General features: G+C 52.0%; 1 protein-coding gene across 1 annotated transcript; it reads left to right on the plus strand.

Moving 5' to 3' along the window:
* Positions 1 to 385: 385 nt before the first annotated feature.
* Positions 386 to 112,260, plus strand: LOC116942143 (histone-lysine N-methyltransferase ASH1L-like). The gene is made up of 27 exons (XM_076066943.1): positions 386 to 1,450; positions 4,957 to 5,700; positions 31,579 to 36,130; positions 49,269 to 49,842; positions 55,767 to 56,051; positions 63,305 to 63,390; positions 64,977 to 65,050; positions 69,087 to 69,132; positions 70,209 to 70,317; positions 71,256 to 71,462; positions 72,114 to 72,260; positions 73,670 to 73,778; positions 74,997 to 75,128; positions 76,503 to 76,600; positions 78,428 to 78,564; positions 88,362 to 88,484; positions 96,332 to 96,386; positions 97,620 to 98,040; positions 99,022 to 99,384; positions 103,256 to 103,342; positions 104,633 to 104,723; positions 105,162 to 105,309; positions 105,521 to 105,693; positions 107,518 to 107,684; positions 107,927 to 107,967; positions 108,409 to 108,728; positions 110,504 to 112,260. Exons 2-27 carry the CDS (start codon positions 5,059 to 5,061, stop codon positions 110,593 to 110,595), a joined length of 9,279 nt encoding a protein of 3,092 aa, XP_075923058.1. The 5' UTR covers positions 386 to 1,450; positions 4,957 to 5,058; the 3' UTR covers positions 110,596 to 112,260.
* The last annotated feature ends 956 nt before the right edge of the window (positions 112,261 to 113,216 follow it).

A 113,216-nucleotide genomic window follows, 5' to 3' on the forward strand; every position in this document is an offset into this window, starting at 1 on the left:
CAGCCTCAAATGAGTATCTGGCGCGGTGTGTAAACGTCGCCGCTGGGGAGACAAAGACGGCCGGGCATAGTTGCTGGCCACATCGACCCCTCGTATGCCGTCCCGGCCTACATTAGGTGCTCGCAAACAGCACTCTGCCCCTAAAGTCTGCTCAAGGCTATACGGGCGACCTTTGTATTTGTCCGATACGTTCATGGATGCGTCTGAGTACAGACGTGTGTCTTGTATGTGCGTGTCCCCATGCGTGGTGCGTGCATGTGCGTGCGCGTGCGTTTGCTGTGCTTGCTGTGCGCCAAAGTGTCAGTGCGTGCGCGCGTGCGTGCGCGCGCCGCGCGTGTCAGTGCGCGCGCCGCGTGTGTTGCACGGGGAGGGGACTGTGCGTCTGAACACACAATGTCATTGGCTCCCACAGCCATTGACGTCTCCTCGTGGAGTGGGCCCTTTCAGGCGCCGGGATTTGGGGGGAGGCGAGTAGCCGGCGAAAGCGCGCACGGGAGAGGAGGGAATAGGAGTTAGACGCTGGTTCAGAGGCTGCCTTCCCCCCCCCTCTCTCCCTCTTTCTCCTCTTGTCATTCATTTCCAGGGGAAGCCGCGGTCGTCTCTTCCGCTGCCGCTGCTGCTCTTCCCACTTGTCTGGAACTCTTGACGGCGTGCGAGCGGCAGGCGCGGCTTCGGAATAATTATTATTTTTTGTCCCACCGAGAGGTGCTGCACGCCCACTGCCGACTGCTGCTGCTGCTGATGCTGCGCTGTAAACCCGGCGGCAACCCGGGATGATGGAACTCGGCAGCGAGACGCGCGACGGCATCGGCCGCGGGAGCCGCCGACGTCTCGGCGAGGTGGCGGCGCTTGCGCCTGAGGTTCTGTGACTTCAGTTCGCGGGGTTCGCGGATTATCGTTCACGGTCGACGCGCGCACTGTCTCCCGTCGGTGGAGTTAGACCCGTGGGCGAGAAGATGACCCAGCGTTTGTGATCATTTTAAAAAAAAATTCGTTTCTTTGCGCTCTCCCGTGGCTGGGGGGGTGGAGGCTGGTGGTCCTTCGCTGTGGTGGTTGCCCGGAGTTCCAACGTGTGGGTTGCTGCTCGGTGCTGGTTAGTAGCGGTGGTTAAGGAGTGCTGCTGCTGCTGCTGGCGGTGGTGGCCTTGGTGGTGATACTCGCGGTCGCCCGGATTCGTCCACGGTGGCTTTGCCCGCCGGTGGCACCTCAAGTGGCGGCTGTAGGTGGCGGTGCCTGGCGGTGGCTGGCTGGGGCTTCGTTGAACCACGACTGGCTCGGAAGGAAGCGATAGCGGCGCTCTGCCTCCGCGTCTACTTTGGACTGGCCCGGGAACGCGGCTCGCCCGGCCCGCTGTGTGAGCCGTCTTCAAGGAGCTGTTTGGCCTCCTTAATCTTCGGCGGCTCCCCGCCGAGACGCCTTCGCATCGCCTGCCGCTGACCCTGCTGTTAAGGTGAGAAGTCCGACTCACTCGTGCAGGAACACTCGTAACCTAGTGAGCGACTGATGGCAATTGGAGCTGTTAAACGAAATGCTCCCGTGGAAGAAGGGCATGGAGAGATGAAATCCGGCGTGCGTACCTGCGTTGTCGGCAGGGGGCAGCAGAGTAAAATGCATCGTTGTACCGTACTTCGCACAGTCTCTGTATGCTCCCCGGGACTTCACGAAAACACGCAATGGGTCAGCGTGGTGAACTGTGGACAGATAACCTTCCGCGGCCTTGGGGAGGCCCTCATCCAGCAGTGGATTGACAAAGAGCCAGTACATGTGCGTAGTCGAATTAATCCGTGCTTGTGTGTCGAGAGATACTGTAGGGGGTAAAGGCGCGGGCCCTGCAATTGCTCGCTCACGCCACTGCTGGCGGAAGGTCCACGGTAGAAGGGGTTTAGAGCCCCCTCTAGAGTGTGGAGAGTAATAACGTTTTTTGTTGTTGTAGAAAAACAGCCAACAAAATATATATTTGTTTTTGGAAAATGATTTGCGTCGGTTGGTTTAACTCGCAGGGCAAGGCTCCGCTTAAAGTTTCACAAAGTCTCGGCGCTGATCTCTCGCGCACCAACCGTGCGCCATCGTCAGTTAACCGAGTAATTCGCCTCCCGCGGAGTGTGACGCTAAAGCCGACAGGGAGCGAAACAAAAGCCCCGCTATCGGTTACCGGTAATCGTCGAGAACGGATGGCTTACAGGCCACAGCACTTACACTCGCACGGGTTGGATTACGGTGCGCGTGTTTGTTTTGATACGTTCGTGTATTAAACGCTCACTCCGAGACACGGTTGCGAGACGCAGTTGTCTCGGCGGTGCCTCCTGTCCACCTTGATTCATCAGCATCGTTCGTTACACGCTGCACGCGCCCGGTGATTGGTAAACAGCGACGCGTGACCGCCACCAGCGCTGATTTCAAATTAAGATGGACTGTCTGTGTGGGCAGCTGCGGCGGGGGGAGGGGGCATTGCGGTTAGACCACAATGCACTGACTCTACCATGAATCCAGGCTAAAGATGTCGATGATTTCTGACCACGGCTAGCATCGGTGGCGCGTGACATCCGAACTGATGTAGGTCCACATTCACCAACCCACGCTGACCGGCGTGGCGAAGTATGTTCGAACAAACACGGCGTGGACGAGGCCTCCATCCAGCAGTGGATTTCACGCAGGGCTTGTACATGCCCCGTCCGTGCAGACCAAATCACCCGATCTCGTGCGATCTCAGACGCTGCGCGGGTGTTTTTTTTAGCCTGGGGTGAACATCTCACGATGTTCGGACCGCCGTTCTTAAAGCGGGTGCTGTAGGTACAGCGGTCCCCAACGTTTTTGGCACCAGGGACCGGTTTCATGGAAGACATTTTTTTCACGGACCGGGGGAGGGGGTGGTTCATCATTGGGTCTTTCCCCCTTTTCAAAGAAGCTCTCCAGCGACGTTTGTTTTTTACTCATTTTGGCTACTAGGGGTTAGAGCTTGTGGGTTTACCAACACTGTGACTGAGACAAGTGCGCAGTGCGGGAAAGAGGCGCGCACGGAAGTGGTGAATAATAAAATAATGGGGGCGGGCCACGTGCGGACTCACCGCTCTCACCTCCTGCTGCTGCTGTGCGGCCCAGCTCCTAACAGGCCACGGACCGGTCCCGGTCCGCGGCCTGGGGGTTGGGGACCCCTGGTAGGCTGCTGCGGCTCGACGTTGCCAGATGGGGGCAGTGCAGACAAATCGGTTGTACCAGTACCACGTGCCAACGTACTGCGATCCTCGTCTTCAGCGCCCACTGAAGTCAGGTCGAACAGTCCCCTCCTGAACGACCACGCCATGCCGAGGCTCCCGACCAGCATTCAAGTGACGGATCGCCGTGTCACAACGTCGTTGTTGTGTGGTGTCTGCAACGCGCGGTTTACCAATCGGGCGCGTTTTGCGTGCACGTTTTGGGAATCCCTGGAGAGGAGGTGCGGGGTGGGGGTGTAAGGGGGTCGCTTACAGAGAAGAAGAAGGGGAAAAAAGCGACTCCAAAACACATTCGCCCCCGGCGCGATAGCTGCAGGTGTGCTTTTGTAATGCGACTCTGGGGCAAGTGGCATCGCCATCATCACCACCACCATCACACCACCACTCCGGGCTATCAATACGACGGCCTTCTCTGTTCGCACCACGAGAGACAGAGAGAGAGAGAGACCGAGGCCACTCCTTGTTGTGGTGATTATTCCCTTTGTGTGATGGTGATTCCCAGCGATTATTGTTGCAAGCTGCTGCTGTATTTTGTTTCACAAGTTTTCTTGTTTCAAGGGACGTATGTTCACATGGGACTCACCTGCTTGGGAATGATACGCCCAGGGTAACCACGAAGTTATCGCTAATGGAGGAGGCGGTGATGATGGGGGTTGTTATTTTTAATGCCGTGCCACCAGCATCGCTGACGTGCGCACGCACTGGGCGCTCCGTCCGTGTGCGCGCGTGCGCGAGTGTCTGTCGCGCTGAGCTACGGATGGAGCCCGGTCGACCGAAGTTATTCAATTCCAGGCCACGGCTAAAATCGGTGGCGGTTATCCGAACCGATCCTGAGCTGCCGCCGAGTTTCCCGGCGCGACGTGTAAACACTGGCAGTGGGAGGGACGGTAGACAGAGGTGACCGGGCGTAGCTCTGCCTATACCACCCGCTCGTGCACCGTGCTGGCCTTGACAAGATGCTCACGAACAGCACTTGGGTCTAGCAGCAGGCAGTGTGCCTCTATAGCAGGGGGGGGGGGGGGCATTGTTTGCGTGCGTCCTTGAGTGCGCATGTGTGTGCTTCGGTGCCTGGTTAGGTGGTTGGCGGGGTGTACACGTGTGTGTGCGTGGGGCCTGCACGTGTGTCGTTGTGCATGTGGGTGGGCACGTGCTTGTGTGCGTGGGTGTGTAACTGTGTTGTGCTGTGTGTGTGTACACACACACACACGTGTGTACTTCTGTTCGTGAGGTCTATGCTTTGCTTGGGGGTGGCACACGTGCGTACACACACACACGTGTGCCCGTGTGTGCCCGTGTGTGTGTGTGGGCGCGCACGTGGGGAGCGGTTAGTGTGGTGCACCACCCGAGTTTGATTCCCGTTTACGGCCAACACCAGGGACGATCTTCTGAACTGGCCCTGGACCTCCTCCCCTAGGTCGACTCAGCCTCAAATGAGTACCCGGTGCGTTGTGTAAACATCGCCACTGGGGAGACAAAGGCGGTCGGGCGTGGTGCTGGCCACCCACCCCCTCGTGTGCCGTGCCGGCCTTCATAGGAGCTCGCTAACAGCACTTTTTCCAAGTCTGTTCAGGCTATACTGGGGATCATTGTCTTTGTGCGTACGTGTGTGTTGCGTGTACGTATGTGTGCCTGTGTGTGACTGCGTTTACTCGTATGGACATGTGTGTGTGAACACGTGTGCGTCTGCCTGTGTGTCCCCGTGTGTCCATCGCTCCCCCGACACACCACGTGGGCGACGCCGCAGCCGACCCGAGCCACGTTGTCCAATGCTTCGTCCCCATGCGGCGCTGAGGCTCCCAGGCTCCCGTTCCTCCGGGACCCCTGGGTCCACCGCCGCTCCGACCCCATGGAGAGGGGTCCGGGCTCCTCGCCGGCCTCGCTAGGGGAGGACGGAGACACCGCGACGAACGCAGCGACGACCAAGACCCAGATCCATCACGCCCAGGTTCAGCGAGTTCGAGCAGAGTGCGCATCGTCGGCGGAATCCGTCGCCGCTGGCGTCACGCGCGGAGCAGACAGGCGAGTGCGGGAGCGCTGCAACCGTGCCAGAGCCCTTGCCCACGGCCATGCCCTTGCGCGTGGGGCTCTCGCGCGCGCAGGGCAGGGAGGAGCGGCTGAGACACGCCCCGTGCGCGCGCGCTCCAGGGAGTTCTCCATTAAAGAGACCAACTTCGCCGACGGGGGATTGAAGCTAAAGATCCAGAGCACGGCAAAGATCCAGGGGCAGCGGCAGCAGCAGGGGCAGCGGCAGCCACAGGGGCAGCTGTCGGGCCAGCAGGCGAGGCGCCGTGGCATTACCATCACCATCAAGCCCACGAACCCTCCACGGGCGAGCACGGGGAAGACATCATCGTTATCTTCGTCGTCGTCGCCGTCATCAGCGCCATCGTCATCGACCAGCGCCTCCTGCTGCGCCTCGTCTGGCTCCGTCAGCTGCTCCGGCTCGTCCAGCAGAGCGGTAAAGAGCTGCGCACACGGGGCTTCTGTCGTGAGTTTCACTCTTGGAATTCACGCACACGTGTGCGGCGCTGTGCATGTTATTGTGTTACAGGGTGGGTGGCAGGCCGTCCTGATGGACGGGGCAAACCTTTGTAAATTACATTGCTTAAAACGGTATTGAATGAGCTACCTGAATGCTTCATTAAGCTTGGTGCTCCGCCACCCCGTCACGTTTGATCGTGTCAAGTTAACCCTTAGCAGGATCGCTGCGTTGCATCTGGAGGTACTGATCGTGTTACCCGGACGTGTGTTGTCCCAACTGTAAATGCTTAAACAAAAACAAAACACGGAATGGGAAGCGAGTTTAGAAGTTTCTAAAACATCCCGTGAGATTAATGCCGTGAACATTTGTTTTGAGTGGGAAGTCGGTAGTCCTTATGTAGTGATAGACTGCTTTCAGACAGAGGAATGTGGAAATTCTCACCTCTAGCTCAGAGCATTCCACCATCACTGACTAAGGGCTGTCAGTGGGAGTCGGTTGTGGGCATTTCATATTAACCACTTGCTCTCGTCTATAGGGCACTGAGAAAAGTCATCACCCCTCTCAGGGTTCATGAGGTTAGATGGATTATTTTTGTGGTCATGAGATGGTGCCTGGTTTTTGTTGGCACGAAGCTGTTAGCAGTAGTGCTGAGCGTCAAAAGTAGAAAAAAAAGTTACCCTCCCGTGTAGATCTCTCGCAGTCGCACCGCTGTACAGCTCTCCGATTTGCTTTCGGGTTGTACCGCTTGTACATGATGTCCGACGTTTTGCACCGCGTGCTGAAGGATTTCTTAGGTACTGAATAGAGAGCCCATTAATTGATGTTATAAAGGAGCTCCGAGCACGTGCAGGGAAACATCGCTCCCAAAGACACAACCCGAAACCACATTGCAGGGCTGAAGTGACACTTCTAACATTTTGACATGTGGCTGAGGTGGCAGCAGTGGTAGTGGTGGGCGGTTTAAGCTGAAATAATTCCCCCAGCCAAACCCGAGGGATGATGTTCACCAACAGTGTAGCGTGGTTGGCATGAGCCTGGTGTGCATGGTGCGTGGATTGAATTGAGGCCCCCAGTCCAATATGCTTCCCTCCGCTCATCATAGCCCAGTGCCTGTGCCCCTTCAGCCCTTGGCGTAGTGTTTTTGGTATGGGCCCTGGTGCATGGATTGAAATGGGGCCCCCTGTCCAATATCCCACATCCCCCTACCTCATCATAGACTGGCGCCTGGGCCTCTCAGCCCGTGGGGCTCTTTGCATTTGCAACGCACGCACGCTGCATAGCCATGCCGCTGATGTTGACACTGACGCATCGTGGCTGTTGTGCAGAGAGCGAAGTCGGGAACGCTGACGATCGCGGCCCAGCCGCCGTGTTTATTATTGTTGGAAAATCAGAAACTGGGGTCCTTTCAAACGCTGTGAACCCCCACGGTAGGGGGTGGGGGGAACGCGCGTGAACCGTGCGCTGTTTACATTTCTTCCGTTAACGATACATGCGGTTACCGTCACCGTTCAGTGCGGTCTACGTTTTGAACATTCCAGAAATTATAACCCTGATTGGGGGGGGGGTGGGGTCGGAGCGGTGGTGGAGTAGTTTCACGCAGTGCGCTGCGAACCTAGGGTGACCTGCGTTTTATTCCTGGCCGTGGCTCACATCAGTGGTGGGCGATATCTATAGCGAGCTCTACAGGCCCGCTTTTGACCAAATGGTACTAACTTACCATCGTGGTGAAGTAAGGTCAAATCTTCACGATTTGACACGGTGTAAGGAGACCTTCGAAAAATGGAAGGCAATTTAAACAAAATGACAATTGTTGTTGTTCATGAATGCCACAAAGGAAATATTGTGCTGTGTTATCCAACTGGGCGGGTCAATGGCCTCTAATAATAAGGTTGAGAATGCAATTCGTGGTTGGGATTGACTCATCCCTCCAGGGTCGATAAAAACGAGTACCAACTTTGCGGTTACAATTTAACAGTGGTTGTCCTATGGAAATACTCAACTCTGCCATAAGAATGTCATTGTTTTTTTTCATCACTGCCTTAGGGAAGTGAAAAAGGAGACGAGTGACATGCCAGACTCAATTGACTGGGGAAACTACTTAGATATTTTCGTAATATATTATCGTTTTTTTAAACGAACTCACAACAAATCAATTATAAGAAAAAATAACCGTACACGTTTTTTTCCCCCTGATGCGGTTATGGTGATAGTATCAGTTTCATGAGGGCTTTTATTAAGATTTCCAAGTCCCACATATGGCCTGGCTTAAGGTTGCAATTAAATGGCTGAGCAGGATATTTGAAGGGAGGGATTATGCAGGATTACGGCAAATGATGTGAAATACATAATATATTGATATGAATGCGCTTTTGACTGCCGATGAGAGGCAATCCACAGAATCTGCTGGTTATTATGGGTGTGCGGCTGGTGTTTTTACTCCAAGTTTTACCTAATCATTGTAGACGCGCAGTACAAAAAATTACGCGTCTTGTTGGGAAAGCCCAGCCTCAACAAATGAGACCCATAACCTCGTTAATGCCCTCAAAGAGTGGTGACGGATTTATTTTTCACCGGTGCTCACTGCCAGAGTTGAAACTAGATCTAACGGAGCCGAGCGGTCTTGGGACCAGACTCGTGTTGACAGAAGACGTGTAACAAATCACCCCCAGGCGAAGAAAAAAATCGCATCCCACTAACGAACACGGTAAAACGTGAACGTCATTAATTGTTTGATATTCGGTCAAAATAGGCTCATATTCGCACTCAAGTGAATGATTCGCAAGTGAAGGTCAGCCCACACGTGATGGGGTTTCTTACAATCGCAGGCAGTTATAAACCGGTTGGGGTCCCTCCCGTAAACGCAGCGAGTGAATCGTAGCACCCTTTGCCAACAGTGGCCACTACGGAGAAATCTTTCCTTTTCGGAGAACGGCTAAAGTTCGTCGACCTAAAAACGAAGACATTTCCATTCAAATTGCCTCCTCTCGCTTTCTGTTCATGGGAAACCCGGTCATTGCTCGAATGCGTCTGGCTGCTGGTGATGTTACGTCTGCAGGCGATGGTGGCTTCTTAAGAAAAAAACAGGGGGGGGAATGTGGGGGGGAGGGTGGAACAAACCTTCTTGTGTGAAAGCGTGTTGTTCACATTATCTGACCAGCTGCAGTTGCACTCACGAGACGGCGCGGAGCGGCAGGGTGGCTGTCTCGTGGCGCAGAGCCGTCTAGGAATGGCAAGTCTCGCTCTCTCATAGCGCGCACCCTCGCAATCCGGTTTTCAGCGCTTACTTAACGCAGGAGCCGGTGGTGCCCCCCCCCCCCCCTGACCCCACACTTTCGAAAATAACGCAATCGCCTCAGGAGAGGGGGGGGGGCTCTCCAGGTGACGATGTAATGTTGGCTTAACCAATGTCCGGTGCTGCCCAGTGTTTAACCTTGTGTGTGTGTGTTTTACACTATTTGCGGTAGTGACAACAAATCGAGCCCGTGTTTGTATAGCCCTGCGTCGCACTTAGCGCTTCTTAGTCGGGGCCCCCGGCGAGAGGGCGCCGAGGCGATGGCCGTGCGTCCTGGCCGGCCGTGCAAGAGGTTCAAAGTGGTGGCCGCCACACGGGGCGTCCCCCTCGCTCTTCTCGCCGCGACCCCCCCCCCCCCAAGATGCCGTTAGTCCGCCCGGGTGTGCACGGTGGACGGGGGCCGCCGCGCGCGGGTTGGGCCCCTTGCGTGCGCGCGGCAGCGGTGGGCCCTGCGTTATCGTCTTCACCGTTGCTCTGTGTTTCACGCTCGCCGTGGCGCTGTCGCCTGTGCTTCTTTTCAGGAGCTAACGTTCAGGCTAATAGACTGAGCGTTCAGGCTAATAGACACGAGGGTGGTGGTTGTGGGGTAAGGGGGGGTTGGACTTCCCTGTCACATTAACGGCGCTATGAACCCAGCAGTCTGCGTTTGATTCCCGACCACGGCTATAGCGTCAGTGGCACAAATGACTTCTGGACCGGCCATTGTGGTTACCCGCGTTTTCACCAACCTGCACTTGATCAATTCGATGGAATCCGTTCACATCCCCGACCCATGACCGACAGGACACGGGGAGGCCTTCACTTAGGCGGCGGAGTGAAAACACACTCCAAATTATTACGCGAGACGGAGAGATATAGAGAGGAAGAAGGAGGGATGTGTGAATATATCTAAGACACATATACTTATACGTAAAACTAAAAGTATGAAAATAATTACGCTATTTATTTATTTATTGAGCTAACCGGCAGTGGCGCTGCATGATGAAGCTGTTTGGAAGAGAGTGAGTCACAGGCAGCAACAGCACAGCCTTTGATATGGTAATGATCCCACTGAGCCGAGGGCGCCTCTGGCAGTGGCTGTGTGATGTTTCTATTGTGCTTGTTTGCCCCAGAGTTGCTTGTGTGATGGGGGGGGGGGCAAAGGAATGAATAAATAAAGAAATAAACGTGCTGCCCTCCTTGTTTCTCTCTCTCTCTCTGGATCTCTCTCGGCTCTACGTGATGCTGAGATACGAGGCCACGAATGGGAACAAGGAGCCAGGTCCACAGGAGACCAATTAGATGCGAGATATTTAACTATTTTACTGCAGCCCTCGGCTCTAAGCTTGGGAAATAGGGCTCTGTGTGTGCGAGCGCTGATGTGTAAATTTCCCCTGGGTGCGTAAATGAACGTGGGCAACTAGCACACTTGCTGTATTTTTATTTATTTTACCGTTGCTGTTGTTGTTTCACAATAATAGTCGTAATTAGAATTAGCGGTAATGACGATATGAAAAAGCAGAAATAATTTGACCACCGATTATAATAATATCGGGGGGCGGTTGTGCACGTACCAATTTTAGTCGGCGTATATTCCCTGATCTGACACGGAGAAACGTGGACGCTCACAAAATAAAAACAACGGAAACAAAAAAGCTGAAAATGTGCGTAACGGATGAAGCAAGGAAAGATGGGCTTGGGCAGGACACCAGTGGTTGAGACGAATGATGTAGCGGTAGCCAAAAGGAGGGAGCGTGCCTTTTTAGAGAAAGCCCCCCCTTGCAAGATATGGAGCAACGAACTGGCATTTTGTCAGTGGAGACATTGGGGGTTCCTAGACTGGACGGCTTGCTCCAAGGCCTCCCCACGTCACTCGTTTCCAAACTCAGGATGATCCAAAACGCTGACGTCGGCTCGTGCGCGCAGGTGCTTGTAGCGGATCGTCGCACCGCAAAACCCTGAGAGATGGACCAATGGCTTTGGATATACCACGGGTGCAAATGACTTGCGGTGATGCGCGCGCAGACCAGATCGATGTGTGCTCAACGTCCGTACAGCAGACGGTGCGGCGTGCGACGGTGTGCCTCGAATTAGCGAGGCGCCGTGAGTGATCGGAAATCCGTTCCACATCGGGGGAGCCCGAGCCAGGCAGCTCCGCGCGATGAACCCACGACGCTGCTGGACGGCATTCACATCGGGCCCGTGGGATCGAGACAGCTGTCATAGTTTTTGTTAAAAAAATGTCGTCCCCCTTGGTTATTGTTGCCACTGAAGAGTCTTGCGAATGGCCATACGGGAAATGTACTCGTAGCGAGCAAAGCTTTTTGTTTATTTTTTTGTGGGGGGGGGGGGGGCTGGGTGGGTGGGATGGGGGGGGGGTCTATCGCTGGCCGCCCGCTGAACTTTCACTGCTTGCCGCTCGCGGCGGAGCCCATCGTCGTCCTTTGTGGTCGCGTTTGCCCCGGTATCCCGGATCTTGGCCCGCAATGCCGGGGCCTGCCCACGATGCGGAAACATTGGGCTATTAGGGCCCACCTGGTACGCGTGACATATTGGCGATTGAGACGCCGCGAAACCGCGGGACGCTTTTCTCCGCCGCGGTGACCGTCTGCTTGCGACGGCGGGGGAGTGGCGGCTCAAATTGATTAAATTGAGTAAACTCCGATTGCGGTGCTCGCCGTGGGCGAGGGGCGCCTCCGCGGTGCCGCCGCGACCCCGCGCGGAGTTTCCGATGCCGTCGTCGCCTCGCCGCGTTTGTCGTTCCGTGGCGGACAAATGTTTTACTGTGCATGACAGGGGGGGGCGTGGGGAGGATGTCGGGGGGGGGGGGGTGGGGGGGGAGCAGGCGGGGAAACAACGCTTCCCTCTCGTGGCTTTTAGTGTCGCAGCGAAAGAAAATCAGGACACGCGACGTTGTCGTCATCGGAGGCTATAAATATAATTAATTGCGTGCGTAATTAATTTGCGTCACAAGGCCGTTGTAATTTTCCTTTAAGAGTGACATTTTTTCGCACGTTGTAATTGGAGTCACCTTAAAAAATATATATATACAAATAATGAAACTGGAGAGAGTGATGCTGTGCGGGCAAGTTTTCCAGCGTGCACGTGTGTTTCTGCGGCTCCACAAAAATAAGGCAGACGCAGCCTTTGTTTCCTTGCACCCGGCTTGCATTTTTTTTACCCCCTAAGAGCCAATCGGGGCCGCTGTGGCGTAACGGACGGACGCCGTGCTAGCGTCCCTCTTCTCCGCTTCGTGGTCATTGGAGGAGTGAGGCCACAGTCTGTCACTCCAGCTTCAGAGAGAGAATGGGGAGCCATGCAGAAAACATATTGGTCCCATGGGCAGCTAGCGCCAGAGGGTCCTAAAGATTGATGCCACCAGGGCCCATAATGGGAGACTAAATGGGTGACATTCATGACAGACCATGAATGGAGGGGCCATGCCCTGCCTGAACTCTACGTACGGCATTGCGTCTCCCAGATTTGTAATTCGTATCAGGGGGGAATTCTGCATTTATGCAACGACAACTGTAAGCCATCAAGGCTACTCTAGTGGACATTGCTTATTTCCTTGACCCTGGCTGTCAAACTTAACTGGCTTTACTTGCATTGTAAACGATTCTGTAAAAAAACATCTTTTATCTCGGTTGTTGACGGGTAACATGTGTTTTGCCACGCTGGGTCATGTCAGGGTCTCTGATTGGATCAGGACAGGTGGAGGTGTTTTGGGGGCGATGATTGTTGATCTGTATAGAGGTCATGCGATCCCAGCATGCTACTGAGAAGCCTCTTGCCCTGTTTTCATGACCGCCGGGAATGGGGCTGGCTCCGTGCTGAAATAGGCACAGGCTTTGTTAGAATCTGCGTCCCCATGTTTCCGGAACCTAGCCACTGAACGGGGACCCTTTTATACGTGTGCTGCCTGACTAGAGCTGGGCCTAACTCAGAATCAGTCTTGACCTCACGGGGTCATCGCAGAAACTAAGACCGTGTTCTGCGATGTGCCTCGGTTGGTGTAATTGTCTGACCGTGATGTCATTTAGACTACTGTACGTGGCAAGACAATTCTGACATTTTATTTTAATATATATTATCCTAACCTAAATTATTTTAAAATTGATCAAGAGTATACATTCTTAATAATTTCTCCCCAACCATATGCCTTGTCTGCAGGAGTAGGGAGGCCATATAACGTTAAAATATCCAATTAATTTTGATGGGGCTCCCAAATTCTACTGCTCGCTCTATGGGCCTCCTCATGATCCCTCATATCCAAACTCGAGATGACCAAACATTCCACAGCCAGACTCCTCATCCCCACCCATAAATGAGACCACATCTCCCCAAATGCTGTAATCTCTCCTCTCCAATCCCGGATCAATCTCAAGATCACACTCGCTCCTGCCCACCTCTCTCCCCTCTCGTCTCACTCTACTCCCCTCCACGCACTCTCTCCTCCACCAACCAAGGCTTTCTGTCAAAGCCCCCATTTAACCTTCACTCATTGGGAGGTCGCTCATTCTCCTCTGCTGCCCATATAGCCTGGAACTCCCTTCCCAACAGACGTCCGTGTTGTCGACTGGTCAAGTCCAGGCTCCAGGCCTTCCTTGTTTCCCCTCTGCCTATGTTTGACCGCCTCTACCTCTCTATAACATAAATATGCCCACTATTTTCTTTCCAGCGTCCTGAGATGTCACATTTAGTTGCTGTATAAATCCACGTTGCATTATGTTATTCTTGGGTCACCGCTGGGCTATCTCTGGCCTGGCAGAGACCAGGTACAAGTAATAATGGTAATTAGGCATGTGTGTGTGTCTTAATTTTCTACATCTCCTACTGGTCAAAGATAACCCCTCGCGTGGTCTCTGCTCTGTTGCTTAGTCGATCATCCCAGCGACAGAACTTTGCCCAGCATAGCAGGATGACTTTCTCTTTCCAGAAAATACAGGCAACCCTCGCCCAACGCTGCTGCTTTATTGAACTCGCTTTTCGGCGATACACGGTTTACCTGAGGTCTGTTATCTGGAACACAGGAGTGATATTTTCGTTCTATGCGGTTTTATGCTACTAAGAGTCTCATCTCCACGTCGATAATTAGTGCGGTGAGAGTGCTGCATCCGTTGGAAGGTGTGAATGAATCGACTGTGAGAACGATGTAGTTAATACGTATGTTTTTTGTGTGTTTTTTGCGTGTGATAATGTAACACACTCAACTCACCCAACGGCACAACGAAAATGTTCCCACGTTGTCGTACACATCTAGCCGTCCAGTTGTTGAGGATGTCAGTCGTATGGACGCCTATATGGCGAATCATTCACGTTAAAGTGACAGTGTTAGGGGCGAGCGCCGGGTTGGGAATTCAGTGTCATGGGTCGAGGGTTTGGGTGCGTGTGCTGCGGTGCAGGAAGAGGAACGGAGACGCAGGTTTTGTGCCGAGGTAAAATTTAAAGAGCACACACACGCACACGCAAGGGCAGAAATCACGTGGAATTAGTTCAACATAGTGGGGGGGGGGGGGGGGTGATGATTTCAGAACCAGGAACGCAACTCTATTTTTCCCATAAGCTCTATTATTTTTTACGCGGTTTTGCCCAACATGGGATTTTTCCAGGAACGTAACCAGAGGTCTTCCTGCAATACTTAATTAAACATTTGTGTCTATAATTTAAATTAGGAGGAACACGGTTTGCTCGACTGCATGTTTACCACTGACGTCGCTTGTTATTTTCCAAGTTTAGTTGAATGTGTGCAGTGCAACAATCAATTTTGCGATGTAACATCTACTAAAGGACGGACGGTTGGTTGATTACGAATACAATATGAACCCTGTCTAGGAAATCCGCGGCCCCTTCTGTTGCCGCGTCTCTCCTCCCCCCCATATTTGGATTGATGTAAACATTGCAATGAATGGGAAAATCTGTCACCATGATACTTCCTCAGAGGACCCGGCTGAAATTTGCTTTTTGCAGCGGTCTCTCCAAAATGCTCGCGAAATCCCTTCATCCCGAGTTTAGTTTCTCAATCGCGGCGCACCGTGTCATCTCGGAGGCAGCGGGCACGGCATATCTCGTGCGCAAACGCGACAAAAAATACGCGAACTCACTAACAGCAACAAAACGTCTTTTTTTTTTACTTATTTACTCACGGACGTATTTGTTAAAATTTACAACAAACAAACAAGAAATGCCCAGGAATAAACCGAGAGAGAGAGAGAGAGTCGAGAGAGCAGCGTAATCCTCTGTGTACTGGAGATTAAACCACTCGGGATCTGAAAAGGCGCGTTCGCCATCGTCGGGCTGGGATGCCCGTCTTTTGTGTTTCCTCCGCGTCGCCGCTGTTTACGTGGGATGAAACGAGAGAGGGGATAATCCACCGGGATTACCGAGACCCAAACAGCAGCTGCGATGCAGCCCAGCAGAGTTCCCCTCCCCATCTCCCACTACCCACCCCCCCCCCCCATTCTCCCAACCCAAGCCCAATCTGTCTCTTGGGGAGATGGTGGGGAGCAGGGGGGGGGGGGGGCGAGACGAACGGTGGCAAGAGTGCCAAAAAGAGGAAGGATAGAAACAAAGAAAGAACGAAATTGAGAAGAGCTCCACTGAGGTATGCCCGCACGCACGCCCGCCCGCCCGTCTGGTGGCTGTGAGTTTGGTTTCAGAGAGCTCGGGCAGCATTGACAGGCCGCGTTGCCGGACATGTACTCGCCTCGTTCAGATCTTGATGATGTCTAAGGCACCTGGGAAAATTGTCTCAAGTATCGGTCAGACGCCGAGTCCAACCTCGAAGTTTTCCAGGTGAGCACCCGGAAGGAGTTTATTTATTTATGTTTGTGTACAGAGTGTCTGGCTGGGAGCACTTGTGCCTGAAGTGCATCATTTATTATAATAATAATAATAATCCGGTGAATTCCTATGGATGTGCCACTCAGAAATATATATGCGATCCTCAGACATTAACACTGTACCCTAAGATAGTGTAAAATTGGCTTAGTCTGGTTGTATTGAGCATCAGACATCAACACTGAACCCTAACAATCATAAACGTGCCTTAGGCTGGTCCTCTTTAGCCTCAGTAATAATAATGTCTGCTCTACATTGAAAACGGATGCAACAATTATAATAGCGTTTATTTTCACTCAAGATGCTTCTCAGGAGGGGCTTGCATTGCGATGTTGGTCAATCATATTTTAAAGAGTGCTTGGCCTGCAGGAGGAACATCTGGAGGAAACCGACCATAAATACGGGCAGAGGGGTTTGTGGACCCCCAGTAGCTCACGCTGACATCTCCGGGCCACCTCACAGCCCAGTGGGTTTGGGAGTCGTTTTCAGATATCTGCGTGTTCCACCAACCCCCCCCCCCCCACGGTGGATGAGTCCCACGCGCGATAATTTTTTAGGTTTCCCAGCCACCAGCAAAAATGCGCTTCACGGGTGAAAATCTCCGTTTAGTGCCGACACTGTCCTGACGAGCCGCTACCTTTGGGACACGAAAATATATGATGCCTCCTCTCGTTTACTGCCATGCACGTGTCCCACTGTTTTGTGCTAGGCGGGAGGGTCATTGCCCGAGACATCGCCTGTTATATACGCTTTCCTTTAAGGCCACACAGTGTTGTTATTTTGCGAGTTGTGCTTGTGCCCTACTGCTAATGCTGAATCACCAACAGTGGATGGCACTTTGGGCTATGAACCCAACGATCCAAGATCCTGTTCCCAGGTACAGCTGACATCAGTCACGGCGATATCCGAACCGGGTCCTGCGTCCTCTCTTCACCAAGCCGTGCTAAAGTATTGTCAAACAACCCCCGCATGGGGAAGCCTTCATCCAGCAGTGGATGGACAAAGGCCTGCAATTGATGGTGCATAGCAGATGATACAATCCAATATTTTATCGTATCATCGTAAATGTTGCGAGTGGCTATAGGAGAGATTTTTTTGACAATTACATCCCCTGCAAGTAGTATCTTTCATTAATTTCCCTGTGGAATAAAGTAAGTAGTTGTAATCAAACCAAAATGATCAAATGTATAATTAAATAGTCTCCATGACGTGCAGACGAGAGGTTTTTTTTCAGGATATGGTACCACAACCCGTCACAATAGTGGATTACTTTTTAATATTATTTTGGGAATGTAGCGGCCACAAGTGGCTGCGGTTGCTGCAGGAACCCATATGACATACATCGCATGCCAAATGAAGAACATCGACTCCCAACACAAGCGAATCGATGCGTCTATCACGAGCCTAAGAATCCATGTCAATCGATGCGTCGCTACTCCGCTAAATCAGACGTTGCGCTGCCTCTGACCATTTCGCACCGCGCGAAAAGAAATCGGCCGATAGACGTCCGTTGGATGCAAGCGGGTGAGAGGAGAGAGAGCCGAGGCAAAATCCTCATTCGCAGGCGCGACTTGGGTTCATGCGTTCACGTATTGTGTGGGTTGCGCGCGCGTCCCAATTAATAAATGAATCGATGGTTTCCCCTTTTTACATGTTCGGGATGCGGCAGCCACCCCGGCGCCGGTCCCAAAGCCCACGTTGCAAAGCGACCATCGCAAAACGTCCGTCGGCGCCTTTGCCCGCCCGCTCACAGGGGGAGGCGAAGCGTTTTCCACCATAGATCTCCCGTATGCCACCCCCTACCGCCCGCCGGTCTAACCGCGTCGCCCCAGCCGCGGCCCGCCACGCCCGCACACAGTGTTGGGTTTGTTAACCACGCTAACCTTTCGCTTGTAATAATAACCGCGGCACCAGCTGGCACCAGTTGAGGGGGTCCGCCAGCTCGCTCCGTGCCTCTAATGAAACCGGCGGTCCCGCGAGGGGCCGGGCGTTAATTTAGTTGACGGCAGATGTCTGCGTGTACGTCATTAGCGGGAATAAATTCTTGCCAAGCGGAGGCTTCCCCCCCGCCCGCCCGCTCCGGTCGAAGCTCCGAGCTGTCGGAGCTTCGACCTTGCGTTGAGAAGGAGGAGGAGAAAGAGGAGCAGTCATCGGGGCCCCAGTGGCCCCGGCGGTTGGGCGGCCCACGAGGGCCACCGATGCTTAACCTCCGAGGCTGATGGGGCCACCGTTGTGGACCCTGACCCCCGCGCTTCCCAGCGGAGGGCCCGCCCGCCGCCCACTGTGACTTAACCGACAGCAGATGTTTGTGCAATGGGATCCAGGAGGTGGTCGCTCTCCCCCCCCATCCACCTCGCCCCATCACAGCCGTTGCACTGTAACCCTGAGCTGCGCAAACATCGGCCACTGGCTAAGTTTTTTGCTCTTTCACGCATTGTTATTATAATTATTGTACTGGGTGCTTTCTCACGGCTATGCTTGGGTCTCTTAAGTCTCTAGAATTAACACTGAACCTTAATCCCAGAGGTGCCTTAGTCTGTCTCTCTGAGCCTCAGGCATTAACACTGAACTTTAAGAATCCCAGAGGCCCTTTAGTCTGGCTGTCTGAGCCTCAGGCATTAACACTGAACTTTAAGAATCCTAAAGGTGCCTTAATCTGAATATTATTGCATCGGTGTATTTATGTGTTTATATACATCTCCTTGCTCATTTGTATATAGCATATATAAAAGAATAATGCAAATGAAACTTTAACAATAATCTTGATATCTGTGACCAAGCGTGAGCTGTGACGTCATATCCCACGTGCCATAGATTTTTCACCTACAGGCAGCCCATTAAGATAGATCATTAATATATTATCAATAGAGTTCACCTGGTGAAGCAACCAGGTCTCGCCATAGTAATGTAGAATTTTCACCATTGGCCCAGGTCCACCAATGGAGGAACGCATGATTTAGAGATGTCGATCAAATCGCTCATGGAAGCCAAGCAGCGTAAGTCGGGTTAGTACTCGGATGGATGTCTGCCCAAAAGTAGCAGGTGTTAAAGGGTTGGGCAGCTCGGAGGCGATCAGATGGCAGTACATCAGTGGATACTGAACTCCATCCTTGTGAAGCTTGCTTTTTTATATCAGGCAAGGCCCCACTGAGCTATGTAGCTCTTTTTCAGAAACGACCTGGCCATGAATAATAGTTCAACGAAGTGGCTTATCACGTGGAAATGTATGGCAGCCACATACTCTATAAATGCATGTTTCTAAATGTGGAGGGACAAACCGGAGGACCCGTACAAAAATCCATGCGACCGCAGGGAGAACGTCCAAACTTCAAATATACAGGTGTCAGCATCGAGATCGAACCCACGACCCCCTGTATGCCAGGCGAGTTAGTTTATATCTTGCCACCATTGCTTTGAGACTGTTATCCCCTGGTATGCGTGGTGGGTTTTCTCCGTGGATTTCTTCCGTGGGTCCTCCGATTTCTCTCGCAAGGAGCCCAACGCTCGCGAGTGGAACTGACCAAACATACAGATGCAGGCGCAGTGAGGTTATTTCAAGTAAACAAGCGACAGCCATTGTTGTTGGTAGATGCTTGAAGCCTTGCTGCTCAACGGAGCAGGGAGACGGAGTGCTGCAGACCAAGACGCTCGCATATCGGCACGTGGATTTGTGTTTATATCAGTTGTAAATCGCCGAACTATGGAGTGAGAGGAGTAATTTAGTTTATGGGGAGAATACGATCAGTTTGCCAATTAATTTCAGGTGTTTTAGGCAGCATGCTGTGCCCAAATGTTTATTTAGTTTTCTTAAATTTTTGACCGATTTTGTCATAATTGTTTTCCCAGCGTGTGAACACAAACAGTTTTTTTCCCCCCACCCTTAATCGCTCTACGATAATGAGACCCACGTGAATCACTGTGCAGCGAACAAGAAGGGGCCTCATCGGGCCTCCGAGTTTCATCCTCCAAGGCTCTATCTTACACATCCACTTTGCTGCCTTTCCTTCTGACTTGCACAGAACTGTTCGATTGAGTGCTTCCTGAATAATCCTGCTGGTAGTGATACGCAACTGGTTAAGGTGAAAGCATTTCATGTCGATATGCATTTTTGGTGCACAGCTATCAATGATCATAAAAGACATTCGAAATCCCTGCACACCACAAAAAAAGTCTGATTTGATCTCAAATGGAAACTTGAGTCCCTCGTGTTGCCGGAACACATTCTTGCCGCGCGTGCCATAAATCCGCACGGCAATCGAGCAATTGACCTCTGTGAGCCGATATTAAAACCGTGCCAGATCACTTCCCTTCCGAGTTACCAAAAAAAAAACGTTCATCTCAAACAGTCGCAGCTGAACATCTGCTCTCCGTTACTCCGGCAACATTGTGGGAATATAATTCGCCGAGAAGGAAACATGACGTGAGAAGTTTGCTCAGCAGGCTGTACGTCACTCTGCGTCGCTGTTCACTGCACCGGCCGCGGTGGATCTTGGCTGGGCGGTCGACACGTGACATCCCACCGAGTCGATGATTTTTTTTAAATGGATTATTTGGCTCGAAGCTTGTACGTTGAGTCGTGCGTGTAGTAATTGATTCCGATTCGTATTCATGGATGCCCTTAATTTAGGCTGTGAAGCCCTCACTTTAGCCCCAAGTATTTTTTTCAGAATGGTCCCAATACATTGCGATGTTTGACCAATTCCATCGGTCAGTTCGGCTTCATGTGGGAGGATTATCTGGAGTATCTGGAGAAAACCCACACTTACAATGGGGTTACATTTCAAAGCTTCACAGAGATAGATTAGATCATTCATTGGTGTACGGTCGAATTCTGGCCACCTGACAGCCATACCTGTGCATGTAATTGGTTCACGTGGCCCCTGCAGCCATTGGTTGCACTATCTTCACCGTAAAGTCAAGAAATTGGGATTCTTGAATCGAGTTATGATCCCTATTCTTGAGAGTTCATCGAGTCGCGGGAGGATGGCATCATTAGGATCCTATTAACCATCATGTAAGGACCCCTCTCTCCACCTTAGATTGTCCTGCATTGTGCTTGTGTACGCTGTCCTATTGCAAACCATACAAGCAGCCCCCGGCATGGCCATTGTGAGCCGTCGCCTGCTCGGCAATGTTGCACAAAGGGGAAAATTCTTCGATGCCGCCCATGACGGACGGCATGTGGAATTATGCCGGTTGTTTACGATGATTGGACTGGGTGGTTAATCTCTCGGCATTGACCCGGCGGTTTTCTCCGTGCACGTCTCTGGTGGACACTTCCTCGGCGCTCGAACCAAAAACGCAGCCGCTCGTGCCGGGTGCGGGCGCGAGATCGCGACACTTCACTTGCAAAGAACGCTTCGATTCGCGTGAAATCGGCCGCAAAAAGGTTCCCCCTCCGCGCCGTTGTTCCCGTCGGGGCGGATGGCGGGCGAGCGCCGCGTCTAGAAATCGAACCCCGACGCGGCAAGCCACCAGCCGCGGTGGCGCTCGTTTATCCGGCAAAATCCGGCTTTAGCGGCGCGAGCGAGGCGGCGGGCGACCACAAGGTGGTGCCACGGGGCGATCGGCGGCCGCCGCGCGTCATCTTGCCGGGGCCCTCGCTCTCGCGCCGACATCGCGCGGAGCCCGCGTGCGACGCCCTGTCCCGGTCCGCCGCGCGAGCCGCGGAAGGCGGTGGCGGTTCGCAGTCCGTGCCTCGTCGGTCCTCCTCGCTGGCTGTGCCCGCTTAGTCGCCAGGGTGGCTACGTAGGTGAACGCAACAAAAGAACTGGAGCGCTGCCAAGTTCGCGGCTTTCAGTGGCTGACGGGCCGTCCGCGACTCCATTCTGCTCCTCTCTCCTGCTGACAGGCATGTGATTTCAACGCCAATGAACGCATTCCACCGCAGTGGAAGCGCTCGCCTAGGTGTCTGCTCTTACGTTTTTAGGGTCCTTCAACTTTATTTTTTTTACACGCGCGGGTTTTTCGAGACGCGACTCCTCGTCTCTCCTCTCTGTTTGCGTCACTCGCGAAGTAAGCGGCGGGGACCTGGAAATATATTTTGAGCGAAAAAATCCCTTTTGGCGTCATAGCGGGCAGCGCTGATGTTCGCAGACGGCAGGCTGCGCAGCGACGGGATCGGGGACTATTTCGCCTCGAATCGCGCGCAGACACACGGCGGTGATGGCAGCCGTCCAACCACTCCAGCTGGACAGAGCCGCGCGCCGTATTCCCTCCCCGGTTCTCTTTTACGGTTGCGGAGGAGAAATCTGTCATGCGCACACTGCGCGCGGGCGCGCCGGATTCCGCTAAAGATGGCACCGGCGCTGGCGACGCATTCCGCTTCGTGCCACGCTGCGCCATCTCCGCCGTCGTTTCGCGATCGCCCGTAGCGCTTCCCGTCTGATTTTTTGCGGTGAGTGAGGGCGTCCTCGTTTGTTTGAGTCGATGGGCGGGTAGAGGAGACGCGGGCTTTGCTTTTCAGGTAAATACGAATGGGCTGAAGCGGCAATCCGAAAATTTGGCGTCGTCCGCTTTCGGCCTGCATGGCGGTGCGGTCCGTGCGCGCGGTAGCGGCCGCCCCGCTCTGCGTCGCGATGTCCAAGTTCGATAGTCGAGTCTGGCGGACATCTCCGCGCGTTGCTTTTCGCCCAAAAGACCGCAAACATTTAATTCCCCGCATTGAAACCAGGTGTTGGCGCCCCCCCCCCCCCCCCCGCGTTGCAGCAAAACGAGCGGCCGCCACCGTCTGCGGTTGGCGGCAAGCGAGGTTTACGGACCCCCGTCTCTCTCCACCGCATTTCCCCACGGCGCCAGCGCGGCCATTTTAGGGCAACGCTGCCGCGGCATCGCGCCCACGGAGAAGGGGGGGCCTGGTGCGCCGCGCGGCGTAGGCACGGCGGCGGCGGTGGCTGTAAAACCCCCACAGTGCCACAGACCCCATTGGCAGCGTATAATGGGAAAAGAGGTGGGGGCGAGGAGTTGGGGTCGGGAGGGAGAGAGAGCGGGCCCGACTACCGCATTGTGCGGAGATGTGAACCGTCCGTGACAGATGCAGCGTTGGACAGGTGCCAGGAGCGGCATGGAAATTAAGAAGTGCCGCCTCTTTGTGGGGTGAAAGGGAGACCGCCGTGGGATGCGTGCGCAATCGTCCCAGGGAAGAGAATGCGCCGGGGCGCTTTTAGCTGAAACGAATCTCATTCATTCCGCGGACCCCCGCTAAAGCCACCCCGCTTGGGGTCCGGGGCCCGGGGTCCGCGGGAACCACCTCGCCAGGGGCCCTGCTGCCACCTTGCCTGGCGGCGGTGGCAGTGGAAAGGGGACCTGTGGAGGAATGGAAGAGATTCTGCGTTTCCGATGGTTGGCGCTGGGGCAAAACGATCGGATGCCGTCAGAACGCGTCGGTCTACGCAATCGTAGCATGAACGCGAGTCCCCCGACGTGCCAGGTGGCATGTTGGTGGAGGGTTGTGAGGTTTAAGAGGAAGCATTTATCGGCGTCGGTTTAACTGGGTTTTATCTAATGGGTTGGCGTGCTCATGGTGCGGTGGCTGCGATACGCACACGGTACGACGATTGGCGGCGATGTAGGCAGGCGTGGAGGCCGCTCGTTACGTTCATTTTTATTTCGCCAACATGCTGTAGTGCCACCAACTGTTAGTGCTGGATATTTGCAGCGATGTGGAAAAATGTGGCAAATTTTAAATTATGGAAACGGAAAGAACCCAGCTAATTTAAGAGCTCATTATTCGATACAATTTGTTACAGCCAGCGCCGAATTACCTGTTCGGAGAGACAGATGACGGAGTCGGTGTGTAATGATTGCCATTGCTGTGACATAATGATTGAATGTTCTCTAATACTGTAATTATTATTATTTTTTCCTTCTGTGGTTTAACGTGTGCGTGCAAGCATGCGACTCTGAGCCATCGTTGCCCAAGCTGTTCTGCAGCTCCATATTCTCTCTCTCTGCTCTAAGGTGTGAGCACTGCAGTAATAAACTGTGTGCGATGTGAGATGCGGACCGAGAAGAGGCTCTAAGGAAGGGCGGTTTTTGTTGTAAGCATCGGTCTCAGCGGTGGTAAAACGATTTCCCATATGGCTGTAATTGTGACCACGCGGGAGTGGCCCGATGCCTCCTACGTAACGCTCAACCAAATAATTGCCAACAAAACGCAGTGTGAGCATCAATGGGGGGGACTTTCATGAATGGAGGTGTCTCATTGGTGACCATCTTTCTCTCTCTTTCTTATGAGCATATTCACGTGCTTGTGCAGGAGAGAGGGAATCGTGGAAAGTCACCGCTGCGTAAAGCTTTCCCCCACAACACAGCCATCGGTCATGGTGGGTTGTTTGACCAAACTTCACCATGGCGGTCAGTGCGGGTCAGTGAAGCGAGGAGCCCAGGAGCAGTTTATATATCCTCACTGAGGTTAACCGTGGCCAGGAATTGAACTCAGGTTGCCGAGTTCATAGCGCGGTGTGCTAACCACTGTGCCACTCCTCCACCCAATGTTTTAGTTTAACTGTTCTTTTGTGTTATTTTTCAACCTACTTTATGCCAAATAATTATTACTTGAGAACGGTTGTTCAGCTTGGGATTCATGGGGAGGAAATGTGAAAATAATTAGTATAATTTCTTCACTTAAACCGGCATCTTGTGGTACAAACAATGAAAATACTGTAGCTCCAGACTGCAACAATGTCTGAGGGCAGATTAGGCGTACGGCAAGGTTGACCACTGCTGTCATTATGGTGAGCATGGGAGAGTCTGGCATTGATTGGAAGGTCGTGAGGTGAAGTTTGACACCTCCCTGTGTATTAATAACCTTTGACAAAAATCACGCAGGATCCACCTGATCTTGCCAGAGCTCACAATCTACGCAGGGTTTAGGACCAGGTTAGTCGATTGTGTCTGGTTAGTAGATTGTGTCTGCTTAGTAGAGTGTGCCTGGTTAGTAGATTTTGCCTGGTTAGTAAATTGTGCCTGGTCAGTACTAGGATAGCAGACTGCCTGGGATCACCCCAGGTGTTTGTGTGCTTCGACCTTGAGGTGGCCCATAGATGGCAGTTAAAATACGGATTCTTCAATCTATCCGTGCGAAGCCTGGAGCATTATCTCCCTGTATGCGTAGGTTTTTTCTGGGTAGTACGGTTTATTCCACACACAAAGCCAAACACCCCATAAATGGCTTTGGCCAACCATCCCAATACAGAACCCTGCTGAAAGAGTCTTGAGAATTTGTGAGGCTTTCCTGTGTAGTTTAAGTACATGATAATTTGTAATATTATATTGTTGGCTTTGCTGTGGCGTTAAAGGCCATTACAATTATTATCCCTCTCGTAGTTGAAAATGTTTTGATGACATTTCAAAACCTAATGTAAACCCAAATGACTATCAGGGAGCCCTTGACAGTTCCATGGAACCGAACTCCTAAATGTCTCTCGAGAATACATTTTTGGCTGGAGTGGCATTTCTCCCGAGTGGCGAAGAGAGTTTAGTTACACTCGAGTGGGTCAACGTGCAGGTGGCATGATCCGAGTGGCTTTATACAACTTGCTGACCATGGCATGACCATGGCACTGAGAGCTAAACTATTTTTTTTAAACTAATCTCTTTTATTTTGCCATATAAGACCCACTGAGTTATTTTGGTCTTTTTCAGAAACGACCTGGCCACAAATGATAGCTCAACAAAGTGGCTTTTCTTGTGGAAATTTCCAGCAGCCAAATACTCTGCGCACTTGTTTTTAAACGTGGAGGGGAAAACCGGAGGACCCGGAGACAAATCCACACGACCACTGGGAGAGAGGGATGCAAACCTTAAACACAGGCGCAATGGTCGGGATCGAACCCACGACCTCCTGTACTCCATGCGAGGTGGTTAACATCTCACCACCGCCACGCCCCTGACCATGGCACTGACCATCGCGTCCTTGCCGCCGGGGTTCTTTAATCGGGTGTGGGGAGGTGCCGGGGTCGGGGCGGCGTGGGGAACTGCGGCGTGGGGCACGCGGAACGGTGGTCCGCCCCCCGGAGGTTGTCTTGGTTTTGCTTGGAGTGGCGTCAGTCTTCGCTGCCCGCCCGGGGAAGAGTCGCGGGGCACTTCTGAAGTGGCCCTGCCGATTGGTCGTGAGGTTTAGAGAGAGGCCCTTGCTGTCTGTGCCCAGAGCCTGTGGTTTTTTAAAACTTTTTTTACTCGTTTGGAGCTGTGCGAGTGGAATTCCAACTCGCTGTGTGTGTGGTGGTGGGGGGTGGGGGGAAATCTCTACATATGGTGCATATTAGATTTGTAAATAAATCAGAATTTGTATTCTTATGTAACGATTTTCCTCCTGCCTATTTTTGCAATTCATTGTCACACTTTGGGGGTCATGATGAGCATTCAGGAATTAATTCCTTTTTTATTAATATCATCATAATTTTAATGGTGCATTGCAGCACCTCTGGTGGCTGTCAGAAGCCACGTGACGTAATCAGATAGAGCGGTGCCTCTCACCATTTTTAGTTCCACGGCACACTTTCGGGCTCGCTCGATCTACGCGGCACACAGAACCAAAAAAATTCAGTTGGGCAGAGGGCCGGGGGTGTTTGATGGCTGTCTCTGCCATACTGCGCCGCAACCTGTGGAGAGTGGAAGGTGGGAGCTGGGGGAGCTGGGAGCTGGGGGAGCTGGGAGCTGGGGGAGCTGGGAGCTGGGGGAGCTGGGAGCTGGGGGAGCTGGGGGCTGGGGGAGCTAGGAGCTGGGGGCTGGGAGCTGGGGGAGCTGGGAGCTGGGGGAGCTGGGGGCTGGGAGCTGGGGTAGCTGGGAGAGCTGGGGGAGCTGGGGGAGCTGGGAGCTGGGGGAGCTGGGAGCTGGGGGAGCTGGGAGAGCTGGGAGCTGGAGGAGCTGGGGGAGCTGGGGGCTGGGAGCTGGGGGAGCTGGGAGCTGGGGGAGCTGGGGGAGCTGGGAGCTGGGGGAGCTGGGAGCTGGGGGAGCTGGGAGCTGGGGGAGCTGGGAGCTGGGGGAGCTGGGAGCTGGGGGAGCTGGGGGAGCTGGGAGAGCTGGAGGTGGGGGAGCCGGGAGCTGGTGGAGCTGGGAGCTGGTGGAGCTGGGAGCTGGTGGAGCTGGGGGAGCTGGGAGCTGGGAGCTGGGAGAGCTGGGGGAGCTGGTGGAGCTGGGAGCTGGGAGCTGGGGGAGCTGGGAGCTCGGAGCTGGGGGAGTTAGGAGCTGGGTGAGCTGGGAGCTGGGGGCTGGAAGCTGGGAGCTGGGAGCTGGGGGAGCTGGGAGAGCTGGGGGAGCTGGGGGAGCTGGGGGAGCTGGGGGAGCTGGGAGCTGGGAGCTGGGGGCTGGCAGCTGGCGGAGCTGGGAGCTGGGGGAGCTGGGAGCTGGGAGCTGGGGGCTGGGAGCTGGGGGAGCTGCGAGCTGGGAACGGGAGGAGCTGGGAGCTGGGGGAGTTAGGGGAGCCGGGAGCTGGTGGAGCTGGGAGCTGGGGGAGCTGGTGGAGCTGGGAGCTGGGGGAGCTGGGAGCTGGGGGAGCTGGGAGCTGGGAGAGCTGGTGGAGCTGGGAGCTGGGGACTGGGAGCTGGGGAGCTGGGAGCTGGGGGCTGGGAGCTGGATCGGCCACTGAACTGCAAGGAGAGTTCGCCCGTCCCGGCTCGCGAACAATTAGGTTCTTTCCTTTCCTATCATTTCTCAAAATATCACGGCACATCGGGGACTCTTGCCGCACCACACCAGTGTGCCGATCGCGGGACACCAGTTTGCGAGGCACTGAGATCGAACATCCAATAGAAGGAAGATAATCGATCCTTGCGCACATGATTCTATGCTTGTATCGTATGAGAATTGGTTTTAATCGATACATAGTTACAACCCTAGTGCCTATGTGGTTGTATGTAGTTTAAAACGCGATCTGCATTTTTATGTCAAATGATACTGCAGTCAATTTGTTGACGCGTGCCTTGGCTATTGATTGCACCTTCCATCAGAATGTCTCGTATCGCATTACCGCGGCGCCGTCTATTAAACCGCACAGTGCCCCGAACGTCAAATGCGTTTAAAACACACAGGAGTGGGATGAGGATGGGCGTCTCCCACGGGGCTCATAATGGCCGGGTCTTGAGCACTGAGTCAGCACCGCTGAGATCAGGGGTCAAGTCCAGGTCAACCTCCAAATATCAAACCCGGGTTCCTTGAACATAAACAGTATGAAAAATTCATAATAAAGGTTTTTGGGTTAGATCGCGTTTATTTATAAATGTGTCGTAACCCTCCACCACCCGACACGGCCAATCAGCAAAGAAAAGTGTCACGTTGACAAAAGACAAATAATTCACTACTTCAGCCCACCGGTGTGTTGAAGAGTTAATCCACATTTACAGTTTGAGTACGACGTTTCGCTGGTAAATACTTCCAGCATCATCGGGCAATTCGCCAGAATGGTAAAGCCCTCGCTTGCTCCCGGTTTTATATAGAGCAGAAGAGTGACGTCATCACTTAACTCATCAGGTGCAGTGATTAGAGGCGGAGGGGGGGGTAATGTAATTATATAATCGATTAGTAATCAGTCATTGGTTATGATTAGTAATGAGTTGTAGATTAGTAATTCTTTAAATCAAAATGTAATGTGTATTATTTAATAATACGCTTCCAGGCCGCACTGAGCCGGTAGCTGTCAGAGCGATTAAAGTTATTCTTGTTCCTCTCAATTTCAATGGATTCTCTAATTAGTCTTTGCCAGTAATAATTAGTTTTACACACCACTGCAACATTGTCAAAATCAATTGAGTGTCCTTGTTGACAAGCATGTTCTGCCACTGCCGACAGTTGTGTTTGAGACAATTTAATATTTCTCTGATGTTCTTTTAGTCTTACGCTGATGTTACGTCCCGTCTGCCCAATGTAGCAGCTGCCACATAGCTGCTACATTGGGCAGACGGGACGTAACATCAGCGTAAGACTAAAAGAACATCAGAGAAATATTAAATTGTCTCAAACACAACTGTCGGCAGTGGCAGAACATGCTTGTCAACAAGGACACTCAATTGATTTTGACAATGTTGCAGTGGTGTGTAAAACTAATTATTACTGGCAAAGACTAATTAGAGAATCCATTGAAATTGAGAGGAACAAGAATAACTTTAATCGCTCTGACAGCTACCGGCTCAGTGCGGCCTGGAAGCGTATTATTAAATAATACACATTACATTTTGATTTAAAGAATTACTAATCTACAACTCATTACTAATCATAACCAATGACTGATTACTAATCGATTATATAATTACATTACCCCCCCCTCCGCCTCTAATCACTGCACCTGATGAGTTAAGTGATGACGTCACTCTTCTGCTCTATATAAAACCGGGAGCAAGCGAGGGCTTTACCATTCTGGCGAATTGCCCGATGATGCTGGAAGTATTTACCAGCGAAACGTCGTACTCAAACTGTAAATGTGGATTAACTCTTCAACACACCGGTGGGCTGAAGTAGTGAATTATTTGTCTTTTGTCAACGTGACACTTTTCTTTGCTGATTGGCCGTGTCGGGTGGTGGAGGGTTACGACACATTTATAAATAAACGCGATCTAACCCAAAAACCTTTATTATGAATAATATTGGTCGCGAAAGCCTACGTGTTAAACTGAGTATGAAAAATATTTGTACGTATGTATATAGGCGATCAGGATTGGCTGGACCTCTGAGGAGAAATAAATTGGCTCGTTGCTCTGGGGAAATGAGACTCGAAGTAAACAAGCCGCGCATCTCCACAGCTGAAGAGCGCCAAGTCACATGGCGACGTACGGTCCACACTTGAAGAAGTTTGGGTGAGCGGTGTGGCATCGTTGGCCATGCTGTGAGAACCAACGTGGATACGTGTGATCCTGAGCATGCCCCCGGGAGACACGGCCATTGGCATTGAACCCTAAGGGCCCTTAATGTGCCTCAGGCTTTCTGACCCTCAGACGGTAACATTGAACCCTATGAATCCTGAATTCTCATGAGTATGCCTCCGCCTGCGCCAATATGTTGGTCGTCACCCGTATATATACACAGTGCGTGACGACGAAGCGTTCAAATAGAGCACGGACGAACGTACGGCGAACCATCGTAATCGTAGCAGTAGCGATATCTGGTGCGCTTTTGCGACGCCGTGCGTGCCGCCGATAGGCGCGGCTCGTTGACAGCGGCGAATTTAAGCAGAGAGTCGGGAGGGCATCGCTCGCCGCCGCGCGCCCGCCGGCACGCAGAGCGTCGACCTCGCAGGTAACGAAAACAAGGCCCGCGTTTTTTTTTAACTCCCCCCTCCCCCGCAACGCAAATATGGAGTTGCCGTGAAGTCATGTGGAGGCTGTTTTTGCTCAGCCCTGAGGCAGAGTTGAGCTTGTGGCTTTCCGCACACTCCGCTGGCATCTTGCAGCGCAAAGCTAGCGGGATACGGGCCAAATCTGCGTCTCATTAACCGGCCGCTTACTGAAGGGGAAGCGGCTAAGTTTCCTCATTAACATTCTGCGTAGTTTTTTCGTAATCTCCACGCTCTCTGCGCCCCGCATTCCCCGTGGCCAGAGCGCGCCCTCGCTCAGCCCGCAAATTATTGGGGCCCTCTCGGCCTCGCGAGGAGCGGAGCGACACACGATAGTTCAAAGGACCTTATTAACCTTTCGGCTGAAATGCCGTTTCACAACTCGAAGCGTCAGGCTAATTATAAGCCCTCGGAATGTTTAACCGCCGCCGTAATATTCTCAATCAGCCGATCTGTTTAGTTCAATTACGGACCGAGCAGTGCACCTGGGCACTTTGTGAAACCTTTAACGCGACGCAGCTGCCACTGCGCGCCCCGCGTAAACGCGCTCTGTGGGGGGAGCCACGGAGGCAGGCGGTGCAGTTCGCCGATTATATAATTGTTATTAAGGGGTTTAACGACGCGTGGGGTTCATCGATTGACGCTGATTCTTGGGACTCGCGATACGTATTCACGGTCACGTTCCCCACAATCCGTGTCTCTCCCGCCCGTGTAAACTGCGTGCGTACGACGCACGGATGTTACATTTCTGGCGATGCTGCGTACAGTGTATGGCCGTGCAAGGGAGACCGATGAAACAACAACAACAACAACAACAACCCCCAATACAAATGTCAAAAATAATACAACAAAGAAACAATCGATTTCTTGAACGGAATCATAGCCCTGAATCGCAGAAAATTGATCGAATTGCCATTGGTCGGGGCAGGGGGGGGCAGTTGAGGGGCAGTGAATTGTTGTCACCGCGCCTCCAGCCCCGGCTTGCAAGAGAGCAAACCTGTCGTCGGTGGAAAGTGAGAAAGGACGCGCGGTGCTCGATTCTCGCGTAGGGTTGGACACGCAAACCCTCCTTTTGCAGATGCAAAAGGAGGGCGGCGCTGGTGTGAAAATCTGTTTGGATCGGTTTCGCGGCCACGCCGAAGGGCGGGATGGAATTTTAATGATGTCTCATTGGCACGATCTAACAGTCCTCTTTGTTTCCCTTGGCCACAATTCGGCCAGGGAGGGGAAGAAAAAAACCACGACGCAATTCACCTTGGCTCTGAGATGATGGTGTTTTAAGAGCTTTCAGGGATACAAAGCTTTGCGAGTCTCTTAAATAAAGGAGCGAAGTAGCTGTTCTTACCATGCGGTTTCACAGTGTGTAGCTGACAAGTGAAATGCAGACGTACTCTCGCTCTAACATCTCTTTTTTGCCCTCTCCTCCCGCTGTATCCCTCTCTCCTGCTCTCTCCCTCTCTTTACGCTCCCCACCACCACCACCACCCACCCCCCTGTCCGTTAATAGAGTCGGATCAAGTTGCAAAAACAAGCGGAGGAGAGAGCCGTTTCCCACAGAGCCTCGGAGGAGCCCCGCGGTTTAGCAGAAGCGAAGGCGGCGGCGGCGGCAGCAGCGGCGGTGGCCGCCACCGCCACCACTACCGCCACCGCATCGGAGACGCACATCTCGCAAATCGAGTGCCTTGTGACGCCGCAGTCCGCAGACGCCGTGGAAGCGTCGGGAGTGGCCGAGCCCGCGCCGCTCGGCTGGAAGGAGCCCGGCAGTGCCTTCTACCACGATGCCGATCTCCTCCCCGGCTTCGGGGCACGGGCCTCGCCCCGAGGGGTCCCCTCGCCGGGCGCGTCGCCGTGCGTGGGCCACGGGGACGACGCGATGATGGCCTCGTACCTCGCGGACGGCGGTCTGGCTGACATCGCCGTGGCGGCGTACCGGGCGGGCGATGCCGACGCCCTGCCGGGCATGGATCCCATCGAGTCGCTCGTGGGGCTGCACGACGCCGCGTCGGCCGACGACAAGCTGGATGCGGTGGAGCTGAACGCGGACATCATCAACAACGGCTTCCACAGCAGGGCCTACCGCGAGATGATGTCCGAGTCGCTGGACGAGGAGGACAGCGACTTCGACAGCGACGGCAAGATCGAGCTGAGCCTGCGCAGCATCGAGGACCTGCGCGCCGAAATGGGGCAGTCGAAGAGCTTGGAGCGTGCGGTGGCCGCGGCGTTCCAAAAGCCCGAAAGGGACGTGCAGGACGAGCCCGGGGTCGGGATGGACGGCCCGTTGGCGGAGGGTGGCGGCATTGGCGAGGACGGGCTCGCCATGAAACTCGCGGCAGCATGCGCACCGCCACCCCCACTGCCGGCACCGGCACTGTGCACTGCAGACGATTCTCCGAGAGGTGCGGTGTGCACCGCTCGCCCGGATGATCGCGTCGCGACGGACGACGTTATTGAGGACGACGGCGGCACCGACGGCGCGACGGTGGCAGAGACCGCCGAGGATGCGGCTGACGAGGACGCGCCCGGGCCGGACGGCGCCACCGGTGCCTCGGCCGCCGGCTTCGCATACGGGAAGTACGCGGAGATGCCGTACGAGGAGGACGACGCGCCGCCAAAGGATGGCCTCACGCCATTCGGCTTCTCGAAGGCGGCGCGCGTGGACGGCCCGCGCTCGTACTCGCTGCTGGGCGAGTCGCAGGTGTCGTCGATGCTGGGCGGGGAGGCCGAGTCGGCCCGGGACACGCGCCGCGCCACATGCAGCGGCTCCCTGCCCAGCGCCAACAGCCCCGCCGTGGGGTCCTCACCGTCGTGGGCGTGCGGCTCGCCGATGGAGAGCCAGCCGTCGGCCTCCGCCACGCAGCTGAGCGCCGAGGCCTCGGAACCGGACCCCCACGACTCGGGCTGCGTGGCCAAGCGGAAGAAGGGCAAACCGCCAAAACTGACGGTGATCGAGACGGAGGCCGGCCGCGATGCGTCCGACAACCGCCCGCTGGAGCCACCCGTGCTGACGCCGGTGCACGAGGTGGACGCGCACCGCAGGAGCAGCGGGCGGTGCCGGGGCGGTGCCGCAGCGGTGGTGGCGGTTGCGGCGCACGGGAAGCCGGCGGCCCTCGACTGCGCCGCCGCCGCCGCTGCCGCCGCCACGGCCTCTTCCGTGGCCGGCGACGACGACGATGAAGACGACGATGATGATGACGACGAGGAGGAAGACGACGAGGAGGACGAGGAGGAGGAAGACGACGCATGGCCCGAGAGCAAGGCATTGAAGCCGAAGCTCAAGCGAATCGGCCACGAGCTGCTGCCATTCAAGCGGAAGGTGGGGAGAAGCACTTTATTGATGGGGATGAAGAACAAAGCGGCGAGGTCCGTCTTCGGTAAGAGCAAAGTGAAGGACCTGCTGCAGGGCACGTTCAGCGGCAGCCACCAACTCTGCAAGCCAAAGAGAGGCCGCCCGCAAACGAAGCACTTAAAAAAGGCCCCCTTGGACGAGAGCGCCGCGTCGGACTGGCCGCCGTCCTCGCCCAAATCCAAAGCGGCACCCGAGCGGGAGGTGATCCTGCAGCCCTACGACACCCTGGCCCTCGGCGGCCCCCTCTACTCCAACACGGCGGGCCTCACGGTGAGGGTCCCCGTCAAGAGGGGCCCCGGCCGGCCCAGGAAGCTGTCCGTGTGCGACGCGGGCACCCCGGCGGCGGCGATGGCGTGCGCCCCGCTGACGGCGGGGTTCAAACTGAAGGCGGCGCCGGCCGACGGGTGTCACAAGAAGGTGGCTCGGCAGAAGGCGGGCGGTGGCCAGGGCGAGGCACTCGGTGAGCTGCTACACAATCGCACCGTGCTGACAAAAATCAACAAAATGAAAACGCTCAAGAGGAAGAAAATTCTCAATCAGATTCTGTCGAGCTCGGGCAAGGCCAAGAGGGGAAAGTCGAAGGTGCGGTTGGGCGAGGTCAGCAAGAAACCATGCCCCATCGCCGCCCCAGTCGGCGCCCGGCAGTGCCAGCAGATCCACGTGAGCAAGCGCGGTACCATTTACGTGGGGAAAAAGAGGGGCCGCAAGCCCAAGGCGGATCCGCCGCAGCCGTCCTCCGGCGCCTTCTCTGGCCACAACCTGTTCCAGGCCTCGTACGGCCTCGGCTTTCCCGTTGCCTTTCAGCGCGGGCCATCGGGGCCACCCCCTCCATTGCTCTCGCCCGCCGTCCGCCCACCTCCACCACCGCCCCCGCCGCCGCTGCCGCCGCCGCCGTCAATATCGCAATCTTCAAGTCCCGGCGTGTGCGGCACGGGCGGCAAGGAATACGGCCGCGGCGGTCCCGTGGCGCAGCCGCAGGCCCACCAGCAGCTGCACGTGCAGCGGAGGCCGATCGCCACCAAGGCGATGCTCAAGCAGGGCACGCAGAGCGCCGGCCTCAAGTTCTCACCGCAGCCGGCCTACCCGACGCGCTCGCCGTCGCGCTTCTCCGAAACGATGCCGTCCCCAGCGAGCGAGGAGGCCAGCCCCAGCGACAGCGGCATCGCCACGGACAACACCAGCACGTCAGAGCGCGCCGAGAAGCTTTGCCAGCTCGGCCCGCGGCGCTTCTCGTTCGACCGTGGGTCGGTGGCGTCGTCCTCGGAGGGCGCAGCGCTCATCGCGTCGCCATCATGCCGGCCTGGCTGCCGCTCGGCTGCCCGCAAGCAGCGGCACAAGCGCAAGCGGCGGCTGATGCAGCTGAAGCGCGGCAGGCACCGCGATGCGGACTTCGCCGCCGAGCTGGAAGAGGTCGTCTCGAAGCTCGGCGAGTGCCGCGTGAGCTGCAGGCAGCACCCCCCGCGCGCCGCCAGGGACCTGCTGCCCAGCTTGTTCCGCCTGAACTTTGGCGGGTCGCACGGACAGCTGCCCTGCATGCACGACGCCCTGAGCGGGGGCGGCGGTGGCGTCGGTGGCGGCCCTCGCTCGGCGAGCGAGCACAGGGCCAGGAGCAAGAAGGGCCGGTCGGCGTCCCGGGGACAGAAGTATGGCGAGCAGTCGCAGCTCTCCCCGGGCTCGGGCTACCGGTGCCTGGGCGAGCAGTACCGTTCAACCTTCGGGCTACGCTACGCCCCGTCCACCCTCACCGCCAGCAACCTTAACTTCGGCTACTACGGGCGGTACCCTTCGCAAGCCCATCACTCGTGGGCACCTTCGGCGGCGCCCGTCCACTGCCAGGTGGTCGCAGCGGCGACGGCAACGGCGCCAACGGTGGTGGCGGCCGCGACGGCGGAGGGTGGCGGCCGAAAGCAGCAGAAGGAGCGCGGTTGCTCGGTGGAGTCGGCGGGAGCCGGAGCCTCGCCCCTGTCGCCACGCTGTTGCGGCGGCAAGGCTGGCGCCCAGGCGGTCTCCTTCCAGTGGATGCATCGTGACGAGCGGCTGGCGCAGAAGAAGCGGAGACGACTCCAGGGCAGTGGCGAGTTTGGCGAGCGGCAGCTACACCAGCAGCCGCCGCAACCTCTACAGCAGCAGCAACATCCGCTCAGTCGTGTATCGATGGGCTTAGGGAGCTGGCAGTGGAGGACCCTGGAGCAGAATAAAATTGCAGTCCTGGGCCGGAGAAAGGGCAGCAGCACTTCTGACGTCGAGTTTCTCAGACGGCCGTTTGAGCGGAGCCCGTCGTTCTTTGGCGGTGCGGTGGACGCGCCGTCCATCGGCGAATGTGTGCGCAAGTACACAGCCACCACCGCCGCCAGTGTAGGAGGAGGAGGAACGGTGAGCCGCAGAGACTCTCATGGCAAATACGAGAACCTGTTTGCGAGCGCCCTGCAGAGCAGCGCGCGGGCTGAACCGCCCGGCCTGGGGTTCGGTGCCAAGGAGCAACAGGAGGAGCAGGAGGAGCGGGAGGAGCGGGAAGAGGATGAGGAGGTTGACGAGCATGAGGAGGAGGAGGAAGAGGAGGAAGAAGAGGAGGAAGAAGGGGAGGAGGAGGTGAGAGCGGTAATCGGAAAGGACGGCGTGGCGCGGGTACCACCATGGGGCCGTGGAGCATCACCCAGGAGAGACTGGAGGCAGTGGAGCCGGTGCTGTCGACCCGGCCAAGACGCGACCACAGGTGAGGGACACTCCACGGCATGACGCCATCTCCAGGTTTATGCTTCTGTACATTCGTAACGGCTTCTGTATGGGGGCGCTGTGGTTTTCGCCACTGCGCTTGCAATCCGGAGGTCGCTGGTTCAGTTCGACGTGCTGATCAGATTCAGCCGGGTGGTTTGGTGGTTCGAGCGAGCAACTCACGGGCTTCAAGTTCTCCAGGTTTGCTAAAAACGAGTACGGCATTGCGGGGAGGTCGACAGTAGTTGTCCGATGGAAAGTCTCGTCTTCAAGCTCCAAGCTGTAAACGGGAGATGAGGGCCTCCTCATGCTCTCGTTGACGTGACAAAACCACTCTTTGTCAGTTGTTCTTACATTATTCAAAACTCTCCGCGGTAGTGACACCAGTACTACCGCCAGTGTCTTTGATTTAAGGTTTGCTGGCGTCACTGTCAACTGCGGTTGCCCACTGACACTTGAACTGTACTGTGGATCAAGTTCGCCTCCTCGCTCGGCGGGGCGGTAACGCACGCTCTCGGCCGTCGACCGTGCAGCTGTGCAGAGCGGTTCCTTGTCCTGGCGTGGGAAATCGGCCGACGCCAAGACCCGATGGCAAGGGCTCTCCCGAGGAACCCCCCGGTGTTGAGCGGTCATGCGGGGGGGCGAGAGTGGGCGATGTTCTGTGCCACCCAGGCCTCAAGGGACAACCGCTGGATGGTTCAGCCCTCCCCATCCTCCAGCCCCGGCGTAACAACCTGGTCACCCACCACAGGGGCACAGCCACACTTCGAAAGCCGGCGGCGCCCTTCTTGGGAATGCTTCCTGGTTCTTGGTTCGGTTACTGATTGCATCCGTGACCCGGTACTGAACCTGCCACCGATCATGTGCTACTGTGCGCAGAGCCTCTGTTCGGTAACGAAATCGGATCATCGATTGGCGTTTGTGTAAGAAAAGCGAAAAAATGCACATTCAAACTTACCATGCATTTGTCCAAAGGTTAGTGACGGTGACCCGTGGCCATGTATAACCACTTTGGGGAGGTGTCTGGACACCCGCGACGGAGCCCCTCCCCCCACCACCCCCCTGTGTCGCTCGATAACCCCGCCGTAGCGACACAGGTGGTGTCGCGCCTGTTAGGTGCCGTTCGCCGATTGACACCGATTTGGTTGGCGGTGTGTGGGGGGAGGGGTGGGGGGTGACGTATTTTTTTTTACCGCGGGCAGCGTGCCAAATTGATGTCGCTCCCCAGTAAATACGCGGGAGACTTTTTTTTTTAATCTGCACGCGGTCACTGTTATTCGCAGTGGGGGCCCCGGGGTCCCCCGCGAGCGAGCGGAGTAAACTGCCGCGGCGGTATTGCTGCGGGATGCGATGGTTTATGACACGCTTCCAAAGTGGAATTGATGGTGCGACAAGGGTACGCGTTCTTTCATGAATCAACTTGACTCCCGGCGAAATCAGGGTGCGGGGGGGGGGGCACAAAAGACGATGTGGCCTGGCGGTGGCCAGGGGGGGGGGGTGGTGGGGGTTGTGTTTTGTATCTTTTTTTTTGTTTCGCACGGAACCGGCCGCACGTTTGTGTTTGCGAGACGCCCCCCCCCCCCCATTGTACCGTGGGCCTTGGCGCAGGCTGAACAATGACAATGCAGCCCTCGTAGCGGTAATTCAGTGTTTTGTGGCCACCACCTCTATGGGTCGGGCGAGGTTTGTTCCTTCGCAGTGAAAACGTGGACATGCCCCGCCGCCGATAAAACCGCAGCAAGCGATAAGAGATTAGGGCCAATAATCTGCTCTGCGCCCAATTTGTTTCTTCTCACCCAGTTAATAAACTCTGGCAGCTGCGTTTATGGGGGCGCATGTCCTTGGGAGGTCCCTGTAAGGTAGGAGAGGGATTTTCCTGCAGATTAGAGCGGATCTGTCGGGTTTTTTTTGCCTTTTGTTGGTCCGTGCAACAAGCCGCACCCTGACAGGCACCGTTTATTCGTGAGAGATGAGAGGGCTGCTGCTGTCGCTGTCGTCTCTGACGTGTTTATTGGAGGGATCGCGTGGGGGAAAATGTCTAATAATGGAAAGGTACACTCTGGCGTTACTATTATTGGCGTCGATTATTTTTTTTCATTTAAATAAAAAAATGTCTGACGCACGCAATTTTTAAAAAGATATTTCTTTGCTCAAGTGCTCTCATGCGGCTGTTTCCGCTAAGCATTATGAAGAGACACGTTCAGTCCTTTCGCAGCTGCAGAGCTCGTGAATGCAGAATAGCGATCGCTGCGCCTTGAAAAAGCAGTTTGAAAAAAGCAGCTGATAAATTTACACGGCTAGACGGCAGCTGCAAAAACAAGAAAGTCGCGGCGCAGGGCGACTTGGGGAAAGAAAAAAAAGACCCCCGCATTTTATTCATTTGGCTGCGTCCTTTGTTGCAAATAAAGCTAGACACCTCGAGGGTCCGTGAGGGGGGAAGGAAAACCGATTGGCCGTCCCCCCTCGCGGCCATGAATTTCTTAAGATTTCGCCGTCCAAGTCGCGACTTGGCGAGCAGATGGACTCCGTGAGAGGGCAGCCGGACGGCTCTTAGCAGAGCGGACGAGCGAGCGAGGCGGAGGGCGCGCGAGCCAGCGTCGCTCGCCGGTGATGGGGATCACACAACAAGAGGTTCTCCTTGGGTCACGTCAAACTAGATCAGAATCAGAATCTTTATTTAGACTGGAGGAAGAATCCTATGAGCTATGAAGGTCTTTTTTTTCCATAGATGCCCGGTAGGGGCACGGGGTCAGCAACATTTACAATAACAGATAATACAAAAAACGGTCCGAGTGCGTAAAAGGTAGTGAAAGTAACTAGAAATAAATATGTATTACGTATATAAGTACATAAATTACTGCCGATATTTCAGCGCCAAATGCACGCTTGGGCTAGGCATCACAACAACAGCAACAAAAACAGTCCCACGCCACACCAAGATAGCACACAGTCCCACAATAAAATTGCGCATTAACATTTAACACAGGTAAAGATCAAAGAGGTTGTATCCAACAACAACTAAAAAGAACTGGGGAGGCAAACAAACAGTGCGTTTTGTAAATGTGGATTTGAAAATGAAATTCTCCAGTTACCTTGACATGACCTTGCAGGAGAATGTCGAATTGACAGCAACCAGTGGGAGCTGATTCGAGCCAGGTGCTGGCTTGAGAAGGAGCTCTTATATGGAAATAGGTTAGGATGATGACGATGGCATTGTTGAGCATGGTGATGGTAATGACGGTAACAATGACCATCATCACGTGTTCAAGGAACGCAAGCAGCATGTCGCATTTTAATGAGGTATTTTTATAAAAATTTGGTGGTATTGTAGGATAAATAAATGTGACGTTGCAAACATCGTTGGCTTGGAGTACGACGGAATTGGCCAAACGTCATGGAAAACGCGGCGGGAGCCTCCCGCAAATGATTCTCGATACCCATTGAGATTTTTTTTATTTTCCCCACGGGTAAATAAAGGTGTATTTTCGTCAGACACAAATGGGCAACACGATTCCACTGCATTTTGTCTGTGAGAAGTGTGCGCCGACGTTGCGACGAATTGATGTGGCTCCCTATGTATGCATGCTGGGGCCCTCGGGGACTGAACTATTGGCCGTTGTCAAAAGCAACCCAGAGCGACCAATCGTCAGAACCGCATCCAACGGATGAATGAAGTGGGCCGAACGAAGGGACTGATTGGCGAAGAGATACATTTGAGGGAGCGAATAAATTATGGAGAAAAGTGAGCAACCGAGGGAATGAATGAGCGAGTGAATAACCGTCGGAGCAATTGAACGATTGAGCAAGCGAAGTGAGCAAATGTAAGGTAGGAAATTAATTGACTTAGGAAAGGGTGAATTTGTGAGCGAATGAAAGCTGGAATGAGGTAGGACATTAATACATTAGTGAATGAAAGAGGGCACTTATAAATAAATTAGAGGAGCAAATGAATGAGGGAGTGAGTGAACGAGTGAGCAAACTAATGAACACGAATGAGTAAAAAATGAATGAGCACACAAATTCATGAGGAAATGAATGAATGATGGAGTTCACGAACGAGGAAGCATGCGCGCAAACGACGGAACAAATTAATTCATTAATGGACTAATTAATTCATGAGCAAGAGACCAATGAGCGAGAAAATTAATGAGATAGGGAGCAAGTGAATGAGCGAGTGGATAAGAGAACAGAGTGAGTGAGTGAATGGGGGGAAGGAGCGAGCGTACTGGTGAGCGAATGATTTGTGCACATGCTCATTTGACCCGCCACTAGATTGCTTGTGGGCGCCGCGTGATTGGTCGTTGTTTATCCCTCTCCTCCTCCTCCTCCTCTCTGGGTCGGTCGGTGACCCAGCTCAGAGAGCGAGCGGTGTGCGTGCTGTCACTGCTAACCACAGATGGAATTTTCCATCGACTCATACGGGAAAGGAATTAAAATTGCCAGGAGCGTGCGACGGCTTGGCTGGAGATCAGCGCTCTTGCCTTCTGATGCCCGCTGGCCCCTGTAGCTGGCCACTACACTGCAGCCCGCACTTTTAAGTCAGGATAATCTAATATTATGTAGCACGTACGTATGCGGTGCGTGGAGAGAGTGAGCATACTGCGTCTGTTTACAACGCGCTTACTGTAGACCATTATCTGCACACTCGCCTATTCGAAGATATGTGATTGTTTACAATAAAGAAGAGCGGTGGAGTGGCAGCCAAAGGAGGGAATTGCGCCTGAGTTTGTGCCCACCATGGAGATGGAGCATTGAAATTAGCAGGAGCCAGCTTGAGGGTTCTTTCGTCCAGCAGTGGATAGACTATTGATGCTGATGATGATGACATATGTAAACAATTCAACTTCTCTTGTCCGTGCTCATGTTGGGTGGTGCTATTGGTAGAGCCTCGTTTTTCCCCCCGCAAAGATTTACTTCTGTTATCCACGCAGCTATTCGCAGGTAGGCGCAGGTGGTAGGATACGTCTGCGGCAAATGCTGGCTCGCTCCTCTCATCTGTGGATAACCACGAAAATAACCTCCGAGTTCGGTGCTTCCAAAAAGGGCGCTTCCGTGACTTCTCGTCCGTGAATAAGCACGGATAATGCGAAAAATCGGGGGGGGGGGGGCCCATATCATGGGATATTTCCACAGATTGATTTGGTGGCACAGATGTGGGGGTACAGAGCGAAAGAGTATCTAGTGCAGTGTAGAGTAGTGAGCTTACGTTTCAGGCAATGGCCCTTTTTCAGATCTAGACATTCTGACATTTCCTTGGAAGTTACGTTACACGACGGAGCGCGTGCACAGAAGCCGGCTCGTGGCCCTTGAGAAGGAGAGCGACGGGGCGCGAGTCTGAACTTGCATCCCGATGTCACGACTTGTTTGCCCGGATCACCATCAAACAACGGTGGCGGACTCGACCTGGAACGTTTCACTTTCCGCAGCAATTCAATGAAATTGTCACCGTTCTATTTAACAATTGGTCATGTGAGGATAGGTTTTCCCATTTTATCTGGCAACAAAACAGGTGTTAAGATATATATTCTTGGTTCTTTCGGTATTGTTTCCCTTCTACGTGACTTTACCGAAAGAACCAAGAATATGAATCCCTGCAGTCACGAAAGCTTTAAATCAAAATTTAGGTGTTAAGATGTTAAAACACCAAACTGAAACCTTTTACAAGGAATCATGTCTGCATTAACCACAATACTTGCGGTCAGAATGCAAACCAAAAACATACTCTGATAATATATTGGCATTGTCTTTGAAACTGATTGATCCACACCAGAGACAGCTTTCTTTGGAGCCTCGTCTCAAATGGTGTTAGACCAGAGGACGCCAAAGACCAGAGGGGAAAACCTAATCTCATATTTTGGTGCTGGCAAAGGAGGTCCCATGAAATTGGTCATGTGTTATTTATTTTGGTATTCCTTTTCACTCATTTCTACTGCCCCATTCGTATTGTTGCTCATTTTGTCTTGCCAGTTTTATTCGCCCACCTCGTCGGTGATCCCTCGCAGTCGAGGAATGATCGAAGAATGATCGAGGAATGATCGAGGAATGATCGTCTTCCGTCAGTGTCTTACCTGCGGGTCCGAAGACGGCCAATGGGGCAGGCTATCCGGGATTGGCGAACCCTGTCGAGCGCCGTGTGTTCCTGAGCGGGACGCGCGGCCCTGTCCCTGCTGCTCTCGCTTTGCCTCCTCCTGTCATCGCCGGGTTTCGAAGACCCCAGTCGCCGAAATACATCACGAGATAATTTTGCGCGTGACGCAAAATGAGTCGCAAACAGTCGATTTTAAAACACACTGCCCTTGGCACGTATCGTGCGCGGAAAAAGCGATTTCTTTTCGGCCAACCGTTGTGTCGCCACGTCTCTCCGTGGGTGGTGCGGCGATAGCGAGGGCATTTGGCGTCTCTCTGCCTTGTAACCTGCACACAGATGGCTGCACGCATGAACCCTGAACGAATCCAGCTTCTATATTTAATGCCTGCGTTATGCGATTATTTGGCGAGTGGAGGCGCATGCAAGCTGCTAGCAGGGTCTAAATTTAAACGTGATGAGCTGTTGCTGTCTCTGAGAGAGTGTGCTCTCTGTGCCCACTGTCTTTGCTAATGGCTCGGTAAAAACAACCATGCCCCAGTACTTCTGTGCATTTAAAACACAAAGACGAAGATCCCCCGTTGTAGCGTTTAGCAGACTGTTGGGACAAGTGCTGGTAGTGAGCACCTATGAAAGCCGGCACGGCACACGAGGGGGGTGGGTGGCCGGCACCACGCCCGGCCGCCTTTGTCTCCTCATTTAAAGCCGAGTCGACCTTGGAGAGGCCCAGCACCGTTTCAGATATTCGTCACCGATGCTGCGAGCAGGAATCGTACTCAGGTGGCTGGGTTCGTAGCGCAGTGCGCTGACCACTGCACGACTACTCCCCCATATTAAACCCACACATAGCGTGTCACTTCATAATTATCAGCAGCGGTCAATCCGCTGTTGGATGAAGGCCTCCACAAGCCGTAGCCATTTCTCATGGTCCTGCAATGCAATAATACATATGGCGCCTGCGCACAAGCTGGTTTCAACGCTCCATCTCCATGGTATACGTATCCACAGAAGCACCGGGGAGTGGGAAGGATGATACATGCTTGGAAGTACACTGAGAGACAGAGAGGGAGAGGGGGAAGCACATTGATGAGGGATAGAGGAACGTTAGACGCATCGTATATTGACCGTTCGGCAAAGTCGGCACACCTGGGCCTGGGCATGTCACGAGATGGAGATGATGGCCAATGGACGAGCCTGGTGATGGAGTTGCAGCCAAAGGAGGGAAACGTGTCTGAGAGAGGATGACCACCCCCCAAGGTTGCATTGATAATGTTATATCCCGCGCCGGAGTGAGATGAATTGTGGATTCGTGGGGATTGTGTGAGATTTCAAGCGCGTGTGGAGGTCTTCATCCATCAGTGGATTGACCATGTATGTTGCTGTACATTTAACTTCTTTCACAACCGTACGTAATCAACTGTGCTAATCGGAGGTGCGGGGGAAGGACAACAAACTAAACACAAAAAGCAGTTGTAAAGAAATGAGTTTTCAATCTAGTTTTAAAAGTGCATATGTCTAGTGGCTTCCTAATATCATTTACCATAGCTGGTGAATGATGATAAATTTGGAGTGTATGTGCTTAATTATAATGTGAGCCACGGTAAGTGGAGTTCGAACTTGGGCATGCATTCATGTGCTTCTCTTTCACATTCCTCTTATTTTTTGCTGTTTGCATTCCTGCTATTTATTACTGAATATTGGCACCCTGTTCACTTGGTTCAATATGCACTACCAGAGCCCCATCGACAATCACAAAAATCACGGGGTTATCGTGGCGGTGAACTCTCTCGCGTGGTGAAGCAACGGTCACCGGACTCAACTGAATCCGCAGTACGCACTCGTCCACACTCTCAACATGAGAAACCTTCATATCAATGTCTCTATTGCCCATGGCCCCTACTATCCGCAGAAATCTGTGGGGTCCATGGAAACTCTGAATGTTTGCACCATATTCTGGCGATTATCCGCAATTACCTGCGTTCATGCCCCGCGTGTGTCGATTAAATTCGCGGATAACCCCGTGGATAATAGGATGCAGGATGTGCAGTCCCACCACACCACAGGAGCGCTGTCCTCTATATTAAATCGAATCATAATTTCATTAATAATTTCCAGCTATTACTCAATCCACTGCTGGATGAAGGCTTCCCCGCACACCTTGTCCGGTATTTGGGGGGGGGGGGTGATTGTGACCATACTTCGCCGCGCCGGTTAGCGCCGCCACCACCGCCTTGGCCATTTTTAACAATTAAGGCGCGAGGTTACAAAAGCGTCTCGGGCTGCGCGTGTCTGTCCGCGCCGCATCCCTCCCCAGCGACATGCCGCAAACATCGATTTAGTGGAGCTTTGGCCGGGGCGACCGCGACGGGATGCGTTTCACACACTTGGCATGGGCCCCGGCCTCTCCCGCCGTCCCCTTTTTGCCGCGCCGCGAGCCCCCGGCGTCATCGCCTACGGTATTTGTACACGCGCCGTAAATCCCGCCGCTCCGCGCCGCTCCCGGGCCTTCAGAACCTCCCACCCCGCGCGAGGGGCTCCCAATGGCAACCACCGAGGCCGCCTCCGCCCTCCGGTCATGCATTTATTCCTGCTGCTGCTGCTGCTCGTACGTTCATTTATTTATTTCGCTCAGACTGGTTGGGATGGCTTTGGAAGTCGGCGGCGGGGGGGTGCAGGGAGCTGTTGGGGGTGGGTCGGGGAAATTGCTTACACCGTCATTTCTCGCTTTTCACAGGCGAAGCGGGGGGAGAGGACCACTTAGCAGTCTGCGACGAAGGCAGCCTCTATGCGTCGTGAGTCAGGTTTCTTGTGTTATGGTTTGCATTGGGCACGAAGCTGTGGCTGCAGCGAACATTTTTCTGGATATTTTATTTTTATCCACCAACGGGGGAGCCACTAAAATCATCGTCGCCCTCATCAGCAGCGTGTTTCTGGGACCCTAAGAAGTGCCGGACCAGCTGATACATATCATTCCCTCTGCCTGCTGAGAGGCCATTGCTGTTGGGCAACAGACCTAATGTCAGTTATTAGCCTTTACCTGACCAGGCGAGTGCCTGCAGATCAGATACCGAGTCTCCTTTGTCAATCACGCAAGAATGGAATCGGCCAAACATCCCACTACAGGACCCCCTTGACCAGTGAGGCTTTCGTGGGAAACTAAAGGACATGATAATTATTATTTAGTAAGGTAGACTTGGAAGTAATGCAAGGCACAGTACAAACTCACGGCCCAGATAATATTGTGCAGTTGGACCAGTGCTGGCCAGCGGTGTGCCCGTCGCCTTGGGCTAATGCAGTGTGAGGTTCTCTGGTGTTTCGTGGGATTCTACCGTGGGATGTCGGGCGCGATGTCTGACGTTCCGCTCCACTTGCATGGAACCTTTTAGAGTTAATTTCCTTCAGGAGCTCCCAGCATATGGAGCGAAACGTTGGACATCGTGCCCGACAGCAGGCGGTGCAACCCGGAAAGGCAACAGAGAGACATACGGCACAACCGCGAAACCTTGCACGGCATTAACGCCGTGTAATGTTTGCGATATTAACTGGGGGTTGGTGCCTGTGAACCAGAATGCACGCACACGGTCCCCGTATTCCCCAGTCCTTTGCGCAAGCTCGCCGATGGCTTTTGTTACTACGCCTGGGTGTGAATGCCATAGCTGATTGGGAAAGCAAAGCGTTTAACATCCCCCATGCGCGATTATATATTTATATATTTAAAAAAAATGTTAATGACCCGACTCATGCTCTGTCCCAACCTGCCTCTGCTTCCGTGGAGGTGCTAACCAGTTACCCACAGGTGTCACTCCCATCACTCACCCCTACGTGACCTCTCCCCCCCACCCTTTAAAGACAGAGATCCCCTGTATAGCCTTAACAGACTGTTGGGGCAAGTGCTGTTAGCGAGTAGCACCTATGAAGGCCGGCATGGCACACGAGGGGGGGGGGGGGCGGTGGCCAACACACACCTGTCAACCCATACGGTTTTTCCGTGTTCTTGTACAAGGAAATTTACTTTTCAGGTCCATACGGCGTACAGACGTTTCAGTACGGGCAATAAAATGTTTGTCTGTTTATGTTTCTCCCTTGTGATGGGACTTTGTAGGATGAACGTTGAGATTTATCAGGGCACGGGGTGACCAATAAGGTCTGAATTGGTCTGTAATAAGGTAGGGCACTGATAAGGGGTTGACAGGTTTGCCAACACCACGGCTGGCCACCTTTGTCTCCCCCAGTGGCGATGTTTACACACCACACCAGGCACTCATTGGAGGCTGAGTCGACCTAGGGGAGCCCTAGGACCGGTGCAGATAATCATCACCATGAGCTGGAATCGAACTCAGGTCGTCGATCCCCACCCCATACACCAGTGATGGATGAAGCTAGTGCGGGGCCTGTAGCATATGTTATAAAGGGGCCCTAAATTAAAAAAAAACACGTAAATATTAAAACACACATTTTTTACTTGCATAGTAAAGTAATTGTATTTTTTCATTTGCCATACAGCCAGATAATACGACAAATCGCTAATCTTAAACACCCAGTCGTTCATAAAAGTTGAAGGCGGTATAGTACTATAGTAATAGAGCAAATGCAGAATCACTTAACCGAAATTGATAGCTCGAAAGCATTTAGTGTGAGCCCCTTCAAAGTGCGGGGTCCGTAGCTACTACATATGTAGCTACTTTTGCTACTAGGATAATCCAGCACTGCCCTACACACACTACCTCACACCGCCCACCCACACCGCACACCCTCCTCCTCTGGTCAAATGTGGGACACACGACCACTGCTGTTAGGCCACCATTCCCACCGGAGCGAGAGTCCATTTAATATCTCGCGCTTCGCGACCAACGGGCGGTGTCGCCCTTGGCGTGAAAGCGGCACCGGCTGTCGTGCCAAGTCCGTGGGGCGCAGACAAATGCGGTGCTTAATGTGCGCGCACAAGGCTTCAATTATGTTGTAATGCCGCTGTTGAATAATTTGTCAGATATCGGTAATATGAGCGTTTCGTAATGTTTTTGGGAGGGGGGGGGGGGGGTACACGTATGAATGTAACGATTTACCTCCCTTCCTCGAGCAATGGATGAGTTACGGTGATTCGAGGTCACGATTTGCGGTGGTCACCGTTCACGATTAAATTAGCGAGTACTTTATTTGCCATTGTGATGCGTGTAACGTTTTAGCAGTATGCATCTATCGCATCGACAGCGCCATTTTTTTAAATAATATATTAATTTTTCCAATGATTCAACACAAGTTTAGGAAGCAATAATTATAATTAATAAATTAGTTTCGATTTCAAGCTTTCGTGACTGCAGGGATTCATCTTCTTGGTTCTTTCGGTAAAGTCACGTAGGAGGGAAATAATAAAATAATAAAAATATAGCAATAATATGCGCGCACAAGGCTTATGTTTTATTATTTTATTATTTCCCTTCTACGTGACTTTACTATAATTAATAAGGTAATCATTGTAATCCTCATTACAAGCGTGGCGTCGGGGTGAGCGACGCCGATTGGCACTGTGGCCCTGTGAACGTCCCTACCGGGGGAGGTGATTTTAGCGGCCAATTCAACAATGCAAGGGTGCCCGCTGTCTTTTGTGTGAACGCAAAGCGAGAAAATAACGCGTGCACGAGCTTGTCATTGCTGGAGAAAATATTTGACTGGAAAGACCCAGACTGGAAAAATATCAGCTCTGCCACCTGGAGCATGTTCACTATGTTCAGTATGAAAAACTTCTCCCCCACCCCCGCCAACCCCAGAGAATTTTTTTTTTTAATTTGCAGAACGTAGCGATCGCTACTGGCTGCAGAGTTCACGTGAACCCCTTACCGCACACGTACAAATTACCGCGCCTATACAAATTGCAAATGTTCATTCTCTCGCACGCGAGGATATAAATGAATCCAGAGTTCAAGAATCGATTTTAATTGACAAATTGATGCGTCATTACACCTCCAGTTTCCATCGCCGCTGCCAAAAATCCGTGGCCCGCGGCGGTTCCCCCTTCCCGTGCCTCCTGCACTTATTTTGTTTATTTTTTGTTGCATTCCATTCGTATGGAACACCGTGTAACTTGACGGCAGTGACGTGCGCGGGGTAACTTTCATAAATCGGGACGCGGATTTCAGCCAAGTTCTGTAACCGCGTGTGTGCGGTCTACCGAGGCAGTGGCGGTGGAGGGGTTAGCACACTTCGCTACGAACCCGGCGACCCGAGTTCGATTCCCTCTCGTGGCCAACACCATTGATGATTATCTGAACCGGTTCTGGGCCTCCTCTAGGTCGGCTCAGTCGTAATTGAGTAGAAGGTGCGGTGTGGAAACATCAGTACTGGGGAGACAAAGACGGCCGGGCGTGATGCTTACCACCCACCTCCTCGCATGCTGTGCCGGCCTTCATAGGTGCTCGCTAACAGCCTTTGCCCCAAAAGTCTGTTCAGGCTATACGGGGGGAAGGGATCTTTCATTGTCTACCCAGACAATAACAAATCCTATTTGAAATGATCAATATCAGCCTTCATAGCGTCTATCGATGTTTATGCACAGTCCTTTATCGATCCACTGTTGGATGCCCCCCTCCCCCCCATGCAGTCCAGTGTGTCCATCCACCTTTTTAAAAGAGTTCTTCATCTCTCGAGCCAGTGGTGTAAGTTCTACATTCCCGTGGCAAGGGCAGATTAATCCACAGGACAACCACTTTTGGCATCCCATGAAGTGGCACTTATTTTGTTGACCCTGGAGGGGATGAAGGGCTGCGTCAACCCCCCCCCCCCCCCCCGATAGACATCACACCGGGTCTGGTGCTCGAACCGCAAGTGTCTCATGTACACAACCGGGATCTGTGTGAGCATTCGCTCGAAGCTTCCTTCCAATTAAAAGTCCGTGTGCATTGCACATGCGGTACGGTGAACTGCAAGGCCACGATGGGAGGACCGATAGATAACACTGCAGTCGCAATCGTGCCCCCTCTCCTGTCTATAAATCGCCTTCTGCGTGCATCTTTACTCTGATCATTCCTGACGTTCCCTTCACTTTGTTCCCGTTTGTCAGCAGGACGAGAAGCGCAGGACGACGACGAGGACTTTTCCGGCAGGGCCCGGTGCGGAGGGCACCTGGGCAGCGCCAGCAGCGGGGCCCAGCGGCCGGAGAGAAGCCGCTGCGACTTCACCAAAACCCTGTCGACCAAGCGCAGCCTGGACCACCTCAACAGGATCCTGCGCGTCAAGAAGCTGCAACGGGCCTCGCTCACCGGCAACAACGTCAAGCGGCGGCCCGGGCGCCCACGCAAGCGCCCGTCGCCGTCGCCGCCGGCGACGGGACGCACGCGTCGAGCCGCCGCCGCCGCCGCCGCCGCCGCCGCCGCCGCGGCGGCGGCGGCGGCGGCGGCGGCCGCGGCGGCGGCGGATTGTGCGGGCTCCCAGCGCATCGCCGCCGGGCGAGGAGGGGCGGCCGGGCGCGGCGACGACGCCGTGACGGACACCATCGAGTGGGTGGTGCACGACGCCAGGAGGCAGCGCGCCGAGCACAGGAAGGGCGTGAAGAGGAAAGGGAGCCACGGGCCGTGGACTCGGGAAGTCGCGGAGAAGAGTCCCGCGCGGGGGAAGGAGCCGGAGGCGGACGGCAGGTGAGCGCGCAAGACGGAGGAACGCCCACGCGCTGCCGGTTGAAATCAAGTCGCAGTTGGTCGAAGTGCGAGTGAGGAATAGTCGATTTCTCACGGTGCATGCCAGCTATTTTTAAATTACGTGCCAATGTTACGTTTAGGCTCATTGAGAGAGCACAGCTGCGTAAACGAAAGAGGAAAACTGAGAAGAAGGTGGCAAAAACGAGACAACATAGAATCGATGTTTGTAATCGAATGGTTGACCCCGAGTGCGTGACTTGCAAAAAACAAAGAGAAACGATCAAACGGTAAGATCGACACCAAGCGAATGGATGCTCAAATTGAATCGTGACCCAAAATTGTGTCGATCCATCAAATGTCTGGTTAGGTGGATGCTTACATTGCTGAACATTCAATAAATTCAAGTACAAATGTGCAGCTTTCAGCGTTTAGTTTTTTTTTTTGTACAGAAACCGGGTTCGTTATTTGATGACAGCGTCCACCCACTCGCGGGAGGTTCCCAATCCGCGGGCACCCAAATCGCGGTTACACAATCAACATAAACCCCGGCAACATCTACGGTCTGAGGCAGGCATTCATCAGCGTAAAGCAATACTTTAATCGCGGTCTCGGTGGCTTTTTAATGTGACGTCTAATTTGGGAGAGTCTTGCCACGAGGGGGATAACCGTGCGATGTAACCATTAAGCACACTGGGCTTTGCGATCCGGAGGGTTGCCGTTTCTATCCAATCCCCTGGCGAGGCAGTTGAAAAATTGGGGACCTAGTTCCGGACACCGCCTCCGGCCCATACGGCAGCAGGTACACACGGGTACACAACGGCAAGTCGAACGGCGTGCGGCCCGCGGCGGGGTCAAATGTGGATATTCCTACCGCTTCCGGGATGCCTGGCCGGCGTGGAAGAAGAGCAGGCCAAATATACTCTGGAGGAGCGTTTAGGCCCCTTCCTCCAGCAGCGGAGCGAGCGAGGAGTCGCAGGGCTGCACCTTTGCATCTTTTACCATCGAGGTGCCTGCGCGTGGCGCCGCCCGCCCGCCCGCCCGCCCGCCGTGAGCAGTACCGTCGCCAGCGCGCATCGCCACTGAAACGTCATCAGCTGAGGCATTGTGTGGTTTCGGCGCAGGGAGTAGGGTTTCCTGGGTATAAATATTGATTTTGAATGCTTAAACGGCCACCCGCATCGCTTACCGCGGCAATCCCCAACATTATCGCGCCTTAAATATGACTGTAATAGTTTTGCGTGGCAGTAAAGCCTGAGTGGTGAAGGGCAAATCGATGCGCGCGCTAAAATGCGGTTTGAAGGTCCGTTTCGTTTAAGGTTTTAATTTAATTTTGAATATTGCCGTTTTAAATTGCGTACATTTTATATAAATAAATAAAACATGCATCGATCGTTTTGGTACGGTTCATGCCCTCAGGGGAAAGTGAGGGATGGAGACAATGCAAGTTTTTTTTGGGTTTAAATCAAGATAACCTCTCAAATATTATAGAAATAATAATGCACAGTCCTACGTCAATCCACTGCTGGATGAAGGCCTCCCGCACCGTGGCATTAAACGTAACATTTGGGTATGGCTTGCATAAATCTTACATCATTGATTCCTTCGCGTGCAGTTTGACGATAGCGTAATTTACGTATGTAGATGCTATGTTGAACTTCTTTCACACCGCACCTAGCCAACCATGCTAGTCAGAGGTGCGGGGGAAGGACGACAAACTAAACACAAAAAGCAGTTCTGAAGAAATGAGTTTTCAACCTAGATTTACGCGAGATTCGACTTCCGTCAATTGATTCGTCGTTGTTACGTGTCAAATGGAAAATCGGCAGAGGCTTTTTATATTCAACTCTATTCCGGAGAGGCCTTGGCTGAAGCCACTTGTGCTCACGTCACGTGACCAGCCTCGTGGAACGCTGAAAGCTGCGATCGTTGCCAGAGCAGTACGAATGGCGTGGGAGGACGAGCGATTTGGACCTTTAGGGGTTGCGATTGCTCCACATCGCTCACTCCCGCGGATTGATTTACGCAGGGAGTGTGCGCACTCCCTAACACAAACGCCGGCCCCTCCTGTATCACCACCCCTTGCACTATGCCAAAGCCACCGAGTCTTTCTCCACTCGTACGCATTGCATGGATGGATGTTGAACGTCCACAGTATAATGACGACGATCACAGAACGAATCATCTACCTCCCGTTTGTCAATCCACTGCTGCGTGAAGACCTCCCCACCCGGCGTCAAACATGGGGGTTGTTTATGTGACCATACTTCACCCACGCTGGTAAGTGCAGGTTGGTGAACTGTGTGTGGGGGGTTGCCCAGGACCGGGTCAGACACCGCTCGCCGCTGATTGTCAGGCGTGGTCGGCAATCGACCTCGGGTCGCCGGGGTTCACGGCGCAGTACGCACATCGTCACCACCCGAGTGCAATATTATAATCCACAGCACAGTAAACGGTCCCTTTGTTCCGAAGCAGGTGATGGCCTCCCGAGACACGACACCACTTTTGAAAGTAAGATCCGGGGAATTTCATGATCACGATCCATGAGCAGATAGCCCCGTAGGTGTCCACTGCACATTTCGTCATTTAGTTAAGCACGTAGGCTTTCGCGACCAATATATATAATCCAGGTTTTTTGGGTTACATCGTGTAAATATCAATGCGTCGTTACACCCACCACCATTTATTTCCACTTACCTCTCTGTCTTGTGCCAATATGCTCAAGTCGTGCCACATCTTTCCGGCACCAATCTCTCATAATGTCGTCATGAAGCCATTCTCTGTGAGGTCTTCCTTTCTGTTCCTTCCGTTTTTTTCCGAATAACACACGTTTAATTTTCCTGTTGTCACCCATCTTACATTTGTGTCCACAGACATTTACCGTAGAGAAAAAACTATAAACTATAATTTTATATAATTTTGTTAGGTTAGATTTTAGTCTATAAGTTTTTGGGCAATTGGTGAATTTCAAATTCAATTGTTTATTCAACGAATTGATGCTGTTCATTCAAATAGGATTGGTTTGGAAATTGATATATGGCTAATAAAGTACATTCCATTCCAAAAATAAGTAATATTTTGAAAAAAACTTTTTTAATAACACGCTTTTATGAACTGTACTAGTAATGGCAAAACCCCACGACTCCAGGAAGTGGCCCCGAAGCTCGCCACAACGTAAGGGACCGTGGCCAATTACAGCCAACGTCAGTTGACCGTAGACAATTAGACCCAAGCCGAAACATAACATATGAAAAATAATGTTTAAAAATACATATTTTTATGATAGAATATAGTATTGTCATCAGCATCACATAAGTATACCAAGTTTGCAGTCGATACCACATTGAGAAGTGGGTAAAAATTAAGTTACAAGATTTGAGGATACAACAACAGACAGATTGAGTTCAAGAAAGCGTGTAAAAAGTATTCTACTTATGAATAGGGTATATATAACAAACACAAAATAATTCCTATGTATTTCGTCAATTAATGCATTTAAGAGACATTGAATACATTTCCAAATTGAAAGCAGATTTATGTGATGAATTCTATCCAATCACAGACAGTTATAAGCAGGAAACTCCTGAACAAAAATAGCATGTAAATCACAGCACACGATGCCGGCGGTGGCCTCTAAAGAAGAAACAAAGTCTGTTTTGGAAACTGATAAATGTCGCAGGCTATGCGTGTGGCGAAGCAAACTACCTCCTGGTGTGTGGATCCCACACGGCACTCGAAGGGTTGATGCTGTAGCTCACGATGCGTGCATGGAATTGCGCGTGTTATAGAGCGCGTTTGTTCCGCGCTTTTAGTTAGCTTGAGCCGTGCATTCACTGGAGGTGCTGCGATTCACCACTACGTTCATGAAAAAAATCGATTAATGAGGCAAGTCACATCTCTGTATCATAACAATTCATTGAATCCCGAGTGGGAGGGGGAAATCATCTTTACAGAGTGATTTTTATTTGACCAGATAAGGCCCACTGAGCTATATAGCTCTTTTCCATAAACGACCTGGCCACAAGCGATAGGGCAACGCAGTGGCTTATCATGTGGAAATCCACGCCACCACAGGGAAAACGTACAAACTCCAAATATACAGGTGTCAGGGTCGGGATCAAATCCACGACCTCCTGCATACTATGCAAGAGAGTTAACATATCGCCACCACGGCGTCCCTTGAGGGAGTTAGAGACCGGTGGCCGTGGCTGTCTGTAGACTCGCTCACTGTTTCTGGTTCGCTGGCTCAATGCGGCTTTCCGAGGAGGGAGAAAGAGAGAGAGAGTGACACGTGCACGCACACAGATCCGCACACAATTTCGCGGAGGATGTGGGATTACTCCCCCATGGGGGGGGGGGAAGGGATTAAGTGGGACACCACACAGTTTATTTCAGGTTTCCAGCACTTGCAAGGGAGCTGGTGGCAGCCGCGGTGGTGCGATATGCTGCCAGTATAATCACCGTGGGTATGAAGGAGGCTTATTCCACATGTCAGCAACTGGGAGACTTGAGTCGGCCTTTTGGTGTGGCATTTGAAACAAAATGGTATCGAATGTTCAAACGTTCAGAAAAAAACTATGCGAGCAAATGTTTTGTTTTTTGTAAAGAAATGGGGAGCAATATTTGCTTCCTGGCAGTTTAATAAGCGCTGAGAAATTTCAGACGTGCGTTTTATTCGGGCCGCGCCGAGGTAGGCATTTTGCTGACAGGGGTTCCGTCGACTTTCGTGCTGTGGCATTTTTTTTTAAATAGTTTTTGTTGGAAGAGTGAAATTTTCGGTGGCCGTTGCTGGCCGCTACGGTCCGTCCTTGAGTCCTCTGCCAAATGGCGGGTCTTGGCTCAAGCCTTCTCCCTCCTCGTTCTTGGCCGATCTCTAGCCGGTACTAGTTACGCATACCTGACATGTCATGTGGCCTCAGGCAAAGTACGGCAACAGTAGCGGGAAATCGCTTCACATTTGTGAATAATTCTTACTTATTAGAACTTTATTAACCCGTACGGTTCGTAAGGGTAAAAGGTTTAGCGTTACATTATATATAAATTTGTTGGCAATCCTTTTTAATTCCATTGGATAAAAGCCTCCTCATGCCATATTAGCAATAGGGGGGTTGGAGGGACGTGGTTGTTGAGCCTACTTCACCACGTCTGTCAGTGCAGGCTGGCGAAGGGGGTAATCCAGGACTTGTTCAGACGTCACTTGCCAATGATTATTCGCTTTGGCCAGGAATCAAACCCAAGTGACTGTGTACACTGACCTCCGATTAGCACGGTTGGCTACGTACGGTACGAACTAATTTCAACGTACATACATACATACGTTTCACTGCAGTGCCCGGATGATTGTGCCACCACTGCCTCACAATTAATACCTCGTTATATCATGAGGCGTTTAGTGATTCTCCATTTGCCCGTCGATGAAATGTCACGATTCAATGAGTGCAATCCAAATTCAATAATAATCAATCCTTTTGTTTTGCAATTGTGGTGAATGTAGCATCCCGAGTGGTTACGTGAACCACTTATACCACAGCATCTACGAATTAAGAAATAATCCATTCTCAAATGCAATAATTCTATGCATGTATTGATTTTTATTGGTGAATTTGGTGCGTCATTAAATGCTCAGTTGTAATTTGATTATAAGCGTAAAAGATCACACAAAGCAATGGAAACATTAACACCTACGAAAATACATTAAAACCTTAGATTTTAGGGGTTTTTTTCCCAGGCTCATTCGAACACGCGAGGACTCAACCGAGTTTTTCCTTCGTACTCGCGCTTGCAAAGGCATCAAGTTAATTCCACCGAGCCCTCCGATGGTCAAACGACATCTGTGTGACGGTCACACAACTTTCCCCGTCCCTTATGTCCACCCCACCCGCCCTCCCGCCCCCCCCCCCCACCCCGTCCTCTCGTTCCCCGAGCAGCTTGGACGGGAAAGACAAGCAGACAGACATGACGGCTGATGGCGGCGGTGACGGCGATGGCAGCAGCGGTGGTGGCGGTGATGGAGAGAGTGCGGAGCGAGGAGCTGGCGCCGGTGGCTTCGAGACGAGCGAGGAGCCATCGCAGCAGCTGCCCGGCAGCCCAGCCTCCCCGCCTCTGCTGGACCTAACCATGGCCGAAGATGACCAGGGCCGGAGGGGGCCACGACTGGCGAAGAAGAGATACCAAACCGCAGGCCTTTACTCTGACGTTTACAAGCAGGATACGTAAGTGTCAGATGATTGTCTTGTGCTTGTTTTTCTTCCTGTGTTAGGGTGATTGCTCGGTTTCAGGCTCCGCAATGTTAATACATTGTTGATTCTTAGATTAAAAGCGATTGTTGCTTTTAATGGGTTTTTTGTGCTTTGAAATAACTTGTTCCTCGCGTTCAATCGACCGCGTAAATCGTGACAGTTGAATTGTAGAGGGATTGAGGTGGGGTATAATTTTTACATGCCTACAAATTATGTTCGGATTTAAACAAAAAAACCTCACCGCATTCGTCACTCACACTTTTACTGTACTCATGTGTATTGGATGGCCTGCGAGGTGATTCTTTTTGTTTTATTTATGCTTGTGCACCTCTGCCAATGCCATTGATTGCGATTTTCACATGTATATTTATAAATGCACATTATCCGTTCTGCTTCGCAACACGTTTTTATTATCGCTTTATATATTTAAAGGAACATCGTGACGTAACTCTGTGAAGCATCACGGAAAGCTCTTCCATTTAAGCAACAACAAAAATTAACGCGGGCAGATAACCGCAATTTTGCACGAGAAAACTTCAAATGCCCAATTGTGCACATTTATCATCATTTCACTAACTAATGTCGCGATTGCGCAGAATTTTAATTGACTGCTCGTTACTTTCAAGTTTTTCTCGGCGTGAATCAAAGCAGTGGCGGAGGAGTAGGGGGGAGGGGGGGGGGAAATCCTCGCATCTTCGATTTGGGATTTAATTTCTAAAAATCCTCCAAGTCGCGTGATCAAACGATTTTTAAGTGGTTTGTCGAATTTGTGTAATGGTGTGGGCCTCATTTCAGACTGATCTCACAATTAGCTCGTCGCTTCCTTTCATCAGCGTGCCGCCTCCAAGGTATTTGAAGGCATTAAGCCTTCAGCACTTAATGGGTCTACACGTCCACAGCTTCGCCCTTCATTGGCTCGCAATTACCGCTCGCCTTTGCCGTCTCTCAAGAAAAGGGCGTGAGCGAGCGAGCGAGCGGACGAGAGAGCGAGCCGGAGACGTGCACAAGGAATCGAAGCCAAGCGCAAATCCTGAATCTTTGTCCTAATGCGATGCGGGATGGCAAAGTGGCCGCCTGGGAAAGAATGTGGATCCGCAAGGCCTCACACGACCCCTAGAAGCATCCAGAATTCCGTCAAACCAAGTGGGTTAACCCGTGCAGTTTATGGGGGGGCGGGGGGGTGTGCATGCGCGTGGGTGGCTGGCAGGCAGGGAAAGTGGTGGGGGCGCAGACTCGCAGGGGTTGCGTGAATGTTGTTTGTTTAAGCGTGGGATTTGCTGACACTCTTCCCCCATCGTCGTGGTCGTTGCAGCAGTCGCAGCCATCGCCGACACGCGGAAAACGCAGCTCCGCTCAAACTTGCTGGCCTTTGATGAGCCACCCAGCATCTTGACGTTCGGCAAAGGGTTGTTTTCAAATTTTTGTGGAGCGTAATTATTTTAAGTACAATGTTAAACGTTATTGAAAAGCTTCGTTCCTACCCGCAGAATGTAATTTTTTTAATCGAGGTTTGTTTTTTTTACTTGAACAGTGCGTGCTTGTTGAAGTCTAAAACAACATTGAACAGGAGCATAACAACGCGGCCATTCATTGATCAATACCGCTTCTCGAGCACACGATGCATCCATCGAATCGCATGCATGAGCGTCGGTGACTTTCAATTTGTATACGTTGTATGCAATTTGTTAACATGACCCAACCAGCCACTCGAGACCGCTACATTCACCACAGTAAAAAAAAAATACATTTATTCTTGAATAAAAATCACTTCCACGAATCTCAACAATTAATTGAGTGACAAGGAGGGGGGTGCGTACCACGTGAGCTCACCGCACGCGTCTCTACTCGTGGCAACGAGGTGCGCTTGAGGGCTGCCGTGACTTTGATCAGAGTTTGGCAGGTGCCGAAGCTTTGCGAAAAAACTTTGGAAGATCTTGTCACGGTAAATTGCCGCTGTGTTCCTCGTGTGGGCAACACAATCGCTTGAGCGACTTCCGAATAGCTCGAATAAGGTCATTGCCTGTCGGCAAAAAAAAAAATCCGAGCGCGCGTCCACGATTAGGCCACCGTCAGACAGCATGAGGCACTCGTGAAGCGAAAAAAAACTTCCCGTTCTCGGGGCCCAAACAACGATCTCTGCGGTGGTGAAGAAAAAATACATTCCTCACGGTTAATTGTTTAAGCCTTCCAGCCAGAACCCCCGTTAAACAAACCTTAGAGTATATGATTATTATTAAAACTGGAGAAAATGATGGCAAGAGAGAGAGAGAGAGAGCAAGAGAGAGCAGCGAGAGCACGAGAGAGCGAGCGAGAACTCAAAGAGAAGTGTGAGTGACAGGCTTGGCCCAGCGCCCGGCTCGGGGCCAAATGAGACCCTTGTTTGGGAAACCTTATCTCGACGACGCTGAGGGCCCAGTGGCCCCAAGCCAAAGGGCCCCAACTCTTTATGCGGGCCTCTTGAAAGCCTCTCCGCAGGAATTTCCTTTAGCGGGGACCGCTCTGTGAAAAGCACAATTGCGAATGGGGGGGGGAGGCACTCCTACAAGTCCACATGCCACAGCGGGGATCCCTAATTGAATTGTCAGCGGTGTTGGAGCGTGAGGGAGAAGCCTCTATCCCGCCGTTTTTGGTGTGTGCCTGTGTATGTGTGCGTGCGTAGTGGGGAGCGGTAGCGGAGCGGTTAGTGCGCTGCGCTACGAAGCTGGCGCCCTGAGTTCGATACCCGCTCACGGCCAGCAATTACCAGTGACAGTTGTCTGAACCAGTCCTGGGCCTCCCCTAGATCGACTCAGCCTCAAATGAGTGTCTGGTGCGGTGTGTAAACATCGCCACTGGGGAGACAAAGGCGGCCGGGCGTGGTGCTCGCTAACAGCACTTTCCCCAACAGTCTGTTCCGGCTATACGGGGGAAATGTGCGTGTGCATGCACGTAAATGTGTGTGCGTGTGTGTCTGCGTATGTGAGCAGCGGTATAGTGGTTAGCGCGCGGCGCTACGAAGCCAGCCAACCAAATTAAATTCCCGCTCACAACCGATAACAGTCCTGGGCCTCCTCTATACAAACTAAAACTGTAAACTATTTTTTTTATTTTACCAGGTAAGGCCCTCGGTCGACTCAGCCTTAAATGCAGTGTGTAAATATCAGTATTCGGGATACAAAGGCCACCAGGCATGGTGCTGGCCTCCCACCCCCTCGTGTGCCGTACTAACCTTCATTGGTCCTCACTAACTGCACTTGCACAAACAGCCTGTGAAAGGCTATATGGGAGAGCTTTGCCTTTGTGCACTTGTACATCTGTATGTATGTGCGTGCATACTCGTGTTAATGTGGGAAGATTGGTGCAGTGGTTAGAAACACTGCCCTTCAACACCTGGCCACCTGAGTTGATTCCCAGTTACGGCTAACACCAGTGACAGGTGAGACCAAAACCTACCCTGGGCCTCCTCTACACTGGCTCTGCCGTAATATTAGTGACTGGTGCAGTTTGTAAACATCAACATTGCGGAGACAAAAGTGGCAAGATTTAGTACTGGCAACATCCCCCTCGTGCACCGTGCCAACCTGAATTAGGTGCTCTCCAACAGCACTTGCCCCAAAAGTTTGTACAGTTAAACAGGTGATCTATGTTGTTTTTTGTTTAGGTGGGTTAATCACTGTATGTATATAAGTAGACGCTTCCATACACTCTTGTTTATCCATCCCCAAAGGTAAAGATAAATAATATGTTGGTCAATCCACTGCCGATTCACATCTTGCCCAATCCAGTCCTCTCCCGCGCTGTCTCAGTCGTACGGGTCGCTTGGCCGTGCCCCCTCACCGCGTGGGTCAGTGCGAGTTGGTGAACAGGAAAGGGCCTGGACCCGTTCAGAGATCACTCGCCACTGTTGGCAGCCACAGGCAGGATTCCAACTCAGGCCATCGGGTTCATAGCAACGGTGCAAGCACCAGCAGCACGCCCCCACCCGCCCCTCTCGCCAGCGTTCTCCCCAAAATGTACTATTTATATAACATTAATTATGTAGAGAATGTCCAAGCTAAACAGTCGGTGTACACCTGCTCTCATGAACAGTCGGTGTGCTCATCTCCATTCGCGATGCTGAGCCATGGGTGGAAATTCCAAATTCAAGTTGGCGGGGGGAGGTGGGGGCAGGGGTGGGGATGGGGGGAGAAACGAATCCATGGAACACCCCCCCCCCCCCCCCAATGGCTTCTCATCACGAGATGCAGCCTCACCAGCTGGTGCTCATGTTCCCAGCTCCCAAGAGGGTGATGAGGCTGCGGAGACCCTGGGCCAGAGAGATATGAACTTTCATTGTATCTCAAAATGATATCTAAAACTCGAGAGCCCTGATGTTCACCTATGGCAGGCACTGGTGAACTCCCGTAGTAGTTTGTAAAGTAAGACACAAATGTACCCTCTCATGCACGAATTATTAAGCACAAAAAAAGTAATTTTGGTTTCCCGTTTAATGTGATTTTAAGCATCAATTGAAAGGCTCAAAGCTGTTGGAAAGGCCTTCGTATTATTTAACAGCGGTCAAATAAACCACGGCAAGGCCACCGCAATGACGCTTGGAAGGCGATTCACAAACACAGCGGGATTTTCCCCCCCCCCATCCCAACACCCACAAAAAAGTCATAGCTACAGGCAATTTTTTAAGTTATGATTTTGGATTCAAAGACATTTGACCTCTCGCTGCGAGAGTCAAAGTGGCACGGCAGAGCGCGGCGGTTGGCCAGGGCAGCGGCGTTGGCCACGGCGGTGGTACCAGCAGTGCCCATCCCTTTGCCACCCACTACGTGGGAGATGCCCCCCCCCCTTCCCTTCTCCAGCACTCTCCGCCGCCATAATTGCCGTGAATTGCGGCCGTGGCGGCGGAGGCAGTGGTGGTGGCGGCAGAGCAGTTATGGCTGTCATCTTATTTTTTCCCCGAGGGTGCCCCGGTCGTGGGTGAGCGAGTCCTCAAAAGAAAGTAGTGTTGGTTTTGACACGTGAATGGCACCCTGTAATTAATGCCCCAGCTCCTCCCACCCGTGCTTAAATGCACACCCGAGGAAGTTCAAAGGCAAACCGGTTGACATGTCGTGGGGTTTTTTTTTTGCCTCTACGTACCATCTTAACTTTAATTAGTGAAGTGGTTGCAGCGTCGGCTCGGTCGCGCGTGTGTGTGTGCTCGTGCGTGTTCGTGCGTGCGCGGAGTGCGTGTTAAGCTGTCAAGTTACATGACGCAACCTCAGATGCGGAGTGAGTGGAGGCCGCGCGTTGGGTTCGTCCCGCAAATGTTGGCAAGCAACGAAAGGCCCTCGAGCTGTTTCAACTTCTAAACAGTTTCCTAACGTGTCCCGTTCTCTCCATTGTGATTTTCAGCGGCCCCCATATATTATTGATGTACACATTTTAAGCGTGTGTGTGTGTGTCAGAATAATGCGGTTCTTATTATTTTATGCGGGGGTTAAGGAAACAGCAAAACAAAAGGTCACAGCTGTTTAATGTAAATGTTTTGTTTGGGTCATGGAAAGTCTGCTCTGCTCTTTGCCTAACAGGCACTCAGTGTGGTGTGTGTGTGTGGTGCTGGGAAGCAGTTAGCGCGCTGCGCTATGAACCCGGCGATCCGGGTTCGATTCCCGCTCACAGCCAACACCAGTGACGATTATCTGAACCGGTCCTGGGCCTCCCCTAGGTCGACTCAGCTTCAAATTAGTACTTTGTGCGATATGTAGAAACTTTGCCACTCGGGAGACAAAGGCAGCCGGGCGTGGTGCTAGCCACCAACCCCCTCGTGTGCCGGCCTTCATAGGTGCTCGCTAACAGGACTTTCCCCAAAAGTCTGTAAGGCTATAAGGGGGATCTTTGTCTCTTGTGTGTGTGCTTGTGGGTAAGCTCTCTGGGTCTTCTCGGCCACAGTTATGCCCTCCCTTCTCTAACTTGGAGCCCTTTAAAGGAACATCTGCATCAATTTGAAACATTCAGGCTGGCCAGTCTACGATCTGTACCAGGTTAACCAGATCGGATTGTGTGAGGAGCACACAGATCCTTGAAAGATCTGGACACAGTCCCATCAGTGAGCTTCTCTGGCAGGCAAGGCTGCATTGGCTGGGTCATGTAAACCGCATGCCCAGCCACCTCATGTCCAGGTAGCTTCTGTTTGGATGGAAAGAGGGGGATAAATGGGAATGGCATGGGGCAGAGGAGCGATGGACTGATGCAGTGCAGTAGGATGTGGAGCTGATTGGACTTCCCGGTGTCAAGATCGGCCTCTGTGAAAGAGGCTCACGAAGGACGTTACTGGGTAGTTAGAGGCAGTCACCCTCCAGCAACAGCAGGGGGTGGATAAACGATGCTCACAACAACGAGTGGAGCGCCGGGCGACTAAAAAGCAGCAAGTTGGCACTTTTGGAAGCACAGCTGGTGCATCGGCCAGTCATCCGAGTCAAGTCAACCCATGTTACCTGGGTCTGTTCCATAATCTCCTGCTAGCTAGCCTTCAACAGTTCACTTAGCCTCAAGGTGCACCTAGCCTGGCACAAGCACCATAATGATCTCGCCGCCAGATAGTGGTGAACTACGATTGTTGTTGTTGTTGTTGTCGTACGAGCAGTGTATATAATTGGGAGCGCTTGCGTAATGGTTCACGCAATGCACATCAAACACGGCGAATCGAGTTCAATACCTGTGGCGCATATCCCAGCTTCTCCTGCAACTCCCAGAAATCGACTCAGCCTTAAATGAGTACCCAGTGCATCGTGTCATAAACATCAGCTGTGGGGGAGACAAAGGTGATAGGACATGGTGCTGGCCACCCACCTCCTCGTGTGCAATGCCAGGCATCATAGGTGCTCGCTAACAGCATTTCCCTCAACAGCCTGAAAACAATAACAATGTCTTTTGTCTCCACACGTTCTGCGCATGTGGGTGTATATGTACGTCCGTCCGTATGTCCACGTGTATCACAGATACTGTGTGTGTCCTGTACACGTGTCTCTCTGCGTGCGATGGTAAGCTCAGTTGGTGCATCTGCCAATCAGAATCAGCATCTTTATTCATCCTGGAGCCAGTCAACCCATGGCACCCGGTGGTCTATTCCATGGCCTCCTGCCAGCCAGCCTTCGACACTTCACGTGATAGCCTCAAAGTGCACTTAGCCTGGCACAAGCGCCGTGGTGACGTCACCGCAACTTGGTAGTCAACGGCGGCGGCTGTTGTTGTTGCTGCTGCCGTGCGTGCAGGCCCAGCGAGCCCGGCAGCTACAGGGCGGCCGATTGCTCAGCCGGCGACAACGACCATGGCCTCCTCCCGGCTCCCATCCACGTCGGTACGTTTTCGAACGCCCCCCCCCCCACAGCACCCCAACTACCCCTCACTACCCTCCGCCCTTCCTCACCCTCAGACCCTCCGCACATTCCGTGAAGCATTACACGCGTGTCTAATTTTAACGCAGAATTCCCGGTGCGTGCGTGCGAGAGGGAGAGGAGGGGGAACGTCTGCGCACGGACCGAAGTGTGGGAGAGCGCGCTTGGCGTTCGCCGCTGCTGACGGCTTTTGCTATCGGAAGGTTGACGAGATGAAATCTTGATATGGATGGCGAGGGGGGGTGGCAGGCAGGCAGGGTCGACTCAGCCTATCGCCCCTCTGAGGTTACTAAAATGAGTACCACGTGCACGCAGGCACGCACGCACGCACCCACACATGATGTTCCCGCGGTGTCACCCGACCACCCACCGTACGGACGGACGGACTTGTTTATGTTGGCGGAGCGCTCGACAAATTGCTTACGAGTACCGTACCCGCTTTGTGTGGAGATTAGGATGATTTATTGTCCTGCGGCGCATACTGGGGACCCGTCATAGTAATGTGGAATTTCCTCCACCATGTGTGTGGGGTCGCCGCCGAAGATAAGCTCTGTCCCACTCTCGCTTGAGTGATTGTGCACGAACGGCCGCTTGATCATGATCAATCCACTGCTGGATTAGGGCCTCCGTGTGCCCGTGCGTCATTGGCTTATTTGACCATACTTCACCACCATGGTCAGTGCAACACAGATATGGGAGCGTAGAAGTAGAGTTCAACAATGCCCTCTGCTGACAACGTAGCCTCACATCATTTAGACGACGTGCTTTGAGTGGTAATCAGGCATCATTGAGTTGTGACAGACTGTAGGTCAAATGTACCTTTCCTTGTACTCTCAATGTCCTAGCACAGGGAGTACAGCTCAAGTTTCCTCCCTTACAAGACGTACACACGTTGGCCTACACACACATAGATATATAAAAAATATACAGTATATATAAAGATCTTCCAAATAGCCTTTTACAAACTGTCGGGGCAAGCGCTCTTAGCGAGCACCTATCAAGGCCGGCACGATGCACAAGGTGGCCAGCACTCTCTCCACTGCTGATGTTTACACACCACACTAGCTACTCATTTAGGGCATAGTTGGCCTAGAGGTGCCCCGTAACAATGGTTGATACCACTCGCCAGTGATGTTAGCTGTGGACAGGAATCGAACCCAGGTACCTGGGTTCATAGTGCATTGGTTGAACTACAGCACCACCATTCCCCACGTATAGAAGCATGATGGAAAAAAACCGCCTGTGCTCCTCACCGAACCACCTTGCTGTAGTTTAACCACCCAGAAATCCGCTCGTCGCTGTGAGCGTCGCTCCCCCACCCTCCCGTTGATTGCTAGAAGAGGGCCAGCTTGCACCCCCCCCCCCAGCTGCCCCTCGCAGCAGGCAGGACGGGATGCCACTGGGCACACACAAACGTACGCAATGTCTACAGCGAGACAAAGACTCCCGCCGCCTCTCGCCGTGCAGACTGTTTGGGGGGGCCCGAGCGCCGTTAAGTGGGCAGCGCAACGTTTGAACGCGTCGCGTGTGTCGCCCTGGCCACCCGCAGGTAAATACCTTCGGCAGAAGCGCATTGACTTCCAGCTCCCCTACGACATCGATTGGCAGTGGAAACACTTTCAGGTGAGTCACCGCCCCCCCCGCCCCCCCCCCCCCCGGCAGGGCGAGACGCGGACCGGCGTGCCACGCTCGCGCGGGTCGGCGGCGACGCGCCCCACCCGCGCTCACCACTCGTGCCGCCAGATGCGTGCACCGTTTGGTTCGCGCGCGGCTCCGCTTGGGCTACGTACGGCGCGAAAGGAGGTCAGCGCGCGAACATTACGCGCGGACGCGTTTTGAATTTTGGTGCATGGGTACACAATTGGCCGTCCGCAAGTCCAGCGTGTGCGGCCGTTAGACTGAGTAGCCTGAATACATGTTGACATGTGCGTCCTTAAAAATGTCAAGAGTTACTGCTCCACGGAGAAACTGGCCCACGCCATAGGAATGCGGAATTTCACCACTGGCTCAAAGCCTCCGTAGGTTGACACTTTGTTCCAGGCTCGCATATTTGCGAAAGGACTGAAACGCATCTCTTTGGAGACTTGCCCCCCGCTTATTGATGGTGAAATCAGTACTGGATGTTTTTGCCAAAAATTCAACACAAGCTAACATCCTCCAATACTGGAATCAGGCTTGAAAGATTTTGGCTCTAAAAAAAGATATGTACAGCCATGGCGCAACGGTTAACGCACTAACATCATCCCGGCCAAGGCTAACATCAGAAGTAGTGATATCTGAACTGCTTTTTTGGGTTTCCTTCTCAGCAATTCCACACCGACCATCAATTGGGAGGCCTTCGTCTAGCAGTGGATTGATGATGGGTTTGCACGTTATACGTGTATTGTGCATACAAAAAAAACATATCAAGGCTATGAAAAATAAACTCGCCTAATGTTTTGGCCGGGGCTCAGTGCGCGGAGCGTAAATCGCTCGCCCGTTTAGCCCGCGGTGTCATTCCAGGTGACCTGGTTAATTATTTAAAGGCAGACGGTTTAAAAGAAATGTTATGATTAGGATTACGAGTTATTTCCACAGGACAATTCTTTGCGGAGCGTGACCCCCGCGCCCGCTCCGCGGAGGTCGCATCACGCCGCGCCGGTGCCCTTGTAGAGACGGCGTTTGTTTCGCGTGCTGTTTTTTTGGCAGCACGACGCAGACAGTGATTCACATTTTCCATCTGGCGGCGCGGCCCGGCCCTTCTGTGAAGCTTTCCAGAACCAACGCCGCTTCTTTTTATAAGTCGCTCCAAACCCCTGCAAACTCCACTCCCCCCCCCCCCCCCCCCCAATTTGCCTACTTTGCCAGAGAAACCGTGTTGGTTGTAGGTGTACATTGAGGTTAATTGTGACGCTACGCACGCTCGCGCGTTGCTCCCCGAGTTGCGTTTTTGATCACACAACGTACGCGTAAATGAACGTTTTTGTTTAGCGTCGTTCAAAAAAATGTATTTGCCGTGCTCTCCGGATCACAATATGTTGTGGAGAGTAAGGTGCACCGGAAAACTCGTGCGTAGCTGGTGTCAATAAAGTTGCAGAGATCTGGTGTCACAAACACGCGCACGCGCGCACACAGACGCAAGCCTACCGTATTGCAAGATGCATTCCTAAAACTTTGCTTTAAAACGCAGGGGGGGAAAGTGCGTGTTATAATACGGAGCATACGATCATAGGTTTGGATATATATATGTGTGTATGTGTGTGTGTTACGTGATGGCCTCAAGGTGCACATGGCCTGGCACAAGCGCCGTGGTGACGTCACTGCCACTTAGTGGCGAATGGCAGTTGTTGTTGTGATGTAATGGTGAGCACATTGAACTTGTAATCCCCCCCAGGCCTTGGTGCAACCAGCAGTATAAATGGGTACAGCACAGATAAGTCAATTGGCAGGCAGCGTGTGGTGGCATAAAGTGTTGGGTATCCCCCACCTCTTGCAAGGCCTCTGGCCAGTCAGCGTGAAAGAGTTGGTCAAATGAAGCAATTGGCAGGACCCCGGAGTGGGAAAAACCGCGTAGCGACACGAGTCTTGCCTTAACGCCACCAGAATTAGTGTCAATCGATTGGCCTGGTCGAGAGCTACTCGGGGCACTAAGTTTCGTAAAAAGTTGAAAAATTACATAAACACGTTAAATTCACTGCCTGGGGGGGGGGGGGGGGGGCGGCAGGCTCGCCTTGGCAAAGAAGCTGAGGATCGACGGCTGACCGGAGGGCGTCGTCGCCGCGCGCGACTGCGGCGGACGCCCCCCGGGGCTTGCGTTTGGCCGGTGGGGTGGCGCCCATCGTGTCGATCGCCGTCTGCTGGCGCTTGTTGGCGCGAGTCTGGACGGGCGGCGCGTTGCTGTCGGGATCACGAGTGGGCGGACTGAAAAATAATAATTATTGACCTGATTTTTGCGGGACCCCGGGGTCCCACCAAATTATTCAAATACCCCCTTGCCTTCTTGCTCCCGCTGGTGAGGCCCTTCCTCCAGCAGTGCTGCACGTTTGCCTTTCACGCAAATGTGTTTAAAACGCACCACGCTCTGCGCCTGCCTGTGATTGACGAGCGCTTGATCATCCGACGACGCGACAGCGCGCGGTGTCGCGTCGTCGGGAACGCCCGCTGACTCAGCTGGTTTTTTTGGACGTAAATCTCAAGCGCGCACGTGCGCCCTCGCGCCAAGCGGAATGAGATCCTTGAGATCGCGCGCGCGCTAACATCCGTCCGTAACGACGATGACCTTACGGTTCCCGCTAAGCTCGAGCAGGTGCAAGCTGAGCGAGGCTCCGTCTTGCCACCACGAGAATCATTACACCCTCTTAATTGCCCTGTAATTCTCAGCATCGGCCGTAATGGCGCCCGGCTTCATGGCGTCTTATGGCAGTCGGACCAGCCGAATGATTTTGTTGGATTTTTTTTTTCAAAGAGGTACTGGTTTCACTTGAATGTGGCGGGACTTTCCACAGCAGCCTCGGCCACGAGACGTCCGTGAGGCTCTGCCGGCCGGCGTGTTTTGGTAGAGTTTGATGAAATGAGACGGGAGAGAGGATGAAGGTGGGCTGTGACGGCTGGGAAAAATAAATTGAAGAGGCAATACAGTTCATAATTTATAATGCAATGTAATAAATACACACAGTATATATGTTCCACTGTTCTAATGATACAAGTGTGTAATAAGTTACAGCCGTTTATCAATACACCACTGGGTGGAGGTTCTACCTTATGTTATGTTGGGTCATGGGGTTTGTTTGACCATACTTCGCCATGCTGGTTAATTGCAAGTTGTTGAAGAAAGAGGGTGCCCAGGACCGGCTTGCATGTTGCCCATCGCGAAAGTGAATCGAACTCGTGTCACCAGGTTCAGTAGCGGGGTGCGTTAACCACTGTGCCACCACTCCACCCCGTGTTGTTCAGTTTGCTCGTCTTCACCCAATACTTTTTGTCAAACTGATTCACCGATGTTTTGTAGCTTGGAGAATGCATTTATTCCGCGTCTTTTCAAAACTGAAATCGCATGAATTCAGGCGTGTTGATTTTACGGCGACAGATTTGAACGTAACAACAACAAAACACTCGATTCGTCGCTTAAAATCAATCCCTCTGCTCACGATCCACGCGTCGAATCGTGTCTGTAATAATTGCTTATTTATAATTTAAAATAAACGATACGCGGATATTTGAAGCTAATGGCGCTATAAAAAACTGCACAAACAAGACAAAAAAAACGAGAAACAGTCATAAAAATACGGTGAAAATTTGATTAAAAAGGACAAAATATTAACAAATTGCAAGTATGGAATTATGACAACTCATCAAAAGCATTCACTGGGGAGCTGAATCGCTACGAGCCTATTGCTAATAGTCACCCAAGTTTGATTCCCGCTCACGGCCACCAACACCAGTGACGATTATCCGAACCGGTACTGGGCCTCCCCTAGGTCGACTTAGCCTCAAATTAGTATCTGGTGCGGTGTGTAACCATCGCCACTCTGGAGACAAAGGCGGCCGGGCGTGGTGCTGGTCAACCAAACCCTCGTGTGCCGTGCGGTCCTTCATAGATGCATACTGACAGCACTTGCCCCAACAGGCTGTGAAGGCTACGAGGGGCGATCTCTGTCTCTTTGTTGTCTTTAATTTGCAGCTGCTGAAAAAGCCCGACGTGCCGCTCTACAAGAAAATCCGATCGAGTGAGTGGAGCGGGGCCCGGTCCTACGCACGGCGCGCCCGCGGAGTGACGGGTGGATTGTTTGGCTGTCACAGCCTTCGGGGAACGGCGGTGGGGGGTAGGGGGAGTTTATGGGATGGGGAGGGTGGTGGTGGTGGTGGGAGGGGGCATTGGCGTGTTCTTAGACTAAACGCGAAAAAGCAATTAGTGACGTGACATTACATTTTGAAAAGCAACTGTTATTTTGGGCAATCGTGAATTGTTTCCGAAAGTAATTGCAGTTTAAATTGAAAATGGGGCCAAACAATTTTAACTGATGCAATGCCATAACATTTCAGTGCGATTTTAATTAACCCCCATAGTCTGACCAGTACCAAACTGGGAATTTATTTTCTGTGTTTTTTTTCATTTTCCATTGTGGAAAGTTGTATTGAGGAAGTTTTTTTTCTTTTTTTTGTACGCTCGAAATGCTTTTCCGTACGGGCACACAGTTTAATCTGGTAATTGAATCTATTTACATCGGGCACTTTACTTTGATGGAAGATTTTTTCCCAGTGCTGAAAGGCACGCGCGCGTGTGCTCCCAATCACCCGCCTGCCTCTCCTTTGGCAGAATGGAATTTAAGTCACATCAACAGAGCCTAGGCGAAATTGTTGAATGGCTCTGTCGCGGACCGTCCCACACAAGATTTCGGTGACGCTGCAGTAAACCGCACGGCAGTCGTGCTTGCAGTGATGTTTTTGGAGCGCTTCACTGCGGTGTGCCTGAAAGTCAATTTAAAGCTTTTTTGTTTTTTGCTTATTAACAAAACTTCAAACTCATCCCGGAGTACAATGCACAAAACCGAAGTTGCGTATCTACAAGAGGCAGTTTGGTTTTTGGGTTGCCTTTTCCTTTCCTAAGACAAGAGTAATTTTCTTCAGCACAAGTGGGCTCAGATGCTCCAGGCCAATGCAGCCGAATCAATCTCAGTTCGCTGTGAAGCGCGCTCGTCATATTCCGGAATTAGACAGCTTTGAACACAGAACCATTGTGGCTGGATATTCCCGTCGTGGTTTGCGGGGATCGATGTTCTCCGTGTGGTGCTTCCCGCGGCAGATGTGTTTGTGGACATGAAGCCTTTGTCGGGGTGCGAACCGGTCTCCTGCAGCTGCAAGAGGCCCGAGGAGACGGACGATTCGGCATGCACGGAGGGCTGCCTTAACAGGTGCGGTGCTGAGCACAAACTCGCCTTGGACAGCTGTTGTGAGAAGAACGCACGTTGGCTGGAGACGCGTCGGACTTACGCCGCACGCAAGCAGCACGCTCCGCGTGCCATTGGCTTTGGAAATCGATCCCGAAGGGGCCTTGCGGCTTCTGCGTTTGCTGTAAACTCGACACTGTTGTTTCGTTGACCGTAAACTATGCTCAGGTGACCAGTGTAAAGATCACATCTAAAAAAATAAAAACCTAAATAAAACAAACTCAAGGGGATGACGGTTGAAGAGTTGACTTTGAGTCTTTTTCACTCAGAGCAGCTCACTTTGGCAGAACAGTTCGCCTCCCCAAGTCACCATTTGTGGCAACAATGCAAATAAAATGAGTGATACTCTTTGGTTCTATTGGGTAAAGTCACGTAGGTGAAAATAAAATAACAAAAAATCACGGCGTTTCGGCCACAACACAAGCGGCCTTCATCAGGTGAAGGGACGAGACTGTCACTCCAGCGCTGTCCTCCAGACAGTCTCGTCCCTTCACCTGATGAAGGCCGCTTGTGTTGTGGCCGAAACGTCGTGATTTTTTGTTATTTTATTTTCACCTACGTGACTTTACCCAATAGAACCAAAGAGTATGGATCCTAGCAGTCACGAAAGCTTTAAATCTAAAATGAGTGAGTCCAATAAATCATTTGCGCTCTTTTATTTGGGTCGCTGACAACTGTGCTCTTTCCTAATTATCGACAAACAACGGCAACAACAGCACTGACGACGACAACGATGGTGACTTCAATCACGATGATGTCCGATCACGATTATAGTCCCTAACTCTACCCTCTGCTGCCATCTGGCCACTCTCCTGCTCTTGCCACGTCACACCCCCCCCCCCCCTGCTCGCCCCCGCCGCGCCCCAACCCTGCCCCCATCCGTCCCCCCCTCCTCCATCCAGGCTGGTGTACGCAGAGTGCGTGCAGTCGAGCTGCCCCTGCGGGGAGCTCTGCACGAACCGGCGATTCCAGCGGCAGGAGCGCTCGGCCGGCCTGGAGCGGTTCCGCACGACGGATCGCGGCTGGGGCGTGCGCACCACGCACCACTTCCAGGCCAACGACCTCATCATCGAGTACCTGGGCGAGGTGCTTAGCGAGGCCAATTTTCGGTGAGGGCCGCCGCACGCACCCGTCACACGTTTTAGCTGGGACACGAAGCGCGCGGTGTTTAGCGCAGAGGCTCGCACCCTGGGTTGCAAACCCTGGCGGCCCGAGTTGGATTCCTAGCCGCGGCCAACTTCGGTGTTAAAATGTGGACCTCGTCCAGAACCTTCCCTAAGTCACACGAGGCCCTGTTATGAGTTACCTATTGCGGTGTGTAAACATCGTCAGGCCTTGGAGAGATAAAGGTAGGCGTGGTGACGACCACACCACCCCCACATGCCTATATAGGCAACATCGGTAACATTTGTCTCGTGTGCACATGTGTGTCTGAGTCTGAACCCAGGGAGCGGTGGTGCAGTGGGTAGCACACAGCGGTACAACCCGAGTTCAATTCCCGCTCACCACCAATAACAGTGGCGAATATTTGAATCGTGCCTGGGCTTCTCCTAGGTTGACTCAGCCTTAAATGAATACCTGCTGCGGTGTGTGAAACATCAGCACTGGGGAGACAAAGGCGGCCGGGCATGGTCTTGGCCACCCACCCCCTCGTGTGCCATGCCGGCCTGCTTAGGTGCTATTCGCTAAAAGCCCTTCCCCCCACAGACTGTTAAAGGCTACAGGGGGGGTGACGTTTGTCTTCATGTTTTCGCACCCAGAAGCCGCATGTTGGCGCAGCGCGGCGAGCAGGCCGGCATGTACTGCGTGCAGCTCGACAGCGGCGTCGTCATCGACAGCTACCGCATGGGCAACGAGGCACGCTTCATCAACCACAGCTGCCAGCCCAACTGCGAGATGCAGAAGTGGTGCGTGTCCCACGTGTGCGTGCGTGCGTGTCGGTGTGTCCGCGCGAGCGTGTGAGCGTGTGTGTGTGGGGAGCGGCGGCGCAATGGTTAACGCACCGCGCTACGAACCCAGCGACCCGAGTCCCATTCCTGCTGTCGACCAAAAACGGTGGCAAACATTTGAACTGGTGCTGAGCCTCCCCGATGTCGACTCACCCTTTGATGAGTACCTGGTGAGCTGTGTGAAACATCAGCACCACGGAGGCAAAGGTGGACAGGTGTGGCCAGTGGCCACACCATTCCCTCGTGCCCCCTGCCAGTCTTAATAGGTGCTCGCTAACCCCACTAGTTTTTAAAGTACATATCGAGGACATTAGTCTTCTGTGCGATTGTGAACGCATACGTGTGCATAGAATCATAACGTCGCCAGTGTTCTTTGGGAAGTCAAAATAAGGCAGCAAACCCATGCTCAAATAAACTGGCTCATCCCCCTTGGTGGTCCTGAGCCTTTGGCAGAAATTCCACATTTTTATGGCATTGGCCCGTCTTTCTCTATGACACTGCCACTGTTGTGGCTCCGCAAAGTGGTGGCTGTCCATCTGCCATCACCTCTGTATGACCCCGCGGTTTCATTTCTGACGATTGGTGTTGATAATCTGTCCCGTGTTATGAAGCGATGGTACCGCAGGCTGCCGACGGCTGTAAATTAACAACTTAATTGACTGATTGATGAAATGACTCACGCCCACCCCCCCTCCCCCCGTGGACACGACTCGGGCCACACTTATGCACGGTGCACGGTGCACAGTGCGTACATGTCAGCGCTGGGGGAGACAAAGGTGGCCGGGTGCTGCCTGCACCTCCCTCTCGCGCACCGAGTCATCGTGAACTTGTGCTGGGCTTCCTGTCGGTCGACTCAGCCTTTAACGAGTTCTCGGCGCCGTGCGTGAACATCAGAAAGAGGTGGCCGGGAGTGGTGCTGGCCACACCACTCCCCTTGAGTGCCGTGCTGGCCTAAATGCGTGGTCAATAACTGCACTTGCCCCAACAGTCTAAAGGCCTTTGCCTTTGTGTGTGTGTGGGCGTGTATTGGCAGTAGTGCACCAGGCGACCCGGGTTCAATTCCCACTCACGGCCAACTCCAGTGAGGATTATCTGAACCGGTTCTGGGCCTCCCTTAGGCCGACTCAGCCCTAAATGAGTGCTTGGTGCGATGTGTAAACATCGCCACTGGGGGGACAAAGGTGGCCGGCGTGGTGCTGGCCAACCGACCCCTCGTATGCCGTGCGGTCCTTCATAGGTGCCTGCTAACAGCACTTTCCCCAACAGGCTGTGAAGGCTATAGGGGGATCTTTGTATTAATCTTCATTGGCGTGCGCAATAATGCACGGCTGGCCGCTGTTGCGAATGCGGGACGGTGCCGGCTGCAGGTCGGTCAATGGAATCTATCGCATTGGGCTCTTCGCACTCAAGGACATTCCAATCAGCACGGAGCTAACCTACGACTACAACTTCCACACCTTCACCGCAGAAAGCCAGGTGCTGCATTCGAATTAACTCCCCCCCCCGTGTTTTATTTTTTTTATATTTGTTCACCCCATGTCGGGCCAAAACTGGAACGGCCAAGAATAAGTCAGTTTGGCGATTTGCTGCATTTATTTGGGGTAGCGGAGACGCACCGCCAAATCTTTTTTTCTTGCCGTTGCCAAAAAAATAACGAAAAAATATGAGCGTTTTGTCGAGATGTGAATGGGGCCCAAAGTGTCTCCACGTTCATGGAGTGGTGCACATTTGTGTTGGCAGCCTCGAACCAGTGTGAAAAAAAATCCACATTTCTGCAGCGGGCACCAGAATTCACCCCTAAATAAACAAACAAACAATTGTTTATTTCTCATAAAGTGATAACTAATTGTATCCCCCCCTCCTGCCCCCCGGAGAGATTAAATTAAAGATGCCAACATTTTCAAATCGTATATTCATATCGGTATTAATCTCTGTAACTTACAGGCCCGATAACTCTCGGTAAACGTATACACATCGTAAATAATCGCTGTTGAGGTGCATTATTCAACGCATGTATTCTACTTAATTAATATTGATTCATTAATTTTGTTCTTATCTGTTAGCTGTGTGCGTATATATATACAACACACAAGGTGCTGTCCATCACGTGCTGTAGATCCCACACGGTGCGTTGAAGGAAAACGCGCACAACACCAACAATGCTTCTCTTGCCAAGGATATTTACAGAAGGTTGCTGCCCTTCCCCAAGTAACAACATTTTGGCCCTCAAACGTCAAAAAGCAACGTCTAATACAAACCGAAATCTAACAGAAGTGTGACTCGCGTTCCATGGGTATATTCTTCCGGAAGATAGGTTCCACGATTGATTCATGTTTAAAGCTAACGTTTGGGCATGACGTCATTGTCCCTGAAGCCATGCATATGGTTTAGACGCAGTGACGTCGCCCAATACATAGGGCTGATGAATGCCGTGATGATGTAATCGCGCTTAACGTTGACTCCTCATGCAATGCGTACGGGGTGGGGCAAGGGTGTTGGCGAAGTTATATCCCGTGCGAACGTTTCTGGCGGCGATAGTACGCTCCATAAATCTGAAACGCTGGCCGGTGTGGTGATTGTTGGAGTGAACCGTGCGTCAGAAATGCGAATGGAGATTTTTTTTTTCAACAATTACTGTGCTTAAAAAAAATAACGTTCGGTAATGGCGCCGGGCTCCGGTGTTTATCCCCACAGCGGCCGTGCCTGTGCGGTTCCCCAAACTGCCGCAACGTCATCGGCGGGAGGAGCCAGCGAACATGTCAGGCCGGGCGGCTGGGCCACGGCAGGGCCCACCAGCGCAAGGCCAAGCACAGGCTCAAGAAGCTGGTGGGTGGAGCCATGGCCAAAATATTACGATAAATATATAAATGTATAGTGTCCATTGAGCTCTCGCCAAGTATTAAACTGGCAATTCACCAGCATTGGTTCGAGCAAGCCTGACTCTGCTGGTGAGACACTGCATGTCACAACCGCTCCAGAGTTTTCTTATATTGACCCAATGCTGCTGAAAGATATATAATGCCTTGCTTATACACTTTCATTTACTTTTTAATTATTGTAGGGTTTTTCTGGAACTCAATAGTTACTATGAGGTAACCATTCATGTGCCTATTCAAAAATGTTCATCAGAAAAAGAAAAGGCTTAATTCTCATCAGGCCCCATGATGTAAACAAGTGCAGTCTCCTTCTTATCCACTCCATATCTCTTTTGGACTCTTTATTTATGTGCTAACAAGAAGAGACATTGCCTAAAATGTCGCCTATTATGTATTATTATCATAATGAATTGACTTCAGAATTATTTCCACGATAGCAGCTTCCTGGGCCATTCTACTCCCTCTGAGAGTGTCTCTCAAGAACATGGCTTTTACAACACAATTTAAATGTGATTTTTGTGGGGGGACAAGCAAACGTTTATATATTTTTTTTTTGTAAAGGGAATCTCGCGGGGTGCAATCGGGCTGCCCCCTAGAGTCTCGTCAGCTCCCTCTCGAAAGTGAGCGTTGCAATCGATGGCCGGGTCCGTGGTCCAGGAGCGCTGTCCGCCACGTGATTTGTCCGCCCTGCGGCACTCCCGCGCCAGGTGCGTCGCTAATTGAGGCGACCGCAGATCGGGCGTGGGGGGAAAAAAATACAAAGAGATTTTATCGTCTTTATCTTTTGGGTAAGGCGACCAGCACCTGGCATGACTGACTAACGAACGATTTAAAAAGATATATATCCAGACGAGAGAGGGCATTGCGTCCAGTAAGAATTCGCACTGAAAGCTGAGCACAATACCCACGTGGGTTGGTGTCACTACAAGTGTGTACATTTTTTTACATTTATGTTTGAAGTGAGTAGCCGAGGGTCTCTGGAGTTATACAACCAAGCTGGCACTACTAAGACCCTGTTTTAGACTCCTGTGATTGAACTGGGTTCTCAGGTGTAGTGAATTTATGGTCTCAGCTTATAGGTTACCAATATTTTTTTCACTTGAAGAGATTTCAGAAATAGTTCCGTGATATCGCCTTCCACTGGTCATTCTATAGCATTGTGCGATGCACTAATCTGCCAGAGTTCCGAACTGATATTTCTGACATGTCAATACATAATGCCAATGTCACAATTAGATTCAACTTGGGGGGGGGGGGGGAATTGTTTTTCACGTAATGTTTAACAATTGAATAATTGTTCTGTTATCATCCATGCCCGGGGCAGCTGCGATCAAGTCCCGAGAGGCAGGCGTCCAAAGATGCCTCCAGCCAGGTGGCCGATCTTTGGCCGATGCAAGCGAAGCCTCTCTCGGAGAAAGAGAAGTAAGGCTCGAGTCTGATCGATGCATTGATACTACGTCGTTACACGCCCACTCACCGCTGCCTCTTGGTGTCATTCAAGCGCCCTAATTTAATTTACCACTTTGTGTAATGGCAGGCGCATGTTTAATTAACGCCCTCCGTAACATTCCTCCGGGGATCGGTAATGGGATTGTGTTGCGTGTCAATTTTATTGGAGCGCACAGCATCCAGCCGGCAAAGGGGGCCCCTCCTTCTGTCACGATCGCCCATCATTCCCTCCTTTGCCCTGCTTTGTCCAACCTCCTTGAACGTCTGCCTCACAATTAAATGTGTCCGTCGCATCACGACCTGAGGGGGACCTTGGGCCACGCGCGCGCCATTTGCCTCGACGGTAACGTCCGTCGCCACCCAACGATCGAGATTCGTTCGACCGGCCGTCAGCCAAGGGAGGCCTACAGTCCAACAAAAAAAATGCGAGGCGCCAAAATTCCCCAGTGTGTAACTAGGGGAAGGGTTTTGTTAGTCGGGCGACCAACAAAACGAAACGAGAAAATAAACAAAGAGTTGCCGTGGCCGCTGTGGCCTCAAGTCGCAGAGCCAAATCGTCTTTGGCTGTCGGCCGAACGCCGCGGAAAAAGTTAAGATAATTTGTCAAAGTCGAAGTGAAAACCAGGCGAGCCTTTTCGTGCCTAATCTGGAGTCGTCCCCCCAACCCGTGCGGGATCACGTTATTACGCTCAATTCAAATATAAAAACAAGCAGCCCGCACGCTCGCCAGGGGTTGTGTCCTTGGCGCTCACGCCGATACGTGGCATAATGTATTAAATAAATAAACCTGCCAGAGACACTGAAGAAGATAAACGCTCGCTAGTTTGCGAGTTCGCTAGTTCACGCACATATACATCCTGACTGAGGCCCGCATTCCGAGTGGCTTATCGTGAGATTGTAAAAGAACGCAACTCTGTTAAATAAATCTATATGCAGTGAGATAATGACACTAGTGAAGATGAGGGTGACGAAGGTGGCGGTGGTGGTGGATGAATGACGGCGATGATAATTGTGCCGATGAACGCCCTCGCCCGGCCCCTATCTTTTTCGCTGTTCGGAAACTTGTGCGGGCGGCCCTTTGGTTGATCCACTGCCGGATGAGGGCCTGCTCGTGTCGCATGGGTGAGGATCTTATTGCTCTCCAGCAGTGAGGTGGCCAGGTGCTTCGGGGGCTAACACCAGGTCGGAGCAATGAACAGGAATTGCTGAGATCCAGCGTTCAAATCCAGATTTCAGCCACTGATGATTGAAACCAGGTTCTCAGGTGTAGTGAGTTGGTGGTCTGAGCTCTATCATTATTTGTAGTGATAGTGATGGAGGTGGTGGCAGAGATAGCGCAGTGACGGTGGTGATGATGATGATGGTGGTGATGGTGATGATGGTATTGGTTGCGCTGGTGATAGTGGCAGTGGTGGTGGCAGTTGTGACGGTGGGGTTGGCGGTGGTGGTGATAGTAGTGATGGTGGCAGTGATAGTGGTTGTGGAGAGCGGTAGTGTTCCTTTTAGCACGCTGAGCTACGAACCCGGCGACCGGAGTTCGATTGCCGTTCACAGCCAACACCAGTGACGAATATCTGAACCGGGCCTGGGCCTCCCCTAGGTCGACTCAGCCTAAAATGAGTACCTGGTGCAGCGTGTAAACGCCGTCACCCCCTCATTTACCATGGCGGCTTCCATAGGTGCTCGCTAACAGCACTTTCCCCAAAGTCTGTGAAGGCTATATGGGGGATCTTTGTCTTTGGTGGCAGTGGTGAAGGCTGTGGTGGTTGCAGTTTTTCTCTGTCCCTGGTGCTGTGCCAGGAGCTTCGTGCAGAAGCGCGGCCTCTTCCTTTTGCGGAGCTGGTGGAGAACGCGGCGGCAGCGGGAGGCGTCGGTAAACAGGAAACGGGCGACCGCTCTCTCTGGCAAGACATGCATCGTCGTCCCGGCAGCCACAGGTCAGGGCAGACCACCCACCCACACCGCCTTGCACCACCCACCCACGTCTCTCACACCGCCTTGCACCACCCACCCACGTCTCTCACACCGCCTTGCTCCACCCACCCACGTCTCTCACACCGCCTTGCTCCACCCACCCACGTCTCTCACAGTGACCACACTCACCCACGTCTCTCACACTGACCACACCTACCCACGTCTCTCACACCGACCACACCCACCCACGTCTCTCACACTGACCACACCCACCCACGTCTCTCACACCGACCACACCCACCCACGTCTCTCACACTGACCACACCCATCCACGTCTCTCACACCGCCTTGCTCCACCCACCCACGTCTCTCACACTGACCACACCCACCCACGTCTCTCACACCGCCTTGCTCCACCCACCCACGTCTCTCACACCGACTGCACCCACCCACGTCTCTCACACTGACCACACCCACCCACGTTTCTCACACCGACCACACCCACCCACGTCTCTCACACTGACCACACCCACCCACGTCTCTCACACCGACCACACCCACCCACGTCTCTCACACCGCCTTGCTCCACCCACCCACGTCTCTCACACTGACCACACCCACCCACGTCTCTCACACCGCCTTGCTCCACCCACCCACATCTCTCACACCGACTGCACCCACCCACGTCTCTCACACTGACCACACCCACCCACGTCTCTCACACCGACCACACCCACCCACGTCTCTCACACTGACCACACCCACCCATATCTCTCACACTGACCACACCCACCCACGTCTCTCACACTGACCACACCCACCCACGTCTCTCACACCGACTGCACCCACCCACGTCTCTCACACTGACCACACCCACCCACGTCTCTCACACCGACCACACCCACCCACGTCTCTCACACCGCCTTGCTCCACCCACCCACGTCTCTCACACCGACTGCACCCACCCACGTCTCTCACACTGACCACACCCACCCACGTCTCTCACACCGACCACACCCACCCACGTCTCTCACACTGACCACACCCACCCATATCTCTCACACTGACCACACCCACCCACGTCTCTCACACTGACCACACCCACCCACATCTCTCACACTGACCACACCCACCCACGTCTCTCACACTGACCACACCCACCCACGTCTCTCACACCGACCACACCCACCCACGTCTCTCACACCGCCTTGCTCCACCCACCCACGTCTCTCACACCGACTGCACCCACCCACGTCTCTCACACTGACCACACCCACCCACGTCTCTCACACTAACCACACCCACCCACGTCTCTCACACCGCCTTGCTCCACCCACCCACGTCTCTCACACCGACTGCACCCACCCACGTCTCTCACACTGACCACACCCACCCACGTCTCTCACACTGACCACACCCACCCACGTCTCTCACACTAACCACACCCACCCACGTCTCTAATACCGCCTTGCTCCACCCACCCACGTCTCTCACACCGACTGCACCCACCCACGTCTCTCACACTGACGACACCCACCCACGTCTCTCACACTAACCACACCCACCCACGTCTCTCACACCGCCTTGCTCCACCCACCCACGTCTCTCACACCGACTGCACCCACCCACGTCTCTCACACCGACTGCACCCACCCACGTCTTTCACACTGACCACACCCACCCACGTCTCTCACACTGACCACACCTACCCACGTCTCTCACACTGACCACACTCACCCACGTCTCTCTCGGTGTGAGAGACTCTGGGTCCAGTTTTGTTCCAACCTATAGCCTAAGTTCAACTTTGAGATTAACCGTTCCTGTGTAATTTGTACAAATCGTAAGTTAATCGATTCCCATGCGCAGGGATTCGAGTGCCTATCGGTGAGTCGCTGCAGGCCCCCAAGTCACTGCGTCTCCCCCTCATGCAGCCCCTCAGTGGAAACATCTCTGTCGTGAATGACGCTCAGCCATTGCTGCGATTCCACATTCCTTTGGTGGGGTCCAGCTTCTCCATAGAGAACTGCTTTCTGTGTTGAGCACGGTTGGCTACGTACGGCGGGCAAGAATTTATAAATACATTAATAGGATGACCACTGTTGGCCTCCTCACAAATATAATGATAATATACAAATAATTTACTTTTTAAAGTCGCATTTCAACCGTAGAGTCTTCTCCCCGCGAGGATTTAAACACGTGACCTCCCGAGTGCATACGTGGCGCACACTCCAGCCACGGAGCCACCCGGCTGGGATCAAACTTATCTGTTATTCAATTTCGGGTCTCACGGCGTTCCAGCGGCTCTTGATAATGCAACACGGCGCGTTTCAAGTTGCACTTGCATTACAGACGCCGCCAGTGCCTCCTGACAATCAATTGCGAGGAGCCACACGGGCGAATTAACATAAAAACACAACACACGGTTGCCCTGCCTTTGCACTTCCCAAGCCCTTTCTCCGGAAGCACGACGCCCTTTAATAATTTAGCCCTTATGAGCCATGTTAGGGTCATCCTGGTTCAAGAATATTGCATGAAACCCATTAAAATGTAAATTCGCTTAAATTACATTTGCCCGAAGTGCTTTACTGAAGTCTGATCGTGTCGCACAGGGACGACGGAATTGTTTGCTGTAAAAAAAAAAGTATTGGGGGGTTTAATCGGTTACAGCTGTTGTATTTTAGATAAACTGGAACAAACACGTCCATTTAAATTCCCAACGCTGCAGCGGGAGGTAGCGTATTAACGCCTCACACGGACGTGTGCGCGCACCCACACACTCGCTTGCACGCACGCACGCACGCGGTGCGCGATGGTCTGGGTGGACCGGAATCGCAAGCCTCAACGACGACACGATGGTGGTTGCGATAACGCACCGCATGACCGCCCGCCCTATGATCGCGCCGAGCGACGTCACCGGATGGTCGTTACCGAAACTCCGGTGAGCAATGGCAGTGGCGTATCGGTCAGGGGAGCGCGATCGGCTTCACGAGCGCGGGGGTAGAGGTTTGTGGGTCGCTTGTCAAGGACAGCCGACGGGTCTCATTGCCTACCCCCACCACGGCCTGAGCTCGGGTAACCGCTCTGAAAAAAGAGCTTGATCGCTCATCAGATTCCTCCAGTATAAATAAAGATTCTGATTCCGGAATGCACGCCACTTTTCCTGAGACCAAATTACCCCGAGTACTCGGTGTTGTAGGCTTAGGTTACGAATTGACAAGGAGATGGCAGTACAGCAGTGGAGAGATTTGAATGTTATCCCCTCGTTTGTGTTGGGTTTCTCTGACTTCTACAGTCTCATCCCAAACTCTCATCAATCTTCTCGGCTAAAACTGCGAATGCGGTAGAACCCTCTTGAAAAAAAAATGTTTGGACGTTCAGCAAGATTCTCCTGGGTAAATGAAGGGAATTATTTTCATTACCATTATATATATCGTGGTTTGCACTGGGCCTTAACTCGCCATGTTTGTAGATGCTTTACTGATCCCTGACGTGAAGTTCACTGCGGGAAGCAATTGGAAATTGGAAATTTACGTGTGAACAGTTTTGAATCCACATGCTATTCTTTTCTCCTCTCGTAATATTGAGTCGCTAACAAACAATTGTCCAATGTTAAAGAGATACGTAGGCTGATTTAAAATGTTAAAATTATATATGGGTCAATGGCTGCTCATGTAAAACTGTTCATGTCTTATTTAAACAAAACAAATCTGTACAGTTGCTCCCAGTAATCCAACTAACAAGTCACTCACTCTCTCTGCCCTTTCTCTTTCTGCTCTGAAGAAGGGCGTTTGCCTGAAATGTCAGCCTACTATATGTTGTTTTCTGTCGTAAGTTATAGACAAAGTGATGAGTTAGTTTGTTCCTGTACACCACCACCGCAGCCGAAGAAATAAACAAACGATTATTTCTTCGTCTTTTAAAGTTTCGTATCTATTTTCTCCTTCAGGTAAACATTCTCAAAGTTGCATTTGTTGTATTGCAATCGATATTAACCACCATCGCTTCTCCACCACTTGGATTTTTTGACACGGGACAGAATCAGGATCTTTATTTATCCTGGAGAAATCCGATGAGCTGTGAAGCACTTTTTCACAGATATCCAGTAGTGGCGGGTCAGAAAGTTGCAACAACAAACGGTACAAAAAAACGATAGGAGTGCAAAATATAGGAAAGGCAAGCAAATCACTAAAACGAAATACGCTAAATAGATAAAGTATATCTACGTGACTTTACCGAATAGAACCAAAGAGTATGGATCCTTGCAGTCACGAAAGCTTCAAATCTATAAAAGTATAGTAGACGTTTAAATTGCATAAGTACACCAATTCCCAAGCTTGGTCAGGGCAACAAAGCAACAGCAGAACAACTTTTGCCGTACGCGCGCGCGACGGGGGAGAACGCGCGCGATGCGAGCGCGCCGTCCCATTAATGGTGGGAAATGACGAATGGCGTGAGCCGACAAGCGCACACTCCGCCAGCGGCACCCCCCGCGTCGCGACGATAGCGGCGGCTTGAGCCGTCACCTCTCGCGCCGCTTTGACAAACGACTGTTTTGACTCGGCCAATATTGACCGTGTCGCGGCCGCCACCGTGCACGTCATCCGTGGAGCGCTCCCCGCGGGGAACAAGGGGATACTTCTCACCTTTGTTCGATTGTACGACGCCGTGATAGATGCCAACTAAATACGTGGCCTCGCAAAGGAAGGACCTTTGAGACCCGTCCGGCTTTTCTGTGGGCTTCTGCCCTTAACTTTTGTTCGAGTTAATCTCGGATGTAAAGCCACGTCGTCCAACTTGCGGGGAGCGCTTAACCTACCGTTTGCAGGTCACGGAGGCCGCAGCTAGGCCCCCTTTAAAGGATTTAGTGTCAGCCTGCTAATGTGTCCCCGGCTTGGATGCGTCATAAATACTGCTACTGCCCAGGTCAAAAGGAGAGAAGTTTACACCGCCAGATCCTGTCGTCTGTCATCCATCACTTTCCCGCACCGCGACTGTTGTGGCCGGGGCCTGTCTTGGCTTAAAAATTAACCTCCTTCCCTCGCAGCCTTCAGAAGGATAACTTTGTTATGTTGATAAAAAAAAACACCCGCCTTGAAAAGTGTTTTTTAGTGAGACGTGTGGCTGTTCCAATTTAGTGGCATTTTCACACGGATATTGCTTTTCTCGGCATATCGATGCAGACGTAATGGGAATGTAATTTATTCGTCCGGAGAAACCTCGCCAATTCTCGAGCGCCAGCGAGGGTGTCATGTCATTGGGATGTTCGCTCAGTCGCGTTTTAAGGAGTCGGAGTACCCAGGGAAAAACCCGCAAGGTCAACACAAACAGATTCAAGATCCCACTTGCTGTCCTTACTACTCTTCTGGCCATCTCGCAAGCCTGACGAGGTTTGGGAGTCTCCCAAAACACAGAGTGTCCATGAAGTCCCTATCTATTTTATTGAACTAATGGTACCTTTGTGTATTTCTTTGCAGAACCCTATGAATATGAATGTACAAGAACGTGTGATGGTAGTGAGACTTTCAATAATATGGAGTTCCTTGTTATTACGCAAACATCATTCGAGAGCACCTTAACGAACGTTTTACAAATCGCTGGATTGGACAAATCGGCAACAGGCCGTGGATGGCTCCATCTACGGATTTAACGCCTTGGGATTTCTTTGCATGGGGCCTCATCAAGTCAGAGGTGTATCAAACGAGAGTTAACAGATCTGCAAGATTTACGAGATCGTATTGGGGCGGCAGTTGCAAAAATAACTCCACAGATGCTGCAAAATGTGTTCCGTGATGCAGCTGACAGATTTGGGCTGTGCAGAGATTTTGATGGTGCTCATGTAAAATCCAATGCTTAAGTGCTATTAATACATATACCTCTGATTATATTATTGCATAATTTGTCCCTAAATTACTTTGATGCAATTAAATAGGTAAGGACTTCATGGACACCCTGTATACAAACAAAATAACCCCCCCCCCCTCATATAGCCTTAACAGACTGTTGGGGCAAGTGCTGTTAGCGAGCCCCTGTATTAGGGTGGTTGATGTAAACGGTGAGCAGCAATGCCCCGTGATCGGCAACAGACAGGGCAGAGGTTGTATTAAACTGCTGGGGTAGCATTGAGGCTATGAACATTGATGGCTCTTAGCTGCCCACAGAGTGTAGAGTGACAGGGATTAACGTCTCTCTTAACACCTCCCGGGGCAACGTTCACTTGAGGAGTTCACGCACCACAAACGAGCACATCCTTTACCATCGCTGTCTGCCAGGGGTCAGGAAACTCTACAAGCTGAGAAGGCCGATCTAGCAAGTGAGCACCTCCCCTCATTCCTCCTAACGGATCCCTGTTCAAGCCACCGGCTTGAAATTAGTCCAATGCCCCTGCAACTTTGCGTTAATGTTATTTATTGTGCGTGCATTGTGCGGGCAGTTACTTCATTTTTATTTTTCTTGCAGATATAAATTTCATTCCTTTGTATGTTTTGGCCACATGCTCGTTACATAAAAATCGAGGACAGATTTATTATCATTGGAATTTTCATTCCTGGATACATTTGCCTTCCCAGTTGTGTATCTCTCCCACTCTGCGTTGTGTTTTGTTCATCCCAAAGAAAATGTGTACACATGCAAGAATACAATGGCAAATATCCCCCATATAGTCTCAGATACTGTTAGGGCAAGTGTTGCTTGCGAGCACCCGAAGGCCTACACGTCACACAAAAAAGTGAGTGGCCGGCACCACGCCCAGCTGTACTCGTATCCCTAGTGTTGATGTTTATATATCACACCAGGTACTCATTTATGGCTGAGTCAATCTAGGGGTGGTCCAGGACCCGTTCGGATAATCGTCACTGGTGTAGGGCCCTGAGCGGGAATCGGACTCGGGTCGCCGGTGTCCGTGGCGCAGCGAGCCAACCACTGTGCCACCGCTCCTTCGCATGCACGCACGGGAAATGTCAAAGTGCGCGCCGATTCTGCTTGGGCCCACCCAACAAAGAAAAAAATACGGCAGCTAAAAAAACACGACTTGAAGAATGCGGCCCAGGACGCGGAGAGCCGAGTGAAAAACGGCGTACGCATTTGCACCGGGCTTAAAATATACCTTGCCGAGAGAGAAGCGTGACAGTACAAAGAGACTTTGTTGAAGGGGGAACACATTTGCCAGGCTTGGCTTGTCACCAGTGGGGGTCACGAAAGAATGCGTGTCACAGTGTCGCCGGGTGGCTCACGAGGCTCATAGAGAGGGGAAATACTGAGCTGATCATCACTGAGATTTTGGGTTAAATTCCAGGTTTCAACTGCCCATGCATAAAATCAGATTTTAAGCACAATCACCAATGACTACACACAAACACACGCGCACAAAATAACCTTCATGCGCACTAAGTTTTCACTCGAGTTTCAATATTCCAGCTTTGAGAACTAAATGGTTTTAAGTTTTATAGCTATGCAACAATGGACACCTTCAGCAGGTCATGTGAAAATCCGCTACCCACCCCTATTATGGATAAGAAGTAATTGAAGAGACTTCAAATGTCAAGGTCAAGGGGTCATCATTGGCCTTTGTATCTTGCCCTCCTCGGAATTAGTTCTGCGATGTCATCTTCCAGAGGCCGTTCTCTAACATGAGGTGATGAATGGCGATGGTACGTTGCTTAATGGGCGACGATGTTTTCTCTGCTTTTCGGAAGAGTGCCGACGTGTGAGAATAGCGCACGCGCCTCATAGTAATTGGGAGAATAAAATGGACGAGAAGAGGAGGAAGCAGAGGAAAGAAAATATACGTATAAAAATGTGCGGTATCGAGGGTGACATTAAACAAGACGGGGCCAGCATGGTGCCACGTCGACATGTCGTGCCTTTTGTTGTTGTCGTGACAATAAGGGGAGCCGATTTTTATCTGGGGCAGGTGACATGGCCTCCACTCCCCTCGTCGTTCCGCTGTCCTCGGGGGAGAGCGTTTCATCATCGCGGCGTGCAGGCTCCCTGTGCGCCTTGTCATCGCGTCGAAAACTGTCAAGCCGAAATATATTTATTTTTTCAAAAGTAAATCTAAAAAAAACTTACGGGAAACGTTCCCGCGTTCTCACACGCGCGCGCGCACGCGCGCGGCAACTTGACATCAAGATGGCTCGGTTGCCGATGTCAGGGCTTGCGATAAAACACCGCGAATCCTCTCTCTCTCTCTCTCTCCCGGGTGATCAAAGGCGGCCCGGTCGGCGCCGCATGTCGTACGTGACGTTCCCCCACGCCGAGCATGCGGGGCTCTCGCCACCTGCGTCCGCCCCTAGGCGATCTCGAGCCACGAGGAGGTTGCCTGATTTTATTTACATTCCCAAGGTGCGAGCAGTTAGTGTGGTGCGTTATAGCGGTTTAGAAGTTTTTTTTATACTTTTTCATCCCACGCAAATCTCTGGAATTGCGCTGAATGCCGGCACAAAGGGACGCGTGTGTTGTGGCTTGCTCAGAACTAACAAGTTCAATGCTGTCAAGCCACAGTTTGACATGTGGTCATAAGTGTGTTTGTACTACGGTTATGACCGTATGGTATATTGCAGTGCTGTGTGTGTTCATAACATCGAAGAGAGCGTTCGGCATTGAACTCAACTCGTCTAAAGAAAATGTGGAATTATTTCTTCGCTGTTCAACTCTGCAAAAATAAACCTTTGTTATTTTAGAACATTTTATGAAGCAATATACATACTTTATGTACTTTGTAGTGCCGTAATATAACTCTGAAAAGAATTGGAGCAAACACAAATTCCGCCCCCCACTCCAAAAAAAACCCCTAACCACGAACACAGCACCAAGTGGAAAAATTCGAGCCATGCCAGACAATCTTAGCAGGGCAAAGAAATGGACGTTGCTTTGTTTGTGAGCGCATATTGCTGTGAATTAAGTTCTTGGAAATTATGCGCGCACGTGCCAATTTTTCCCGAGCTTATTTTTGTCGGTCTTATTCACCGAACTGTGCCAGAGCGTTGCCAAAAACATATTTCACCTCTTCTTGGCGTCCGTTCTTGGCTCTGCCATGCACAGAGTTATGGTAATGTTCCCGTGTGGCACGTGATTAGATAAAGTCAAACGGAGGCAGATCGTATCTCTTGATGTAGTCCAACATCCTCGTTGGAAGTGCGCGCAAGCACGTGTGCACCAGCGCATTTGCATGGGCCTGCATACGCTCGTCCGCAGCCTTTCGTCTTGGCAGCTCGCGTGCGTGCACGTGTGCATGCGTGTATGGGGAGCGGTGGTCTAGTGGATAGCGCACTGCACTACGAACCTGGCCAGCCGAGTTCAATTCACACTCACGACCAGTAACAGTGGCAATAATTTGAACCCGCCATGGGCCTCCCCTAGATGTTATCTCCCTTGCCTCGTATGCAGGAGGTCATGGGTTTGATGCCTGACGCCTGTATATAAAGAGTTTGCGTGTTATCCCCGTGGTCGCGTGGATTTTTCTCCGGGTCCTCCGGTTTGGTCTCTCGACATTTAGAAACGCTTTTCGAGTATTTGGCTGCTGTAAATTTTCACATGATAAGCGACTTTGTTGAGCTATCATTTGTAGCCAGATCGCTTTTAAAAAAAGAGCTACATAGCTCAGTGGGCTTTACCTGATAAAATGTAATGTTTTTATTTTCTTTCTTTATTTATTGGTTGTTTATATGAGTATCTGGTGTGGTGTGTAAACATCAGCATGAGGGAGACAAAAGCGGCCGGGCGTGATATTGACCAACCACCACCCCTCCCTCCCCGTGTGCCGTGCCGGCCTTAACAGTCTGTGAAGGCTAAAACGGGGGATCGTTGGCTTTGTGTTCTGCAGAACGGGCGTCCGTCGCCCCACAGAAGCGCCAGCAGGGAGCGGCGGACAGCGGAGTGGAAACGCCGGCGCCTGACGTGGTGCGAGCGATCAACGCGATGTTCTCGACCCTGACGCCTCGATCAGGTGAGCGGAGCGACACCAGCGCCAAGCGGTTTGTGGGAGCCAGGCGCACGGCTCCACCTCGTCACGCTCGCGGCAGGGGGCAGTTTTCCCTCGTTCTTTCACGAGCCTGCTCTCCGCGATTTTGGCTGCCCGCGAATCTCATCTGGAACTCTACCTCGACTGCATCGAGAGAGAGAGAGAGAGAAATAAAGTGATGAGATAAAGTGATGAGAGAGAATGTGATGCGAGAAAGTGATAAGATCATCGTTATTGCATTCTTCTACTGCACAGAATTATAATTATTTAATATTCTTTGTGTCTTTCGGTAAAGCCACGTAGATAGAAGAAAAAAAATCCTGCAGTCACGAAAGCTTTAAGCCAAGATTTATTATTTCATACTTTCATATTTATTTTTATTTACTTTATTATAACAATCGTTTTGTGTTATGAGCATTTCCATGTATTTAAGAACTTTTTACATGTTTAGTTAAGATAATTCGTTGATAATATTTTCGTATGCCAATATTATTAGCAAAATTTCCTACTCGCGACCATCTCCGGAACGTATCACCTCGCGAATAACGACGGAATACTGTATCGCAGCCACTCGCGATCCGAGTGTTTCTTCCGAGCTAAGCCGCATGTTGTATTGGTATATGTGGAACTTCTTTCGCACCGTACGTAGCCAACCGTGCTAATCGGAGGTGTTGAGCATATCTTCTCTCAAGCTTTAGCCATGCTCTACTGAAGGCATTGTTCAACACTTGGGCAGTTGAAGAGGCTCGCTGTTGTGCCCTGCGAGAGTTTCCCAAGGGACACTTTGTGTCATGGCGTAAGACCGACGATGCGGTTGAAATTAAAATGGGAACAAAAAAATTACAAAGAGGAATGTAAAAAGGAACCTGTGAGTAAGGAACCTGTGAGTAAGGAACCTGTTAGTAAGGAACCTGTGTGTAAGGAGCCTGTGTGTAAGGCGACTGTGTGTATGGAACCTGTGTGTAAGGAACCTGTGTGTATGGAACCTGTGTGTAAGGAACCTGTGTGTAAGGAACCTGTGAGTAAGGAACCTGTGTGTAAGGAGACTGTGTGTAAGGAACCTGTGTGTAAGGAACCTGTGTGTAAGGAGACTGTGTGTAAGGAACCTGTGTGTAAGGACCCTGTGTGTAAGGAACCTGTGAGTAAGGAACGTGTGTGTAAGGAACGTGTGTGTAAGGAACGTTTGACCATCTCCGGAACGTATCACCTCGCGAATAACGACGGAATACTGTATCGCAGCCACTCGCGATCCGAGTGTTTCTTCCGAGCTAAGCCGCATGTTGTATTGGTATATGTTGAACTTCTTTCGCACCGTACGTAGCCAACCGTGCTAATCGGAGGTGTTGAGCATATCTTCTCTCAAGCTTTAGCCATGCTCTACTGAAGGCATTGTTCAACACTTGGGCAGTTGAAGAGGCTCGCTGTTGTGCCCTGCGAGAGTTTCCCAAGGGACACTTTGTGTCATGGCGTAAGACCGACGATGCGGTTGAAATTAAAATGGGAACAAAAAAATTACAAAGAGGAATGTAAAAAGGAACCTGTGAGTAAGGAACCTGTGAGTAAGGAACCTGTTAGTAAGGAACCTGTGTGTAAGGAGCCTGTGTGTAAGGAGACTGTGTGTATGGAACCTGTGTGTAAGGAACCTGTGTGTATGGAACCTGTGTGTAAGGAACCTGTGTGTAAGGAACCTGTGTGTAAGGAACCTGTGTGTAAGGAACCTGTGTGTATGGAACCTGTGTGTAAGGAACCTGTGAGTAAGGAACCTGTGTGTAAGGAGACTGTGTGTAAGGAACCTGTGTGTAAGGAACCTGTGTGTAAGGAGACTGTGTGTAAGGAACCTGTGTGTAAGGACCCTGTGTGTAAGGAACCTGTGAGTAAGGAACGTGTGTGTAAGGAACGTGTGTGTAAGGAACGTTTGAGTAAGGAACCTGTTAGTAAGGAACCTGTGTGTATGGAACCTGTGTGTAAGGAACCTGTGTGTAAGGAGACTGTGTGTATGGAACCTGTGTGTAAGGAACCTGTGTGTAAGGAACCTGTTAGTAAGGAACCTGTCAGTAAGGAACCTGTGTGTATGGAACCTGTGTGTAAGGAACCTGTGTGTAAGGAACCTGTGTGTAAGGAACCTGTCAGTAAGGAACCTGTGTGTAAGGAGACTGTGTGTAAGGACCCTGTGAGTAAGGAACCTGTGTGTAAGGAACCTGTGTGTAAGGAACCTGTGTGTAAGGAACCTGTGAGTAAGGAACCTGTGTGTAAGGAGCCTGTGTGTAAGGAACCTGTGTGTAAGGAACCTGTGAGTAAGGAACCTGTGTGTAAGTAACGTGTGAGTAAGGAACCTGTGAGTAAGGAACCTGTGTGTAAGGAACCTGTGTGTAACAATGTGAGACACCACTGACTGCGGTGGTGACGGTGACTTTGCCCACGTCCCAAATCTGGAAATTGCCCAGAAATAAAAATGACAACAAGAAGAGAGAAAACCGCAGTACAGCAGCTGCCTCCACTCTACTCAGATTGTTAAGGTCTCTGGTGGGTCAGCGAACTCTCGCTCGGTCAAATAAAGGGCATCGATCGCCTGGGTCAACGGCAAGCGGAGTGGCGAGGCAAGGAGAATATTTTATTTTTTACCACCAGGTAAGGCCCACTGAGCTCTTTGTCAGAGTCGACCTGGTGATCACAATAAAGTGGCTTATCACGTGGACATTGTATCGATGTCAAATGACTCTAAACACATGATGTTGATTCTAAATGTGGAGGGACAAACCGGGAAGACCTGGAGAAAAATCCACGCGGCCACCGAGAGAGAGAGACACCGCAAACTACATATATACAGCAGGCGTCAGGGTCGAGATCGAAACAACGACTTACCGTATACCAGGAGAGGTAGTTAACATCGCGCTCCCCCCCTTCCCCGCTCCCTCCGCGGGGTCCGCGGGAGGTCGGCGGCAGCGTTCGGTCGCCCCCAAAGCCGCCGGGGAACGCGAGCGTTTGGTCACCGAGCGGCACGGCGCTCGCCGCTCAGGGCTCTGAACTCGATCGCACGGCGTTGAGTGTCTATTGCGACGGGAGGCCCTCTCCATCCTGCGCAGCTCAACGGGTGCTAACTCGACCACACTTCCCCCTCGCCGGTCAGTGCGGGTTGGCCAAGGCTGGGAGGCACGGACGTCGGAACGTTAAGTACGGGATAACAGTGGCTTTTGCTCCACCGCCCTCTGCTGACAATGTAACCCCCTTGCGACCTGTTTTATATTAAGTCCTCCCGTCAACTCCTGTAGGTTTAATTACCATTTTTTTGTTGTTTAAAATGGCTGTTGCCATCAGCAGATCTGAGGCGGTCAACGTTTGTCTCTCGTCGTTATTCCTCCAATTCAATTTTTTTGGGCGAAATCTCCTCTACTGTTGCTCCGGATGAGGTTGGCGAAAGAGCGACTGTTTCAAGTGACTCCCCTGGAAATGTGCGCATTGTTCCTTCCTGCAATGTTCAGCACAGCTCTCTCTCTCTCTCAGTGGGGCCTCACGGCCGAAGGGTCTTATTGAAAGGAAATCCCAACGTAGGGGCCGACAAAATCGAGGGAAAGGGAAGAAAGAGTCGCGCACGTGCCTGCATTTCGTAACGCTTCCTCAGCGTGTTTGTTCGCGGAAGTATTTAATTAGAGGTGCTAGTAGTAGTAATAATAATAACGCATCGGCCGCACGGTGAGCAGTATGACCGCACACTGCGATGAGACAGCAGGGCTCAGCGCCTTGGCCGTAGGAGCGGGATGCCGTGCCCGGTCATTTTAGCGCTTGTCTTTTTTTTGTTTTGTCCACGCTTCGGGTTAACCCTTTGGATCAATTTGGCTGGATTAGTCTCGAAGTGGCAGCACGACTTCATACCAACGTTTCGTTTCGTATCGGATGATCTTTACAAGAGCTATGATGACCCCAATTTACAGATGGCGAGGCAGACGGACGGACGGACGGACAGAGAGTTAGAGAGAGGCAATGCATACATGCTTTAAAATCTTTGTTAGAAACCAAAGAAATGTCGATCAGGGCGACATAATAGCACAGGGGCGGGGAAGGTGTGACCCAGCCGCAGCCAGGTTACGACATCGCGCGGGCTGTGCCTATTCATTAACGGCGCAAACCCACAATAGGCAAATAGGATTAAGTAAGTTCATTAGGCTTAGGCAGCCCTCTTTTATTGGATTCCTCTCGTGGCCAGATCATCCAGGGATTTCATCAAGTATCAAGGCCGTAATTGCCGTGGCTTTCGTGGTAAATTGTCTCTCGCGGGTGCGAGAGATTGCGTGGAAATTTGATAGAGGGATCAGCGAAGGGCTTGCGTGGGATGTTGATGTGTGTGACCGAGCCGGGGATATTAGAGCAAAGGCAAGAAGAAGAAGAAGAAGAAACACCACCGCAAACGGAGAACTACATTTTCTTTTATGAACGCTCTCCCACCGCCGCGACCGCAAACCATCGCGCAAAGCGGCGGCACTCGTGGGATGGCGCAGCACCGCGTGGGCAAACGTATTGCGAGCTGGACTCGGTGCCTGGCTTTAGGAGGCAGCGCTTGATACTAAGCCTGTGGTAAGGTTTCCTAACCCTCGGCCCACCCTGCGCCCGACGGTTTAGTGTCGCGATTCGATTCAAGGGCACCTCTGTTTTTTGGTTTGCCACGTTGGTACCATCTCATTTGTATTATTTGTTTTGTTTTGGTTTTGTCTTTGGGGGGGGGCGGGGGGGGGTTTGTCTTTTTTCTGTCTCATCTGTTCTGTTAGACCAATGGTAGCAGTAGCGAAGAATCCAAATCAATCCGCGCAACGCGCGATTTCGAGCACGTATCGTTCGGCATGAGAATTTATTTTCAATCGATGAATTTAATTATCGTTACTTGCCTAGTTGATGCGGGCTCCTAGCCTGGACACGGGCAGCCCAGCGTTCACCTCTTCTCCCCCAACAAACACACCCGCATCACCATCGCCGTGCCTCCTTTCAGCTCCACCACTGTGGCATCGCGCGTGCGTGCGTGTGTCTACAACAAGAGCCACGCGACAGCTGCTGTCCACCGCTTTAATTGTCAGCGACGTCACAAAGTGCTCGTGCCAGAGTAAGTGCACTTTGATTCTGTGCGGAGTACCGAAGGCTCGCTGGCTCGAGGTCACAGGGACGGATCCCAGCTGCCGTGGCTCAACGGACCGGAGTGACTGACAGGTGCACGACCTGCTCTCCCCGCCGTGCCAGCCCGTCGCCGCGTTTTATCCGCCCAATGCCCCGCTCATTGTTTTGAGCCCAGAGTGGCGTTCGTGAGCAGCTGCCCGTCCGGGCACATATGCGCACACACGCGCTCGAGATATACCGGTCGTGGTGGCAACGCGCATTGGCCGTCCGGCACTTTTCGCGACGAGGAGTTGGCAGAACGCGTGTATTTGTGATTCCAAAAATCTGCTCAGCTAAATTTTGATTTAAAGCTTTCGTGACTGCAGGGATTCATATTCTTGGTTCTTTCGGTAAAGTCACGTAGAAGGGAAACAATAAAATAATGAAAAAATATAAAACAATAAAATTCTCACGACGTTTCGACTGCCACACAAGCAATCATCATCAGGTGTGAAAACCACAGCAAGAAAATTGAAAAAAGTGGCGGTTATTTTTTAAAATTTTCTTGCTGTGGTTTTTGCACCTGATGATGATTGCTTGTGTTGCAGTCGAAACGTCGTGAGAATGTTATCGTTTTATATTTGTATTATTTTATTGTTTCCCTTCTACGTGACTTTACCGAAAGAACCAAGAATACAATATCTGCTCAGCTGTTGAGTTGGCCAGGAGATGGCAGTACAGCAAGAGGGTTTGTTGTACCTATCTGTGGGTTTCCTTTTCCCGTCCCATCGTGTGCTTCGGTTTCCTCTGGGTGCTGTGGTTTCTTCCCACATCTGAAACGTTTGTGAGCAAAAAGGAATTGGCCAAACCTCCCAACGTTGGAACTCTGCTGACAAAAGAGTCGAGAAACTCAGTGAATATGTCCTGTATGAATATATTATATTCATGTTTTCTTATTTATGTAAATATACACACAACACGGGAGGCGTGGGGGGGGGGGGGGGCAGTGGCACAGTGGTTAGCACACTGCACTCTGAACGGGGTGACCTGGATTTAATATGTAATCCAGTCCTGGAGCCCCGATGACTGATACAGCATTGGAAGGCCTTCATCCAGCAGCGCATTAACAAGTCGCTGTGAATTGTGTTATCATTAATACCGTTAATATTATAATTCACCCACACAGGGAGACAGACAGACGGACAGACGTACACGCGTTATACTGTATGGAGCTAAATACTTTAAATAAATAACCAAAAAGGAATCCCGAATTCTGGCGGCCCGGGCCTCCCTGCCAGGACCATTATCCGCTGACAGCGAGTAATGAAAAGGTTGCCATGGTAGCGCTTTAGAATAAGGGACGTGGGAAGAGAAACGCAACCCTGTTTTTTGGCTCCAACCTCGCCTCACAGACGATGTCGCTCCCTCGCTCTCTTCCCCCGACCCCACCGCCCCCCCGCCACGCTACCGCCAAACTCGCTCCCCGTTTTTTTCGATTTCCCCCCCCCCCCCTGTATTCCGCCCCTTCTTTCCAGACCCCATGAAAGGCCTTGGCAAGGGACCGAGACGTATTTGCCGAGCGGCTTTGCCCCTAATGGAAATGTCAAATGGGAAGCAGATGAGGGGTGGGTGGGTGGGGGGGCTGTGGCTGGCCACACGGGGTGCGTGCGTGTGCAGCATTGATCGCGAGTTGCGCTAAACAGCATCGGTTCGCGCATTGTTTCGGCTGCGGTTGTTGGCCGAGAGAGAGAGAGACAAAAAAATAAAAAGTGGGTCGGGGATGCAGGGTGGTGGTGGTTAGGTGGGGAGTGGTGGTGTAGCGGTTAGCGCGCCGCGCTACGAACCCGACAACCCGGGTTCTAATTCCCGTTCACGGCCAACACCAGCGGTGATTATCTGAACCGGTCCTGGGCCTCCCCTACGTCCATTCAGCTTCAAACGAGTACCTGGTGCAGTGTGTAAACGTCGCCACTGCGGAGGAAAAGGTGGTCGAGCGTGGTGCTGGCCACCCACCCTCTTGTGTGCCGTGTCGCCCTTCATAGTTGCTCACGAACAGCACTGTTAAGGCTACACGGAGGGTCTTTGTTTTTAGTGGTGATTAAGCCCCCCCCCCCCTCAACCACCCTCCAAAAAAAACCACCACCGCGACAAGAGACAAAAAAGAACAAAAATGGAGAAATGTGAAGGAGAGTCGTGACAGACCGCCCAGATGTCTGGCGGTCTAGCGCTTTGCAACTCCGCATCTTCAGCCGTCTGCCAGCCTCCTTGACCCCTCATCGTCATCGTCGTCGGGGGTTTCTGCGCAGCATCGCTCCAAGCTCCCTCATCGCCACGGCCCCTCCAGAATCGTCAGCATCTGACGGCGAGTCGGTGTCGTTGATTTGCCGCCGCAAAGTGGCATTGGCGCAGAGTTTACATTTTGGCACTTTGGCATAGCCCGTGACGTGAAGATTTGTGGTTGTGATTTCATTTATTCATTAAAAAAAACACGAAAAATGTACCTTCCTGTAAATAGAGCGGCCTCTCGTGGCTGGCGGGGTCACGTGAACCCATTATGTACAACATACACAAATGAAAAAACTTTGTTCCTTACACACGCGAGCGATGCGCGCACCGCGAGCTTAACGATGGATACGAATCCCTGCATCTTTAACACGGCTTACTCTCGAGCGTACTGTCGACAGCGTTTGGTGTGTGTTGTACGGTGGAGGTATGCTACGTGGTATTGATCTTGCCGCCTTTACCGTTTACAGATGCTGAGGGTCGAACACAAGCCTCCCGCGTGTTCACAATCCCGCCCAGACAAGAGTAAGGCAACTCATCTTACGCTACTCTCCATTGCACTATAACTCTATAATTTTGCTAAGTGTGATTTGGCTTGTTCTCTCCCTGCTGTTCCCCCATCGACTGGAATTCACTTCCCCCAGCCGTCCATGCTGTTGACTCCCTTCGTTGCCGACGATTAACTGCCTCTTTTTCTCCTGAAAGTAAATATGCCCACCGTCTGGAGATGTCGCATTCGTATGCCACGTAATATCCACGCGGACTTCCACGCCAATGAGCGGCCCCTCTCGTTAAGCAGTTGGCCCTTTCAGCGGCACGCCTGCCTCCGGTGTTTTGCTTCCAGACAGAGCCGGGCGTAGTGGTGCACGGCTGGGACCCAGCACTTTGGAGGACAGGCTTTCTAGATCACACCGATTCGTGAGACCCCCGAAACCCCATGTGTTTCCGAGGCGGCTAAGAGGTGGCGGAGCTGTATTAGAATCGGAATCTCAATATATATATCCTGGAGAAATCCGATGAGGGGCGGGTCAGAAAGTTAAAACAACAAACACTACAAAACATGATAGGAGTGCTTATTATGCCTCAGCTTTCTCCCGGTAGCACACTTAACAATGGAACTTAACAATGTCACACACTTAACAATTGAATCGGCCCAAAAATCTCAATGCAAGACCCTCCTGATGAATACGGACAGCAGGGGGTGTAGTAGTATCCATAATCCAGGTTTTTGGATTAGATCGGGTAAATATAGCAATGTGCTGTTAAACCCGCCACCACCCGATACAGCTAATTAGTAAGGTTTGTCACATAAAGAGAACGTGCCAATTCGTCACTAGTACAGCACACCGGTGCGTTGGAGAGCGAAGCCACAACATTTACAATCTGTGTGTGACTTTCACCAGTAATTACAAGGAGCTTCATCAGCCATATTTGTGGAGAAGTCCTCCTGTATTAAACCTTAAATAGAGGGGTAGATGTCATGACAACACTTGTGGGCTCTGTTCTGTTTGTGTGACAAAATCTTTACTAATTGGCTGTGTCGGGTGGTGGCGGGCTTAATGACGCATTTATATATTTACATGATCTAACCCAAAAAACCCATATTATGGATGATATTGGTCACGAAACCCTACGTGTTAAACTGGCGTAGTATTACTCTTTGGTTATTTCGCTGTCTGGTGTAGTATTATTTGCGTTTGTAATTTCCTGCACAAAACGGAGAGAATGACACGCGGCGTGTCGCTCGCGCTGCCGCAGGGCCCAGAACCTGCGGCGCTCCGAGTGCGGCGGTTCGGGACCGGTGGACGCGCTGGAGCTGACGGCCGTGGAACGGAAGGTGAAGGCCGGCCGCTACCGTAGCGTGGACGACTTCGACTCGGACATCTCGCTCGTCTTCAGGACCGCCGAGGTAGAGGCCTCGGCCGTTGCCGTCGCCCTTCGGTTTCCGCACGTGACGCGAGCGCCGGCACAAGGTGGGGAGCGGGGAACCAAAGGGCTGAGGCCACCGGCTCGCTGCGCTGGAGAACCCGGTTTAAAACCCGAGCGGCCGATACCTGAATTCCGACGGCAGGCTATCAGCGGTTGCCGGCAGATCGCTCTGACCTCTGAGCCACCCAGCCACCTCCGGCTTTCACCTCGCCTTGAACGTTGTCTGAAAGAGAGGGAGAGATCGATGGGTTGACTCGCACGGGATCGATTCCCACTTGATTAGTTAGCACCCGCGTTGATCCATATCCATGTCATTATCTCTCAGCGCCAGGTGCCGACCGTGGAGTAACAAATCGAAACGACACAGGCACCCCGCCCAGCACTCAGGCCACCCCAGGAACTGCCATCATGGACCCTGACACATGACCTTGCCTTTTTTTTTCTTTTCCAATTAGTCGTTTTTGTTTGTTTTCTCCCCAATTGTATCGTCATGAGACTAAGAAAACCATTTGGAACTCTCACCAAGCAGTGAATCACCCTGTGCTAGAGCACGGCCCACTGAAGGTGATATCACAAAACCACCTGGGATATCTCCCGTGTGATGTCTCCGCTTCAAGTGGCCATTTCTATCTACATGCTAGGAAATGCGCTCTCCCACACGCTCTGCTACAGATGAATGGATCGCCAAATGAAGGGGAACGCCGTATTTGACGTTCACGTGCTTAATGCGCAGTTGTTGGAACCCAAGCCACACCTGGGAACCCAGTCGTAATCACGGGCGGCTTTAGACGCCGATTCAAACCCAGGATGTGAGCTCACTGACTCAGGTTCGATGACCCCTGCGCCACCCGGTCACCTCTCCTGACCTTCAGCCTTCACTTTTTCTCCCCAAAGACAAAGATCCCCCGTATAGCCTGTAACAGACTGTTTGGGCAAGTGCTGTTGGCGAGCACCACATGAGAGGGTGGGTGGCGAACACAACGTCTCGCGCCTTTACCTCCCCAGTGGCGATGTTGACACACCTTACCAGATACTTATTTGAGGCTGAGTCGACCTAGGGGAGGCCCAGGACCGGTTCAAATAATCGTGACTGATGTTGGCCATGAGCAGGAATTGAACCCGGGCCACCGTGTTCGTAGAGCAGCGTAGCGCTAACCGCTACGCTGCCGCTCCTCCACTTTTCTCCCCACACCCGCTGCTACCACCACAACCACCGCCACCGTCACCACAGAGGTGGCACGGGCGGCGGTCCCCGCTGGGCCGGGAGCTGTGCCGCCTGCGTAAGGCGTACCAGCGGGCGCGCGACTCGGTGGCGCCGCTTTGCCTGTCTGCCGGAGACGCTGAGGAGGAAGAGCCCCCGCCCCCGCCGCCGCCGCCGCCGCCGCCGCCGCCGCCGCGAGCGGACGGCAGGAGGACGCGCGCCGATGCCCGCGTGCCCGACGCGACGTCGACGGCCGGGCCCGGGGCGGCCGAGTCGCCGGGTGGTGAGCGACAGGACGAGCGCGGGGCCGACGACAGGGACGACGACATCATCCGCTGCATCTGCGGCCTTCTGCGTGACGAGGGCCTCATGATCCAGTGCGACAAGTGCCAGGTGCGTCACACCCCCCCCCCCCCCCCCCCCCCCGAGCCTCACCGCCGTACCCCCACGAACCAAAACTGCACAGGATCCGGCGCACGCGAGTGGGTCCCGGTCGTGAACACGGTTCGAACACGGTCACGATCGGCCGTGTCGGTCACCCCGCCTTGCCACTCGCCGCGCGTTGTGCGCTACTACCCGTGCTACTGTGAAGCGCTCGGGTCGTTACCGCTCACTGTTCGGCAGACATGTTCGATGTTTTGTTCGTCGTGGAGCGGCGCGGCCCCAAAAACGCGTGGGAAGAGCAGCACAACGGCGCAACCGCGACAAACCTATGCGGGATCCGTAAATGTCAGCGTGATGGGAAACAGAGGGTTGCATTTTAGGTAAATTTGCGCACGCCACTTTGTCTCTTCTTCCTTCATGTCCCGTAAGGCTAAACTCTGGAACTCGTCACCCTACTACTCTCTCGTCAATTCTAATTACAACGTGCAATCTTCTTGGTCTGCGCTCAGTCGCCTGCCACTTTGTGAGTTGTGCCACCGATAGTGATTCAATTAACAACTGACGCGGTCCTTGCATCTCAATAACGTGGAGAGCACCTTCGAAAGTACTGTACAACGCTAACTGGAATATCGCTGTTAAAGAAAAGCACATTGTATGTTGCACAAACCATCGCTGCTGTCCACCACATTCACCACCCAGAGGCCTCCACACAATGGCTCATTCACTTGCCGAGCACCAAATATATCAACTATTTAAACTAAACAAGAAACTATAAAACTATTTAAAGTATAAATATTTTTGTTATTTTACCAGGGAAGGCTGACTGAGCTATATAACTCTTTTTCAGAAGCGACCTGGCCACAAATGATAGTTCAACGAAGTCGCTTATCATGTGGAAATTTACAGCAGCCAAATACTCTAAACACATGTTTATTCTAAATGTGGAGGGAAAAACTGGAGGACCCGGAGAAATATCCACGCAACCATGAGGATAACATGCAAACTCCAAATATACAGGTGTCAGGGCCGGGAACCCAAAACCTCCTGTATACCAGGCAAGGTAGTTAACATCTCGCCACCGTGGCGCCCCTATTCTTAGACCAGCCAGCACACATGCACTTGTACTCACGTATTAAGATTTCTCTCCACCCTTACAAGGTCTTATTTGTAACACAACTTTTTTTCACGTTTCCCAATTATATTGCAATTGTACATTCGGTATCACAATAGGAAATGAGAAATATTTATTTGGAACTCTCACTTCAAGCAAGCAGTGGATCACCCTGTGTCAGAGAATGGCCTTGGAAAATGATCATCTTGGTTCTTTCGGTAGAGTCACGTAGAAGGGAAACAATAAAATAATAAAAATATAAAACAATAACATTCTCACGACGTTTTGACTGCAACACAAGCAATCATCATCAGGTGTGAAAACCACAGCAAAAATAAATTGAAAAAAGTGGCGGTTTTTTTTAACGTTTGCACCACGGAGAGCGATTTGGCAGTTATTCAGGTGGACGAGTCCATCTATATTCTGAAAAGAGGAGGGGGGGGGACGAAAATAATGAATGCGGTCTGAAAGCCACCGTAAGTGTGAACAATAAATTAAGACCCGAAATGGTTTATCAAATCCTTCCAATGATTGCTAAGCCAGAATCCATCTTCTCGGTTGAAATTGTCTCTGTATTTGTATACATAGATAGCCTCATGAACGAATCTCTCATGGTAGCCAGATGGCTTGCAAAGAACCTCTGCCTTGGAGAAGTCAATGTCATGTGAGCCTACTGAATTATAACAGTGATCTGCCATGGCCGAGGTGTTGGTCCTATCGTGTTTTAGGTCTGCTTTGTGTTCACGAATGCGGTCCGAGATATGTTGTTTGGTTTCTCCAATGTAACTACTACCACAGAGGCAACTTAGTTTGTAGATGCCAGGGTACTGTATGTCCGGAATCACATCTTTTACAGACGGAACCAGATCACGGATTTTATGTAATGTGTTGAATCGGACCTGGATCTTGTGTTTATTCAAGATTTTGGAGATCTTTTTTGTGATTCCCGCAATGTAGGGTAAAGTGATGGTTTTGAAAGGCCCCTCAAGAGGGTCCTTCTTCATGGTTGGAGTGATAGCTTTGCGGATTGTATAGTCGGAGTAACCATTAGCCTTAAGAGCTTGGTGTACGTGCTTGAGTTCACTGGCTATGTGTTCCTGGTCGGATATGCATAGGGCTCTATGGTGCAGAACTCAAGCACGTACACCAAGCTCTTAAGGCTAATGGTTACTCCGACTACACAATCCGCAAAGCTATCACTCCAACCATAAAGACGGACCCTCTTGAGGAGCCTTTCAAAACCATCACTTTACCCTACATTGCGGGGATCACAAAAAAGATCTCCAAAATCGTGAATAAACACAAGATCCAGGTCCGATTCAACACATTACCTAAAATCCATGATCTGATTCCGTCTGTAAAAGATGTGATTCCGGACATACACTACCCTGGTGTCTACAAACTAAGTTGCCTCTGTGGTAGTAGTTACATTGGAGAAACCAAACGACATGTCTCAGACCGCATTCGTGAACACAAAGCAGACCTAAAACACGGTAGGACCAACACCTCGGCCGTGGCAGATTACTGATATAATTCAGTAGGCTCACATGACATTGACTTCTCCAAGACAGAGGTTCTTTGCAAGCCAGCTGGCTACCATGAGAGATTGGTTCATGAGGCTATCCACATATACAAACACAGAGACAATTTCAACCGAGAAGATGGATTCTGGCTTAGCAATCATTGGAAGGATTTGATAAATAATTTCGGGTCTTAATTGATTGTTCACGCTTACGGTGGCTTTCAGACCGCATCCATTATTTTCGTCTCCCCCCTCCTCTTTTCCGAACATATATGGACTCGTTCACCTGAATAACTGCCAAATCGCTCTCCGTGGTGCTCACGTTAAAAAAAAACGCCACTTTTTTCATTTTTTTGCTGTGGTTTTCACACCTGATGATGATTGCGTTTGTGTTGCAGTCGAAACGTCGTGAGAATTTTATTGTTTTATATTTTTATTATTTTATTGTTTCCCTTCTACGTGACTTTACCGAAAGAACCAAGAATATGAATCCCTGCAGTCACGAAAGCTTTAAATCAAAATTGGAAAATGATGTCACAGAATGACCTCCAAGGTCATACATCAATAAGCCTCATTATCCACACTCGTGGCATTCCATTTTTTGTGCCCTGCAAAGATTGTTCATCGCATGGTAGTGAATTTGGTTTCTCAGAGCTGGAATAAGCGAAATTAAGTGATACACCAATTTTTTGGTTTTGCTATAATTGGTGGCAGGTATGAGACCACAGACGCTTCAGAGCCGCGTTTAACCACGGGTGGCTGATAGCCAGACTCGAACGCAGGAACTCGGTGGAGCCACGCGGCCTCCTATACATTTCCTATCTTTCATTTTATTATTTAAAGATTTCATTCAGTTACATTTCCGACGAATCTTACATTCCAACAGTCGACGTACTGCCCAATGCTACAGGTGGAGTCCGTCCTTGTTAACCGAGCCCATTGTTGGGGATTCTTTTCTAAAGGGTTGGCTCAACGGTTCTTTTAATAAACACCCGAGGGGTGAAGAAGAAGAATCTAGGAGCTGCGCCGCGCGTTGACCTCGGGGAAATGTCCCACGGCTACCGAGGTGTGCGCCCTGGTCACACTTGGCACAGCGGGGGTCTCGGACGTGAGTGGGGGGGGGGGGTGGGAATTGAAAGAGTTATTTAAAGTGTTCCTCCTTTCCTTTCAGCATGTATCACTCTATTTTTTGTTCGTTATTGCTGTTCGGTAGAAAATGTAACCGCGCGTGTCGCCCGTGGCGTCAGGTGTGGCAGCACTGCGACTGCATGCAGATCACGGCCGACGTCGAGCGTTACCTGTGCGAGGAGTGCAACCCGCGCGCCGTCGAGAGGGTGAGTTCCCTGCCGTCGCCCTGCCCGCCACGTTGCCTCCGGCACGGTTGGCTACGTGTCGGCGCGAAAGAAATTCTGTGTTAACGTACGCACACGTACGTTAACACATACACTGCCGCTGCCTTGGGCTGGGCTCTCTATCGCCGTGTGCACGTGTTCAGCTCTAGGAATCGCGCGTTGTTGCGTATGCCTCCTTATTATTGTCCAGAGCGGTCGCACATTTTTTGCCAGGCCCCCAAGTCCTATTTTTTTTATTTAATGTTTCATTTTACTGCATTGTCGTTTTAGCATCCGCATCCAACTTTTCCGTTGCATTTCGGATATTGGGGGGGGGGGAGGGTCGCATTTCTGCCCAAGAGCGGAGCCAGCGCCTTCGGCCATCGGCGGCTGCGACTAGGACTAGGAAAGGATATATTGTTAATGGCTCTAACATAAAATATTAAAAACGAGGGAGCAATTCATTTTGTTTCCGAGCATTTCACGGCAACATGTGGTGACCCATAACCTATGGATAATGCATAACATGCTACGCAATGCAGATGACGGACCCACGGGGGCAGGAGTGTTGGGTAACACGGCAAACGTGGGGTTAACTGACTCCGTGACGAGGAGGGGGGGGGGGGCGTCAGTCGGGTGGATGGGGTGGGGGTGGTGTAGCAGGGACTTAGGGGAAATGTAACGGCCGTTGTGTGGAGGAGCTGTAGCCAAGGGGATAGTACACCAAGGCAGCTTAGTTTAACACACCATGGACATAAGTTTGAATCCTGGCTTCGGATTACGGCGTATTGTTATCTTATATTTTTTAACCCATCGCCTCGGCTGCAGCATCTCTCCACTCAATGGCACTATTTTTAATTTAAATAATCTGACGGCACATTACATTTTACTTGGCTAAACATTACCAATATAGTACATGTATTTTACTCTTGAATTTAAGTCAATTGGCTCCTGCCCCCTCTCCACCAGCATTTTTATGTGGAGCAAAAGCTCTCGGAGTTGCTGCCCCCTCCCAGTCTGCCATGTGGGGGTTGGGGGTCGGGGGGCAACCGCCTCCCTGCGCCTGCTGTGCCGCCTCGCCGCCTTTGCTGGCGCATGCGGGGAAGCCGTGGCCCTTTTGCATGGGTAGCTGGGACGGAGGGGTGGAGTAGCGAACGCGCCGGGCGATGTGGGAGGAAAGTGTTGGCGGAGCAGCTGCGTTGGTCCTCGCTGTTTGTATTTACGTACCATCTGCTGAACTTCTTCAGCACCGTGCGTAGCCAACTGTGCAAATCGGAGGTGCGGTTGTTACAGGAGGTGCTCATGATGCCGCAGCCAGAATTGGCGCAGCCCGGCTGCACGTACTACATCTGCCTGCTGCGGGACGGCCTGCTGCTGAAGCAGGGTGAGTGTGCTGCGTTTGCTCGTCCATCGTCGGTCATGATCTGTCCACTGCTGGATGAAGGCCTCCCCAAGCCGTCACCCGTCTTCCACGGTCACACGATGCTACAATTCATCTGGCTCATGCACTTGTACCGATTGCATCGCCTCGTCTCTGCACCCTCCTGGTAAAATTAAGGTTGGAAGCTAGCTGAGTGCGTTTAGGATTTGTTTGTGACTTGTCCCATTTTACAATCACGACTCCACATGCTTCCTATGTTTCTCCTCGACTCCTCCTGCACCTAGCCATGACCTCTGCGTTCCCCACGCTAATGTCTTGCCCCTTGAGATATTCCCTCTTCTCTCTCCATGCCCCACATGCCGCCCCCCCCCTCACCCGTGCTCTCCACGTCCTCCTCCCCATGCCCCCCCCACCCATTCCCCCCCACCCCGGCACCACCAGGTGACTGCGTGTACCTCATGCCGGAGCTGCCGCAGCGGAGGGGCGCACGGGGGCAGCCGCTCCGCCAGGCCTACCACCTCCGCACGGCCGCCACGGGGCCCACCCAGCTCGACATCTTCCGCATCGAGAAGCTGTGGAAGAACGACAAGTGAGTCGGGGTGACTCCTGGCGGGGGCGGTGGGGTGATGCAGGAGGAGGACTGTGTGAAGGATCGCAGGCGTGGGTGTGGCGCGGGTTGCCCAGAACGCGCGCACGAGAGAACGACGCTCAACAGGGCGGCGTCCCTTTCTCTCTCTCTCATTCCAACCCCTCCCCCACCTCCCACCTTCTGGCCCGGCTTCCTCGCGAACATTTCGCAGGGGCGAGCGTTTTGCCTTCGGACACCACTACCTGCGGCCGCAGCAGACGCACCACGCGCCCTCGCGCCGCTTCTACCGCAACGAGCTCTTCCGCGTGCCCATGTACGAGGTGGTGCCCCTGCGTGCCGTCGTGGAGCTCTGCTGGGTCATGGACCTCTACACGTACTGCAAGGGTGAGCAGCGCAGTGACGCACGCACATACGCACGCACATACGCACGCACGCGCGTACAAGACAGCGCGTCGGACGCTGCTTTTTACGTGGCACTGTTGATGCGATTCATTCAAACGCGCTTTACAATGAAGACGCTTGATGGTAGCGAACAATAATGGCCACGTGAATTACTATCCGGCTGAAGGATGATCAAACAAATCCGTTTGATTATATTCAAGTTAAAATATTCGACTGTGGCAGCTGCATTCTCGATGTGACTTGGGACAGAGTTCCAAAGGTAGGTAGCAGAACAACTCAAGGCCCTTGCTCCTCTTCACCTCAAACGACTTCTCGGAACCGCCAAAAGTTCAACGTTCGCCCATCTCCGTGCCTGCGGTCCATTGCTAATGGAGGCATTCGGGCCGGTCGGTGGATCGTGTAAAGAGATCTGCGGAACCTCCCGAACCTTGCTGGGCCGCAAGGTGACCCAAGAGCTGACAGTACCGAGGATCTAGATGTCATCAGTACCTGGGGAAAATGCTCAAAATGGCATTTCTTATTAGACGCCTCTGTTGTGAGCTCAAAAGTTGACTGGCACGGCAGCGCAGTGCAGTCACTTATCAAAAGGCCAGAGGCGGAAACCCGCGCAGAGAACTGGAGCGGTTGTTGTTTTGTTCGATTCACAGCGTACATCACAAAAAATGAGAGGTGAAAAAAAAAACACTGATATATGCCCCGGGAAGTTTGCCAACCAAAGAAATTACTTTTCCTTTGTCCTCTGTGGCAAAAACAGCGTGAGCGTTCTCTCCCGCTCGCGCGCACACACGGAGCGCAAATACGATGGTAATTGTGAATCTCCAACTTCAGGACAACGTGAAAACACTTAGGCATGGCTGACGCTACCCACCGCCAACCCCCCCCCCCCCCTCCCTCTCACCGCCTGCCGACTCGTTGTGCCCATGCTCACTGTCGCCAACTAAAACGCTTCCCTGCTGCAGCACTGCCGCATGATCAGTGCTGCAAAATAATAATAATTAAATAATTCCCTTATTTATCCAGCAGAACAAGACGAAGTCGCATGCCTCTTTTGTGTTCCAGGAGGATCCTGCATTGGGCTATTATGTTTAAAAACGTTTCCAGACAATTATTGATGAGTCGTGTTTATTATTCAAGTGGGGGGAAACCGAAGCACCCGGAGAAAGCCCGTGCATGCGAGGCGGCACTGTATCCATGTGCAGATGGAAACAGATGGCGATTAGTCCACTTGCACTACTGCCTTCTCCTGGCGAGACAGGGTATATAGCCCACGAGAAGGGAGTTTCACACTATCCGTATGGTAATCCACCAACCCTCGCTGCTGCCTCCACAGTGCTGGCTTAGAGGCACCCATGTGAAGCAGCAGTGTAGCCGCCGCCACCACGACCTAACTGCAGGGAACGCGCGGCTGTAACCTCGCTGTTCCGTGCCGACTGCACACGCTTGCCCGGGTCACGTATCCATCCGTCTACTAATATGTTTAGTGCGGGCGTGGGATGGATGACGCGCGTGTGCATGTGCGTGCGGGCGTGTTCGTGCATACGTTTGCGCGCATGCCTTAAAAGGGCGTGCGTGCGTGCGTGTTTTAGAGCATGCGTACGTGTATTCGAGCGTGCGTGTGAGTGCGAGCGTGTGAGAGTTTGCGCTCAAGCGTGAGTGCGTGCCTGCATACAGGAGAATGCGTGCGTGCATGCATGCATTGTGCGTCTGTCCATGCGCGCGTGCATTAACTCATGCGTGCCCGTGTCCCTGTGTGCGTGCGTGTGCATGCGCGTGCTTGTATGCATCCCGCGGAAATCGCATGTACAGGGAGGCCGAAAGGCGCCGAGGAGCAGGACGTGTACATCTGCGACTACCGCCTGGACAAGTCGGCGCATCTCTTCTACAAGATCCACCGCAACCGCTATGCCACATGCACCAAGCCCTACGCCTTTGATCACTTCGCCAAGAGGCTGACGCCCAAGCGCGACTTCTCGGTACGGCCGGAGCGCAGCGCGAGCGGATTTAACGCGACGGCGGAGGCCAAACCGCCGGACGGCTCGACTCAAAAAAAAAAAGAAAGGGGGTGGAGGTGGGGGGGGGGGGGGGTTGTCGGGGTGTGGGGACGATCGCCGGATTTCGTTCGCTGAGCTCTGTCACTTGCGTGTCACGGTGAATGTGCGCGGACGGTTTGGAAATGTAGTGATGACACCCGTCTTCTCTGTCTGTTCTAACACAGCCTCATTACATTCCAGAAAACTACAAGAGGAATGGGGGAAGGTGAGATAATGCCAATTATATTTCTTGCGCTCACAGATTTGCTGCTTTAACACGATTAACCAAGAATGAGCGTCGGACGTGCTGACACTTTTGACAACGCGCATGAATAAAAACACTCGTGCAGTGCATTTACGATTTTCGTAGGCATTGCAGATAAATGTAAAAGTGCTTTTCAGCTGTCACGTGTTTATTGCTACAGGTATTAATTAGCAATAGCAATCAAAAGACACATTTTCAAATTGTGTCATGTACCACTGAGCCACCGCCACACTGAGATCCTGGGTTCGAATGTGGTTCGCAGCTATCTCCAATGAAAGCAAGCATGGCGAGTCGATGGTCTCAGCCTGGTCGCCGCCGATATTTGCACAAACCCCCTCCCCCGCTACCGATCACATTGCATTTGTGACACTTTTGTTTCTTCCTCCCCCCACCCCCACAAAGATCTTCCTGGAAGAGCGGCAAACTCAAGCTCAAGGCCAAGCAGGATGTGAGCGCGAAGAGCAAAGGCCTCCCGGCCAAGGCGCGGCCGCCCTCTGTCCCCGAGAGCCCAGCGAGCGACGGCGCCGCTGCGACGTCGCCGCCGTCGCCGCCGCCGCCGCCGCCGCGTGCCGTACCAGCGCGCGTGGCGGGACGTAGGGAGGAGAGCGCAGCGACCCGAAGGCCCGGCGCGCAGCCACCGGACGACGACAAGCGAAGGGAGCAGAGGCAAAGGCTGGACGGAGTTCTCCTGCACCTACTGGCCAAGCTGCCGGGGAAAACGGGTAAATTGCCGGCGACCGTTTGGCCGTCGTCGATGATGACTCGCGGATTTTCACGAGCCCGCCGGGGGAACGCCGGATCGCGGGGGGGGTGTGGGGGGTGGGGGCACTGTGCGTGTTGTCATGCGCGTGGGGAGCGGTAGTGTAGCGGTTCGCGTGCTGCGCTGCGAACCCGGCGACCCGAGTTCGATTCCCGCTCACGACTAACATCTGAACCAGTCCTGGGCCTCCCCTAGGTCGACTGAGCCTCAAATGAGTACCTGGTGCGGTGTGTAAACATCGCCACTGGGGAGGCAAAGGTGGCCGGGCGTGGTGCTGGCCACCCACTCCCTCGTGCACCGTGATGGCCTTCATAGGTGCTCGCTAACAGCACTTCCCCCAACAGTCAGTTAAGGCTATATGGGGGATCTTTGTCTTTGTTTTGACATGCGTGTACATGCGTATATATCCCTGTGCGCACGCACGTGTGTGCGTGTCTGTAAAGATGGCTGCCTACAGCGATTACATAATGACTATATTTCATCGGGTTTCCAATCCACATTTGGCACGGGGAATTTTGTGGCGAGGGCTATGGAAAAACACTTTCTTACGATTGTGAATATTGTATTTATTGATTGGCAGCCATGAACATATAAATTAGTTGAATTAAGTTAGTCGGGCTCTATTTTGCCCAGTTAGGAGTCCACAGAGACAAAAACTCTGCCAGGGAGACCTAGACTCATTGCATAGATCCCGAAGAAGGCAGGAGTTTTGAAATTTGTTACAAAATCAAAATAACAAAAAATCAGCACAGATATTAATCATGCAAATTCGAAATTCTTCTTCACATACAAAAATCATTTGACGTATTAAATCGTTGTTACTTCCACTTTGTGGGAAATCGACAAGTGTTTGTCTTGGTCGTTAACTTACCCCTTGCCATGACAATTGAGAATGTGCAGCTCCTATCGCTAGCCTGGGGGGGGGGGGGCGTCGTTTACGAACAACGCCACCACCATCACCTCAAAGTCTGCATTAGCACTTTCACATTTGGCCTGCTCATGATTCATAATTACTCTTTGGTTCTATTCGGTAAAGTCACGTAGGTAAAAATAAAACAACAAAAATCACGACGTTTCGGCCACAACACAAGCGGCCTTCATCAGGTGAAGGGACCAGGTCGCGGTCTGAGCTTAGCTGTGTTCACTCCAGCGCTGTCCTCGAGACAGTCTGGTCCCTTCACCTGATGAAGGCCGCTTGTGTTGTGGCCGAAACGTCGTGATTTTTGTTGTTTTATTTTTTACCTACGTGACTTTACTGAATAGAACCAAAGATTATGGATCCTTGCAGTCACGAAAGCTTCAAATCTAGGATTCATAATTAGTTACTTTTGGGTCAAATCGTGTCAGTGCAATGACATTTTTCAGCTCTACCTTACCCGTCACCCGACAGCGCCACTCAAATCAAGTTGCCACGTGGTGGGCAAATGTGTCAACTGATTTTGCTTTGACAAGCGAGCAAAGTTGTTTACGATTTTGTCCGACGTTTTGCTGGAGATTACAACCAGCATCATCAGGCGTAACCGGAGGCTCGGCTGTATACCGGAGGGTAAATCTGAAAATTGGCATTGTACATTAAACTTTATCTATGTCAAAAATAATCAATTACGAAGTGTAAAATTGATCGTGAAAGCCTACGAGTAAAATTCACCCAGGCGGTATTATTATTGTTAATTACCATTGTATTGTTTTAAGCACAAATTCCTGACGAACAATAATGTCCTTTCGTGTCTGATGCAGCTGTGGATGTGTCCTACCTGCTGGAAGAGGGCGCGGGGAAGAGGCTCCGAAGGCACGCGCAGGCCACCACCGGGCTATTTGCACTAAAGTGACATTTTTTTTGTAAAGGCCCGCCCCACCCCAGCGGTTAGTGGGGGGGGGTGGGAGTTGGGGGAGGGGGGTCAGACGGCCAAGACAGTGCCTTGTCACGGACGAGGCGTGCCACGCCGAAAACATTGTCACCAACAACGCGCTCAGAACCAGCGGAACAAGAGAGGAGAGCGAAGCAGGAAAAAAATGCAAAGCGGCTTCCGGTGGTCTTTCGCGATGGAGGAATGGGCCCAGCTGTGAACATCCTCACGCGTGGCTCTCACGGACAGGGACGTCCCACCTCGGTCGCAGTTGGCGCCTCTCACCCTTTGGTTCGAGCAGAAAGGCCGATGGCCCCCGGCCGTGGGCCTGAGAGAGACGGGTGTCTCGTATCAAGCCGCCCTCGGAGTGTTCAGGGACGCGCGCGCTGGCCTGCGCCCGTAGCACACTGTTGGGTCGAAGTACGTGCATGGTGCGTTCACAAAACATGCCTTGGTTCGCGCACCCCGTCCAGCGTTGGTGAACGGAACTCGCCCAAAGGCACCCGCCACGCGCGCTACGGATCGATGTGCGGGCGCTCCCGAGGTGCCTGCAGGAAATGGTGAAGGTCATCCCAGCGTTGACGATGTGTCGTCTCGGAGCGGTCTGGGTTTGCGCGGATCTCCTAGAAGGTCGCTTTCAACGAAAAAACTTTACACCTTTTCTCGCGACGAGTGAAAAAGATGCGAACGAAGAGATGCGGTCCGGAGCAACGTCGCTCCGCGATGTGCACGGAGAGAGAGAGAGGTGTTATTATCGTCGCCATCGTCGTCGTCGTCGTCATTGCCGGCACTGCCGATCGAGAGCGTGTTATGTCACGTGTTTCCGTCCGTGCGTGTGTGCGCCCACCCCCCCCGATCCCCCGTCTCCGCACCAGTGGCGGCGACGTCGTGTTTCCCTAGCAGTATTCGCAGCAGTACAGTATTTATTGTATTCGGAGTTCGCGTGCCAGGCGAAGACTAACGATGAACTTGGGGGAGGGGGAAGAGCGCAGACGTAGCCGGCTTCTAGAGCCGCGCGCTCTCATTCGAAATTCGCTTCGAGGCTCGCGGCCTCTCGCCAGCTCAGTCGCAGGCGACGGAACGGCCGCCTCTTGGCACCCCCCCCTGCCCCCACCGGTGATGTTTTTGCATGGTTGTACATAGGTAGTGGGACCGCACGTAGGCAGTGGGTCTCTTTTCATCCCACTTTGCGGTTTTGTACCAGAACTTAAAAAAGGCTTCTTTTACATCGTATTTTATTATCGAAGAAGAGATTGTTTTGTTGTCTATTTTCCTATCTTGAAGCAAAACTGTTTACTGTACAGCTGTGTGTAGAGTATCAGATACTCACTAATTGTGTTTTCTTTGCTTTTTATTTTTTGACGTTTCATTTTGTGCCTTTTTCTTTTGTAATTAGTCTTGTCTGGGCGACAGTGTCAAACACTAGCCGGTCCTGTTTGGAAGAAAAAAACTAAAACAAAAGTGATATTTTTTGTTGCAGAGCAAATAAATGTTAGACAATCACTCCTGGAGTGTAGCATTGTCTTGTCCAGCAAACGCATAAAATAATTAAAGGAAGGCAATTTTATATTTAGGGTTAGAGTTAAACAAAAACATTAGCAATATTACAAAATGTTCATCGCCAATAATAAAAACAAATAAAATGTACCGTGTGTGATTGCAGTTTTATTTGCCATCGTAAGTGTTGAATGTTCGGGAGTCTCGATGGTTTATTTAGACCGTCTGAATATTAGAGGGGAAATAAATGCCAGCCTGTGTTGGCCGCAAGGTGGCTAGGAGATGGCAGTGTTTAGTGTCGCTCCCCTTGTATGCCTGGCTTCTCTCCAGAGGGCTCACGTTTTCTGCCACACGACAGACACGCGATAATGATATTGGCAAAAAAAAACACATCTGAACTATTTTACCCTATACTAAAGAGAGTCCTTGAGACTCCGTGAGGCTTTTCTGGATAATTAAGGTGGGTGTCTTTACTTGACCTAAAATAACCTCAGGTCTCAGCCATAATTTACTGATATTATTAACACTGCCTCTTAACAGGGTACATTTATTGTTATGATAATGGACATTGCCCGAAACGTTTGTGTCTTCTATAATTTTTCGTTATGAATCAGTATCAAATACAAGCATGGTGGAGTGTATATATTTTAACTTGTGTACCGCTGACAGCCACCATAATCCGTTTGCTAACAAGGTTCGTCTTGGTCACAATTATCCATATCTTTTCTCATACTGTTTGGTTCTTTCGGTAAAGTCACGTAGTTAGAAATTAATTCAAACAAATCACGACGTTTCGATCGCAACACAAGCGGTCGTCATCGGGCTCACGAAAGCTTCAAATCAAGATTATCCATATCTTGTTTAAAATACGCTGCCTCCTTTGTACACATCTGTCCCTGGGCATGAACAAAATAACTATTTTTACACACCCCATTAGCCACAATGCAGCAGTGCAAAGTTGCAGCATCCTTGATTCAATAGCAGCAAACTTTGTTATTTTTTTTGTAGAATCTTGTTTACGTTGTTCAAATGAAAGCCTTGCCCTATCCTTGTCCCTTAGTAAATAGGTTCTTGCGCACCGTCGTCAAGAAAACTCGCTGATTAAA

This window comes from Petromyzon marinus, chromosome 13 (genome assembly GCF_048934315.1).
Source record: "Petromyzon marinus isolate PM22_M1 ecotype Great Lakes invasive population chromosome 13, UKy_Petmar_22M1.pri1.0, whole genome shotgun sequence".
Taxonomy (NCBI): domain Eukaryota; kingdom Metazoa; phylum Chordata; class Hyperoartia; order Petromyzontiformes; family Petromyzontidae; genus Petromyzon; species Petromyzon marinus.

Coding starts and splice junctions, on each gene's coding strand:
- LOC116942143 (XM_076066943.1), top strand. CDS start 5,059: ATGGAGAGGGGTCCGGGCTCCTCGCCGGCCTCGCTAGGGGAGGACGGA. Junction 88,485..96,331: donor GACCCTGACGCCTCGATCAG/GTGAGCGGAGCG, acceptor TACCGTTTACAG/ATGCTGAGGGTCGAACACAA. Junction 105,694..107,517: donor CCTCTACACGTACTGCAAGG/GTGAGCAGCGCA, acceptor TCGCATGTACAG/GGAGGCCGAAAGGCGCCGAG.